At 34.2% G+C, this 144179-nt stretch overlaps 1 long non-coding RNA gene across 1 annotated transcript; it reads right to left on the bottom strand.

Moving 5' to 3' along the window:
• Positions 1-37716: 37716 nt before the first annotated feature.
• LOC131059708 (uncharacterized) lies at positions 37717-40681 on the bottom strand. The gene is made up of 3 exons (XR_009110224.2): positions 40541-40681; positions 40320-40401; positions 37717-38035 (listed from the first exon to the last, which is right to left on the bottom strand). It is a non-coding gene; the product is annotated as an uncharacterized LOC131059708 (long non-coding RNA).
• Positions 40682-144179: the final 103498 nt, after the last annotated feature.

Here is a 144179-nt window from a genome sequence, read left to right as displayed (position 1 = left end):
ACTGATGTCGAGAAGATTACTTGAGTGATTGTGACAAGGCATCACTATGCCTTGTATTTATACATGGTTACATTTCCTTATAGGCTAGGTCAACGAAATACACTTACCGTAAAAAATACAAGTAATGATTTATTTATTACAAGTTACATGTTGTTTTCTCAACTGTTCAATTTGGGTCCTTCCCTAAAACACGTTACATGTTGCTTATACACCTGTTATTCCCATTTTTAAACTTTCAAAATTTTAAACTTCGTCTCTTTTGAGTCTCAGTCTCATAGTATTATTAACAGTGTGACAAAGTTTCATGGAAATATGTTGTATGCTCAAGTTATTCACTCATCTTTGAATACTAAAGAAAGAGTATAAATCGGTGAATTGTGTGAGAAGACAAAAAGACCAATATCATCTCACAGATAAAAGGAAAGAATCACTAATGTGGAAATTTCATGAAGATTTTGGTATTAATCTATCAGCAACTTAATATGTTTTCAAAAAGTAGCTGAAAATATTGAAGTCATGAAGAAAAAGGAAGTTCTTTGGTGAATTTTTGTTTAATGTGAAATAACCGATGCATTTTCTTTGAAAGAATTGATTACCATCCTTCGGCAAGCTGGCCAAGTTACACAAGTTGCTGACATTGATAGAAAATAATTGAAAATTTTACAAAGGGTGCTCGTGTAGTTGATCAAGAAGCCAATAACTGGGCGTTGTGTAGAGAAAGGTAGTTATTATAACTACCATAGTGCATAAAATCTCGTGGGATGCAAAGAATGTAGACACGTGAAGGGGCCAATAGAAATTTGTAGTAAGTTGGTAAGAAATTCTTCAAATGCAAAGAGTGAACTGAAAGTTATAGGGTTTCTTTCACTAATCGGCAACTTCAACAAGTTTCACAATAAACCGACACACAACAATGAAAAGTATGATGAGACAATTGTTTATAGAAGCTATCAGCAAGTTTCTGCATTTTTCTAAAATACTGATAAGAGTTACGAAGGAGATTCTCCATGTAGATGATATGTCAATAGGTCATTTCACTGGATTGACTAATGCAGCGATGAACCTTCATTACCAACACCTCTAAGTTCACATCGGCCTTTTTAACAAATTGTTTTGAAACGCCACTCACTAAAACCACATGATTAGCAAAGGGATCTAAATCGTCAATGAAGGGTAAATTTTTGTTTGATCGGCTTCTTCTTCAAGTGACATAAATACTCGACAAAGTTTCATGATAACCTCTCATGATAATTGATATTCAACATTGGTCTTTGCACTTGATTACCAAAGTGTTCTAAATCGCCTATGTAAAGCAAACAGACGTAGCATTCACGACAAAGGAGAAATTGGCACGTTGGAACAAGTCATTAAGTTACCGATCTTATTTTTGCTTGAAGTCTTCATTTTCGGTAATAAAGACAAGTTAGCCAGCATTGAGAAGCTTGTGAAGATGTATCCTCATTGGCCATTGTGCTAAGTTGTCAAAATACCTTCAAGCACCGACGAAATGAAGTTGATCGGCCATTTTCTTGAGCTGCGTAAGTATCCGAAGTTGTCGATAATAAAAAATGGATGATCGATGTGGATGATTACCAAGGATTTCAACAATGAAGACATCATCACTAAGTTGGTACACTTTGGTAAATCACCAAAGACTCTAGGAGACTCTCTATCGCCATTTAACAATCAAGTTGATGATGGAAAGTTTAAGGTCAAGCTTTAAATGCCGATGGATATAGTGTTGACTATGTCGAAGGTTTTTAAAAGAAGAGAAAGTTGTTGATCACTAAAGGAAGACACTTATTATAACTACCTGATGGCTCAAAGAAAGTAGTTATTATGACTACCGATTCTACAAACAAACACAAACTGAATTATCATCGGTGTTTTGCGCAACATAATAAAGCCCATTTTTGTTGTGAATTATCTCTAAACTATAGATATTGAAAGAAAGGTAGTTATTGTAACTACTTCGAGTATGCGTTCAAAAGAGATTTGATGAATCGAGTTTAAGAGTTTCAAAGAAAATTGAAAATTATAAGATCGAATTCCATAATATTTCCAGGTGAAGCTTTTATGCAATATGCAGAAGCATATAAATGACTTGTGAATGGCAACATAAGACTTCAAAAAGGAATGTGGCCCCATTGACTCCCATGCCTGCAAGACATATAGAATATGAATTCGATGAAAAGGCTTAGAAACTTGAGGCGAATAGAATTGACAGGTCTAAAGCCAAATTCCACAACTTTCACTAGCATCCTTCCTGCTTGTGCCAAAATGCGAGATTTGGAACAAGTCACAAACGTTCATCAAAGTACAGTGGATGGAGGGTTTTCGTCAGATATTAGAGTTCCAATTGTTGTAGCCAATATGAATTAAAAACATCGAAGCGTAGATGAGACACAAGTAAATTGTTTGATAGTCCACCTCAAAGAAACGATACCACATGGACCGCAATGAATACAGTGAGTGCACAAAATGAATTTTGCAAAGGAAGCTCTCAAAATAGTTGAATTAATCTAGCTTGACATTATAATTTTTGTTTGTGTTGTAAGTGGTGGATGAGAGTTGAAGATTCTTTAATTGAAAAAACTACAACATTTATGTGATTGATCAGTGAAACTAGTGGTGGTCGTGTGTACATGTTTGCTTGGTGTTGGTAGATCATATTGAAACATATGCCAAGTATTTTCCAGCATGTAGCTACACTTTGCAGTGTAAGAAGAGAGTTGATGATGACATGGTTATAAAGACAAAAGATGTAGATGAAGACATGGAGGTCACCTCGACAAAATCGACATCGATTTCTTTCTTCAATGTAATGGATTTCAAATTGCCTTTTGAAAAAGTGACTTATGTCACTTATTGTAATTAAAGTTAGCCATTTGAATTTAACTTTGTAAAAGTTAGGTAAATCCTAACTTGTCTCAAAAAAGGTAGTTACTAGAAGTAATAACTTAGGTATTTATCCTAAGTAGTTGACTTACCTAGTTATCCTAAGTAGTTGGTTGTCCTAAGTGGTTACTAAAAGTGGTTATTCAAGGTAGTTATGAGGTGGTTATTCTCTCAAGCCTATAAATACATGGCTATTTCATTTGTAATGGGGGGATTCTCTTACAGAGGGGAGACTATGGAGAAATTCTTAGAGAATTAGTTTGATAAATTTTGTGTTTGCACTTTGTATAGAAGAGTTCTTGACATTGTATAATTTCGTGAAGATAATAAAGGATGCATTTAGCTTGTATGTGCTAGATGTGCTTCTTGAGTTATTATTACTAATCTTTAATATGTCAAATCAGTGATATCTTTTGTCTATGTGCAAATTCTTTGTCATCTATTGGAATGCTTACAATTCATGCAATTGATGTAATAAAATACAATCAAGCTTTGGTATCTTGGTTTAAATGTGCTAGAGTTACCCATCTCTTCTTATGTTAAGATATTTACGAGTTAAATCTTGTTTTGTGCTTAAATCCCCTTTGTATCAATCATCATTTTTGAAATCCTATTTGGTGTTTGTATGTTTTCCATTGGGGTTTTAATTATTCTCTTTTATTTAGTTTAGTTTTGTCTCCTTTTTGTACTTTGACGTTAAAAGTACACAAAAATCCTGAAAACCCCCATCATACGAGGGAGTTGCCCCTCTCAAATGCAGAGGAATATTGTGACCTCACCACAATCTCTCCAATTGTTGGGACAGTTGTCACTACTCTTCTGGTGAACATGGTCAAGTTTGAAGGAGAATTCATAATGACAAATCTATTTACCAACAACACCCAAATAGGGCTAGCTTCATATGATTTACAAGTTACAAATGGGTCCAACTTATACGCCAAATTTCTAAGGCCAATGGTCAATTAGAAATTCAAAGGCTAGGTCAGCCCAATCAAGGGATGCGACCTGGCTATATTTCAACAACTTTCTCTTCTACAACCAATCTACCCAAAACCAGTAAGGGGGAACTCATACCCAGTTTTTATAAATAAATAGAATTTCCCCCATGGGATCTCCCTCCCTCAATCCCACACATGGGTTTCTCTTAGCCATGAGGAGATCCAACCCAAAACACATGCATAAACAAAATAAAAACCTCACAACACATACATTCAAAATCCAACATATGCATACATATTTTAGAAAAAAACAACATTTGCATACATATTTTAGGATATCAAGGAAAAACACTAACCTAAAATAGAAATTCAAAAGAAATGCAATATGGAAGAGGATGATGTGAACTCCCTCCTCCTCCCAATCTTCTCCTTCACCTTCTACCCCTTAGCCAAAATCAAAATTGTCTTTCTCCTCCCTTCTTTTTTTAACAGTTTTTTCGTACTAATCTCCAAAAAAATCTTCCATTTCCTTCTTCCACACCTCATTAAGAAGATTGATGCTCAAAATGTACCCTCCCTCTTTCTTGTCCCCTCTCATAAATGTTTTTTAGACTAAAGCCCAATCTGATTTTCAACTAATGCCTTAAAAATTTTAAATTTTGAAAACACTTTTGATTTCCTAGAAAGCATATAAATCCATACTTTTCTTGTGCAATCATCAAGAAATGTTACAAAATAGTTAGCTCCTCCAATGGAGGTTACCTCGGTTGGTCCAAAAAAATCCGAGTATACAAGCTCCAGCGGTGTTGTCTTTGTGTCACATCCACCTTTCAAAAAACTGACTCTCTTTTGTTTGCCATAGAGGCAATGTTCACAAAAGGCTAAGTCCACAAGCTTGAGGCCCTGTAGCTGATTTCTTGTATGCATAACATGGAGACCTTTCTTGCTAATATGCCCAAGTCTTTGATGCCAAAGATCCGCTTTGCTGTCCTCAATCACCATTCTAGCTCCCACTTCACCATGAGTCTTAAAAATGTAAAGATTTCCCACTTTATTACCATTTGCAATCAGCATGGTACCATGTGTTACTTTCCATGTATCCGGAAGAAAATTGACATTTAGACCTTGACCAAAGAGCTGTCCAACGGATATCAAATTCTACTTCAATTTTTGGACATGGCGAACATCTTTGAGCAGCCATGTTTTACCACCTTCTAATGGCAGCAATACATCCCCTTTGCCTATAATTTCACAAGCTTTGTTATCTCCTAAAAAAAACATTGCCAAATTGCCCTTCATGGTAGTTGATGAATGCTTCAAGACATGAGGTAGCATGATAGGAGGCACCGGAATCAAGCACCCATGAATCCGAAGTAGTGTCAGTTGTTGAAAGGATTAAGACGCTATCATCTTTATCATAAATGGTATTTGCTTTGATATCCCGCACTCTCTCTTGTGCTCTTTTGAAATTTCTGCAATCCTTTTTCACATGACCTGCTTTGCCACAAAACCAACATTCACCATTTTTGTTTCTAGACTTCGATCTCTTTGCTGATTTCGAACGTCTATGGTAATTATTTCTGCTTCTGTTATGACTTCTACCTCTATTATCAGTGCTGACCACCATTAAAGATTCACCGGATGAAGGTTCATCATTCTTTCTTCTCAAATCCTCGCTGAGAAGAGTAGCTGCTACATCATTAAAAACTAATTTATTTTTACCAGATATAGATGTGCTAACTGTTGTTACAACACCATCCCAACTGCTTGGTAAAGAACACAATAACAAAATATCCTTTCTTTCATCATCTTGTGTCATCCCCATCGAAGTTGCTTGACTAATCAATGTGTTAAATTCATTGATGTGGTTTGCCATAGCACAACCTTTCTTCATTTTTAGTTTGTACAAGCCCTTCATAATAAAAACTTTATTTGCAGTCGAAGCCATTTCATACATGGCTGAAAGTCTATCCCATACTTCTTTTGTTGTTGCATCGCCCATGACATTGAAGAGAACATTATTGGATAGCAAGAGAAAAATTGTCGCTCTTGCCTTCTTGTCCAATTTTACAAAATCTTCATCAGCCATCCTAGCTAGTTTCTTTGCTATCCCTTCAAGTGTGATTGAAAGGTCTTGCTTTATCAGCAAAGACTCCATCTGTAATTTCCATAATCCGAAGCTCTGACCGGAGAACTTCTCTATCTTCAATTCTTCCATGATTCTGGAAATTCAAACACCAAAATCTAAACATTGATCTAACCTTGCTCTGATACCAATTGTTAGGATGAAGAAATCGAATTGAAAATAGTAGATAAACACAATTAAATATACACAACACAAACAAAAAAAACACACAGATTTATCATGGTTCGGCAATTGCCTACATCAACACTTGAAGCAGGGGAATCACTATATTATTCACCAATCTAGTTTACTTCTACACAACTACAATCAGCTCTAGCAATCAACTTCAGAAAATGAATTACAATTAGCTCTTAAAGAGCTTCTAGGAAGAATAAGAATAGCCAATAGTTTTGGCGGCAAATAGGGAAGGAGTCAGTCCAAGCCGTGGTATCCACTCAGGCCTCTACAAACTGTCTATCTATGCCAATGCTAGAGTTCAGAGCAGGCTGTGAATGTCCATCATCGAATGATTTAGTTGCTATTACCTTGGCCGATATGAATACAAAGTGTGGAAGAACATAGACAAAATGAATGAGCTGTTTGAGTTGCAGACTGCACAAAATGGAGATGTTGAAAAATATTTCAAAACTTTCAAACAAATGCAATTTGCAGGAGTAATCTCACATTTCCCAACCATTTCACAAGGCTCTTCACATCTTCACAGCAATGTATGGTCATGCACTAAAGCATTTTCAAAGGAAAAACATTGAAGTAATGTGGTCTCATGACAAGCAAAGATTGCAGGATATGCACAAATTGGTCTATTAAAAGAAAGTCTTTAGAAATTTTGAAGTCGATGCAATTGTCAGGTGTAAAGACAAATTATGTAACCTCTACTAGCATCTTTCCACCTTTTCTAAAACTGGAGTTTTGCAATAGTGCTTCAACATTCATAAAAGCATCATGTGAATTATTTTACAGAGTTCCTCAAAGATACCATTTTCATCAAAAAATGAAACATAATGATTGCAGTAGAAACAAGAGATTTGAGACAACATATGGATGTCCAGTTAGAGCACAAGGAAAGAATGTAAGCATAGACAAGGCAAAGAAAAGGTTTCAAGGTGACATATTGGTCATCGTCAACAAGTTGGTAACTCTTCCTAGGTTGCCAAAGTTAATATTCTCACACATCACATAACATCGATGAAGAGGGAGAACAAAGAGTTAAATATTGTCGATACTCCTTAAATCGCCTATGAAAGATGTTAGTTTTAACTATGTCTTAGCAATCAACATTGTCACGCAAGCATACAAAGTAAAGGAGAGGCATTGATCGATATGTGTGTATCATGACAAACATAGACATGGCATCATGAATTATTCAAAAGGATGCTTGAGAGAAACATTATTTCATGCTCATGGAATAAAATTGTGCTAACAGTGAACTATTGGTATTTTCCAATACTCAATCCTTTTACTCAGTACAAGGAGCCTTATAGTTGTCTTCTCTGATGACATGGATGCCTATATGTTTTATATTATCAAAATGGCTTTAAGGAAAGGCTGCATGGTATTGACACCCACTAAAGTGCACCGGATAATAGAGTTCATTTGATATTATAATTTGAAATGCTCTAATCGACATGACTGCAAGCCATGAAAGAATTTGCATAGCAAAAGATCCATTTGACAAATGCCTCCAAAAGATGTCATCTCATGGAGCAAAATGAAATAATAGCAGGTTGCACACAAAAGACATATTAGAATAAATTTAAAAGCTTATGAGCAGATATGTCAAAAAATCCCAAAGTTAATTTCTCAAACCTTGATGATGTGGAGATAAAGAGAAGTGCAGGACGTATTGACAGAATGTGACAAAGAACGTATAGATGTATATAAATTTATCGTTTAGTGAATACATTCAACTCTTCTCACTTAATGTCATGTTAATATGGTTATGCGGAAATGTGAACAAAATATGCAATATTTTGAAATAAGTTAGTCACATTGATGCAAGGCTCCTTGGTTTCTGGAAGAAGGTGTATTCATGAAAGCGAAAGATGCTTAATGGGATAGTTGAACCACATATGTACTTGAAGAAGATTTGTTGGTGAAAACTACTTGTTGATGTCAATAAAGATGAATAGATAATGAGACGGTCATGAAGATCAATAAAGAATATGAAGATGGATAAGTACCTTACATTGGTCCTAACTTTAATGTTTTAATGTTTCAAGTTGTCCTTTGTAAAAGTGACCTAACTAACTTATTGTAATTAAAGTTAGAATTTGGACTTTTCTTTTGTGAAAGTTAGATTGATCCTAACTTATTTTTAAGGGGTAGTTTTTATAAGCATTGGATTAGGTGGTTATTGATGAATACTAAGAGGGTTGGGGGGGGGCGGTGAATTAGTATACCAAAAAATACGGAACTCAAACTCTTAAACCGTTTAGCAGTTAACCAGTATAATAGATTTACTAACAAATCGGTTAAGATAAATGCAAACCAAATAGAAAATAAAGTATTCACCTACAAGAGCACAATCACCATAACACAAGATGTTTTGATGTGGAAAACCAATTGGGAAAAACCACGGTGAGTAAAAACTCACGAGTAACTATCTGCAAAATAGAAACCAGACCGGTTAAGGTCATACAATGTTCTTCACCAGAACAGATCTTGTTAGGAATCTAGATCTCTATTAGGAGATAAGTCCTATTAAAGACTACCTTGTGAGAGGATTTCAAATTCACAGTTGTGAACCACCTTGTTAGAGGATTTACAAAGAATTTGCTAAGCCTACCCGATTAAGGGTTTTAGACTTGTCGAAGATATGAGTAATCAACAAGTAGAGTGATCTAGTTACTAGAACAAAATGCTTGGTTAGATCCTTGAGAGCTCACTGTTAATGCATTTCAGCATTACTTCAGTCTTCCATATCTCCACACTCTAACTCTTCATACAAACCTTTTTCTTCTATATTCACACATACAAAAACCCTCAACAACTACTCATACATTCCACACCAACAAACCCTAGACATGATGTCCTTATAAAGAAATCTGATTTCATGTCGGTCCAATAGGATTTGACTACAAGTTCCTAGGTTCAATACATCTAGACATATTTGGTAATACGACACAAAATCACCGCCAAAGTGTCAGTGGAAGATAACTCATCATAGAAATACCGGTTGATAACTCATCATAGAGTAATATCGGTTCATACAATTTATCGATTGCCAATTGTCAAAATGAAGACTGGTAAATCAAAGTGTTAACTACCTCTTTGTTCCTTCATACCGCTTGAGATCCTTGAACCACTTAGGGTCGTCCTACAACTTGGGTCTTCATACCACTTGTGTCTTCATACAATCTGGGACCGGTAATCATCTTCTGCAAAACATCGATAGTCTAAAGACTATAATACATAATACTGGTTGGACCAATTACCGGTTGAGCATAACTCATACATCAAGAAAGTGTACACAAAGCAAGTGTGTGTCCATCAATGACAATCATAACAACATAAAAAATACCAACAATCTCCCCCTTTGGCATTGATGGCAACGCTTAGGAAAATTTTGACATCTAAGTGTTTTACAACAAAAAATTCCATAATCAAAATTAATCCCCATAAACATATACACTATCCCTTTTGCAAAAATGACAATGTATATGAATTCCTTAAAAAAAGTAACATGAAAGTATACATAACATTCACCAAAATTTTAAGTACTACCACCTTTTTGCCAACAATGACAAAGCACTGTAGAATAACTTGTGTCTCATTATCATTAAAAGAGTAAATGTTTATGACAATAAGGAATGAAATTTTATCAAAAACAGATTTAAAGTCCTACATAAAAGTCTTCATGGCTAATGATAATGACTCAATTAATGAGGTAGCAACCTCACTTTCCGTCTGCATTTCAGAGATCTGTTCTTCCATGGCATCAATTATGCTCATCTCTTGAGTGGATGTTAATGCTTCCAAATTAAAAAAGCACTTCTGAAGAATTTGCAGTCTGGGTAATAAAACCAGTTGAAGCTCCTACAAATTTCTTGCCCAGTTGCTAATCTCCACTTCTATTCTGGCAGACTGAAGCTGATACCAGTGAACAGTTTTCCCATATGTAGTAAAAGAATCATAAGGTGTCTTAAAGGTGCTTATGTATGCCTGCAAATCAGATTCTAGTTTATCCTTTTGTGCAAGCACATCATCACAAAATAGATGGGGTTGGCTGATTTTGCTTAACAGTAGCTTGCCCTCATCCATAGCATCTCTTATGTTCTTCTGTTATTTCAGAAGTTCAGACCGGAGCTCATTTAGTTTTTTCACTAAGGCAGTGTTTAGTTGCTTTTGATGCTTCTTTTGTGCATTAGCTTCAACAACCTCTTCTAGGCATTGTACCTCGTCCTCTACGATTGTACATAGAAGTTTAAGTTTACTCCGAGAGGAATCGGTACTGGGGAGGTTAGTACTAGGAATCAAGCTAGTAAGAGTGTCAATGGCATTTTGAATGACATCTTGTTCCTTTTTCCTCCTTAAGGTTTCTACTCTCTCCTGAGCTAGCTTAATGCTTTGTAGCAACTCCGATTCATCTACAGATTGGAGGTCAATAGGGCTGGTGATGTCAACCGGTTTGGCTTGACCACTGGTTGCCTTTGGGGTCTCCACTTGTGTGCTCTTTGATGCTTCCTTCTTCTCTTTGGTTCTTTGCTTTTCCTCTTCTGCATTCTTTTGCTCCTCTTCTTCTTTCTTTTTCTTCTCTTCTTCCTTCTTCCTTTTTTCTTCCTTCCGCTTCTCCTCTTCTTGTTTCCTCTTCTCTTCTTGTTTCCTCTTCTCTTCTTCTTTCTGTTTCTCTTCCTCTTTCTTCTTTTCTTCTTTCCTCTTCTCCTCATATTTTTGTTCTCTTCTTCTTGTTTCCTCTTTTCTTCTTCTTGTTTCCTCTTCTCATCTTGTTTCCTCTTCTCTTCCTCTTTCTTCGCTTGCTCTTTGTTAGCCTTTTGTTTGTCTTGTTTCTCCTTGTCTGTGGCCAAAGTGATATCATGACCATCCAATGCATCCACATCAATAGTGTCCACTTATTTTGTAGCTTGATCTCCCTCATCATCAAATGCCTCAACTGAGTTTCCAGTTTCCCATTCCTGTTCAACATTTTTATTGGCTTCAACTACTTGATGCATTTTCAGAGTGGCTTTGGCATGGAAGTGTTTATCTTTCACCACTTCAGAGACTTTGCTTTCTTGTAACAAGAGTCTTCTTCTTCTCATGAAGAAGAAGCCTTTGTACCGGTTCATGATTTCAAACAATTCAGAGTTAGAAGCATTAGGGAAGTATTCTGCAAAAATCTTCTCTCTGATCTCCTGTTCTTTCTTGATGGCAATGCGCCATTTATTATCTAAAGAAATGTATAAAGAATCAGGTGTGATCTAATGTCTGATGGCGACCAGTTATAAACACATAAATAATTGATAACTTCCCGCTCTACTTCTTCTTTCTCACTATCGCTAAAATCATCAAAATATTCCTTCAAATCACTAGGCAATTTTCTTTTAATGTTCTTAATAGTCCTCCGACAATGTGTCATCGGCTTATAAGAAGACATATCAATATTTACCAGTGCTAATGAGGTAGGTGTATTACCAATGGTTTTTGCTTTCTTGCTTGTCTGCCTAGTCTTCTTAGGCTGTACTTCCGGTTTTGTATCCTCATACTCCGGTGTGTTTCTCTTTGTCTTTTGCTTCCTTTCAAAAAATTTAGCGGGAGCAACTTTAGGTTTCTTTTTGGCTAGTGAGCACTTGGTCACTTTAGGGCTTGCTAAGGTAGCCGGTAATGATACCACCAGTGCTGTCTTACCCTTTTTCTCTTTGGTAGTTTCAACTAGAGGTGTTATCCTCTCTAAGTATGTGTCGGTGCGCTTTGCCTTAGCATCAAGCAGCGAGGCAAGAAATTTGGAGGCATACCCGTCTAACATGTCATACATCACCTCATATCCCATAGGTTCTACTTCTTCCTGTCTTGGCTCTACTACCTCCATTATGTACTCATCTACTTTAATGGTAAAACAAATGTCCTTTTCATATTTCTTGACAATATCTCCAGATATCCTCATCATTTGGCTCATCTTCCGCTTGAATTCATCAAAATATTTATTCAAGACCTCAGGGTATCTAGTTCCCACTGCTTGGAGACTTTCCCTAATTTTTTTGGTGACCGGTTGGTCAGCAGACTATTGAATATCATTGACTCTCAAAAAATAGGCTTGAAAGTAGAAAAATAGGCTGACCAAAAGTTGTCCAAATTTGAACCTTTGGGCACTGTCCTGTTTCATGGACTTCAAGTTTTGTAGAAGTTGCTTCTGCATATAGGTGCATAGATCAAATGAAGCATCTTCCTTGATCATTCTATAGGCAGCATTCACCGCAGTAACAGAGACAGAGTTTATCCTACTGGCATAAAATGTCCAGTGTACAATAACCATGCAAGCATACTTGACTAAGTCATCTTTGATGGTGTTGATGGCCATTCCCCGTTGGTCGCTCAGAGAACTGGTGAGCTTAGTCATTTCATTTTTGATGATCTTCCTTAGGGCTAACACCTCACCTCTGTTCCAGAAACTGGTGACGACATGAACTGCTTCAGGAATAATGTCATGCGTCCTTTCAAGATACATCTTGTCACCATTCACTGTGCTTAGAATGATGCAGATGTTCTCTCTAGTGAATTCTTCAAGCAAATAAACCGCATTGTGAAGTTTCTTTGTCTCTAGGATGCTATATTCCGGTTTGATCATCTTGTCATCCCTAGAGAATAGACCTAGCTGAGAGTGAATCACTAGAGATCCTAGGTCTTCCAGTTCACAGCCAATGTACCCTAAAATATCCCCTTCAACAATGACTCTGGTGAGTATTTGAGATAGGGCATTGTATTTCATTTTCCTTTGGATAAATTCAGCTGAATCCATAGGAGCACTAGAACTAGAGTGTGATACAGAAGCCATCATTAACTGATAAAAAAGAATTTTAAGAAATACCTTCACAATTTCAAAATTTAGGGTTTGACAAATGCATCTCCCACCAAACCACTTCAGTTGCTTGACTACCGTTTGGTGTTCTTCACTTAATTGATTGTAAATATCTCCAGATTCTTCTACAAGATTTGAAATCTCTCTAAATTGCAAGTCAAATCGCCTTTTGTCATTCTACTCTAGGAAATTTCTTCGCTCATAAACTGATAAGTGAAAATGACTTTGAAAAATCCCTTTTAAACAAAATTCTCACCTACCATAATAAATGCATCACCATTAGGGCATAAACCTTAATTTTGCCTTTTACCGCTTCCTGTCTTCTACCGACTCATAGGTAACACATACTGGTTAAGGTCTTTTACCGATATAAATTGGGGGTTTGAAATATTTCACCTATTTGTTCCCCCTAATCTTTTCTAAAGCTTAGTTTGTCGGTTCAGAGACTTCCACACTAGCTGCAAAAATTGGGTGATCCTATTACACTTCTTCAGATTTCTTTTTCCAAGTTTTATACATTCCCGCTTGAATGGTTTCAACATCAATCTTCCCTTCTGGAGTGACCGATATATCATCTATTAGGTTCTTTCTCATTCTGCAAGTTCTAGCAGTGTGTCTCGATTTGTTGCAATGGTAGTATACAATTCCTAGTGTTCTTCATTGTCCATTATTCATACTACCATTCTTTCTTCTGCATGTTGCAGCTGTGTGACCGCCACCATGATAGATCATATAGTTTTTTCTCCAACTAGTTACCGTTTGATAACCACCTGACCGATGGTTGTAGGTATTGTGTCGGTTGGGATTCCGGTTAACAAAGGGTTCCAGAAAAACTTCTTGAGTCCTTTGAGGAAATCTTCCAGCATTGTGCACTACTCACCTGCATTCAAATTCTCTATGCCCAAACTTGTTGCATGCATAACAGTTTCCATTTAATCCATTGGATCTAGGCTTGTTGTTTAGAAAATAAGGAAAATTGTTGTAGGCCTTGCTTCTACACACATTAGCAGTATGTCCTTCTTTGAGACAATTAAAGAAAATAGATTTGAACTTTTTCTTACCTTTATCCTTTGATGTTAGTTGCTTCTTTGATGCTATATCTTTTGTTCTAGAGGTCTCAAACTTGTCGAAGATATGAGTAATCAATAAGTAGAGTGATCTAGTTACTAGCATATAATGCTTGGTTAGATCCTTGACAACTCATTGTTAATGCATTTCAGCATTACTTCAGTCTTCAATATCTCCACACTCTAACTCTTTATACAGACCTTTCTCTTCTATATTCCTACATACAAAAACCCTCAACAACTACTCATACATTCCACACCAGCAAACCCTAGACATGATGTCCTTATAAAGGAATCTGATTTCATGTTGGTCCAATAGGATTTGACTACAAGTTCCTAGGTTCAGTGCATCTAGACACATTTGGTAATATGACACAAAATCACTACCAAAAGTGTCGGTGGAAGATAACTCATCATAGAAATACCGGTTGGTAACTCATCATAGAGTAATACCGGTTCATACAATTTACTGATTGTCTATTGTCAAAATGAAGACTGGTAAATCAAAGTGTTAACTACCGCTTTGTTCCTTCATATCACTTGAGATCCTTGAACCGCTTGGGGTCGTCCTACCCCTTGGGTCTTCATACAATCTGGGACCGGTAATCATCTTCTGCAAAACACCGATAGTTTAAAGACTATAATACATAATACTGGTTGGAACAATCAGCGGTTGAGCATAACTGATACATCAAGAAAGTGTACACAAAGAAAGTGTGTGTCCATCAATGACAATCATAACAACATAAAAAATACCAACAGTTATCCCATGTGATTAAGTTAGGTAGTTATTTTAAGTGATTCTCCTAGTTGGTTGTCCTAAATGGTTAGATTAAGTGGTTACCAAAAGTAGTTATGAGTTGGTTATTAAGGTAGTTATTGTAGGATATCTATAAATACAAGGCCAATTCATTTGTAGGAGATATGGGGGACAGAGGGGAGACTATGGAGAAATTCTTGGAGAAATAGTTTGATTAATTTTGTGTTTGCACTTTGTATAGAAGACTTCTTGAGATTGTACAATTTCATGAAGATAATAAAGGATGCATTTAGCTCGTATATGCTAGATTTTCTTTTTAAGTTATTATTACTAATCTTTTGTATCTCAAATTAGTGATATCTTTTTTCTATGTGCAAATAATTTGTCATCTATTACAATTCTTACAGTTTATGCAATTAATGTAATGAAACACAATCAAGCTTTGGTATCTTGGTTTGGATGTGCTAGAGTTACCCATCTCTTTGTATGTTGAGATATTTGCTAGTTAAACTTATATTGTGCTTAAATTCCCCTTTGTAATTGTTATCTATTATTAAATCTCAATCGGTATTCGTATGTCTATTGTTGAGGTTTTTGCTCTTTATATTTCTTATTTCTATGTTTTCTCCTTTATGTACTTTCAAGTTAAAAGTACACAAAAATATCAAATACCCCATCATACGAGGAAGCTACCCCTCTCAAATGTAGAGGAAGATTGTAGATTGATTGCAATCTCTCCAATTGTTGGAACGGTTGTCACTTCTCTTTGGGCATACAAGGTCAATTTTGAAGGAGAATCCACAGTGACAAATTTGTTCGCCAACATAGCCAAAATAAACTAAGAAGCTACATGGGGCCTTTCCCTAAGCTTTGAAATAGGGGAGTTTAAAAACAAGCAACAACATCTTGTGGGGAAAAATGACATGTGGCTTTAGCACTTTTTTCCCTCTACTTCTTATTTGCCTAGAAGTTTGTCTTAAAATTTATTTGTAACAAATATAACTAAATTTTTTAAATAAAAAACACTATTTAAGTGGATTCCTTAAAAGTAAGAAGCAATTCTACTATCAACGAGGTGACTAGCTCCACAATTTTTTTGTCAAAAAGTTGATCAGTAGGTCCTATCAAATAAGCTAAGAAGCTACATGGGGACCTACCCTAAGCTATTATAAATAGATAGTTATAGGATTTTTCCTACTTAGACAAAGTCATATTAAATAAATCTATATTAAAATTAAGTGTTACGTTTCAAATGAAGAGGGTGACATCACTTTTCAATGTGGTATTTCAATGCTTTGTATGGGACAAACTTCTAGAAAATGGAATAAACAATGTACAGTTTTTAGGTAATATATTAATAGAAACAATAATGGCAACTAACCTTTGTGATAGAACAATAAATTCTAAATAGATTAGAGATTCCAAAATAGAAGTGTTAAAATACTTAAAAATGTTTATTACAGTCATATCTATGGATGGAAATTAGATTTAAATGCAATTTTATTGGACCTTTCCAGTACAAATCTACCATTCATGTGGATTGTTCTTGTGATTACCTATATAAAGCCATTTCACATTTATTGAAGTCATTTAAGGATCAAAACAATGTATTCAACTTATTATTATCTATTTGTTTTTATAACATTGTTATAGGTGTTTGTCATTGTAATTAGATTTTTTATCCTAGTCTTAAAATAGCAATTTTAACAAGGCTTTCAATATTTTATCCATCCTCTCGCATTAGAATTCTAAATAGATACACAAACAACACTTGACTTCAATACTCTGGTACGTTAGATGTTGTTAACTTTGAAATTATTATTTCAGAATTAACGTATTTTTAGAATAAATGGAAACATAAGTGGAGTATTCATTTGACCATATTCTTATACAAATATTTACTTGTGAGTTCATTAGTATGCCTTTCAAGTTTATTATGTAAACGTTTCCTCATAGAAATAAATGCAATTTCATATTTATTCTTGGTATATAATAGTCTTATATATTTCACAAGTAAATATGTCATTTAAAATATATTAGCTATATGATAGACACATATATATATATTATGGTGAATTAATAATTTCACTCTTAATAAGGATAACATGATATTAATCACTTGTGTCATTCAAGGTATAATCAAATCTTTGTTACAATCTTGAATAAATCTTTTATAGTTGTAAGGAAGTTAAGTAGCAAAGCAACTTCCTACACTAACCTTGAGAGGAAGGTAATGCAAATTTTTTTATAGATCCTCGCGACAATTACAAAAAGTAGAAATAGATATAATAACATTCAAACCATAACATAGTGATTTACATAGGGAAAACCCTTTCAAGAGAAAAACCCCACACTCCAAAAGCCGCCCAATATATTATTTCGCAATCAAGATATATTACAATATACCTGCAGAGAAATATCTTCACAAGAGTACCACTAATAAGAGATTCAAAGGTAACTCAATAGCTATTAGACTCTTACAGACAACCTCTAACTCACACACCTCATATACAGAAGATACAATACAAGAAACCATCAAACGATATTACAAAAACATAGGATAAAACCACCCAATAAAGTGTAGCTGATCTTATCTTCCTTCTAGATGCCCTATGATTTGTTACAACACACATCAACACATTTCCCTCCCATTTAAAGGTCATTTATGTGTTCGATACAAATTATATTTCCTATTTCAGGAGTACAAACTTTTGTAGGCTATAACTTGTGAACGTGTGTCCGTATTGATGAACTGTTTGAAGCGTCAAAAAGCTTGTGAAGTGCCCTATTTTATTGTAAATAGATATATTGTTTATCTAGTGTTTCCCAACAAATCTCCCACTTGTCAAACACCTTGCAATAGAAAAGGGAGTATCAACATAATGAATCAATTGCTAGGGGCCAAGATGCCCATAGACTCCGAACACCATCTGAACTTCTCTATGCTCATAGCCCTAGTTAAATAATATGCAACATTCATCCAATTTTCTACTTTAACCAGCTTGAACCTACCATGTTTGACTATATCTCTGACAAAATGATACTAAACTTCAATGTGCTTGGTTCGGGCATGAAATGTTAGGTTCTTAGCTAGGCAGATCTCACTTTGTCTATCACAATAAATTTTCATAGCTCCTTATTTTGTTCCAATATTTGAACATAGTCTCTTAACACAAATTGCTTCTTTACAAGAATGAGTAGCTACTATATACTATGCTTCAGTAGTGGACAAAGCAACCACATTGTGTCACTTACTCATCCAACAAATTGTACTACCAAATTAAAAAACACACAAGCATTGGTGGATCTTCTACTATCACTATCACTTGCCTAGTCTGAATCCACATAACCATGAATATAAAAGGAAATCATGTCTCCAACTCAACTACCATGATACAAAAAGAATACTTTGAGGTACCATTCAAACATCTGAAGACTCTTTTGACTACATCCCAATGAAATATTCTAGGATTAGACATATATATGGATAGAACTCCCACTTCTTGGGCAATGTCTGGTCTAGTACAGACCATAGCATACATCAAACTTCCAACTACACTTTGGTAAGGCACTCTGCTCATGTCTTCCATCTCTGATAGGGATGTAGGACAATCTACAACCAATAATTTTGTTCCAATGGTAAAAGGAACACACAATGGTCTACAATATTGCATGTTCAACCTCTCTAACACTGATTTCACATACATACTTTGGCCTAGCCGTAGTTTTCTATTCACTCTATCTCTTTTAACTTCTATCCCAAGAATGTGTTTCGCTGCACCAAGATCTTTCATTTCAAATTTAGTAGTGAGCTAAGAATTTAGTTCTGAAATTAGACCTTTCCCTTTACCAATGAATAATATATCATCAACATACAATGAAATGTATAGGAAATGATCACCATCAAATTTATAATAAACATGGTGATTTGATTTAGAACATTCAAATCCCAAACTCGGCACATATGTATCAAATTTTTAGTACCATGTCCTAGGACTCTGTTTGAGGCCATACATAGATTTCTTTAATTTATAGACCAAATTACTTTTACCTTTCACCACATAGTGCTCTGGCTATGTCATATAAATATCCTCCTCCAAATCACCATGAAGAAAATTAATTTTTACATCCATTTTCTCAACTTCTAAATCATAAGCAGCATCAATAGAAAGAAAAAATATAATAAATGTCATTTTGGCAACATGAGAAATTATCTCACCATAATCAACACCCTCAACCTAAGAGTAGCCTTTTGCAACCAACCTTGCTTTATACTTCACAATGCTTCCATCTGAACCAGTCTTTTTATTGAATACCCATTTGCAACCAATAGGCTTCAGTCCTTCAGGCAATGGTACAAGATCCCATGTATCATTTTTTTCAAAGCTGTCATTTCTTCTTCCATAGCAATCTTTCAAGATTCTGCATCATTCATACCTAATTCCTCTTCTATAGATTTTGGTTCATCCATATTAGTATTCAAAGAAAAATACATATCTAATCATTAGGTGAATACTTTTCAAGTGGTTGTCTATGTCTTGTAGACCTTCAAACAAGCTAAGTTGGAGGTCATTCCTCCTCTTTTGAAGATTCAGAGCAAGACGAGCTCTCCTCAACTTCTTTCCTATCTAGGGGTCTTGATTCAACTCCTTCAGGTGTAGAAGGAAATTGAATCACATCTTCTTTTTAGTCTGTTTTGGCTGCAATGTAACATTAAGAGACTTAATTTCTCTAAAAATAACACTTCTACTGTGAATTACCTTTTGTACAACAGGATATCAAAGCTTGTATCCTTTCACACTATAATTGTAGCCGATGAAGATACATTTCACAACCTTCTTCTCCAACTTTGTCTGCTTCTCCTTTGGCACATGTGCATATGCCTCGCAACTAAAAACTCTAAGATGTCTTAATAAGGCTTGTGAGCCGACCATGCTTCCATAGGCATTTTATCAACAAGGGCTGATGTAGGAGACCTATTAATTAGGTAGCAAGCAGTGGCAACAACTTCAGCCCAAAACTTTTGTTCTAGACCAAGACCACTCAAAATACTCCTAGCCTTATCCATCAGTGTTATGTTCATTCTTTCTATAACTCCATTCTTCTATAGAGAATACGGAGTTGTCTTTTGTCTGTTAATGCCACAATCTTTACAGAATCTATCAAAATTAATAGAGGAAAATTTACCACCATTATCAGTCCTCAAAACTAGTCTGCAACTCAACCATTGCTTTAAATTCTTTAAATCAACTATTAACTTCAAATTTACTCCTTAGAAAATATACCCATGTCCTACTAAAATCATCAATAAATGAAATAAACTATGTGGATTTTCTAATCGAAGGAATATCTAGAGGACCAAAAACATTAGAATGAAGAAGATCCAAAATACCACAAGTTCTATGAGAACTTGAGTAAAATTGAACGCGGTTCTGTTTTCCATAGATGCAATGTTCACATAAATCAAAGTCAAGATTACAATCATTCAAACCTTCAACAACGTTTTCATTTTTCAAGGTCCTTAGACCGTTTTCTACAATGTGGCCAAGCCTCTGGAACCATAACATAGTCTTCTCTGTAGGTAACTTTTCTTAAGAAGAAAGAGCACCCTTAGGTACCCAAAATCCATTTTCATTTGTTGAAGGTGAAACCCTCAAATCTTCCACATACTTACTTTTTATAGAAGTGCTATTATAGTCAGTAGTGTATGCATCTAGCTTATACAAAGTGTTGATCCTGACACCTCTAGCAATCACCATAGCACCCTTAATCATCTTACATCCCACTTCAAAAAAGACTACTTGCACACCCGCATCTATCAATTTTCTCACAGACAATAGATTTCATTTTAAACTAGGGATATGCAGGACACCATTAATCATTTTTATTCTACCATTAGAAAACCGATTCTAACTTTACCTCAACCAACAATGTCTAAATGTGAATCATCACCCAAGTACACCTTATCTCCATTAAATTCTTTATATTAAAAAAAATAATCTCTATTAGTAGTCATATGAAAGATGCACCTAAGTGAATTAACTTGGCATCATTACCTGCATGAGTTGCCAAAGTTGCAATGAATGCATCACCATCTTCCTTCTTAGACTCAGAATCAGAATCAATCTTCTTTCTTTTATTTTTCTTTTATTCTTTTTAGTCATTATGGATGTGACCTCATTTAGCACAATTCTAGCAAATGACTTTGGACTTTCTAGTACATTTTGATCTTCCTTTCAATTTGGACTTATCATGCTTCTCACTCTTCTTTCCTTTATCCTTAGGTCTTCCATGAATAGTTAGGGCTTCAATCAAACTGTGGGATACCTTCCTTCACATCTCTTCACCAAGTAGGGCACCCACCATATCTTGAGACTTCAAAACAAAAGAAGTATTACTAAAAGCCAAAACAAGAGAATCCCATGAATCAGTATAAGAACAAAGAAAAATCTGGTATTTCTCCTCTTTGTTCATCTTAACACCAACATATACTAATTGAGCCACCAACATATTGAATGCTTCTAGGTGGTTTGCATCTCGTCCACCCTCTTCCATCTTCAAGGAATAAAATTTCTTTCTCAAGAAAATCGGATTTAATAAAGATTTCACTCGATACATTTCACCAAGCTTATCCCATAGTTTCTTTGCAGTGTTTTCTTCATGGATATTGATCAGAAATGAGTTTGATTAGAACCCTGGATTTTTAGTTCATCATACTAAGCTGCCATGGTAGGATCTAAGGGCCTTTGGACATTCACATCAACAACATCCCATAGATATTGATCTATTAGCAGATCTTCCATCTTCAACTTCTGCATCTCAAAATTTGTTCCATTAAATTTCTGCACCTCTATTTTCCCTGAGGAACTTGCCATCTGAAAATTCCTGCAATAAGATCAAAAAGTATTTTTTGCACAAGCTCCCACTCAAATCTGGATTAGTTCAACAAACCCAACAACCCACAACTGAAACCAAAGGCGATCAAACTCTGATACCACTTGTAAAGAAGTTAAGTAGTGGAATAACTTCCTACACTAACCTTGAGAGGAGGGTAATGCAAAACACTTTTATAGATCATCATAACAATTATAAAAAATAGAAATAGATATAATAACATTCAAACCACAAAACATTGATTTACGTGGGGAAAACCCTTTCGGGAGAAAAACCCCACACTCCAAAAGTTGCATTATTTCATAATCAAAATAGACTACAATAGACTTGCAGAGCAAGCTCTTTGCAGGAGTACCACTAATAAGAGATTTAGAGGTAACCCAATAGCTATTATACTCTTGCACACAACCTCTATCTCATGCACCTCATATATAGAAGATACAATACAAGAAACCATGAAACGGTATTACAAAACTATCGGCTAAAACTACCCAATAAGGTGTAGCTGACCTTATCTCTCTTCTAGATGCCCTATGATGTATTACAACACTCATCAACACATGTCCCTCCCTTTTACAACTTATTTATGTGTCTGATACAAATTATATTTCCTATTTTAGGAGAACAAACTTTTGGACACCATAACTTGTGAATCTTGTGTCCGATTGACGAACCATTTGAAGTGTCAGAAGGCTCGCGAAGCACTCTATTGCTTCTTAAACTGTTACAAAATTTAAGCTCATTTTTTGGGGCATTTTAGGGCCTTTAAATTCCTCAAAATCAAATTTAAACCTTTCATTGGACCCCTCCAAAATGGAAAATTTAATATCTTCAAAACTAGCTCTGATCTTGCGACGTAACTTTACGAAAAATGCTTATCTAGCCAACCAAAAACTTCAGGGAGAATTTCGCACCATTTTATGGTCAAATGAAAACTTACTTTAAATAGTAACCTCATATAAATGCAAGGTTGAGACACCATTTTTGCAAAAATAGACATAACTATTTAATTTACATCTACTATCATATCTTAATTTGAAGCAATTACCTTTCCTTCTTCGCTAAATTAAGGTTACGTTTTAGATAAATAATGCTATGTCTAGACAATGCATTTCAAAATTGTTTGAGTTTCAATCACAATATTCACTCAAATCCACCAGCACCTAACTTGAGCTATACTCTCTTGAAAACATAATAAGATGGTGAACTTCTCACAAATTTATGTTAACTAATAAATCATAAAATTTATTTATATAGCACAACCATTAATGATCCTAACCATAAAACTATTAAATTTCAAATAGACATTATTTTGATCAAAGTAACCTCTTTATTTAAATTAAATGTTTATGTTTTTTAAAAAAATTCTATTTTTACGGCATTAATATAAAAGTACGACATTACTATAAAATTACTATAAAGTAACCCTTGTTATTTATATGATATCCACCCATTGGTGTGGTCTAGATTTAATTACTCGTCTAAAAAAGTTGACATTTCTTATTATTTTAGACGTTGTTCTCTAGGTTTTGTTATTCTTGTTTATATAAGAGGCACTGTAAAAAGTTGTTGAGCATGGATTGTTGACACTAAACCTATTTTAAAATTAATAGAAGCAAACACTGATTTTATGTTCTCTTGTGGTTCTAAGTGGTTTACATCATTTCTATATTCAATATTAGATAAAGTTCTATTGCATTGATGATGGAGTGAATTAGGTTGTTTGATAGATCTATGATGCGTAGTATTTGTCGATTTTTTATTGTTAGTTAATTTAGATCATTAGTTTAATCCTATATTTTGTTAAGGTCAATATTGAAGACTCACTTGAGTTACATCAGATATTGGATATTTGTGTGAATATTTATACTTTGGATGTCAAAGAGGGTAACAATACGAATATATCTATAATTAAAAAGGAATTGGTTTATTTTGATGGATCTATCTATCTATACCATTGAATTATGGTTTTGGCTGTCTATACCAATTTAATATTTTCTCTTTTCCATTCTATCATGTAAAGTTTATTTAAAATCAGAAAGTATTTATTTCATTATAAAATATCATGCTAAAAATCATTTTAAAATCTCAAATTTAAAGAATTGTTCCAGGTTATATATTTTATAACTTGTCAAGACCTAACAATGGAAATCTTGATTTTTATCTAACTGGACTTAATGTCTCAGGCAAGGTGGGAGGTTTTCTCCTCTCCGCTCTTTCCTACCGACGCCCGCACTGAGCAGAGATTGTAATGTAATGTAATTTTGTTTGTAATCTTCAAGATATATATTATTTATGCATATTTCTTTTGATAATTATCTATGTTTGTTTTATGCATTACTTTTGTGAATTATTACATGAGATACTTCATAACCAACATCATACTGGTCTTCCTCTACATATATAGGGAAAAAATAAAACCTATAGAAATCATGGATAAATAAGAACCTTAGTTGAAAAGAAGCACATACTTTGAATTCATTATGTCTAATAATTTTTAGATCATGAATACAAATAAATAGCATATGTAAGTAGCATGATTAAATTAATGTTTCCTTCTCTCAAAGAAAATATAAACCAAAATGGACTGAATTAAAAATCAATTCTAGGAAAAAATCATTATATAAATTATATAGCATATGTAAGTAGCATGATTAAATTAATGTTTCCTTCTCTCAATGAAAATAAAAACCAAAATGGACTGAATTGAAAATCAATTGTAGGACAAAATCGTTATATAAATTATGTGAACCCCACGGTAACATACCCCATCTCACTTTCAGATAACATTCAAACTTCAGTGTACATCATTCAGTGCTGAAATTTGATGTACAAACTTACTTAGGTTGGAAATTTATGTTACCAGGCCACCATACGTAGGTACACTCAAAAGGCAATAAGGGTGGGTAAAACGAAATGTTGTCAAATGTACGATCTTTCAGTTTAATTATGTTCATCCCAAGTTGCAGATCAATTTCATCCATTGGAAATTTTCTTACCCGTCTTTTGCTTCCATCATATACATTAATTCCTTCTCGACCAACCACCACAATCCATCCACTATTGTTAACTGAAATAAGTATAATTTCTCTAGGCAAACAAATATCCACTCGACACCAACGCTTGGCATTTATGTTTTCTTCACCGTTCTCTAATTTTCACATGAACCAAAATTAGCTGACCACCAATACACCTTAGTATTTTCATCTGAATGTCTGTAAACTGCATCATGTGGAGGTGGAAGTTTTGTCGAATGATTATTGGAAAGGTTATATTCTACAACCCCTCCATTAGCTGAAAATTGATTTAACCAGTAAAATTTTCCTCTGTAGTAAACTCCTCGCCTGGAAACTATAATTTGTATTATAAGAGATTAAACTAATCGAAGTTGTACAAGAGTTAGTTTGACTATATGGCTCTCCCTACATTTTCTTGTCAAAATGTTTTCCATTGGAAAGCGTGGAATAAAATATGTTTTCAAATAGATGGCGAGGAGAATTTATTGTTACAGAAAAAATAGTAACAAAGGCGAATAACTACTTTCTTTCCATTAACATGTTCTCTGAAAATACTTTCAAAAATTCTCCTTTCAAGATGTATAGCTATTCGTCTTGATTCTACTCTTTAGTAGCAGATTTCCGATCTTAAATTTGAACTTATATAACTCATGTGAAACTCAAGTTGAACAGGAAAAGATTTAGCAGTGATGTAATCAAACTGTCATACTTGAACCGATTTGTTTTTAATCTCTATGAGATCTTAGGTTTGTGATGTGTGACCGACCTATTATTTTTCTTATAAGGTCGATGAGTTGTTTTGTTGTAGTATTGGCAATTTTGGTTAAGTGATAGTGTGATTGATTGTCAAACCAAAAGGAGTATCTGCAGTATGTGTGAAGGCAGATAGGAGCATGAAAATGATCCAATCAAGTAGAGTTGTGCTATTTACCATATCAAAAAACCCCTATTGTTCTCTAACAATAAAACAGTCAAATCCCTTAACCGGGTAAGCTTTAATAGGCTTATTTCTATCTAAATCCTCTAACCAGGTGATCCATTAGCTTGGGTTTCAAATCCTCTATAGTGGTTACTCCTAATAGGATATTACTTCTAACAAGGCATTATAGTCAATCTATTAACTGGGTGGTCCCTAATAGGACTTTTTGTAAAGCTTTAATAGGCTTGGCTCCTAATAGGGTGAACTTCAGAAGAGTTTAGAATACTTGTGGATATTCATCCCCACCATAGTTTTTCCAATTTGGGTTTCCATGTCAAAACTCATTGTGTCAAGTGGTGAATGGTTTTTGTGGTTATGTTTGCTATGGTTAATTTTCTTAATTGTTAAATCCACTTAGTTATGATAATATGACCGACAGTAATTTGAAATGTGCTTTTACTATTGTTAGTAAAGTATTTTAATGATTTTGTTAAATGGTTTGAGAGTTTCAGAGCTATTATACTGTTATTCTATTATGACAGTCAACCAATATACTTGACAGTGATATTGCAGTTTGTAGTTCAGTGTTTGAACCAGTTAGTTCAAAGATTGACTTGTGAGATTGTTTTTGAGGTTGGTGAAAGTTTAGTTAGTTTTTAATCTAGTTATTCATCCCCCCCCTCTCAGTGGTTGTCTGGATCCTTATTGATTCATCATATCATAAATTGGTATCAGAGCATTTTAGGTCCTCTAGTGTCTAAGCCTAACAACTTGAGGTAAATATCTAAAAGAACATGATGAATAAAGAAGATTCAAAATTTAATAGGGAAAACTATAGAATATGGAGTGATAGGATGAAAATCTATATCAAGAGTCTAGGAAGTCAATACCAGGAACATGTTGTTACACAATATATTGCACCTAGTGGGACTATGTCTGATCATCAAAAGAAAGAGAAACAAGAGAATACTCAAGCATTGGAGGCGATTATCAGTTCTTTATCTGATTTAGAGTATGTTGATGTCTATGGTTTTGAGACTGCTTATGATGTGTGGAAGAAACATGAGGAAATCTATAGCGGTGATGAGCATGTGAATATTGCCAAAGAAGAGAGTCTAAGAGGTAAATTTGATGATATGCGGATGGCTGAAGGTGATAATATTCAATAGTATGGTCAGAGGATCAAGGAGATTGTTAGTGAGATCAAGAGTGCTAGTGGTAAAGTGGAGGATGCCACAGTGGTCAGTAAGGTGTTGAGAACCCTTCTACTAGTCTATGCTATCTGAGTTGCAACCATTCAGGAGCTAAAGTCTATTGATAAAACAAAGGTAACTCTTAACTCCATCATTGGTAAACTTATTGCATTTGAATTAAATGGTTATGGTGGTAGTGCTCAGAAATCCGAATTTGCATTTAGAGCTTCAGTTTCTAACCCACCTGTGAGGAAAATCAGAGATGTTAGTCATAGTTATGAGTCTAGATCTAGTAGAGAAGTTGATGATGAAGACAGTCTGATCGAGATTGAAACATTGTTGGCCAAGCGGTTACCCAGAGGTATTGGTAAGTACAAAGGTAAATTACCTTTGAAGTGTTTTGCATGTAACAAGATTAGACATATTGCAGCTAACTATCCTAATGGTGACAATGAGGATAAGTGTAAGAAGTACAAGAAATACAAAGGAAAAGAAAAAAGAGTTTATCTCATTATAGTTGATGATGGTATCACTGATGAGAAATTTGAGGGAGATGCTAATGAAGACATTGTCTTTGTTTCCATTAAAGAAGAGACATATGATTAGAAGGCATTAGTTTCCCGTATGGATAGTTCTAATGATTGGATCATAGATAGTGGTTTTTCACACCACATGACCGATGACCAGAATGAATTTCTTACTTTGAAGAAATTTAATGGAGGAGTTGTGAAATTTGGAAATGACTCACCCTGCATGGTAAAAGGAAAGGGAACCATTTCTATTAATGGAAAGAACAGTGCAAATGATGTCTACTACGTTGAAGGATTAAAGCACAATCTGTTGAGTGTAGCTCAACTAAATGACAGAGGTTATCCAATGGAATTTAAGAATGGAATGTGCAAAATCTATGGGAGAAAAGGTGAACTGATTTCAACCGGCAAGCAAACAAAAGGTAACCTGTTTCACCTGAATCCTAAAGTCAAAAACTATTTAATTGCTAAACTAGATGATAGTTGGCTTTGGCATCGAAGATTTTATCACATAAATTTTGATAATATTGTCAAAGTCAATAAGTCCAAGTCAGTAAGAGGTTTTCCTTAGTTGGACGAACCGGTGAATGCTCTGTGTAAGGAATGTCAGTTAGGGAAGATGACATCCTCAACTTTTAAGAGAAAATCTTTCTTAGTAGAACATTGTTAGATATGGTTCATACAGATCTCTATGGACCAATAAGGACTAAAAGTATTCAAGGTGATAGATATTTTATGATCTTCACTGATGATTTCTCAGGAATGATGTGGGTCACATTCTTGAAGGACAATATAGCAAGCTTTAGTAAATTTAAGGTATTCAAGGCCTTAGCTGAAAAGGAAAGTGATAAGAAGATAAAGTGTCTGAGGATTGATCAAGGAGGTGAATTTACTCATGAGGAATTCACTAGATATTGTGAAGACAATGGAATTTAGAGGTAGCTTTCTTCATCGAGGACACCATAGTAGAATGGTATTGCAGAGAGGAATAATCGGTCAATTGTTGAAGTTTCTAGAATGATGCTAATATAAGGAGGAGTTGCAAAAACTTTCTGGAGAGAAGCTGTCAACACAGCTGTCTACACTATTAACTAGATATTGATAAAGAGAGGTAAGGATAAAACTCCTTATGAATACTAGTATGGTAGATTACCTAATGTTATGGTAGAATCTACCTGTTCCGGATGAACTGGTACTACAACATTCACTTCACCAGTTCATCTGGAACAGCTAGATTCTATAGAAGAAGATGATAATAGTGAGGAAGAAGAACCTGAAGATAATGATCATGTTATTCCAAGGTATGTGAGACTCAATCATAATCCTGACTAGATTATTGGAGATAAAGATGCTGGAGTGTTCACCAGAAGAAGAATTAGAGAGAATTCTTGCATGATCTCCACTATTGAGCTTAGAAATGCTAAGGAAGCCTTTGGAGATTGATCACTAGATCAAAGCTATGGAAGTGAAGCTTGACCAGATTGAGAAGAACAATACATGGACCCTAGTACTCAAACTAGTGAATAAAAATGTGATAGGTACTAAGTGGACCTATACAAGAATAAACTGAATGAAGATGGAGTAGTATTCAGAAACAAAGCTAGATTGGTATGCAAAGGTAATGCACATGAAGAAGGAGAAGACAATGGTGAGATATTTGCACTAGTTTCTAGATTGGAATGTGTCAGAACTATACTGGTATTTGCAGTATATAGGGGATTCAAAGTATATCTGATGGATGTGATGTTAGTATTTCTAAATAGAATAATGGAAGAGGAAGTATACATTAAACAACCCGATGTTTATGCTTTGACTGATGCAAAGGATATGGTGTGTAAACTACACAAGGTACTATATGGTTTGAAGCAAGCACCAAGAGCGTGGTATAAAAGACTACATTGACAACTGATGAAGATAGGTTTTTAGAGAACCAATGAAGACAACAATATATATCTCAAGATTGAAGAAGATAAGATACTGGTTAATGAAGTGTTTGTAGATGATATCATATTTAGAGGCAATGATGACATGAGGGAGGACTTTGCAAATGACATGAAAAGTGAATTTGAAATGTCTCTGTTAGGAGAGATTAAATTCTTCATAGGTTTGCAAATTCAGTAGATGAAGAGTGGTATTTTTATCACACAGTCAAAATATGTGAAAGTGGTATTGAAGACATTTTCAATGAGAGCCTGTAAACTAGTTGGGACATCAATGGTTATAGGTTGTAAGTTGTCTAAGGAGGATGATGCTGCCTCTATTGATGAAAAGGAGTAGAGATCAATGATAGGGAAACTGCATTATGTTGTTCACAATAGAATGGATATTGCTCATGCAGTTGGATTAGTTGCCAGATTTCAGAAGAACCAAAAGGAGACACACATGGTTGCAACTAAAAGGATATTCTGATTTTTGAAAGGTATTATTAATTATGGATTATGGTATCCATATGTAGGTAACTTTGATTTGAAGGTTTATATAGATGCAGACTGGGCAGGAAATGTTGATGATAGGAAGAACACAACCGGTGGTGCATTCTTTCTTGGAGGAAGACTTATACCTTGGAGCAACAAGAAGCAGAGCTATATATCACAGTCCATTGTTAAAGCTGAATTACCCAGACAATCTAGATGAAACACATTTTAGAAGGATTCAAGTTGAAGATTATAGAACCAGTAAATATTTTATGTCATAACACCAGTGCAACAAATATTTCAAAGAACCCGGTGTTGCATGCTAGAACCAAGCATATTGAGCTAAAATATTATTTCTTGAGGGCGAAAGTGCGGAGTAAAGATGTGTTACTGGAGCATGTATCTACTAAGGAGTAGCTAGTATATATCTTTACTAAACCTCTGCCTAAGACTACTTTTGAGTATCTTAGAGGTCAACTAGGGGTTGTGCCCCTACATGAGGTCAATTGAGCAAATGTGAAATACATCAGTCTCGGAAGAATCTTGAAGCGGGATTGGTGTAGAGTGGAGTTAATCCATAGGGGAGCATTAAGTTGCAGATTGTTGATGCAAAATAGTAAATTATGACACTGCATGTTTTACTTTCACTTTGGCATAGTTGTCAAAGGGGGAGAAGAACTGCATGATTGATAGAGAGAAGAATTGAAGACAATTACTCTCAAGATATGGTCACTCAGTTCAAGGAGAGTACATGGTAAAATATAAACCAAGATTCCTATACCTGCGTATGTACATTACTCTCAATCATCATAATCAAGGGTTTTAATATTTGTATTGTCATCAATGGCAAAGGGGGAGATTGTTGGTATTTGATTGAAGATTGCATTGGTGAACTATTGTGCTATCATTGATGTCAATTGTAATCGATAATGATATTGTTATGATGTTTTCTTGCAACTGGTAGGTGAGCTAGACAAGGAAACCGATATTACTTTAGAAGCAATGAGATCAACCGGTAACCCTACTTGTTGATGTGGCAAACCCTAACTGATGGATCTTGGTGAATCGATTGTATTGGTTTATGATTAAATGGTGAATGGTAATGATTATGCCATGTATGCATGTTGTATGTGAATAGTTTCAAATGGTTTTTGACAAGTAGAGATTACAGTTTTATCTTGGGAATGAGCAAGTACATTGCATGAAGAGGAAATTGCGTGATGAGTTATAGGATTCAGTGAAGCAGTGATCAAGGAGCGGTCGCGGTTGTCTTGAACAGTGTGCAATGATTGCTATGTAATTCAACAGTCATACTTGAACTGATTTTTTTGTAATCTCTATGAAATCTTAGGTTTGTGATATGTTACCAACCTATTGTTTTTCTTATAAGGTCGATGAGTTATTTTATTGTAATGTTGGTAATTTAGGTTAAGTGTTAGTGTGGTTGATTGTCGAACCACAAGGAGTCTCTGTAATATGTGTGAAGGGAGATAGGAGCAAGAAAATAATCTGATCAAGCAAAGTTGTGCTATTTACCAAATCAGCAAACCCCCATTGTTCTCTAACAATTAGAATAGTCAAATTGCTTAACCAGGTAAGCTTTAATAGGCTTAGTGTTATCTAAATCCTCTAACTAGGTGATCCATTAGCTTGGATTTCAAATGTTCTTTCGAGGTTACTCCTAATAGGGTATTGCTTCTAACAGGGCATTATAGTCAATCCCTTAACCGGGTGGTCCCTAATAGGATTTGTTCCTAGCATGACTTTTTGTAAAGCTTTAACAGGCTTGGCTCCTAACAGGGTGAACTTCAGAAGAGTTTAGAATACTTGTGGGTATTCATCGCCACCGTGGTTTTTCCCATTTGGGTTTCCACATCAAAAATTATTGTGTCATGTGGTGAATGGTTATTGTGGTTATGTTTGCTATGGTTAATTTGCTTAACTGTTAAATCCACTTAGTTATGATAATATGATCGACGGTAATCTAAAATGTGCTTTTACTATTGTTAGTAAAGTATTTTAATATTGTTGTTAAATGGTTTGAGAGTTTCAGAGCTGTTATATTGTTCTTCTGTTATGACATTCAATTGGTATACTTGACAATGATATTGCAGTTTGTAGTTCAGTGTTCGAACCAGTTAGTTCAGAGATTGACTTGTGAGATTGTCTTTGAGGTTGGTGAAAGTTTATTCAGTTTTCTGTGTGTTATTCATTCTGTGCTGAGATTAGAAACAGAAAATGGAGTAAAAATTAAACTAGGTCAGAAATCTCTGTTGCCAGGCCACCATACGTATGTACACTCAAAAGGCAATAATGGAAGCCCTAACCGAGTGTCACGTAATCGATATGTTTTCATTTGCTCTATTTGTATCCCAAATTCCCAGTGAACTTCATCCGTAGCAACCTTTCGCACTAGCCTTCTGTTTCCATCATATACATTGATTCCTTCTGCAACCACTATAATCCATCCGCTGTTGTTAACTGAAATGACACTAATTTCTCTCGGCAAACTGATATCGACTCGACACCACCTCCGGGCTTCATAGATATCTTCTCCATTTTCTAGTTTCCACATAAATCCGCTCTCTTTCTCAATCAAAATTAGCCCACCAACATCACTGCCACCTAAATAGTAATTATGTGGATGTCTGTCATCTGGGTCTTCCAAACGTCTGTAATTTGCGTCATCTGGCAGTCCAATACAGGTCAATCGACTATCGGAAAGGTTCAATTCTACAGCCACTCCATCGGAGTACTGAAGATCCAACCAGTAAAATCTTCCTCTGTGCTATACTCGGGGTCCAGAAATAGAAACATGACCGCTGTACCTCCAAATTAATTCTCTTTCACTCCACGCATCAGTTGATGAATCATACACTCCAATTGTATGTGTACCAAAGCCAGCGACCATAATGAATTGATCGATGGAACGGTCAAACGCTTGTCCAAAAAACTTAAGAGGATCAAGAATGAATTGGTAGATGGGACCAGGGATGCGTTTCAATGATCTGGTCTTCTCGTCACAAATATAAAAGTAGAAATCATGACGCAAACAAAACATGGTGTTCCATGCTATGTCTATGCGATATGGATACTCACCGACCTTGTAATAATCTCCACTTGCTTCCATCACCCATGAGTTTATGTTACCTCGCAATGTCTCATTGAATTGAAATAAAAAAGCAGAGTTGTAAGAAAGATGTATGTTTGGATAAATTCTCTGCATCATAGCATATGAAGACAGCATCTCATTCCATGCATTCCACACAGTCCTCAATCTCACAAGGTTTCTTCGTGGGAGAAGTCTTGCTGTTATGTTAAACACAATTTCTTTAGGGAGTTTTCGCCAAATTCCACTCGCCATCTCTACTAAAAAGCTACTTCTTGGTTGTTTCCTACTCAACCCAAGCCATGTTTTAATATAGCTTGATCAAGAGTCAGGTAGCATTTCAATTGAGGGCATGGTTCATTGTGACGTTTCAGTGATCTATTTTTCCTTTTGCTAATTTGATGCACGGGACTAAATTTTCGGTAAGGGAATAAACAATCTCTAATGTTTATGGTAGATTAATATTTTTAAATGCTTAGACATAAAAATGCGTCAGTGCAGACTAAATATTGTAGTTGATAGGATGGAGTTAAACTAGCAGTTGCATGCTATGTGCCCACAACAGGAAGCCGATAGGCGGAATTTGTGTAAAAAGAAGGGTAGTTTTTAAATTGTACCATTACATTTTATAATTTTTATTTCTCTGTAAAGAACAGTAAAAGAGGATCATTTTAAAATGGAGTTTGTTAATCTACTGTTTGGAATAAAGTAATATAACGAAGCAGAATGGGACAATTGGAAATGGACTTTTTATGAGAAAGTTTAAACAAGTAAAGATAGGTTACCATAATACATCCACGAGAATGCAATCACGTCCAGTTATTAAGAAAAGCACACAATTTGATAGATCCAAGAGACAAGACAGACGTATTTAAATGGCTTCTTAAAGGTGATCTCTTTTGAATACATGTACAAGACACAGAAACTAAGTCTAACCAAGAGAAAAATGATATATTACAACACCTAAACTGTCTGGAGAAGACTGGTCAGATGTTGCGACTCCTCAGCAGCATGATTACAACTGCACAATTAGATTAGACTTCAAAAAAATAAAAATCAATTAGATATACTTTTATTTTTAATACAAACTTTATATAGAAAGTAAGCAATCCATTTTTTAAAATATAATAAATTGCTCATCTCTTTGGGGTGTGGCCCCATCACGGGTGATCTGGAATCTCTGGCTTAAAGGAATTCTAGAATTTTCAAACATAAATCTGCCACCCTGATTGATATTATTGGTAAAATCCAAACCTCCATTAGTGAGGTGGTACTTTCTTTCATCCATAAAAATTTAGATCACCTCAGGTCTTTTTCTCATTGGGACAATTGGGTCACTTGGAAATGGTCTTCGCTTTGTTTGATGCCTTCCCACGGGGCTATATCAGATAGACTATCTTCTCTTGTTAAACATAAGATGGCTCAATGGAGTCCTCCTCCCTTCCCTTCATTTAAACTTCAGTTTGATGGAGCTTCTAAGGGGAATCCGGGAAGGTCGGGTGTTGGAGTAGTTATTTTTTATCATTCTTCAAAGATCATCAAAGCCGTGAGAAAACATATTGGTCAGGGTACCAATAATGTGGCTAAGTTCCAGGCTTTATCCTTTGGGCTTGATCTCGCTCTTTCATTAAACATTAAAGATATTGTTATTGAAGGAGACTCAATGGTGGTGTTTCAGGCAGTTGTAGCCAAAACCTGTCTCTCTTGGCATTTGCAGTATTTTTTAGATCACATTCTTGTGCAATTGAAGTGCTTTACCACTTTCTCTATCTCTCATTGTTTCAGGGAGATCAACGTCATTGCCGATTTTTTAGTGAATAAGGTTGTTGTTGAGGGTGCTGATTTCTTAGAGGTTTCTCCTTTGGACATTCCTGTTTCTTGCATGAAGCTTCTTTCTTAGCAGGCCCTCCTTTCAGAAACCTACTTCATTTTTTTATGCTTGGTGTGGTTTTCTTTCATCAGTGACTGTAATGAAGGTGTTGGTATTCGAGACAAGATCTTTGTTGTTGACATTTCCTATTAGAATCTCCTCGTGGAGTAGGGAGATTGTTGTGGCTTCTACTATCGGATTGAGATTCTCATTATGCTATTGTCTTCTCTCATCTCCTTGCTTTGTGGTTTTTCACTTCCTTATATGGCTATAGGGGGGATGTTGTCCTGCCTTATGGCAACATCTCTGTTGTAGCTATATTTGGTAGTAGCTCCTCATTAATTATGGAGGATGGAGGGGCAACTTTTGATTGCCTGGTAGTTCTGGTATTGAATGGGCGTTTGGTTTGTTTGTCCTACTTGGCTGCGTGCTTGGTCATTGGGGATATCTTTGTCGGTGGGTATCTCGGTTTCCTTTTGATATTTTGGGGACTGTTTCGTACTAGCACTCATTACATGCTAATCATTATCTACTCAGTAGGGTTATGTTAGTTATATTTGTAGATCCTCTTCTTTTTTTATAATCATTTTTCTTTGTGGTCGGAAGTTGGTGCCTTTGCCATGGGGTTTCGTATCATAATGAAACAAATTGGTCCTTTCTTTGAATCATCTGGCATCATGGTTGATCTGCTATTTAGGGAGTTGCAATTTAATGATTGGGGATGTTGTGAGTCATGAGTTAGTTTCATCATTGGTTGAGCAGCGTATTGTTCGCTGTTTTCTCTTATGATGGAAAGATAATTATGATCTTGTTATCTCGTTCTCTCTTATATTCTTGATGGCGTGCAGATATGGCATCCATTCTATCTTTGCACTTTTTTTTTCTAACACAAAATGTTATGTTTTCTATGGAGAGCTCTTGTCAAAATCGGTGGATGGTGTCTTTTTTTGAGGAATTGGAAAGAGCAGTTAACGTGGTGTTGCAGATGGTTTCTTATCCTGCTGTTACTTCTTTGGCTTTTGCTTTGGATTATTCTTTGGATCGGTCTCATCCTGCTTCCTGAGGGTTTTCATTATCCTTCCCTGCTTCTTATCTGGATTGGCATATGTTTGCTCACCATATTTGTGCTGGCAGGATCGCTTATTCTTGGTTCTCTTATGGCTTTGAGTTTTGTTCTCTTTAGAGCCTTGGACTCATGTGGTGTATAGACAAGTTGGCTATTGGGGTGATGGCACTGGTTATGGTTGGACATTATTGGCTCCATTTTGAGATGTTCTCTGCTAGACTAGTTCTCACAGCTTCCTTTATATCTAATGCGGTTAGCTATGTATCTGGGGGGTTTTATTTGGGATGCCTATGGACTTTTGTAATGGGTAGATAGGTTGATGTCCTCCTGAGCAATACTGAAGGGTTTTCTTACTGGTTCTTTCCCTTTAGTGCTCTTTGAACAAGACACCTATAAAAAAAACTAAAGATTTAATATTATTTTAGTGATTTTATCCACTTTAATAAAAATAAATAAAAATCCAAGGTTGCAGCTAAATGTAATTTTATTTGAATACAAAGTTTACGTAGGAAAAAAATTCTAAGTTTTAAAACAAAATAATAATAAACTGAACTTACCATTAGAATAATTCAAATAAATTGCAATCTACAAGAAGAAATCCTACTTAGTACTTATATGCACTTTGATCTAAGTTCAAATTTTCTCTTCAAACAAATACCCATTATAAAATAATAAATCGCAAACTAAAACTACAAAACCAAATCTACATTCTAAACAGTTGGATTTAGATAGAGTTGCATATGAAAAATAAAAAGTAGAACTTGTTGAGAACTATTATAAAAAATTGCTATCTACAACCACAAATCCAATGCTGATGTTCGGTACACTTTGATGTAAACATTAAAAAAATTCCTATTACGAAGATAGATATATAAGTGCATCTGGTAATTGGTGACCCAAGTCTGCAACTAAAAACACTTCAATTTAAATATATACAATAATCAAAATAATTCCAAATCTAGTGCCAATCTATAGACAGATATGAACTTTCATTTAAGTGCAAAGCCTCCATTAAAAAAGATAAGCCACCCACTGAAAGATAATCATTATAAGTTGCATTCTACAATCAAAAAAGAAAATTTGTAGCTAAAGCACTTTGATTTGGATACAAATTTTTATAGAAAAGAAACCCATTAAAATTAATAATCTCCAATCGACCACCACAGATCCAAATTTGCAACTAACTGCATTTTGATTAGAATTCAATAATTTAAGCCACCCACTGAAAGATAATCATTATAAGTTGCATTCTACAATCAAAAAAGAAAATTTGTAGCTAAAGCACTTTGATTTGGATACAAATTTTTATAGAAAAGAAACCCATTAAAATTAATAATCTCCAATCGACCACCACAGATCCAAATTTGCAACTAACTGCATTTTGATTAGAATTCAATAATTTAGATACAAAGAATAGAAATTTCCTTTTCAATATAAACTTTATCGAGAAAAAAACTACCCAATAAAAAATTAATCACAACAAATATTAGATGACTTCACAAGCTTAATACTTACCAGTAACAAAAACCCTTCAAACCTCCCACAGCTAAGATCTGAGTTATCAATCATCCTGTAGAAACTAACAATTAGCTGACATACAACCGTTGAGTTGTTACTGTTCTAAACCAGATGTAAAAGACATAAGACTTCTAAGAATAATTAAACTTGGGCTATAGCTGACCACTGATGAGATCTTGTAAATAGACAACGAATGAACTAGCAATTTTATGTATGTTTCAAATCTTATGAAAGATAATTCTAATGAGAATTAGACATAAGCTACTTGTAACCTTCTATTTTGAGTCATACACCAAGTGAAAAATGGGTAAACTCCATCACCTCTGAAAAACATTATGAAATATCTGAATTATTGTATTGTGACTCAGACCGTCTGTACATAACATTCGTCAATTCCTAAACCAGTCATACAAAATGAATCAGTTTGTCTTTACTAATCAGTCTCATAATTTCTTGTCTGAAATTTCATCTCTTTTTGTCATTTATAAACCACATTATTACTATACTTTGTTCTCCTGAAATTCCAATAAAATAATTAACTCCCACATATGCTACTCCAACCAGATTTCGGAAAACTGCTATCATCATGCCATACGAACTGAGGCTCATGCCCTCTTGCAAGAAAAGAAGAAACAATAAACCCAAAATTAATGTATGCTCATACTTTCCATGTAGTGTGTCCCCCTGACAAAGGATCAAGAGATTAAACAAATAAGCTTTTAAGATAGACATACAGACAATTTTTTTTGAAGATAACTAAATAACATTCTGCATTTTGCAAATATGGTTTAATTGGTACAAATTGTAGGAAAAGAGGATTACATAAATAAAAAATCCTTGACAATTAATAAACAGCGATACTTGCAAGACCAGACCAAACTTGTATATCAAGCACAGATAAATTATATCCAAGTAGGAATGTCCGCAGTGAGAGATAGTTATCCACATAAGTACATGCTTTTTCAAAGTCAGCTCCAGAGGAAAATATGGGTGCACATTCCAACCATTCATCAATCTATAAATTATAATTCATGAATAAGATCCAATTCTAAAATTTTATATATATAATCACTTAACTAAATGATGTTGGCTATAGATGCATCTTTTGGTATACATGATTGATTTTAACAAGTAATCACATTTTTGTACATCTTTTACTCCCAATAATCATGACCAAAATAAAACATAATGAGCTATCTCTATGTGCTAAGACAATAAAAAAACAACTCATAAAAAACAAATTTAAAAGAAAACGGGTTTTGTAACTTATAAATTTCCAAATTGGAATCATTCAAATATTGATATCAGTAAAGAACAAAAAAGAAATTGTAAGCGACTTCAAAATTTAACCTTGTAATATTGGGCTATTAGATGACAATCTACTAGATATAAATATTCTTGAAGGTAATTGCGAGTCAATGATGAATGTACAGGAAAGCTTAGTATAGCATTGTATCATAATATCTTTCAAATTGTATAATATGCCTATTTGTAATCAAACTTCTGAGACCTAGCATGTTGGAAGGCTATTGCAATAGACTGTAATGCAACTAATGTTGTTATGAATATGAATAAACAAATAACATATTGTTACTTACCTACTCTATTTAGTGTCTTGTGAGTTTGTGCAATTGGTTGGACTATTGGAAATCCTTCATTGGACCCTCTAGTCTTGATTGCATCAATATGCGTACACTATTTGGAAGGAGCTCCTTTCCTACTTCAACGAAATCAAGGTTTGGCTCAGCTTGTGGGATATTAATCTTGAATATCTCATTGGTGGTTTAGAAACTGAGATTGTTGCCTTCAAGTCAGCCTAAGTTGGGTGTACTCAATGGGATCTAGTCTTGGCTCGGTAGGAGGTATATATTATATCTTGAATCTCCCATTATACGTCTAGGAATGACAACCCTTGAATATATAGTATTATAGAAATGGAAGGATCATCCAACATGATTCTTCCATGTGTTCTGAATAAATGAGACTCAGACTGTTGCTTCAAGTTGTCAACTATTGAGGCCATGACTTGCAAAGAATCTAGAATCCTTCCCAGCTATGATTGTGATTCTTCATAGATGGACAGATGCTTGCATAGACATCCCCAATAAGGGTTCAAATTATTAAATTTTAAAGGCCTCTATGGTCAAATAGTTCCCTCAAGCATAAAAAATATCCAATTTCAATTTCAACGATGTAACATAAGGGTGACCTGGATCAAACTGAGTGCAATAGTAGTTTAAAGATGATCAAGGCAGATTTTTAATTAACTTCTCTAGATCTAACACAACATCCTAACCATATAGTGGTGGCAATAGCACTTCTTACTAGTTCACAAATAGCATTTTATCGTAACTAGCCTCATGCGGGCATTGAGGAGGACTTTACATTGATTATAGAAGCAAACAAATAAGGATGCCACCACTAGAAAGTTGATGGAATAGTTTGAAACTTTGCAGGCTTCTTTCATTACTTGACAAGCGCTCCTTTCATTGCTATCATTGCTTCAATAAGGTATAAGACACCTCCAACCAAACCACAATGTCTAACTCCCACCACAATTTACAACACAAGCAAATAACACTTTTCTATTGTCAACAAAAAACTTCTGTATAAAAGGAACACTTTGCAAGTGAATAGCACACCGAAGACCCAAAATTATTCCACTTGATATTTATTGCAAGAGAGCTGCAAATTAAACTGAGAAGAAACTAGGTACAAGATAAGGATAAACTCATTGCAACCCCCAAAAAATCAAATAAACAACCGTTTTTCTTCTGTTACATTCATGAATGATGAAAACAAAATCTGAAAGGCAAACAAATAGTACTCCTATCTATCTTATCTAATTTAACCTACTCCCCATAAACCAATATAGTGATAAACCAGGTATTATTTTCCTACCAAAATTTGTGCCCAAATGTCACTTCTCTTTAGATATCCCTCAAATTATCATAGAAACCTAACTCACCACTAAAATGTCTTTAATGTAGGAACCCCTTAAATCGCAGAGCTTCTGTTTGGTGGCCTTCCAAAAAAGCCTATAAAAATTCCTGTAAAAATTGCAAGACAAAAGTATAAAATCAGAAAGTTGTGTTGCCTTGCTTGAAATCACAATTAAGAGTACTGAGAGAAGAGGAAAAAAGAAAGGACCAACACAATACGATGTCTAGAATTTGAGAAATACTTCACCTATGACTCTGCCTACTTTAGTGTAGAACCCATTTGGAATTCCCATTGCACATCCAAATTTGGCACTTCTAAGAAGTGGGAAATTTTGAAGATAATGTAAATGACAAAAATACATTCTTCTGTAGCAGAGTATATTCTTGTTCAAGCCCATGCCTGAAGAGAAAAAATAGGTCAGATCCATTTCAAAGGTAACATCAACTTATAATATTGCTACAAGAAATATTTTAAATGCGAGAAAAGTGTTTCAGAAAGCATACCACTTTCTTTCAAGACCTAAACAAATGCTTTATGAATGATACCATGAATATATGCATCAAACTTAAAATTATTAGAAACAATGCCTTGTCTGTTATAATTACCATGTGTCCTCCTCAACAAATTCCTTTGTGTTAATTATTTTCTCTATTGTATGCCTCTTGTTGGTAGGAAGTGGAGTGCCATTTTGGGCATATGTATCATAGATTACCTGAACCAATCCAAGAATTCAATACCCGTAAAAAAAAAACATAAAAAAGATTCAATAAATTCCTTGAATTTGCGTCATGTAAATTATTTACTAGGATGTGCTTCCCTCTCTGAAATGGGTCAGGATAGATAGGTTGGGGACTACCATAAATTAGAACACACCATCAATTACAAATTTGGAATTCAAGCCAAACAAACTATGAGAAACCATGATTTAAAAATGGGTGCTGGCAAAAAACTTCTGAATAGAACAAAATCTGGACAATTTTGGTTCAATATGATAACATGCTTCAAAATTTTGGCTTGAACATAAGCAGTATTGATAGAAATGTGATTAAGCCATATTAGAATGAATGGACATTAACACTAAGAATAAGGACTATAATATTGGGTCTTACTAGAGAATGACTTCACTGTCATGCCCTGCTGCTTGACCAGTGTTGGATCCTTCGAAATTCCATTTGGATAGTTCTTTTGGGGTACTCACAGGGTCTTGACAAAGTTTGCACATGGAAAATTAGAATACCCAATTAAACCCCACCTCATAAAATGGTAAAATAAGACTACCCACAATGGAATACAACCATAAAATTGAACCACACATACTCTTTCTTTTCTTCGTATATCCATTCCTGAGCCTCCAATCCTAAATATTATGCAAGAAGAAAGGGCCAAAGAAATGTTCCTCTATCATAGCATATAAACCCCTAATTTAACTCTGGTATATATATATGAAAAAGAAAATTCTACGAAAAGCAAAGAATTTACAATTTTACAGTGACTCATTTTTCTTTTGGCATTTTCGTGTGCACTCTGCATTGTTTCCTTTGCAGAAAAATGAACAAGGAAATTTTTCCAAGCTTCATTCAATATATATTTTCTTCTATACAATTGACCATTCATAATTCCATCGCTTCGCACTGATTGTAGTCTGCACAACACGCAAATAAACTCACATATGCCTCCATTGTAAAATAATTTGTTGTTGTGAGGGAACAAATGTTTGTAAAGAGTAAAATGTCACTGTCAAACTACTGGAGTCATACAGTTTCACTATTGGAAAATAAATTATAAAACACATAAACCGCCCAAACAAAAAAGCTAGCTAGTTCAATTTCATTGCCAAGTAATCAAACGAGAAACGTGTTATCAAAGACTGACAATTTCTGATGCAAAGCTACTGGAAGCTAACAAATTTCCAGAGGGCTAACAACTTTCCGAGCATAAGTGCCCGCATTGAAGCCTATCAGCTTAAAAATAAAAAATAATAAAAACTGGATTATGTCAAGACTCGAGTATTGTTTTCCAATCATCAAAATACTGGATTATCTCATAAGGTAGATGCTGCTAATTGCTCAAAGAATTCCTCAGATGAGCAAATGATTGAAAATAATATCTTCAAGACATGTTTTTCCAATTTTGTTGTTCTTTCAAATTTCTCGTTGTTTTCAAACATTCAACAATGTTTTACTGAAATATTTTTCAAACACTACTCTTCTTTCCAAAATAAATATATTCTTGAAGATTTTTAAGCTGTCAGCTCACGTTTCAAATTCTATTTTTCCTTTTAACAAATTTTCTTGCAGATTTCCCATTCTTTTCAGGGATTGAACCATTTTTGTAATATGATTTAAATTTCACCGTTCTTTCTGAAAAATTCAACTAATTTTTAAGATTTCACAATTCTTTTCATACTTAACTACATTTTAGAAAAATATCTATGAGTACACTTTTCAAACATTAAACTATTTTTATTATATTTATTTTCCAAACAACAATGATCTCTTACAAGAATCCAAATTGATCATACGTTCATTCAACTGTCATGGTTTCTTCAAGTTTGATGATTTTTTCTGAGAACTATACCCAAAATCCTGAAATACTGTATGGTCATTCAACTATCATGGCTTCTTCCAGATTTGATAAATTTTTCTAAGAGCTATTTACAAATTTTACCAATTCTTGATAACTAAGATTTTTATAAAGATAAAATAAACAAAAGAAAATTCAAGAACTTAACTTTTCTCTGATAATTTCTTAAAAACCAATACCATGTATTTCAAAACCATCTATTTCATAACATTTTTCAGCTGTCATCTTTCTTTTTAGATTTAACAATTTTTTCTCAAAAAATATGTTACAACTCAATTCATTTTAAGAAACACATTTTTCAAATCTCTCTTGCTCTTTCCAAAAATTCATCTATTTCTTAATGTCTTTGTTCATTGCTCTTTCAAATTTCACCGTTCTTTCAAAAAAATCTAACTATTTTCTTTCCAAAATTCCAAAGTTTCACAATTCCATCAAATTTTATACGAAATTCCGCTGAACTATTAAGAAAATTTAATTATTTTTGTTTTCTTCCACTATATCTTCAAGTTTCACTATTTATGTTTGTACAAAAGCGAAGACACACCACGAAGAATGAAAAAGCCTTGTATTTATTTGTTTTTTATGTAGCAAATGTTAATACAACTCAATCCATACATTAGGTATCCGGATAAGTAAAGCCATAAAGTCAGGTACATAAAAATCCTAACATGGGTTTTACGTGCAGCTGAAGCAATGCATTGCATATTGAAAATATTAAAACTGTAAATTTCAGCTTTCATCTCTTGTTGAAACCCTAGACGTGTTACGAAAAGATGTTACAGAGAATATCAAAATGAAACTTAAAGGTGTTAAGGTGAAGATCGCAGGCACCTTAATCCAAGCATTAGATACCCAAATAAGTTAGATTTGCCTCCCTAGAAAGCCTCTGTATTCTGCAAGCTTCAATGTTCTTAGGCATGCTACTTGTTTGCCTTGTCTTCTAAGTGTATGAATGATCAGATGCCATTTTAATAGGTCATGAAGGCAGTGGATTTGCAGGCAGTGAAGGCCATACCCATTAAATGCCTTATCGGTGAGGGGAAAAAGTGAGGCCATACTCCATATTTAATTACCTACCAGCTACTTCAAATTTTCTTTAAGGACTTGTATGCCTTATGTCAATTCTAGCTTAATAGTTCTAACAAAATATCAAAATCAAGGGAATGCAATCTAAGAAAAATCTAGTCCGGTGCTTTTTGATTTGAAAAAAGCACTTGAATCCCTTCACCTGGATTTTCAGAATGCCAATCTCACGTACAACATTAGGAGAACAACCATTATTAAGGTACAAAATTATTCAACAAAGGACGTTGTACAACACATACAGTGGAGCTATCAATATGAATACAAGACAACGAAATTAATGCTTCTGTGAATAGTGGATGGCGAGATTAAAAAATGATTGAAATAATTACATCATGTCGGCAAGCTAAGATATAGACTAAAAAATGTCTGAAAAGAGTAACTAATCTAAGATATAGATTAACAAAGTTAAATAACAACAAAAAAATATTTTTGTCAAAACACATAGATTAGTTTTAGTTGTGGATTCCTTAAGCAAATGTAAATCTGAAGTACAAAATTTGTCGTACCTTTAAAGAACACCAACAACTTATGTTAGGGCAACAATGTTTTTAATCTCCATTTTTTTTCCAAAATCCCATTTGTCTGCACTAAATTAGTAATTCACTATTTCATTACCAAATTTATATTCCAAGAACTACATACAATACAATAAAGTTATAATTCACTAATTTGCAACCATCCCTATTTTTATTTCCCAAGATTTAATCACAATGCAATAAAATTGTAGTTCACAAGTTGTTCCAAATTCTAGCCCAATCTGAATGAACCCAGATGGAAGAATGCAAGTAGAATGTAAATGAGCATGAACAATTAGGGCAAAGATAAACTTGTTGGACCATAAGGCCAAGGGTAAGTTTGGGTCTCTGAAATTCATGTAAGAACCCTCTAGTAGAACACTTCTTACAGATTAATAAACCCCTATGAGACCAAAGTTGCATGAAAATAATACTCACCCTTACGGCCATCCAAGAAAAACAAAGATGAAGGAAAAATAGTAATTATAGCAAGCGTTTCAGATAATGGAAAACCTGAATTAATGGTAGTTAAGTCGTTCGCGCTCTCTTCCATTCAGAAGTCTTGTCAACTATGCTGGTAAGGAACAATAACAAAACTCTACAATTGCATAAATTTTATTAAAATAAGATGGATGAACCAAATCTAGTTAAAATGATATAGAATAAAGTAAAGATGGAACTCGTTGGCTGGAAATTATAAGATCAAATTGCAAGCGTTAGATATAAAGCAATGAAGATAACATCAAAGTGCAAGCGATGAAGACAACAATTTAAGGAGATGACTGGAAATAAAAAAACAGAATGAAATAAAACAGAACAAAAAAATACTATACCGCCATATGTAGATTTTGCCCAAAAAAGTTCAATGAAACAAAGGAAAGGAACTTACCTCAAGATTTTTCTTTCAATATGACATCAAGAGAAAATGAATAAAGTTTACAGCAAAAAAAAATAAAAAATTACCAAACCCTACAAAATCAGTTTTGTTTCAAAAATGAGCCAGTGTGCCTATTCTGAAAGTTTTCATTTGTGAACTTAGCACGATAAATGGACTCACTGCTGGTGCCTTTTCCAATGGAAAAGTCATTGCAGTTGAAATGGAGGGGTTTCTCTAATCGCCAATGCTCTACTCGCTCGCGTCCTGAAGTTTTCTGTTCTCTTCGGTATCACGTCTGCGAATAGCTCCGACGGAAAAAAAAAAAAAAATATTTAATGTCCCCCATGTAAATAAAACAATGTTCAACACAAATGAATTAACTTCGCTGATAAATACCTCGAAGACCCGCCAAAAAAATAATACAATATTAAATGAAAACCAAACCTTGCCAAGCTACTTTATCCGATGGGCTGCTGGAAGGCTGACAATGTTCCGGTCATAAATGCCCCACTGAAAGCCTATCGGCTTAATAATAATAGGAGTAGGGATCCGTTAGGAAGCCGGGCCGGTGGGACCCACAATACTCCACTTCTCCGTATACACGTTGCTGTTTTCGTTCCTCCGTTTTAACGTTAAGCGTTTCTGTTTCCACTCTCCGTTCGTATTTCCTTTTCCTGTTCTTGTTCCTGTAGCAGTTTGTTTCCTCCATTTCGAAGGATTCCAACTTCGCTCGTCCACTAAAATTTCGTGGCAAAAATTGAAACTACATCTTTGAAAATATATGGCGAGTAAAAGTCTCTGTTGTGTGTTGTCGAAGAAAGCAAGCAACATATGTTTACTCCCACATTCAGTGGGTACTGAAAAGAATGTAATAAGCTTCTTATAAATACCCAGGCCGTATCATCAGCTTATCATGTGTATACAGGCTTTGTCAAAGCAGTAAAGCCCCAATACATAAAGTTTGAAATGCATTTGTTGTTTAAATTATTTTTTAATTTATATTAATTATTGCTGTTATTATGGGGAGATGTACTGTAGTAAATATGAATACGTAATGATAGTATGTATTATGTGTTGAAATAAGTTTTATATGATAGTATGATATTTACTGTTTAAATTGTTTTATAATATAATTTTATTTTATTTTATAAAATAATTTAAATATAGATAAAATATACCAATGTTGATAAATAAAATATATTTGAAAAATAATAATATTATAAATAATCTTTTAGTAAATATTCAAAATTACAAAATAGTTTTTAGTAAATATAAAGTAGATAGTTTTAATTTTTTTAAATTCTTGATTATGTTTGGATTCTTTAAGCATATATAAATATTAAGAAAAATAAACACAAAATTCATAATTAAATAAAGATGAATTTTATTTAAAAATTAGGTGTTATTTCACTTAGTATGTATATAAGTATAAAATATTAATTGTGTTATTTGTAATTTATGAATATGTGAAAATGATACATATTATATTTAAAAAAATATAATATTAACTAATATAGATATCATAAAAAAAATAGTGATATTTATTTTGAACAAAAAATTATTATTATAATGTAAGATGAGACTTCTTCAAAGCCAAGATTAACATAAATACTTTAAAAAACTATTGAAAATTAAAATAAATCAATCTTTGACCAAAGTTTATGTACAAATTTTTCCTTGTAATTTATTACTCCATCTCTAACTTATCTTATAATTGAACATTTATAAGAGTCCATAGTTGTCCTTTAAACTATACTTCAAAACCACTTGGCCATCAACATTAACAAACATTTATTGTAAGGGAAAAACTCAAATTCAACTTCACTCTTGAACCTTTAGCTATCGAAATGAAAATCATCAAACAAATTTATGAAGACATTTTTTATTAAAAATATTTTTCTATCAATATTGAATAAACATTTAATCTAAGGAAAAACGAACTTTCATGTCAAATAATAGGGTTTAAAAAATTGATTAAAGCATATTATTATAACTACTTGAAATAATTAATTACTATTTCTCTATTTTTCTAGAAAAAAATGGCTTAGGATTTTAATTTTAATCTATGGAAATTTATATAATTAATTCAAGAAAAGAAAAGAAATAAATAAATAAAAGTGGAAAAGTGATCAAGGGAAAAATACAACCTTTATTGATTTTTTAATTTTTTTTAAACTTCCTGTCCCTCTAGAATCATCTCCTCATAAATTGGAAATTAAATTGATTGCATTGGTTTTTGAATTTCTTGGGCTGTGAATTGAATTGCTAAGATATGATTGTTAAATTGCTTGCATTTTAACTAGATGTTGGAATCACATGCTTATATTATTTCATTTATAATTTTTCATTCTAGTGATGTTGTCAAAATGAATATAGAGCACATTTGGATTTGAGCTTAACATAAATTTATTGCGATATTAAAAATTTAATTTACCATTGGTTATTTCATAATTTTGCATGGTTTATCTCTTGAGTTTAGGGATTGTTTGTTGGTGATAAGTTGCCATGTGGTGGTTTCATTATCATTGTTCTCTTGTTTGAATGAATAATAGGGTATGTTGGGAGTGTTTACCCTTGTTCCTTGTTTCTTAGTTTGAAGTCCCTTATAGGATTCCTATCCCATGTGGAGCATTTCAATTTTTGGTTAATGTGTTGAACATCAAGTGGTTTGTTCCATCTTACCTTCTATTTTTTTTCAATCATTTGGGAGTTCATTTGTGTTGTATTATTAATCTTGTGAGTCCTAAGTTCTCCCCTGGGTATGAGACCTAGAAATAATCTTTTGTTCTATCTTTGGATAAGACTACAAAATGTGATCAAGACCACAATGTAAAACAAGACTACACCTTAGATTCTAGATTCCAACATATTTCTAGAAAATTATCTATTTTCAAGATGGTGGCACATTTATAGGACAATTGTGTAATGGTTGCTAGTTTCCCTCTTGTGCACTAGTGCCTTGATATGATAATGTCCATTTTTGGTGCTATTGTCCCTTGACATGATAATATCCTATATTTCATCAGATGATGAGTTCTTTCAACCACTTAATGGTAACAAATTTGTATACAAATTTTTACCCTATTAGCATAGTGAGTCTTCCTATGTTGTCGCTTCATTGATAAGCTTTGAACTTGGGGAGTTATGGAACCTTTTGTATTGGAAAGCATGTCACTGATTAGAAGTGACCTATTCTTATACCAATTTGTGGAGGGCGTGTACCTCCAAGTAAGGTAACATATTGTTAAAGCTTTTCCTTGTGTTTAGATATATTTAAGGTTATTTTGAGTGGATTGCAGGTGAATGCTACCCTCATCCTACTCTTATTTCTAGAAATTGGTGTTGCATCCTCTAGTCAAAATGTGATAACTCCTAGTTGTTCCATTGGTTGTGTTGGGTTTCCTTGGGTTTTGTAAGGGTTTGTAATATTATGTTAATGTGGACTTTAGGTTGATTATTCTCTTATCCAAACCTTTTCATTGTGTTTATAGAAGAGTGTAATCATGGATTGTTATTCAATCATCATTTGGATCATAAGTTCATTATGGTGGTTTCATCCAATTATTGAAATGTCTTTTGTTCATGATACATTTGTTGTAGTAATGATAAAATATTATTGGGGTTAGTGTCATTTTTTTTTGTATGACACTTGTGTGTATGTTGGTGTATAGTACACGTAGTACCTTGTTCATTTGTGTTGTTCTTTGAAAAAAAGTTGTTTGATCAATTTGTGTCAAAGGTGTGTGTTGTGGGGTACTACATCATTTCCAGTCATTTAACTATTTTCTAAAATATATTAGAAATGATCCTATCCAAGAAGATGGGCATACTCAAGTAACTAAGCGGGAGATCCTTAATAAATTTACAACCTACAATTTTAGCAATTTTGTGTTACCTATAGATTAAGGTATTAATGAATTACAAAGAAATCTTACTCAAATTCAATTTTTGACCTAAGAGTTCTTCATAATTATCCAACAACTTGTTCATTCCCTTAACTTTGGATGATGATTTAACTTTCATATTAGTCACATATATTTTTATCCGTCCTTCATAACTATTACTACTTATCATTTTATATTAAATTTACTCATATTACTTATCACTGAGCTTCATATTAAAACACATTAAAAATTTACTTATTGCTTGTTACATATATTTCTCATACTCTAAACAAATAACAGATTTTTAAATTATTAAATTTTATTTTATAAAATTAAATATATGGTAAACAAATTTTATAAGTAAATACCATACTACTTTATTATTAAATTACATTTTTAATTCACTAATATAAAATTTTATATTTTTTGAACACCCTTCATTATATTCTCTTAAAATTTCATAAAATATATGAAAGGCAAGTAGTAAAACATTGTTCTTAGTTCTTATCAAATTATTTTTACATCAAGTCCATTTCTTAATAATAAGTGCAATAGTTATGACAAATAATATATTTATAAATCTATTGTTAACATCATGAGTAGTTAAAAAATTATAATAAATATAATATAAATATCTGTAGTTAACATCATTGACGCATCAATAAGAATGATAAATATATTATACAATCTCTTGCTCGGATCATGTGCCTTATCACTTTGGTTTGGGGTCTTACTATACCTTATGTTCCCATGCGACTACTTAACTCTATTGTTTGCTTAAATTTAAGCAGTTAAGTGTTCCCGTGCAACTTTAAAATTGTGAAAAAAGGATAATTTAGAATCTTTCCCTATTTTGGTGGAAGGGGCTAGAAATAAGCAGTGTCTACTTATTAACAAAAATGCCACATGGCTCCACAATTTGCTCTCCCTCTTTTTTTGAGATTTTATTTCTATTTTTGTTTTTAAATTTTAAGTGCACAAATTAGCATTAATGCTATTAATACAAAGTTAAGATGTTTTGTTTAAAAATAAGCAACAAAGATAAATATTCATGGGGTCAGCTACTCCACAAATAATTCCTAAAAATATTGAGTAGCGACTGCTAGCCAAAATAAGCTAAGAAGTCACATGGGAACGTGCCCTTAGTGAAATCCATTGGATCAGTACGTATTTTATTCTCTTGGGAAGGATATTTATAGGGGTTGTTCCAGTCTATTCAAATCCCCACTGAATGTGGGAGTAAAGATTTGTAACATTCTACATACAACACAAAATGGTTAACGTGAAATAGAGGCACGAGAATGGAATCCCTCGAAAATAAAAACATGTAAATGATACGGGGAAGTGGGGTTTCATGGGTCCCACTGGCCTGGTCACTCAAGTAGTCAAATCTTAGAGTGTTCCAGTTAAGCTAGGCCATCACGTCGCTTACCTCTGTCGTAGAAGAATAACTGTTAGGTAATGATTATAAAATCAGAGTGTCACAAGACTTATGAATATTTATGTGGGTCACATGCAGTATGCAAATATAGTTCTCTTTTATTTTTTCTTTATTTACGTATTGCTGTATTTTCATTAGAGATTCTTATTGCATACTTAGCATTCATGTCAACTATTCAGAAGGTACATACAGTAGTATTTCTTTTAACATATTGTTGCATTTTAATTAGATCTTCTTCTAGTGCATATTAGAATTCATGTGGACTATTCATTTCAAGATGTCTTACATTTATTTAAGTTAATTGGGATTAAATCAATATTTCTGAAGTTTTTTGTTTTCTATTTATTTGTATTACATTTCTATAGGTCATTTGTCTTTATAAATATATTTTTGTTTCATAGTTCTAAAATCACCTTTAATAAATTCTTCATATATAAAATTTGTCCTTGTTTCTACTCATTCTCCTTTACACTCTTAATCCATTCACATTCTCTTATAAAGCATTGATATCCTAAGAACTAGAAGATGAGGAGAAGTAAATTTACTTTTATCTTTAGACATATGATGTGAGCATCCAGAATCAATTATCCATTCATCCTTCTCTTCAAATTTATCTCCCAATGCTTGCTCTACCGGTATGACAGTAGGTGCTGGTGAATCTTCCTTAATAGCAACAAAAGCCCATCCACCATCAGGATCTTCATCTGAGTCATCTCTAACACCTTCAACTGCATAATAACATGATTTATGTCTATTCTTCTTAAATTTGAATCTCCAATAATCAGGGTTAGGTTTGTATGTTCTTTTCGCTCCATCCCTTAGTCTACCATGTCAGTCTGGACATCTAGAAGCAATATGACCAACTTTATTGCAATTAAAACATTTAAAGGGTGCTTTACCTTCATACTTACTCCTTGTTTGACCTCTAGGCATCTTCCTAGCAAATAAAGATTCTAATTCCTCAAGTTCTTCATTCTACTTCCTCATTTCTTCAAGTTCTCTTTCATAGAGTGCTTTCGAATCAGTTTTATCAGATGATGATGCTAATGATGATGATGCTTTGAAGGTCAAATCAGTTTTAGTAATACTAACAGGACCAAATTCTTCAAGTTTAAAAGCTAAAATTTTACCAACCAATGTATCTCTAGAAACTGAAGTGTTAGGCATAGTTCTCAATTCATTAATAGCAATCACTTTAATTTTATATGCCAGTGGCAATGATCTTAAAACTTTAGATACAATTTCATCTTCACTTAAGGTTCCACCACAACTAGTGTTGCCAAAACAATTTCATTAACCCTTTCCATAAAAGCATAAATTCTTTCTACTTCTTCCATTTTCAAATTTTCATACCTGACCCAGAAGCATTCCAATTTTGCAATTTTGATAGTGGTATCTCCTTAATTTAGTGTCTCCAATTTGTCCCAAATAGCCTTAGTAGTAGATCGGTCTGATAATCCCATGATTTGTTGATCTGATAATATGCTCAAAAGTGCTTCCCTTGCTTTGCAGTCATTCTCTTGATCCTTTACCAATGTAGGTGGATTAGGTAGAACTTGTGTAGGAGTAGCATAACCATTCTTAGTGACATCTTATACATCTCTTCCAATGCAGTTCAAATGTGTCTCCATCTTGATCTTCCATATACCCTAGTTAGTTCCATCAAGCTTCAGATTGTCCTTCCTAAAACCATTAGATGCCATAGGATCTCCTCAAGCTGTTAGGCTTCTACAAAAAGAGGACTAGGATCTGTTACCAATTGTTAGGTCCCAGAAGGACAACTGAGAGAGGGGGTATATCAGTTGTCAATCAGTTATATAAAATTTTCAATCCAATTTACCAGATATAACAATTAAACCTTAATGCCAGTAAACCAAAGTTAAGTACTAGTATAACAGTTAAGCAGATTTATTAGTACCGATAAAACTTAATGTGAAAGATAGAAAGAGAAACAACATTCACAACACATAACATAGAGATTTTGACGTGGAAACCCAGTGAGGGAAAAACTATGATGGGAAACCTTACCCACAATCGGATGATACTACTGCAGATAGTATGTGTATACAAATGGGGTTTGCACATGCCGAAAGGACAATAGCCTATAGCTCATTTCTCAATGACAACAAGGGAAGTCTCACTGACTTGCAAATGGATGGTTAAATCCAAGATTATGTACTACACAAAATAGCATCAACAATGCTTGATTCAGTACCAGTTTAGGATCAGAACTTCTTCATAACCTTTCCTTGAACCTTTGAATGACGTTTGCTTGATTTGTAGAGGGATATTCTCTTCAATATCCACTTATACCAATTCCATATCCATGTACATATTCGATCACCAAATGATCTTACATTTATACAAAGCCAAGGACCAAATGAGTAGGTCAGCTCACAAAAGATATTACAATAAAAATAATTACAAATAAGATACAACATGTCGGCTCAATACAATAACCAATCAATAAACCAATTCCATAACGTGCAATTTTGATCTAATCATGAAACGTGTGTCGGTGAATAACCAAGACTTATCTGCCAGTAAAGGCAAATGTGTCAACCCAATTAGTCCAATATCTAGATCATGAAACCAAGGTTCCAATCAATGTCTTCGACATAGCCAAACGATCTCCAAATGATAAAAAGTCTTCATCATTGTCGGTGAACAAAATATTTTGTCACTGAGTTCATAATAGTATGTCAATGAATACAATACTAGAATACGAAAACATCAATGTAGCTCTCCAGATATGAAAAGTGTGACTAGTGTTGACATCAATGACAAAACCAATGCAACACATGACAAAGTCATCCATAATACCAACATGCTCCTCCCTATCAGCTATCTCCTCTTCAAGACCTTCCTCAAATTGTTTCATCTGCAAGTTCAACTCTTGACCATAAATGATTGCTTGTTCAACCATTTCTTGTTGCTACATAATGGCCCTTTTCTACTTATTGATGTCAACCAACATCCCATACATGTGAAAAACACTTTCCTAATATCATTGAGCTTCATATAATCAATACTTTGGCTCAGTTCCCACAACACATGGTCAAATTGTTGGATCATATCCAACACATTCTGGTAAGGATTCTCTTGAGGCTGATTATGAGAAAAATCACGATGGTTGGCATAAAAAATCTCTTCTTGAGGTTGATTTTGATCATATATTGGATGATAATGAGATTGAGAAGGCATGGGAGGGTGAAAAACTTGATCAGAATGCCAGTAATATGTAGTTATAGCATCATTTTGAATAAAACTTGTAGCACCCTTAGCATGATATCGCTGACATGAATATGTACACACAACATTTTCATGAAATGGTGAATAGAAAGACATACTACCATTATAGTGTTGATAGTTAGACATTGCAAAAGTAAAACATGAAGCATGAGCAAGTCTAAATAAAAAAACTTATTCAATTATAGGTAGCTAGGCTGCTAAAACAAGCCAATATATGATTAGAGTCACCATGATGTTACTTGAATTGCCTCCAGAGATGGTTAATATTGAAAAAACACCAAACTTCTATATACTTTGATATTTTTCAATGATGCACATGTTTGATTTTCCCACACATAGTCACAAAATGTGCTTCAATAGCCTCTTCGAAGGCTTGAAATCTACTGGTTGCACATTAAAACTAGCAAAACTTATAATTCATTTACTGTCCTGATTCGACAGTCCCACCGGGCATGCCAAAAATTATTATCTCCTAGAAATCCACCCTATGGAAAGTTTAAAACTAAAGCTTTCTGGAGAAACATGGGATCAATCCAAGGTTGTGGGTTACCTATAACTATACCAAACCTCTAGATAAGGTCGGCTCCTAGCTGGTTGTATTTGGTTATCACCCATACTAATAAATTGGAAAGGTGTAGGGTAAGGAAGAATGTAAACTTAAAAGCTTAAAACTTCTTAAATAAAAGGGTGATGCACCAAAACATGAAACACAACATGTAGAATAGCTTACATACATAGGATAACCAATGAGAAATCTTCATGTACACAACTCAATTTTATATGTCTCTTGTATAAGTGATTCATAGGAGTGTTTGAAAACTTAATCTCTAGAAGAAAAGATATCTCTCACAGATAGAAAATTTGCATTTAACACATCTTATGACCTACAAAATACATATTTTCTGCAAAAGGTGCTATCATTGAGACAAAAAATACAAGGAAAACAAAGAACTTTAAAAGTAGTCATATAAATGAACGATCACACAATAAAATAGAGAATGAGAAGGGAAAAAAACTTCTTTTCTCCATTAATCATCAAGGTATTCACTGTCATACATGTCCAAAGGAGTTACAAAAGAATGTCTCTGCAAGGACTCCAAAGTCACTGAGTACCAGAAAAAATACCTAAAATGAGAACTCCTTAAAAAATGAGTTACAATTAGGAATATATCCTTCCAATCCCTCCAAAATATCCACCAAAATAGGATCACGAAACTGCATTCCCATATGCCTCCAAAAATCCCTAAAAAATAGCAACTAAAAAATTTCCAAAAGTGCTCCAAAGAACTGAAAGGTCAACTTTCACCATGTCCAACATGATGACACTCCAAAATGCCCATAATGACTCCAATTTCTCTCAAATGAAACTAAAAAACTCCTATATTCCTTCCCTATGTTTGCAACTACTTCAACCACCCTATATGCTCTCAAACTCTTAAATATTTCCAACCCCCCCTTGACTCACAAAGGAAATGGTAATAAGGAAATATTCAATAAAGTGCTTTCTATTTATCACTTTAATGAATGCTCCTCTTATTAAATTTTACAATAAAATCAGAGTCAAAATAGAATGTTGAATATACGTGATTAACAATATAAACATTTCATGAAGGACTTGCACATATATGTGCTTAAGTGATTAAACATCACCTATACAGATTTACAATTAAAGTCTGATGCCAATCTAAAACAAATGAAGTGAAACTAAAATAAAACATAGTAAAAAAAAATGAGTAAGTTCTCATTAACACATTAGGGTAAAATAAAACCCTAAATCATTCTTACGGCCTGTTACCACATTATTTGTTTTGAACAAAATAATGTGTATTTAATTTTGTTTCCCTCATTCAGTTTGATCCATCTTTAGTCATGCACCTTTTGTTCCTTTATGCTTCACCTTTTCTACATCATTGAATTCGTCGGTCGAACCTGCGTATAGGTTCAAGGTTCAAAGTTCATCCATTGCCTTTGCATAGGTCACAACTTTGTAATGTTGTTAAGTGAGCAAGCGTAAATGTGTTAAGTTGGTCTTGAACTTGAACTTTGAACCATTTCTAAATTGGTTCAAGGTTCAAGGTTCAAATTCTTCCTTTATGTTTGTTAAGGGTCTTCGCTCATTCCCAGTGTTGTGTTGAGCCGTAAGTTGAGAGTTCTTTTATTTTCTTTGGATTGAACTTGAACCATTGAACTCCTTGCGAGATGGTTCAAAGTTTAAAGGTTCATTCCAAGTTTGGCACCGAGGACATTAATAACACTAAAGGAGGTGAGGCAAAAGGAATATTCTTGGCATCTTATAATTTAAAATTCTAAATTTAGAAAAAATCATGAAAACGTAAATCATTTGTGTGGAGTTGATGTGTAAGTAAGAAATTTCTTAGGTTCCCATCAAATCATTGGTTATCTCACATATTTGAATGAATCATTATGAGGCATGTGTAGATGTTACTTAGTTTTTTTTTGCTTCTTAACATGTGAATTCTCAAATTGTGAAAGTAGTAGTAGTTATTGTTGAAGGAACAAAAGATGTCGAAGGTGATTTCAACTCCATACTTCTGAGGGTTTCATATGTTTCATGGTGGTAACAAGTGAGTTTTGATAATTTCCCTCTGTTGTGTTACTAGCTCAAAAAGTCAGTTAGTGTAGGAAAACTCTTTGTTTTGGACTAGAATTTTGTCCTATTTAGGAACTGTTTCATAAATGTAAAATGACCATTATGAGGTCGACTCTTCCAAATCTTGGTCACACATCATGCCTATTTAGTATACTTCCAGAGCAAGGAGACACTTCTTTGGCCCAAGCTGACTTACAAGATTTCTTAGAAAGAGCTAAAAAACCCGGGGGCAGATTTGATGATAGGAAGAATAGTTAGAAGTGGCCTAATTGAAGTTGTTGCTTTCGCAACTGCTACTCCTTATACAGATCTAGTAGTAGTATGTATGAACAAATATGATGCTAATATCAGGTGCATTAGGATGAGCAGTTGTGAACTGTTAGTGTAAATTAAAAGAGAAATGGTGATGGCTACAATGGAAATCCCTCATAAAGAGTCATATGAAGACTGGTCAATTGGAACCTCATATGTATTTTTCTCTGAGAAGAAAAGCATATATAGAAGCGTCATTGCAAGGAATTCGCTTCTAAAGGTTAAAAAAGGGGGGTCCCGATTACCCAAGCCTCTTACCAGAGAGCATTTCATCATGGAGGTGTGGGATATTATAATTTTGTTAAATGAATTCAAAGAGAACTCGCACTCTTTCTATTGGGGGGATTGGATGTACTTCTATATTTAGGTGTTGCTAGCTACTGAGAAATACCTTGACTAGGTATAGGTTATTGCCGAAAGACTCCATGAGGGTTTCAGAAACTTTGTTGGAATGTCTAGCTTTTACATGTTCTCATATTTATTTTATATATTGCCTTGTACCAGAAAATGGTATGGGTTACATAGTGAGCCTTGGGTGGATGACATGAAGTTTAATGATTATTACCCTTACCTGCAACAACAAAGACATGTAGAAAATTTTACAAGATGGAATGATGTATTTGCAGGAAGACTTTCCTTTGAATTATAGGTAGACATAAATAAAAGAATGTCAACTAAGGCCATGGAGCCGGTTAGTATATATGTAAGCTACTTTATCCAGTTTCCCAGGTTTACTTACATTAGAGTGCGGACTTTGAAGGTGAACCATACAAATTGCCCAGGTATGCCTTTGACAGTTATCTGCTTATTAAAGTTTGTAGACAATTAGCTCACATTGACAAAAGGTTAGGGACTAAGAGTAAATCTGAGGTTGTTTTCCTGATTGAACTTGGAATACTATAGTTGTAAATATATATCTAATGCCTTGAAACTAGAATTAGAATTCAAGAAAATGAATTTGCAGCCCTATATTGCCAGACGTATGTTTGATAGCAGGGGATATCTTGGAGAAAATCTAAATGTTGATGACAATTTCTTCCATGAACCTCAATTGCAGGGCACATACTATATTTCTAGTCTAATCAAGGTATATGATAACCCCATAACTATGAGTAAAGAGCTAGAACCTGAAGCTACGACATGGGAAAAAGAAAAAACTAAATGGGTAGCAGTCTTGGCACAAATGAATGATGTGGAAAAATTTGGTGTTATGTAATTTCTCACTAAGAAGCTAGTGGAAAACCTGGATGACAACTCTTGAAGGAGGATGGACATATGATTGAACAAGCAATGAATATGGTTAAAACATTTAAAGAAAGGGTGCAACTTGTTAAGGAGATGAAGTCTCTAACTATAGACGACTTTTCCAAGCTGGCAAGGATAGAATCAATGTTAGCAGTCTACTTCGATCACTTGGAAGCACATAAAATGAAAGTTATGAAAGTGAACATGGACAAAGAAGTTTGGAAGCAGCAAATCCTACACATTGGACTCCCGCACTATAAAGTTATCCTGAATTTCTCAACAATGCATATGGAGTGGCGAAATGTGCATGGTGCCACGACAAAATAGGATAAACAACCAATCTCTTCTTCCATGATGGAGTCTTAATCGGTTTATGGATGAGTTGTCATCCTGTCTGTGGTCATTTTTCATTTAAGTTTTATCTAGTTAAAAGTAAACAGTTTCTTTTTAACTCTAGGGTAGAGTTTAAGAGTTTAGGGTTATTTTCATACAAGCTATTGGCCTTAAGGCTATAAATGTAGTTAAGCAAGCTTTGTTTAAATCCTAAAAAAAATTGATTTGAATGAGCAGACATAATATTATTTGAATTCTAGTGTAGACATTTGATATATGAATGGAATGCATATTTGTATGATCTTCAAATCTATGCATTTTAATGAATGAGCAATCTCTATTGGGATGTATGCTTGTGTATCAAATATTTTACTTCATTATCAGATCTTCATAACTTTGTGAATTGATTGTTTAAGAGAATTAGTGGTACATTGTTATTTAAATGAGTTTAAATGATTCGGGTCCCCCTTGTCTAGTGAGGCATGAGCGAGTATCAATCAACATTTATGCTATACTGAATATGCTTGGTAAAATAGGTTTTACATTGAATTAAAATGCTCAAGGTTTAAGTGTGTGAGATTTGCATTTATCCTAATTATCTCGTAGCATTCTTATTGTGTTGACAATTGAATGTGAATTCCTTTCTCGCTTTCTGGTGAAAAGTCTGTCTCTTTCTAGGTTATTTGCATAAAATTTCATTGAAAATCTTACAAGGAGCTATAGTCTTATGCAGAGGATAAACCAAAACTTGGTTCACCCAACTGTTGGTTCATTTGATTTTTCATGAAGGGTATGAATGAGTCATCATTTTAAAATATACAAATATTAAAGGAAAGGAAAATTTGCTAACCAACTGATTTTTGGCGAGTCTAGCTGGGCAGGCGAATAATAAGATTGGTCGCTTAGTTACAGGATATAAAGAACTGTCTTGTGAACCTTGAAGAGTCTATCCACTTATATAAAATAATTGCATTGTTAACAAGTTGGAGCCAAGAAGGTACACTAGTTCTGAGAGGCGTGAAGGAGTAGTTGACTCTGTCTTTCAAGAATTAAAAAGCCTAAATTATTAGTTGTCCTTTTCACTTCATAGACGAGCAAGAAGTAGACCTCCTTCTCCATCCCCTTCATTCCTTGTATCTCCAGTCTATCAATCCTTAACGTTACATGGTGTTACATTACCCTGTGTAATCAACCCAGTACCTCTTAATATCATTCTTCCGATGGCAGCCAACAATCCTTGGGGGGTCGCAGTAGGTCCATTGAACCTTTCTCTAAATTTGAATGCTTTACCTAAGGGAATGAGGGATCATTTGCCTAAATTCAGTGGTGAGGGGAAGGTCACAGTTGATGAACATTTGAATGCATTTAATGTTGTGTTTGGTATAATAGTTGTCCATCATGAAGATGTTGCAGTAAGGTTGTTTGTACAAACATTAACTGAAGTCATTTCAATTTGGTTTTATCATTTACCAAACAACGTAATGAAAAACTGGCAAGATTTGAAAAATAGATTGAAAGCTAGGTTCAAAGTAGTAGAAGATGAGAATTCCTTTTTGGCCCAGTTAGCCCAATTAAAAAAAGATATTCTTGAATATATGAGAGATTTTGTGGCTAGGTTTGACAAAATTGTTCATAAAATTCTTGCTAATTAGAAACCTTTAGATGATAATTTGAAATGTTTTTTTATAAACTCTATGTCCTTAGAGATAATTTTATTGATTGGCAGGAAGAGAGTTGCAACTCTGAATTATGTTAAAACACTTGCCATTGAGTTTGAAAATGACTTGATTACTATAGGAAAATGGAAGAGAGAAGTGCAGGTGGCTAATTCTCAACTCTCTACCTCTTCAAACCCTATAATTTAAAGACTAATGAATGATGTCATAACACTCAAGACATACCAAGGAGGATTATAATTCAGTCTATGGGACTGGGAATAAAACCTTACAATTGCCTCTAGCTCAACAAAGACTAGCTATTGAAGCTCCACCACGTAAGGGGATTATGTGTGTTTTTCATCTCACTAACGATCATGATGGTAATTATTATCAAGAGATGGTGCAGTATGCACAAAAAATAAATACAAGAGAGGCCATAAGTGAACTTGGTCCAGAAGAAGAAGTCCATGGGCAACCTGGCGACTCTTGAATACACTTCCTGGAGTATGAATCAGATTCAGATAGAGGAGGTGATATATTGGTAACCCTCGAGGATCCTTCTTGTGCCATCCTCACTAGAGGTCACTGTCAATCTAAAAATATATGTACCACAACCTTTTCTGAAACTGTAGCTAAAGGTAAAGAATCTTTGAACCGAAACTTAGAGAATGGTTCAAGAGTTCAAGAGGTTCAGATGTTGAAGCGTGATGACCTTGATTCTTCTTTTGATATTGAATTTTGTAAGGCATCAAAAATTCAGATTTCTCTTGTTGAATATCTTAGGTTGAATCCTAAAGAGTTAAAAAAATTGATTAAATATGTTCAAGGGGAAACTATTCAGTTGCAATACACTAACACACCATTGATTAATCTTGACTCTTCATAGGATGAAAAGGATAGAATGTCTATAGAGTTGTCTAGTACTATTATAAAGACATTAGCTAATGAACCAATTGAATCACCATTAGTACTTGACCAAAATCCCAAGCCATTTTATGTGTCCTTATTTATCAATGGGTTTAAACTTAATAATTGCATTATTTATTTTGGGGCCTCTGATAATATTATGCCTTCTACAGTTGCTAAAGAACTAGGCCTTTCACTCACTAAAACATTTGGTAAATTTTATTCAATAGATTCAAATAAAATTCCTTTACTAGGTCAAATAAAGGATGCGTAGGTTTCTCGGGAAATACATCCTAACAAAAGAGTGAAGTTGACTATTTTATTTACTAATATTCTCGCAAGTTATGGAATGTTATTAAGCAAGACCTTTGGTAAGGATTTGTGAGGATAAATTAAAATGGATTGGCCTAAGGAATTAATTTCTATTGATAAACAAAAATTTGTTCTTGAACCTCAACCAAAGTCCAAGTACACTATTTTTCCCTCTAATGACCCCAAATCACAAATATTGTATCATGAATATGATTTTGGTAATTATTTTCTATTCTCTAATGACAAGGAAAGCACACCAGAAGTTGAAGTGGATGTTACTACAAACTTGTGGGAGATGGAATTTGATGGTAGTTGTGTGTCAGCTGGATCTAGTGCTGGAGTGGTACTCATTTCCGCACGAGGTGAAAAGATTCTTTTTTTCTTTTAAACTAGAATTTAAGAACACTAATAACACCGCAGAATATGAGGCATTGTTGTTAGGAATAGAGCAAGCTAGGAAAAGGGGAATCAAATTGTTGCATGCCAAAGGTGATGCAAAATTGATTGTTAAATAGGTACGACGTCTCTTCTCAGTAAAGAATGAAAGTCTCTGACATTATAGAAACTGACTCTGAGATGAGATTGAATACTTTGATGCTTTCTCAATTGAAGCTATTCTTAGAGATTAAAATTCTCAAGTAGATTCTTTAGCAGTGTCAGTATCTCTGTTACTCCCACATCCAGACTTTGGTGCAAACTTTTATATAATTGAAGTTGTATATCGTCCTAATGTAGCTGGCAATTCAAATTTGTGACAAGTGTTTGGAAATGATAAACACATAAACCAATTATTGCAAAATTTGGAAATATTTGCCTCCTCTTTCTTTGAAGGTTTTGACAATGAATGTAATGAATTTTGTCTAGATACAAGGGGAAGCCTGAAAAAGGAAGTTTTTCGATTAAAGGGAAATCTAATTCTAAAAGGCCTTGTATCCTTAGAACACCTCTTTGATCACAGTGATAGGTATGTTAAAGAAAATGTTTCTCAAACTACTAACACATCAGGAGAATATGAAAAGATTAATTTAGGTGATGAGAACAACCCAAAGATGGTCAATTTATGCAGGTGTTGCAGTCCTAAAGAAAGGTATTTGTTTCTTAAACTACTAAAAAAGTATTTAGATGTTTTTGCTTGGTCTTATGGGGATTTGAAAGACTTCAGAAATGGTCAGTTTCAACATCATATTCCCCTCAATCCTGAAGTAGCTCCTTTTAGACAAAAATTAATAAATTAGAATCCCAAGGTTGTAGATGCTATTTTCAAAGAAATAGATAAGATTCTTTAGGCAAGGATCATTTATCCTATTCATCATTTTACATGGGTGGCCAATATTGTTCCGGTTTGTAGGAAGAATGGGGAAATAAGGATCTTTGTAGATTTTCAAAACTTGAATCAAGACAGTTTAAAAGATAATTATCCATTGCCAGTGATGGATCATATTCTCCAAACTATTGCTAGATAAAAAATGATGTCAATTCTTGATGGTTTCTCTGGTTACAATCAGATAAGTGTAGAAAAAGAAGACCAACATAAAATGGCCTTCACAACCCCTTGGGGAACTTTTGCCTACAATTGAATTCCTTTCACCCTAATAAATGCAGGAGAAAATTTTCAAAGGGTAATGAACCTCTCATTCGGTCACCTCATTTGTAAGACTATAGTTATCTATCTTGATGATTTGACAGTTTTCTCTAAAAGAAGCAAAAATCACCAAAGAGATTTGGAGACTGTGTTACAAAGATGCAGAGACCATGGTATTTCTCTCAACTCAAAGAAGTCAGTTTTTTGTGTTAGAAAGGGAAAGTTACTAGAACATATATTTTCTCAAGATGGTATCAAGATAAATCCTGATCAGGTGAAAGCCATTCAATAGTTAAGTCTGCCATCAGACAAAAGTGGTGTCAAGTCATTCTTTGGGCAAGTGAGTTCCCTTAGGAGGTTTATGCCAGACTTTGCTAAAATTACCAAACACATTGTAGGGATGATGCATGAGAAGTAGATTTTCAAGTGGAAGGAAGAAGCAAAAAGAGCTTTTGAAGAGGTAAAAGAAGCAATTTCTCATGGTTTGACATTAATAAATCCTGATTTTAACAAAGATTTTATCATGTATTGTTATTCTTTTGAACACACAATGTTTGGTATTCTTCTGTAAAAGAATTAACTAAATGAAGAAGTCCCTATTGCATTCATGAGCATTCTGCTCAAAAAGCATGAACTGAATTACTCATTGGCAGAAACACGGGCCTTTGCTATTGTTAAAGTTGTAAAGAATTTCAGGTATTATGTTCTGCATTCCCATTCAATTGTCTTTGTACCAAATCCTACTATGAAAAGTATCTTGTGTCATAACGCCTCTTTGGACATTGGATTATTGTGATTAAATAAATAAGATAATTAAAACATTTATTAATTAACATTTAATAATATTGGAAAATCATCTCATTTATGAGACTTCACGATTTTCCTCTAATATATAATTATTAATGTTTATTATTATTTGTTATGATTATTATTTATGTTATATATGATCATTATTTATTAATAAAAAATTTATATTGCTTAATATTAAATTCATATTTATCAAATAATAATAATATAAGTAATATAAATAAATAATAATCATAAAATAAATATCCGGTGAGTGCATACGAGTAAATATAACTATGATACATGAATGATATGCAAAATTGATGTCAAATAGCCTAAGTATTGATGATACTCAGAACAGTGATTAGTAAAATGATTATTATGCGGTATACATCAAAACAAACATTGATTCAACATATGGAAGGCATCTTTGAATATTATTTATCGATTAAGATCGGAAGAAGGCATTGCTCAAATGGGAAAAGGCATATAATGGGTTCCAATCAATAAGTAAGAATGATTATAAGTGGCCAACGTCAATAGCATAAGGAACATAACTAATGATCAATGATAATACAAGACAACATCGATAATATTAAGCATATCGATTAATGAATAATAAATCGATTAAGCATCGAATGTTAATCATCCACTAACTGATATCCAACTAATGCAAACACACTTAACTAATGAATGTTAACGATTTATCATAATATCGATTAAGGAAGAATGATTAAAGAGGCATGATGTTAAGATAGCCATTTTACCTTGTGATGAATAACAATGATTAAGCAAAGGAGACTGATTGATAAAAAATGACTAGCCAATCTGGAGTATGTATCCAATGATTAGAGATGGTAATAACAAAGAGTGCAATCTGAAAAGAATGGGTTGTTTAGTAATACAACGATTCTATTAACAAACCTATTTATAGTCAGTGAAAGGGAATGCTTGTAAATGACATATCTTTTGCAAGTAGTATAAGAAGGCCTGTAAACATTGTGGAGGGGCCAGGGACGTAGAGAAAAGAACATGAAATCGATCCTTAGAGGAAACTGGCCATCATGATATGAATATCATAAACAAAGACAGCATAGGCCTCAGTGAAGACAATAAACCAACCTCTTCAGACCATAAATATCATTCATATGTCTTAGTCTGATCATTCACTCATGAGGATGCTGATATGCTTACTAATACATTGAATAGGTACTCCGACGTGACTAATATCCTACCCATGACCTATGTATCATATTTGGTTTTAATGTGAGGTTGACCCCCGTGTGTAATTATTTACGTGAAAGCATTCCCACATACATTACGGGATGGGCTTAATACATTATACATTGCAGGATGTGCTTCATACATCTACTAGAATGTATGAAGTCTAATAATATTGTCATATTTCGATTGATCATTAATATTGGTTCTTAAATAATATCAAGCCACTTTTAAGGATAACCAAGGCAATGCCTTTGCAAGGAGTCACTGCCTTTGGCCAAACAACACCCTCCATTCATATAAGGAGGACGACATCGCAATTATGGGGGAAAAAATAGGTATTCTATCTAATATAAGCCAGTCAAGAGATAAATAAGTGTTTGAGCATCATCAAATGGTAAGGGAGATTTAAACATACTAAAATCTATGATAATTAGATCTGAACTATGATTAAGTTACAACTAGTACTATCCTCGTCCTTAGTGGTAATACATGCTATTACAGGCAGTAATATATATTAAGCTATGTAGTTAGAGGCCATAATACAAATATTAATAATATCTGAAAATAGATGAAAGTATATGAATCTATAAATATATATACATATAGAAATAATGTTTCTATCGGACAAAAAAATATAACATTGTAAATCAAAAAGTAAGAAGAATATGTTTGTATATAATCCTTGCTACTTCTGTCAGTATTCAAGAAGTTGGGAATTAAGAATTAAGATGCGCAAAAGGAGGAGTAGTCTAAATCCAATTAATAGGGTGAGCCCAAGACATGGTAGGGATTAGCAACCCAAAAAGCTTTGATAGATAAGAGCTTGGATTTGTAAACTTATTATGGATGTATGATAGATGAACCACTTATGGATGTGTGATAGATGAACCATTTACTTATTTGATCAATTAATTGAACAATAGAATATCACAGATTTGATTCATGTTAAGATAGATTTGTCTCCTAATCAAGTTAGTTTAAGTCATAAGTATGTTGGAATGGATGGATTATGGTGAAAACAAGCCTACACCTAGTAGGGGACATTACAAATGGCCTTCCACGTGTATGCTTCGTGTTTCCCATATATATGCTCTGTGTTGTTTAACTCATGTTGGTAGATGACTTAGTTGAGGAAATTAAAATAAACATTTGCTTGAGGGCAAGAAAATTCGGGAAGGGCGGACTGTCATAACCCCTCTTTGGACATTGGATTATTGTGATTAAATAAATATGATAATTAAAACATTTATTAATTAACATTTAATTATATTGTAAAATCATCTCATTTATGAGACTTCACGATTTTCCTCTAATATATAATTATTAATGTTTATTATTATTTGTTATGATTATTATTTATGTTATATATGATCATTATTTATTAATAACAAATAAGATTTAATATAAAATTTATATTGCTTAATATTAAATTCATATTTATCAAATAATAATAATATAAGTAATATAAATAAATAATAATAATAAAATAAATATCCGGTGAGTGCATATGAGTAAAGATAACTATGATACATGAATGATATGCCAAATTGATGTCAAATAGCCTAAGTATTGATGATACTCAGAATAGTGATTAGTAAAATGATTATTATGTGGTATACATCAAAACAAACATTGATTCAACATATGGAAGGTATCTTTGAATATTATTTATCGATTAAGATCGGAAGAAGGCATTGCTCAAATGGGAAAAGGCATATAATGGGTTCCAATCAATAAGTAAGAATGATTATAAGTGGCCAACGTCAATAGCATAAGGAACATAACTAATGATCAATGATAATACAAGACAACATCGATAATATTAAGCATATCAATTAATGAATAATAAATCGATTAAATGTCGAATGTTAATCATCCACTAACTGATATCCAACTAATGCAAACACACTTAACTAATGAATGTTAACAATTTATCATAATATCGATTAAGGAAGAATGATTAAAGAGGCACAATGTTAAGATAGCCATTTTACCTTTTGATGAATAACAATGATTAAGCAAAGGAGACTGATTGGTAAAAAATGACTAACCAATCTAGAGTATGTATCCGACAATTAGAGATGGTAATAACAAAGAGTGCGATCTAAAAAGAACGGGTTGTTTAGTAATACAATGATTCTATTAACAAACCTGTTTATAGTCAATGAAAGGGAACGCTTGTAAACGATATGTCTTTTGCAAGTAGTATAAGAAGGCCCGTAAACATTGTGGAGGGGCCAAGGATGGAGAGAAAAGAACATGAAATCTATCCTTAGAGGAAATTGGCCATCACGATATGAATATCAGAAAAAAAGACACCATAGGCCTTAGTGAAGACAATAAACCAACCTCTTCAGACCATAAATATCATTCATATGTCTTAGTCTATTCATTCACTCATGAGGATGCTGATATGCTTACTAATACATTGAATAGGTACTCCGATGTGACTAATATCCTACCCATGACCTATGTATCATATTTGGTGTTAATGTGAGGTTGACGTCCGTGCATAATTGTTTACGTGAAAGCATTCCCACATACATTGTGGGATGGGCTTAATACATTATATATTGCGGGATGTGCTTCATACGTCTACTAGAATATATGAAGTCTAATGATATTGTCATATTTCTATTGATCATTAATATTGGTTATTAAATAATATCAAGCCGCTTTTAAGGATAACCAAGGCAATGCCTTTGCAAGGAGTCACTACATTGGCCAAACAGCACCCTCCATTCATATAAGGAGGATGACATCGCAATTATGGGGGAAAAAATAGGTATTCTATCTAATATAAGCTAGTCAAGAGATAAATAAGTGTTTGAGCATCATCAAATGGGAAGGGAGATTTAAACATACTAAAATCTATGATAATCAGATCTGAACTATGATTAAGTTACAGCTAGTAATATCCTCATCCTTAGTGGTAATACATGCAGTTATAGGAAGTAATATCTATTAAGCTATGTAGTTACAGGCCATAATACAAATATTAACAATATCTGAAAATAGATGAAAGTATGTGAATCTATAAATATATATACATATAGAAATAATGTTTCTATCGGACAAAAAAATATAACATTGTCAATCAAAAAGTAAGAAGAATATGTGATGAGCTTAAAATATGTTCATAATTTGGATGTTATGATAAACTTTTAAACGCCTTTACTTTTATTATTTCATGGCTGTTCAAAATTTTTTGAAACCTTTTATTGGGATATCCTGTAGCAAGATACTTTTATATTCCTGTAGCTCATTGTGTTGACTTGATTGCATTTATTGCCCTGTTGACTCCCTAAAATGACTGGTATATCGTATACAGTTTTTGAATGATGAAGTAGATTTAAAATGTGTGATTAATGAAAAGATATCGTGTATGTGAGATACGTCTTTTCTATTGCCTATTACCTTTTGTTTCACAGGTTGTTGAAGAATGATCGAGTCAAGCGCAGCCGATCTCGGCCTTGCAGTAAAGTCCATTTCCTGCATGACTTCGAGGGAGCTCCGGCGAAGACTCTTTGACTGAAACCATGGGAAAAAATTTTAATGACAGTCAATCTGGAAAGAGTGGAGTGCTAGATTCTCTCTGGATCGGGTTGAATGCATAAATTCATTTATGAAGTTTGTTCCTTGATTTGGGGATATATTTTACTTCCATGTCTTTCTTTGATGGGGTTAGTTAGTTAGTTGCTCTCCTGTTTTTAAATAAAGTTCTCCTCCTGCGCGAGGGAGAAGGAGGAAAAAAGGGAGATGATAGTTAGAGTAAGATAGAATCAGAGTAGTAGATATCATGTAAGAATCAATATGATAATGAAAGACAGAATCTATTTAACCAGAGACAGAGTTTGTTGTTAGTTTCTATATCAACAAAACAATGTATATCATTCTGTTCTTATGAATAAAGTTCAATGAAGTTCTGAGTTTAGCATCTGTGTAATCGGTAGATGCTTGCTAAGGGGGCCCACTTAGTAAGTATCTGTAGCTAGTTAGTTAGTTGTTCTTTCCTATTAAGCTTCAGTTTGCTTTCATCTTTAAAGTTTTTATACAAACTCAGCCTTATATTACTCCTGCAGCATAAGGAATCCATCACTGTGCCTGTTCCTGCAGCATAAGGCCAGTTCATAGTTTGTGTTTCAGTTGTAATTATCATGGTTTCTATTTTAATCAAATCATAGTTGAGTTAAAGAACTTTGCATTACCTTCCTGTAGCATAGATAGAATTTCTTTCCAGTATGTATTTCTGCTAAGATTTGACCAAAGAGAGTTCCTAGTGCATATATTTTTCTACGCCATTTAAAGTATACATCCCCTGGTTTGACAAGTAAATGAACATCTACAGAAAGAGATATTGGTCACCTGTTGGAATGCCCAATTTCCAGGAAAGGTTTTACTGTGATTTTCATATCTTTTTGTGGGCGCGACCATTTTTGGGGCCACTACCGGGGATGATATAAAGCAAATATGTCTTAACTACTCTCGAACAATAGTTAAGAAAGGTCGAGGTCATCATGCTACAATAGGGAAGTCTTCTTCTGGTGGAGTTTCTCAAATGGAGATAACAAATTTGCTATCTGACTTCAAGCAGGACATCATTAATAATATGGCTACACAACTGGACACTATGTAAGCTCGGAAGAAACATGAGGAGGCTGAAGCAATTTTGGTCGAGTTCTATCCATATTGCAGACAAAAGAAGCATGACTACAGATGCAAGATGGTGGCTAATTTGGAAGCCAAACAACTACCTACTGACTTCAAGCCAGTAGAAGGAGATGATGATCAAGTGTTCTTTGTTGCACAAAGGAGACCATGGGCCCAAAGACAAGGTATGCCTCAAGATCCTTTAACTTTTGGTAATTCCTATTCTGGCTATAATAACCAATGGCAACATGCATATGGACCACCACCACCCTGGAATCCACCTCAACCAAATTGGCCTAATTATCAGAACCAGCAATGGCAATCCCCTCAAGGAGGATGGCAGCAGCCACAAGGGCAATGGACCCCATGTTCAGGAAATTGGCAGCAAAATCTTCAATGGCGAGGCCCTCAGCAATGGCAAAACCAGTTCTCTGGATTCCTGCAGCTTCCACAGCCACAACCACAGGCCCTTATGCCGCCTCCTGTAGTAACTGCCACAAATCCTGGACCTCCAAAACAAATGCCTATGCCTTCCCAGCCATTGCCCAATCCCAATAATAAGCAACAGCAGTAGCCTCAGCAGCCTGCGTATCTTACTGAAGCCAACCAATATCAAGCTTATGCCTTAAATGTTAATGACATCCATTTGAAGTCTGGAACTACTTTACCTACTCCAAAACCGCCTCTGATTATTGAAATATCAGATTCTCCCCATGAAGAATCTACCGCACCTGTTGTTCCTACTGAGCACATGCCCATAACTGATACAGTTCCTAAAGAGCCTATTCTATAAAATCAAGACAACCCACCTTTTCCTTAGAGGTTGCAAAGTACTGCATATAAACCCATGGAAGAACCCACTTTTGACATTCTGGATCAGCTCAAGAATGTGCAGATTCAAATTCCTTTATTTCAGGCTATTAAAGATATTCCTATTTTTGGAAAAGCTATTAAAGAAGCCTGTTTGAAGAAGCCTGGACAAAAGAAAAAGGATCCTCAAACAATTCATGTATTAGGGAAATTGGCTAATATAATGTTGGGAAATGTAGTTATTCCAAAGTATATTGACCCTAGAAGTCCTGTAGTGCAGATAAATGTAAATGGCTAAGTTCTAAAAAATGTTTTGATTGATTTAGGAGTTGCCATTAATGTCATGACAAAGCATACTATGGACTCCCTGAACATTTCAAACATTAGGTCTACACCCACAGTTCTGCAGCTTGCAGACAGCTCCACAGTTAAACCTGATGGGATAGTAGAAGATGTAATTGTCACTCTTGAATCTTAGGAGTATCCTGCTGATTTCACAATATTATCAGTTAAGGCAACTTTAGGAGGGTATCCAGATATTCTTGGTAGACCATGGTTAGCAACTGTTGATGTTTTTATAGGATGTCATTCTGGAGATATGACCATTTTTGATGGACAGTCCACAAAAAAATTGGCTCTGTATCCGCCTACTAGACCTTAGCCAGATTTGTCCCAACCTATTTGGCTAGATGTTGGGGAGGAAATTGAAGAAGCCAATTATTTGGCTCAATTAATGATGATTCAAAATGACCCGTTCTCACAACTTCAGAGTGAGGATGCCTTGTTGTTTCAAATTCTTCAGTACAACTCTGATACAGGTAGTTCATCTGATCCAAATGGTACTCATTTACAATGTTTCCTGCAGCAACTAGATTCTGAAAGTTCACTGCCTAAACTTCCAGTGATTTTTCATAATTTGCTTCCACAAGAGGTACAAACATTACCTATAGAGTTTATGAGTAATCTCACGAAGCAGATAGAATTGTCTCAAGGTCATTGTTTGAATATCAATAGCAAGCTGTCACAATCTCAACAAGCTAACCTATTAAAAGTGCTACAAGAACAGCATAAAGCTTTTGCATGGGAATATGGGGACATGCAAGGAATAGATCCTCAAGTTTGTACTCATAGGATATATATCAAAGAAGATTGTTCACCAATTAGACAACCTCAAAGAAGAGTAAATCCAGCACTTAGAGAAATAGTTAAAAGTGAGCTTCAAAAGTTGCTTGATGCTGGTTTTATTTATCCAATCTCTGACAGTCAATGGGTTTCTCCATTAGTCATTGTCCCCAAGAAAGGTGGAAAATGGAGAGTGTGTAAATTACAGAGAATTGAACAGTGCCACTAAAAAAGATCACTTTCCACTACCTTTTGTAGATCAAGTACTAGACTCACTGTCTGGTAAAAGATATTTTTCTTTTTTGGATGGTTACAGTGGGTACAATCAGATAAAAATTGCCCCTGAAGATCAAGATAAGACCACTTTTACCTGTCCATGGGGAACATTTTCTTATTCAGTCTTGCCTTTTGACCTATGCAATGCGCCAACAACATTTCAGAGAGCAGTAATTAGTATCTTTGCCGATATATCTCATGAATGTATGGAGATTTACATGGATGATTTCACTACCTATGGAGTCACATTTGAAGAAGCACTGGTGAACTTAGAAAAAGTATTGAAAAGGTGTAGAGAGCAGAATTTGTCTCTAAATAGTGAGAAATGTTTTCTAATGATGGAAGAAGGTATTGTTCTAGGTCATCATGTTTCAAAGAATGGAATTCAGGTCAACCCTGCTAAAATTGAAGTAATTCAGAATTTACAAACTCTTGCAAAACAGAAAGATGTCAGAAGTTTTCTTGGTCATGCAGGGTATTAGAGAAGGTTTATAAAAGACTTCAGTAAAATTGCCAGTCCACTTTATGCTTTGTTAACAAAGGATTCCCAATTTGAGTGGATAGAGGCCTGTGAAAAATCCTTCCTACAACTAAAGGACTTGCTTACTAAAGCCCCTATTCTTCAAGGTCCAAAATAGAATTTGCCTTTTCACATACATGCTGATGCTTCTGACTTTGGCATAGGAGCAGTTCTGAGTCAAAAAGAAAATTCAGTTGAACATGCTATTTACTTTATCAGCAAGAACCTTCAAGGTCCTGAGCTCAACTATACTATCACAGAAAAAGAGTTGCTTGCAGTAGTGTATGCTTTGAATAAATCTAGGCATTATGTCATAGGTTATCAGATATTCATCCATACTAACCATGCAGCAATCAAGTATCTGATGAACAAACCTGCCAGCTCTGGTAGGTTGGCACGTTGGCTCCTATTGTTACAAGAGTTTGACATTACCATAATTGACAAACCAGGGAGAGCTAATGTTGTAGCTGACTTTTTGTCAAGACTTCAATCAGCTGCACCTGTTGAACATGAGATCATTGATGATAGGTTCCCAGATGAACACTTGTTCTCCATCACTGCACATACACCCTAGTATGCAGACATTGCCAATTATCTAGCAGCAAACAGAATACCAACCCACTTTTCTCCAAAAGAAAAGAAATTGTTAATAGAGAAAAGTTTTAACTTTTCTTGGATTGCAAATAGTTTGTTTTATACTGGACCTGATCAAGTAATGTGAAGATGTGTAAGAGAAGATGAAACTTATGACATATTACATGCTTGCCATGATGAACCATGTGGAGGACATTTTTCAGCAAAAAGAACATCAATGAAAGTTCTTACAACAGGGTACTACTGGCCAACATTACATAAGGATGATGTGGCCTATACAAGAAAATGTGATAGATGCCAACGTATGGGAAGACCAACTAAGTCCGATGAAATGCCACTATATCCGCAGATAATAGTCACCCCTTTTGATAAATGGGGGATGGATTTTGTAGGGCCAATTGATCCACCATCAAATGGAAAGTCATACATTCTAGTTTGCACGGACTATGTAACAAAATGGGTCGAGGTAAAAGCTATGACTCATGCTCGAGATAACAAAGTTACTGAATTTCTGTATGAACAAATTTTCACAAGATTTGAAGTTCCCAGAGAGCTTGTAACTGATCAAGGAGCCCAGTTTACGTCGAATCTGATCACTGCATTAATGAATGACTATAAAATCAAACATAGGAAGTCCAGCCCCTATCACCCTCAAGCCAATGGTCAGGTGGAGGTAACAAATAGAGAAATTGAGGTGATCCTCACAAAGACAGTGCAGATCCATAGAAAAGATTGGAGCAATAGACTTCTTGAAGCAGTTTGGGCTTACAGAACTACATGGAAAACAACAACTGGGTTTACACCTTTTTAGCTACCTTATGGGAAAACAGCCATGTTACCCATAGAATTTGAACACAAAAATTTGAGGACAGCTCTTGAACTCAATATAGACATATCTGAAGAATAGAAGGACCATCTCTTGCAGTTAAATGCTTTGGACGAAATGAGAAAAGCCGCCCTGCAGCATACAGAAGCAATCCAACAGCAAAGGAAGAAATGGCATGATCAGCACATCAAAACCAGAAAATTTTCTGCTGGAGATTGGGCTTTGTTATATGATTCCAGATATCAAGAAAACCAAGGTAAGCTCACAACACGCTGGCTTGGCCCCTATGAGGTTGAAAATGTGTTCGACAATGGAGCTGTACAGCAGGTAACAATAGACCCAGTCCGCTTCAAATTGCTAGTGAATGGCCACCGACTCTGATTGTACCACAAACCAGTCTCCAAAGAAGAATTCATGTAGCAGTTCATTCAGGTTCCTCCTGCTACTCTTCCTACAGCCGAAGGCTTTAGCCTTTCTCTTCCAGCGTTACCGTAATTTTCAAAAAAAAAAAGGCATGCCCATAATAAAGGTTTTCTTTTTAAAAAGAAAACCCCTTTTTCTCCATTTTCATTTATCACCCCCATTTCACTTCTTTATCTTCCATCCATCCATCCCGTTGCCCATCCACTTTATCTATCCGCATCAACCTTAATTAAGATATCTTTCCCACTTGTCAATTCATGCAGACGCCGTCATCTTTCTTCACATGTACGTGCAATTATCAAAGGTATGCCATATCTTTTCTTATCGCATATTTGATTTATTTCATTCTATTCATTTACTAATATGCATGTACCGGTCATTATGACCCGAATCTCTACCTGTTGTTTACGACATGTGAGGACACATGTCATACTTTAAGTAGGGGGCAGGGTAATCCATCTTTTAAAACCTGTCTTTTCGTCCCTGCCATAACTGCAAAATAATCTTTCTTTAATATTTTTTTGGTACTTTCCAAATATGATCGCATGTCCTTCTTTATTGCATGTTTTTCTTGTAAATTACGATTAAGATTGCTTGTTCAAAAAGTTCATTTTTGGAAAAAAGAAAGAAATGTGACGACACGAAAGAAGAAAAACCAGAGCAGAAAGGGAAGCAAAAAATTTGAATCTTCAGCAAGGAATTGAGTTCAGCTAAAGGAAAACTACAAACATGGGTGGTCAGTTGGTGCGACATGAGCCTGTAGCTCATGAATTGTTATTGCAAAATCCGCAAATAGTCCACGCATTCAGCCTTTGTGGATGGTTAAATTATTTCTTGAGCTTAAATGATTTTGATGAGGAGGCTGCTGGAGAATTTTTGAGAACCCTTTCTGAAGAGGAAGCCATCGTATGGGGTCTAACAGTTGTTGCAACCGAAAATAGAATTGTTGAAGTAACCGGGCTTCCAACCGTTGGAGAAAACTTTTCTTTAGACGTTGCAGCTGCAAGGACTGAGTTTTCAATGCCTACTGATGGACCTCTGGAAGTATCTAAGCAGGGATGTAAGCACGTATCATTGCCTCCTCCTTATTCAAAGTATGCTACTTACATAATCAAGTATTTGACCTATGAAGTCCATTTTTTCTATCTGCATTCTCATCATTTTAAATTATTGAGCCATATGAGGCATGGGTTAGTTATAAATGTTCTGAATTTCTTGTTAAAATTTTTAGAACAAAGTGCCCACAGAACTCAATAGGGGAAAGATAATTCTGTCGCTCATCATGGCCTTATTAAATTACTGATTAAGCGCTCTTTGAGGGATGTCTCACCTCTCTCCTGGCAATAATTTGTTGCCCAAAAGAGTTTGCAAATTCCACAACCCCCTAGGGTACTTACCCCACGACCTCAAAAAAAGAAGAAAGAAATTGCATCTACCAGTAGAACAGGGCAAGGGTTATCTACTCCTGTAGCACCTGGTCCTGCAGCTTTCGCACCTGAATCCTCTGCTAGGGTACAAACTAGGTCTGCCACTAGGAGAGAGAAGGGAAAAACAAAGGCAGAAGGGTCCCCAGAATCTGACCCTCGTTCTCAGAAAAGGCAATGCCCTTCTCTTGCAGCACCTTCTCCTGCAGTTGTTTCTCCTACGACAACACCTATTGTTATTACTAGTTCACCATCATCCTCTGGTAGGGCAGAGCCCTCTGAAAAAACAAGAAAGAGGAAAGCTACTGAAACACCTCCTGTAGCCGCATCAGTGCCAAGAAGGGTTTCCACAAGGAAACAATCTAAGACCTCCCCTGCTTCACCGCAACCAGAGGTGATTGTAATTTTAGAAGGGTCTGTTGAGTCCGAATTTAATGTTTCTCAGAATGTGTCCGAGAATGATGCTCAGAGTTCGTTCATTCCTGAAGAGGAACAAGTTGAGACAAAAGAAACAGGGCATAATGAGAAAGGGTTACCAAATCTTGATGATTTGACTACTGCTGCTATGCAATTTTCGGAGGAAGCACAAACTTCTCTACCGTAGGAACAAGAAGAATTTATCTTGCAGCAAGAGCAAGAACAGACTAAACAATTGAATGTGCCTAGTGAAGTTGTATTTCACCCTGCAATTTGTAAAGCCATTGTTGTGTATAAGCGAACGTTTTTAATTGAGTTTCTGGAATATGTTAAAGTTAATTGGGAAATAGTTACATTGCAAACCCTGACTTTCTGACACATAGCCTAGACTAACATGCAACAAAGTCTATGGGAAGTAGAAAAGAGGAAATTGAAAAAGAAAATTGAAAGTCAGAAGCAGGAAATTGCTGAGTTGAAAGCAAAAATGGATGAAATGTTAAAAGTAACTGGTCAGATTATGGAATGTAGACCGCCACCCAGAGTTTATGCTCTGTGCCTTAAAGAACAGTTTTTATGGTTTCAATTGATGAGAATTTCCAGAAACCAAGATCCTATAGTTCATACTGCCAAGAAATTCTATGAAGCATACCAGGCAGCCCCTAACTGGTTAAGGAATTCTCTGTGTGAATTCTATTTGCATGGTTTTTTAATACCATTTGAAACAGAATGGAATCCTCTTCTATATATTGGTGATATTCATTTGAGAGAATTTATGTCATGGGCAATAAATGAGGTGAATTATGGCAGGCAGTGAGAAACATATGAGGAAGCTGAGAAAACAGAGCCTGTTCCATTACGTTCTCAAAGTTCAAACCCCTGTGCAATGTTGAAAGATTGTTTTGCTCTGACATATGGTATTAATAATGTTTCAACAAGAGAGAAAATATTTGATAGTAGAAAACAAGTATATGATGAATTCTAGGCACAACAATATTCATTTTGGAAACTGGCATACACCAGAAGTGAGAAAAGATGGGAAAGATTAACTGTTGGGTTAAGAAAGTCAGAACCACATGGTCCCCTAAATTTCACAGCAGCTCTCAAACGAACTAGCAGATATATTCAATTGGGACTTCAAACAGGATTTGAACTGTGGCTGCCACTGACATTCAGACCCCCTGTGCTAATGTGGCCACTTTATCCTCACCAGGCTACAAATATTAACAATGAATTAGAAGACCGAAGGTATGAAAGATGCCGGGATTTCAGAGGATTTTATTACAAGTTTGGAAATCCATTTCAAAGTCATGCAGCAACCACCAACTTCAGAGAAACCACAAGGAAAGTTAATGCTGGAGGACCAGCATTGGGCTAAATAGGGGGCAGTGATGAGCTTAAAATATGCTCATAATTTGGATGTTATGATAAACTTTTAAATGCCTTTACTTTTGTTATTTCATGGCTGTTCAAACTTTGTTGAAACCTTTTATTGGGATATCCTGTAGCAAGATACTTTTATATTCCTGCAGCTCATTGTGTTGACTTGATTGCATTTATTGCCTCGTTGACTCCCTAAAATGACTGGTATATCATATACAGTTTTTGAATGATAAAGTAGATTTAAAATGTGTGATTAATGAATAGATATCGTGTATGTGCCAAACGCCTTTTCTGTTGCCTGTTACCTTTTGTTTCGCAGGTTGTTGAAGAATGATCGAGTCAAGCACAACCGATCTCAACCTTGCAGTAAAGGCCATTTCCTGCACGACTTCGAGGGAGCTTCGGCAAAGACTCTTTGACCAAAACCATGGGAAATAATTTTAATGACAATCAATCTAGAAAGAGTGGAGTGCTAGATTCTCTCTAGATCGGGTTGAACGTATAAATTCATTTATGAAGTTTGTTCCTTGATTCAGGGATATATTTTACTTCCACGTCTTTCTTTGATGGGGTTAGTTAGTTAGTTGCTCTCCTATTTTTAAATAAAGTTCTCCTCCTGTGCGAGGGAGAAGGAGGAAAAAATGGAGATGATAGTTAGAGTAAGATAGAATCAGAGTAGTAGATATCATGTAAGAATCAATATGATAATGAAAGACAGAATCTGTTTAACTAGAGACAGAGTTTGTTGTTAGTTTCCATATCAACAAAACAATGTATATCATTCTATTCTTATGAATAAAGTTCAATGAAGTTATGAGTTTAGCATCTGCGTAATCGGTAGATGCTTGCTAAGGGGGCCCACTTAGTAAGTATCTGTAGCTAGTTAGTTAGTTGTTCTTTCCTGTTAAGCTTCAGTTTGCTTTCATCTTTAAAGTTTTTATACAAACTCAACCTTATATTGCTCCTGCAACATAAGGAATCCATCACTATGCCTGTTCCTGCAGCATAAGGCCAGTTCATAGTTTGTGTTTTAGTTGTAGTTATCATGGTTTCTGTTTTAATCAAATCATAGTTGAGTTAAAGAAGTTTGCATTACCTTCATGTAGCGTAGATAGAATTTCTTTCCAGTATGTATTTCTGCTAAGATTTCACCAAAACGAGTTCCTAGTGCATATATTTTTCTACGCCATTTAAAGTATACGTCCCCTGGTTTGACAAGTAAATGAACGTCTACAGAGAGAGATATTGGTCACCTATTGGAATGCCCAATTCCCAGGAAAGGTTTTACTATGATTTTCATATCGTTTTGTGGGCGCGACCAATATGTTTGTATATAATCCTTGCTACTATTGTCAGCATTCAAGAAGTTGGGAATTAAGAATTAAGATGCGCCAAAGGAGGAGCAGTCTAAATCCAATTAATAGGGTGAGCCTAAGACATGGTAGGGATTAGCAACCCAAAAAGCTTTGATAGATAAGAGGTTGGATCTATAAACTTATTATGGATGTATGATAGATGAACCATTTATGGATGTGTGATAGATGAACCATTTACTTATTTGATCAATTAATTGAACTATAGAATATCACAGATTTGATTCATGTTAAGATAGATTTGTCTCCTAATCAAGTTAGTTTAAGTCATAAGTATGTTGGAATGGATGGATTATGGTTAAAACAAGCCTAGACCTAGTAGGGGACATTACATCTTGACTCAACAATAGGTATAAATGAATAATAGAGCGACTTGGGTTTCAAAGGTTCACGAGTTTGATCTAGATATTTGACCAACCAAATTATTCTAGGGGCAAGGATTATGTCATTTGATAGCTGAAAACAAGGAAGAGGAAGATAAACACCCACTAACTTTATGTATTAGCTTGCAAGATGAGCGGTTCACTGATGTGGCTCATTACCTGACTTATGGAGAATGCCCTGAACATTTAACTCCAAAAGAAAAGAGAAATTTGAGATTTAAGGTGGCTAAATATGTGATTGATGTTGATATCCTATATAAAAAAGGTTTGGATGGGTCCTTCTTAAGGTGTGTTGACAAAGAACAACAGGATAAATTTTATAAGTTTTTCATAATGAGGCATGCGAAGGATACTATTCATCCACTGTAACAACATTCAAAATCCTTAGGATTTGTTACTATTGGCCACCAATGTTTAGGATGCATATAAATGGGTTGCAGGATGTGAAAAATATAAATTATTCTCAAGAAGACCTCAGTTAGTTGCATTACCATTAATACTGGTAATCATAGATGAACCCTTCAAGCAACGAGGATTAGATTTTGTTGGTCTGTTGAATCCTCCATCAAGTGTCGGTCATACCCATCTCCTCACAACTATGGATTATTTTATGAAGTGGGTAGAAGAACTCCCTATCAGAAAGACTACTTCAAAAATTATTTGTACCTTCTTGAAAGAAAATATCATCACTAGATTTGGTGTACCCAAAAAAATTGTGATCGATAATGCCCCAAATTTCTCTTCCAAAGAACTTGCCTTATTTTTTTATGATCATGGAATTTACTTATCTCATTCTTTAGATTATTATCTGCAAAGAAATGGCCAAGTCAAATCCAGCAATAAGAATCTGATTTCTATAATGCGAAAGTTGGCCATTGAGAATGCAAATGATTGGCATAAAAGGTTATATGAAGCACTATGGGCAGATAGGACCTCACCCAAAAGGGCCATAGGTATGACACCATTTGAATTGGTATATGGACTTCAAGCTCAATTGCCCGTGCCTCTAGAATTATCATCTCCTAGGTTGCAAAAAGTAATAGAAGATGAGTTCTTTCAAAGTGCCCTGGAAAAGAGAATTATGTACCTTTCAAAAATTGAAGAGGAGAGGCAAGAATTAGTAGATCACATCACTGCTCATCAGGCAAGGGTTAAGAAATTTTTTTATCATAGAGCTAGACCATGATAGTTCATGTTGGGAGATCAATTTTTACTCTAGGACAAATGTAGAGAACCAAAAGAAGCTCATAAGAAATTTGATTCTCTGTGGAAAGGGTCATTCATGATCACGCAGGTATTGGGTCCTAACTCATTCAAACTTGAATATCCTAATGGAGTTTCACTGCCCCAGTCTTATAATGGGTAGGATTTGAAGTTGTATTAGTTGTAAGAAGATCTTTTTTTTCTCTATACATAAGTTTTTGCTATGTTGTTTATTTTTCTTGTGTGTTTGTTGTGTTCGGGCCTTTGTCCTTTCCTGCATGCATGCAAAACCAGAGACTCTAAGTTCCTTTCCTCATCCTTTTCATTCCTGATCCCCAATCAAAGCCGATGTTACCCCATTATTTGTTTTAAACAAAATAATGTGTCTTTAATTTTGTTTTCCTCATTCTCTGTCTTTAATCATACACCTTTTGTTCCTTTATGCTTCACCTTTTCTACCGCATTGAACCCATCAGTCGAACCTACATATAGGTTCAAGGTTCAAAGTTCATACGATGCCTTTAAGTGGGTCATAGCTTTGTAATGTTATTAAGCAAGCAAGCGTGAATGTGTTAAGTTGTTCTTGAACTTGAACTTGGAACCATTTCTAAATCGGTTCAAGATTCAAGGTGCAAAGCCTTCCTTTGTGTTTGTTAAGGGTCTTTACTTGTTCCCAGTGTTGTGTTGAACCACAAGTTGAGAGTTCTTTTGTTTTCTCGAGATTGAAATTGAACCATTGAACTCCTTGCGAGATGGTTCAAAGTTCAAAGTTTCATTCCAAGTTTGGCCCTAGGGACATTCATAACACTAAAGGTGGCACGACAAAAGGAATATTCTCCCGACATCTTACAATTTAAAATTCTAAATTTGGAAAGAAATCATGAAAACGTAAAGCGTTTGTGTGGAGTTGATGTGTAATTAAGAAATTTGTGGGGTTCCCATCAAATTATTGGTTATCTCACACGTTTGGATGAATTATTATGAGATGTGTGTAGATGTTACTTAGGTTTTTTTCGCTTCTTAACATGTGAATTCTCAAATTGTGAAAGTAGTAGTTGTTATTGTTGAAGGAGCAAAAGATGCCAAAGGTAATTTCAACACCATACTTCTGAGGGTTTCATAGATCATGGTGGTAACTAGTTTACCTCTACTATATTACTATCTCGAAAAGTCAGTCAGTGTAGGGAAATTCATTGTTTTGGAATAGAATTTTGTTCTTTTTAGGAACTGTTTGATAAATATAAAAGCAATCATTATGAGGCCGACTCTTCCAAATCTTGGTCACACATCATGGCTCGTTAGTATACTTATAGAGATGGGTGACACTTCTTTGTCCCAAGCTAACTTAGGAAATTTCTTAGAAAGAGCTAAAAACCCTGGGGTAGATTCGATGATGGAAAGAATAGTTAGAAGTTCCCTGATCGAAGCTGCTACCCTCCCAGCTACCATTCCTTATCCAGATCTAATAATATCATGTATGAAAATATATGATGTTGATAGTAGATGCATTAGGACCAGCAGTGGTGAACTATTAGTGGAAATTAATAGAGAAATGTTGATCGCTGCAATGGTAATCCCTCATAAAGAGCCATATGAAGACTGGTCAATTGGAACCTCATATACATTTTTCTCCGAAAAGGAAAGCACATATAGAAGCATCATTGTAAGGAATTGGCTTCTAAAGGTTCTGAAAGGGGGGTCCTGGTTACCCAAGCCTCTTACTAGAGAGCATTTCATCACGAACGTATGAGATATTGTAATTTTGTTAAACAGACTCAAAGGGAACTCCCACTCTTTCTATTGAGAGGATTGGATGTACTTCTATATATAGGTGTTGTTAGCTAATGAGAAATACCTTGATTGGGCGCAGGTTATTGCCAAAAGACTCCATGAGGGTTTGAGCAACTTTGTTGGAATGTCTATATTTTACATGTCCTCATATTTATTTTATATATTGGCTTGTACCAAAGAATGGCTGAGGTTGCATAATGATCCTTGGTTGGATGACATGAAGGTTTATGATTATTACCCTTACCTACAACAAAAGAGACATGCAAAAAAATTCACAAGATAGAATGATGTCTTTGTAAAAAGGCTTGCCTTTGAATTACAAAGAGACATAAATAAAAGAATGTTAGTGGAGGCCATGGACCTGGTTAGTATATATGGAAGCTACTCTATCTAGTTTCCTAGGTTTACTTACATTAGAGTGGGGGGATTTGAAGGTGAACCATTCAAATTTCCTAGGTATGCCCTTGATAGTTTTGTGCTTATTGAAGTTTGCAGACAATTAGCCCACATTGACAAAAGGTTTGAGACTAAGAGTAAATTTGGTGTTTCTTTCCCAATTGAACTTGGATACTATAGTTGTAAATCTATAGCCGATGCCTTGAACCTAGAATTAGAGTTCAATAAAATGAATTTGGAGCCCTACATTGCTATGCATAAGTTTGATACCAGGGGATATGTTGTAGAACAATTAAATGTTGATGATGATTTCTTCCATGAACCTCAATTAGAATATTACTCAGAGAATTTTTGTGATGAATTTAAAGTGAGGAGGTGATTGTGGTAAAGATTTACTCTGGAGCAAGTTATTAGAATGAGGTTGTCCATTAACGTGTCTGGAGTACAAGAAGAGGAAGGGGAAGATGTATTGGATCTCGAATTCAATGAAAGGGTTCAAGGGTAGCCTATTCCTGAAATTGACTGGGATAGAAGGGAAGAGGAACATATTGAAGCTAAATCATTCAATGTCATAAGAAGAATGGAGAAGTGGTTAAGAGACCAAAAATTTAGAAAGTAGTTGATTGTCACACCTCATGAATTAACAGTTGGTCCACTTGCTACAACACAAATTCCCATTTCCTCCTCTAACAAATTGTTGATGTTGTAGATGATACAAGGTCTATTATTAGAGAGGTTCAAACCAGAAGATCAAAGAGGTCCTCACTAAGTTCTTCAACAGTTCAAGTTGCTCGTACAAGGAGAAAAAGAAGAATAGAGAACCAATACTGAATCAAATTGTTGTGGACGTGGATTCAGGTGAAGAAACCCAAGTGGTCATGGGTCTACAAGTGTTAAACAACCATTCAGTGCAGGATGCAGATGCAGGCAAAGAAAATGAAGAAGACCCAAATCCAATGAACACTATGACTATTGTCAACACACCTGATGCTCAGACACCTCCATCACCTAAAGAAACTTTTAGTACTTCTCCATAGCTTGGAGCTTCAATTGGAAAGCAACTTAGTATTGTTCCTATTACAATTCCCATGGAGGATATGGTAAGTAAGTACCTTGAAAAAATATCTAGACACAAGAAGCTCAAAACATAGACAATGATGGAAGTTGATGATGAAACAAGCCACTGGGTAGCGGAAGTAGCTAAGCCCATCTCGGATAGATATCCAGAAAAAGCCACTGAGAATGATTTTATTATTGATAAGATCGACATAGGAGTTGCTTCAATGGCTATAGATGCCAAAGATTTAGAATCCTCTACAAAGAGAATGACATCCAAGACTTAAAAATATGAGAAGGATAAACAAGAGTTGAAACAAGTTGTTACCTAGATGACAAAGTGTATTAACACCATACATCACTTGAGTCCTTAGCCTGTGACATAGATGACATTGCCCTTCGATCCCTGATCACCAGTGAATGAAAAATTGTTAGATCAAGTCCAGAGAAGCTACATGATAGCTGAACTTTTTGATGAGTGGGTTGATTATATAGTGTAGCAGGGCACAGACTATATTGCTAGTCTAATCAAGGTATATGATAATGCCATAACTGTGAGTAAAGAGTTGGAACTGGAAGCTACCGCATGGGAAAAAGAAAGAAATAAATGGATCACAGTCTTGGCACAAATGAATGATATGCAAAAATTTGGCATTATGAAATTTCTAATTGAGAAGCTAGGGGAAAACCTAGATGACAACATGTTGTATGTTTCAAGAAAGAATGTTGAACGGAGAAATTTTATCATTAAACAAGGTCATGAAGAATCTGTCAAGCTACTAAAAGAATTAAAAGAACTAATTGATACGATGCAAAAATATCTTTAAAATGCATCAACATACAACTCTTGAAGGAGGATGGATAGACAAATAAACCAACGATGGATATGGTCAAAACCTTTAAAGAAAGGGTGCATCTTGTTAAGGAGATGAATTCTCTAACTACAGACAACTTTTCCAAAGTGGCAAGGATAGAATCAATGTTAGCAGTCTACTTCAATCACTTGGAAGCACATAAAATGAAAGTTATGCAGGTGAACATGGACAATGAATTTTGGAAGCAACACATCCTACACCTTGGACTCCCGCACTATCAGGTTATCCTAATTTTCTCAACAATGCATCTAGAGTGGCAAAATGTGTGCGGTGCCACAATAAAACAAGACAAACCAACAATCTCTTCTTCCAAGATGAAGTCTTGGTCAGTTTATGGATGAGCTGTCATCTTGTCTGTGGTCGTTGTTCCTTTAAGTTTTATCCAGTTCAAAGAAAACAATTTATTTTTAACTCTATGGTAGAGTTTAAGAGTTTAGGGTTATTTTCAAATGAACTATTGGCTTGGAGGCTATAGATGTAGTTAAGAAATCTTTGTTTAAAGCCCGAAAAAATTTGATTTGAATGAGTAGACTTAATCTTCTCTGAATTCTAGTGTAGACATTTGATATATGAATGGAACGATATGTTTTGTACGATCTTCAAATCTATGTGTTTGAATGATAGAGCAATCTCTGTTGCGATGTATGCTTGTGTACAAAATATTTTACTTCATTATCAGATCTTCATAAGTCTATGATTTCATTGTTTAAGAGAAATAGTGGTACATTGTTAGTTAAAGGAGTTTAAATGATTCTGGTCCCCCTTGTCCAGTGAGGCATGAGCAAGTATCGATCAACATTTATGCTATATTGAATATGCTTGGTGAAATAGGTTTTACATTAAATTGAAATGCTCAAAGTTTAAGTATGTGATTTTTTCAATTATTCTAATTATATCATAGCATTCTTATTGTTTTGACAATTGAATGTGGATGCCTTTCTTGCTTTCTGATGAAAGTGTGTCTCTTTCTAAGTTATTTGCATAAAAATTCATTGCAAATCTTATAAGGAGCTACACTCTTATGCAGAGGGTAAACCAAAAATTGTTTCACCCAACTCTTGGTTCATTTTCTTTTTCATGAAGGGTATGCATGTGATGCAGAAGCACCGGTCTAGTTCTTAACGGTTTGGGAGTTTTTAGTGAAATTGCTTGAGAGCTTGGCATTTCTTCATGTTTGAGTGTTTAGCATTATGATTTTATGTTTATTCCTTGTGTTCAAGTTTCATATATTTTGGCTTTGTTTCCGATAAGATGTGGATTCCGCTATTGACCCAATTGTGTGTTCTTAATGGTTAGTCTGGCAGTGTGTTGAGCGAAGATGATTTCAGGTTGTAGTTGGTCTCCATGACTTGTGGATCATTTGAGGTGTTTCTTTAGGCCTTGGCCGGTACTCCCAAAAGTTTGTGCATCATTTTGTTCTTTGAAGATTGTTCTTAGTGATTTGAGCCGACATGTTACCTTTGCATGTTTCCTGAACTACTTGGTCTTTGGGCCGACTTTATTAAGTTGTAATTATTTGTGGGTGGTATATATATGGAAGCTTGTGAATCATTTGAGGAAATAAAAAAAGTTAGGAGATTGAAGACCGAGAATTGAGATTGAGTGAAGATGTAGAATCGGGTGGATTCTGATCCGGTAGGACTGAGGCCAGAAGGTTGAGGTCTAGATTAGGATAGGACCGGTAGACCTATTACTGGAAGTTGACCTAATATGAGGAAGATCTATGGATCTTGTAATTGCATTATAAGCATTGTTTTTATCCAGGACTACGATCTAGCATGTGGCATGTATAATTTTCCAGCTTGTAATAAGATTCATTCACATTGTTTACAAGTTATGTCTATTGTGTTGTTATTGGTTGTTCTTTCTTCTATTCTTGGCACCTTGTTACTAGTTACTGGTATGATTGGCATGGTGTGTGTGTTAAGAAGCAAGGTTGGGCCATCCTTCATTGGATCTCCCTCCTTTAAATGTGTCAGCATGAGTCATCATTTTAAAATATATAAATATTAAAGGAAAGGCAAATTTGTTAACTAGCACAACCACCATAGGGCTTGAAATCCTTCTATACTTTTCACATGGTTTCCATTAGGGTTGCTTCTTTGCTCACTATTGTTATGTCCGTAAAAAAAGGCAACGAGGGTTTTTCTACTGTGAATGCATTTTAATCTATAACCATAGCGATTTGTAGAGAATTCATTACAGCAAGACATGTCTAGTAAGGTAAGGATATTTTCTTCTGAGTTCCTCTATCCTCTATGGGTGTCGTGAATCTTTTTTTGTTGTTTATTTCATGACTAGAAAATTTTACAAATTTTATAGCTATCCATATTCATTTTCTGACGTTTACATGGATTGCAACTTTTGGTTGGTCTATGTACTCACTGTCCTATTGATTTTGAAGCTTGATGCGTAGACTAGAAACAATCTTAAGACTAGCTTTGGATCTTCTCTTACTCTTATATGTGTGTCTCTATCTCAGACATAGGGTTTATGGAAAGGATTTAGCTACCTTATGACTGCATATGTGTGTTGAACAACCAGGCACTACCTGAAATGGAAACTTCTAATGAGGGTCCCTATTACTTCCCTAGCTTGAATATATGGCTAGGAATATCGCTCTTTGTTTTACTTATGAATGATTTTAATGTTTGCAAATACACCAATAAATGTTTCTTGCAAATATATACTTTCTTACCATGTACATATTTTTGGATATATCATTGGTACAGAATTCGAGTCCACACATGTGTCTGGAGGATGGCCTTATGGATGCATATTATTGTCCATTTTGTTCTATATCTACTCTAAGTTATGTCGAGCACCAAATATTGACTTGCATTACAAAGTGCAAGCAATATTAGTAATGTCTAACTTGACTTACAACCTATGATTCTATAGAATGGCATGGAATGTTGGAGAGCCTTCTACTATAGTGTGCCCACTCCTAGCATCTGACTTTGTAGACCACACTACAATAATATTACTTAAACCATGCCCCTGGAAGTCTTCAATGACTTTTAGCTTGATCTCATCTGGGATGCACAAAAAGACAATGCTAATCACTGGAGAAATGTCGACCCTTCTTGTAGCTTCCTGATGAACCAAACAAAACTGGTATTAACACTCATGTAGCTCATTAATGAATCAACCCGAGGATAAGAAACCCAAGTTTGCATCCATGTTCCTTTCCTATGTTTTTCTTAATGCCTGAAAATGGAAGCTTCTCCAAGTGGTGGGGTGTTCATTTTTAGATAATCTGCTATATCTATATTATGAATTAACATTCATCTATCTTCTTGGTAGTCATAGTGTATTGTGCACTATCAATAGGGGTTTCTGTAGATTACTATGTCATTATCTTCTCAACTTATTGATTGCTCATATAACTGCTCTGAGTCTTACTTTTGACTGCACTGTAACAAATTTACACCATCGCCCCTATGAGTGTATCATGCTCTTGGATCTTGATTTGTGGTCATGAAATGACTATATTATTTTCTCTTATCTATGCTCATAACATTTCCCTAGATAAATCATTGTCTTTATGTTTAGTGGATTTGATCTAGGATTATCTCCATGACTTAGTCATGAAATCTCTCTTGTTTATTGTTTTCTTAATGCTATGCCATTGGACTATTTTGCATTTCTTATGTCACCATGTTGGGCTAAACCCTTGTGGGAGCCACGTTTTACCCAATATGTTGAAACCAAACATGATTATACCTGTATCTGCACATGACACAAACATGTTAAAAATAATATGCCTATCTGAGGTCTGCATGATCTAGTACTACATCTGATATACATAGGGATTAGTATATGTATGCATGATTATATGTGCATTTACAGGATGTGACATTTCATTTCCTTGAAATTTTTGTTCTATCTCATTGTTTTCTCCTAATACAAGACACATGGCTCTAAAGATCAAGAAGCTGGCAAGGAGAGGCAGGACAAGCAAGAGCAGATTAAGCCGACAGAACTAGTCATTCAGGAAATGGCTGGTTACCTTCTCTACATGTCTTCTTTTCCTTTGTTATCACATTTTCTCATGCATGTATATGTTAATGCTTATTTGTATCAGCTGAGCATAGTCAGTCTCATGACTTGTTGTGTGAGACACATGTATTTTATTCCATTCAATTAAGAATTACATTTTTTCAAAAAAGATTGCAAAATCTTTTATGTTTCATTCATACGTATGAATGCAATGATTTATATCCATGTAATATTGTAAAATTATTTCATTTGTATGACTCAATGTAGCATAAAAGGTTATAAAATGTACCATTTGGTTAAAAAACTTAGTGGCTCTACCCAATTGAGCCTATAGGTAAAAATATGGTAACATATGTCTATAAAAAAAAAATGTTCCTTTTGATGGATCTATCTATTTAAACAACTAAATTATTATTGTGGTTGTCTATAGCAATTTTACTTTTTCTCTTTCTAACACTATCTTTTCAAGTTTTTTTAAAATCATAAAATTATTTTAGGATAAATATTTATTTTATTATGAATTCAAATTGTAAAGATCACTTTAAAATCGCAAATTTAAATAATTATTTAAGGTTAAATATATTACAACCCCTCGAGACCTAACAATAAAACCTTGATTTATTCATTTTCGAAGTCATTAGGATCATATTTCCTTTCAAGAGACATTACACAATAAAATTAATTAAAGTTAATTCTAAACCTTATAAGATATATCATTCTCAATCCAAATGTTGTTTTCTAGAGATGTCATTCCCATGTGAACATTGCTAGCATCATGTTCATTATTTATGCATTAGATATGACATTTGTCTATGTTTATGCATTGCTTTTGTGAATTATTACCTGAAATACTTCAAAACCAACATTGTAATTCTCTTCCTATACATATATAAGAAAAATAAAATGTATTGTAATCTTGGATAATTAAGAAACCTAATTTAAATGAAGAACATACATTGAATTCATTATATCAATAATAATTTTTAGATCATGAATAAAAAATGAAAATTAATTAGCATATACAAATATTATGATTAAAGTAATATTTTCTTATCTTAAATAAATGAAAAGAAAAATGGACTAAATTGAAAATCAATTCAGGACAAAATTGTTATGGAAGTTAAGTGAACTCCATAATTAAATACCCCTATCTTACTTTAATATGACATTCGAACTACAGGCTACATCATGTTGAGAGAAAATGAGGTAGAAAATTACATAGGTCTGAAATTTATGTTACCTAGCCACCATACATAGGTACACTCAAAAGGCAATAAGGTGGGATAAAGCGAAATGCTGTCAAATGTACGATATTTCAGCTTCACTATGTTCATCCCAACTTGCAGATCAATTTTATCCATTGCAAATTTTCTTACTACTCTTCCGCTTTCATCATATACATTAATTCCTTGTGGACCAACAACCACAGTCCATCCGCTATTGTTAACAGAAATAAGAATAATTTCTCTAGGCAAACATATATCCACTTGACACCACCTCTGGGCGTTTATGTTTTCCTCACCATTCTCTAATTTCTATATAAACTCATAGTCTCTGTCAATTATTCCTAAAAAAGAGGATACTAAGACTTTTGCTGACTTCTACCCCATTGATTTATGTAACACTTTGTATAAGATATTTACGAAGGCAATTTCCCTTAGGTTGGCAAAAATTCTACCTAGGATCATTTCATTGGAGCAAGGTGGTTTTGTTCTTAGAAGGAAGACAACAAAGGGTGCAATTATAACACATCAGGTGCTGCATTCTATTTCCACCCAAAGAACCCCGACCATGATACTTAAACTAGACATGATGAAGGCCTATGATAGAGTAGAGTGGGGCAATTTATGTGTTGCTCTTGAGAAGTTAGGTTTTTCCAAGGCCTAGGTCAAATGGATTCGTGCATGTATTTCTTCTGAATGATTCTCGATTTTAATTAATGGTTCTCACTGTGTTTTTTTCACTTCCTCCTAGGGTTTGAGATAGGGAGATCCCCTTCTCCATTTTTGTTTATTCTCCTAGCTGAAACCTTTAGTTGGGCTATTAGGGCTGCTAAAGTGGGGGGGTTTTGGAAAGGTATAAGGATTCAGAATATTCCCAAAAGTATTTCTCATTGTCTCTTTCCAGATGATACTATGTTATTTGGACATGCTTTATTAGTTGAGGCAAAAGTTATTAAAGGAATAATATAGAATTATGCATCATTTTCTAGTCAAAAAGTGAATGGTGATAAATCAATGATTTTCTTCCTTAATACATCACAACTGGTTCAGCATAGGTTGCAATCCTTTTGGGGATTTGTGACTGGAAATATTCCATGGACTTACCTTGGGATTCCTTTCTTTGTTAAATATAATAAGATTGGGTTTTGGGATAAGATTATTTCAGTCATTTCTAAAAAAAATCTCTCATGGAATCATAGATGGTTAACTTTGGCGGGTAAAATTGTTCTCATCAAGTCTATTTTGAATGTTGTTCCCATATATCTCATGTCTGTTTTGAAGTCTCCAAAAGTAGCTATTGTTAGTTTATAGGATACTCTTAGAGATTTTCTTTCGAACAATAATAAAGATGGCAAGAATAAACTCCCTTTAGTTGCATGGGATAAGGTATGTTTTCCTAAGGAACTTGGGGGAACAGGAATTTAGAATATGGAGAATCAGAATTTAGCCATAGGTGCTAAGTTGGTTTGGAAATTATATGACAAGCCTAGCTCCTTATGGGCACAGATTATGTTTGCCAAATATTTAAATAATGGATCGAGAGAGTATATTTTTAAAGTCTCAAATTTGCCTTTGGGTTCTGCTATTTGGAATTTCCTTTGTAAATGTAGATTAGTTATTTTGCCTCATCTCTCATGGAATGTTCATAATGGTAGAAAGGCTAGATTATGGGATGAAGTATGGAATGGACACACACCTCTAGTGAATATTAGGGATTGGTCTCCTCTGATCACTATTCTTTCCTCCCTTTTGGGTGTTTTTGTAGCAGATTATTTTGAAATTGTGACTAGTGGACCCCTTAAGCTAGCTAGATGGAAATTGAATGATTTCTTAGATGTTGATCAAAGTATGAAATTAGATTTTGAGAAGATTTTGGGGGATAGAATTGTATTTATTTCTAATTCTGATGATGAACTTATTTGGACAAAGAATATTTCTGGTAAGTACATTGTTAAAGATGGTTACAAGTCTCTTATGGTTGCTAAAGATTTATTATCCTGGCCTTGTAAGTTGTTTTGGCATTCGGCTTGTCTTCCTAAAGCTGGAGCCTTTGCTTGGTTGGCAGTTCAGGACAGAGTCCTTATAGGTATGAGATTGGACAGACTTGATCTTACCATTGTTTTCCCTTGTGTCCTTTGTAACAAAAATTTGGAATCTTCTTCACACTTGTTTCTACATTGTGATTATGCTTATGAATGTTGGCAGTGTGTGTTTGAGAAGTTAAATATATCCTTTGTTACTGGTAAGGATCTCATTTCCCATTTTAGATCTTGGCCCTTAATGCTTGCCTCATCTTTTTATGCATGCCTTTGGATCATATCTCCATCTATTTTGATTTGGAATGTTTGGCTAGAGCGAAACAACGAGATATTTAAAAAAACAATTTCTCATGTGTCTGAAGTTCTATTAAAAATTGAGTCTTCAATCTCTGAGGTTGCTTTGTCGTTTATTTATAAGAATTTGGAAAATCTTACTTCTTTTTCGCACTGGGATAATAGAGTTACTAGAGCTTGGATGATGTTGTCGGTTTTACCCTCTCATGGTTCAATTTTAAAGAAGAATGGTGCAATAGGTAAGAGATGCTCTACTAGATGGAAACCTCCTCCACAGAGGCACTTTAAACTGAATTTTGATGGGGTCTCTCGTGGTAACCCTGGGCCGGCTGGGGTAGGCATGGTAATTTATGATCACAATGCAAATTTTATTTGAGCTAAGTGTCATGCTATTGGTTTTAAAACTAACAATTATGCAGAATTTCATGCTTTGTCTTTTGGATTGGATATGACAATCTCTTTGGGAATTAAGGACTTAATAATTGAAGGTGATTCTATGGTGATTATTCAATGTGTTATGAAAAAGAAATCGAATTGTTAGAATTTGCAGTATATACTTGATCTCATTTTACAAAAATTAGAATTGTTTGAATCTTTCTTGTTATCCCATTGCTACAGAGAAGTTAATAAGATTGCGGATTATTTGGCAAATTTAGCCATTGGTAGAAATGCTAATCAGTGAGAGGTGGGTTTTGAGGAAATTTTTTCTAGGGTATGGGAAGGTTTGCAGGAATAGTTATGTGATTTTCTTGAGTAATGTTGATGTAAAATTTTATGATAATAATTATTCCCACTTTCCCATTTCATTTAAAGTATTCATGTTCGTTGTCTAGAGGAGAGTTCGAGCTCATGGTATTTGATACAATAGTGTTTTTCCAAAGGTTTTTTGATACTTTCTTTTTTGGCAGGAAGGTTTTTGGCATAGGGCTTTGAAAATTTTTGTCTTCTTCCATTGATAGCAGCTGTGGAGTCTACATTTGAAAATTATCCGATGGGTTTTTCTGATATTATGTTTTGTGACCGCATTTTGTATGTGGTCTTGGGCACTGTATAAACTGATTTGTTAGATACTATAGGTTTGTTTTATGAGCTGTGACTGGAGGTTTTCTTCCCAGGGTTTTTTTCTCCGGTATGATCTTTGAATCCTGTGTAAAAAATAAAAAATATTTATAAAAAAATTTAATGAAATAATCCACTTCTATTGAAAAAAAAATAAAATAACTGACAAACATTGCTCCCAGCTAAACACCAATACTCACTTACACTTCTATATGATTGTCTGTAAACTGCGTCATGTGAAGGTGGAATTTTTGTCGTGCGATTATCGGAAAGGTTATATTCTACAACCTCTCCATTACATGAAAGTTGATTCAACTAGTAAAATCTTCCTATGTAGTAAACTCCCGGCCCGACAACATGAATTTGTTCGTTGTAAAAACGAATAAAATCAAATCTTTGCTGCCAAAAATTGGTTGATGAATCCCAGATATAATGCGTGTCTAGGGAATAGCCCACTAACACAATGAATTTGTCGGCAGAAGAGTCGAATGCTCTTAAAGTCGCGTCTTTGGCGATGCAATTGTAAGGCGGGCGTTTAAAAGACCTCCCGTTCTCCTCGCAAATGTAAACAGAACATGGTGTTGCATGCTAATTCTATGGTATAAGAATATTCACCGACTTTACAAATGTCTCCACTTCCTTCCATCACCCATGAATGTATCTCACCTGAGTTAAACTGACAGAATTGAAATAAAAAAGAAGAGGCGTAAGAAAGATTTATGTTTGGATATATTCTCTGCATGGAAGCATATGAGGACAGCATCTCGTTCCATGCTTTCCACACAGTCCTCAATGTAACAAGGCTTCTTCTTGGGAGCAGCCTTGCTATGATATTCAACGCAATTTCATCGGGTAGGTTTCGCCAAACTCCAATTTCCATCATTATTTATGCAAATTGGTAGCTCTAGGATTTCTCCTACTCAAACCAAGCCATGTTTTAATAAACCTTATTAGCATTGAGTGTGACATTTTAAATGAAGAGGGCGACCTCGCCTTTCAATATGACGTTTCAATGTTCCGTTTTTACTTCTTGCTAATTAAATGCTATGAAAATGCAAACACATTAAGATACATCAGACAAGATAAAATATTTCACGTTGGTCGAATAAATTAGATCTTTACAAATATAAAGACAATAAGGACCACTCACCTTTATATATGCTAGACAAAATATTTCAAGTTGGTGGAATAAATTAGATCTTTATACAGATAAAGATAATAAGAGAGACTCACCTTTGTGATAGAAGTGGTAAGAGCAGGGAAAACTACGATAGGGCTCAATTTTTCTTGTTGAAATAAACGCTTTCGCATTCTCCCTTTTATCATTACAATAGTTATTAAATCTATTGTTGTAATGAAATAATGTTTTCAACTCTTTGCTTTCAATTAATCCCTGCTCCATAAACTGTGCTAAAAGCTTTTATCCTATGGTGTGCATTGTTCTCTTCATTAAATTGAATTTTCTCCTCTTTTTGAAACTTTTTCTGATTGCCCCATCGTATTAAATTGAATTTCCTCCTCTTTTTGAATTTTCTCCTCTTTTTGAAATTTTCTTCTTGATATGTTAGATGCATGTGGTCAATATGTTACATATTTTTGATAGAATATTTATGTCAAGTTGAGGAAGCACCCACTTTTTAGGGATGTGTGCCACGAATTATAATGTTTTAAACTCAAGGAAAAATATACATTATATCATACATATCTTTAATTTTCAATTCCATTACTGACCATAAGTTTGAATTTGTATTCAATATTGAATTGTAATTCTTTTAGTTTCTTAGCATAGAAAGAACAAGATAAAATGAAAATGAAATAAACAAGTGAAAAAAACCTACTTCAGCATATCTAAACAAGCCTTAGGTGCAAAATTTTGGAAAAAAGTTCAGCCTACCTCTTTATAGTGGATACGTATTTCAACAATGTTCACCCAAAAATAGATGTCTTTAGAAATCAAGGACTAATTTACTTGTATTGCTCTGTCTAGTTTTCTATGGAAGTGTTGAATTAGATGCAACATCAAGTGTTATATTTTTAACTTTTGTGTTGGTACATGTTCATCATGAAGTTTCAAGTGGATTCAATTTATTAAGCTATTGGTTGTTTGAACTTGGGATAATTTAGAGGATACATAGATTGAGTCTTTGAATGAAAGGCAAAATATATGAATTTGTTCTAATGTTAGATTGCAGTAGCGCGTATAGTTTTACTGGTTTATGAGACTTTTGTAGTTATACATCAACCACGAGTCAGGCCTTGCCATTGTTCTCAAGGCTTGTAATGTTTCGATTCTCCTTGGTCAAAATGTAATTTATGAAGCTATTCTTTGTTTGAACTTGGGATAATTTGGAGGATGCATAAATTGAGTCTTTGAATAAAAGGGTGTAATCTCTAAGTTTGTTCTAATGTTAGATTGCAGTAGTTCATATAGTTTTACTAGTTTATAAGACTTTTGTAGTTAGGCATGAACCACGAGTTAGGCCTTGCCATTGTTCTCATGGCTTGTAATGTTTGGGTTCTCCTTTATCGAAATGTAATATGGGGCTAGACAATTTATCTTTTCTTCTCACTAGAAAGTTCAAATGTGTCTTTGTGGAGTAGGCCAATCGATTAACTTCTTCAAATTCGAAAACAACGGCTTGTCTAATGTTCCTCTATTTAGTGATCTCACATACACATCTTTGTGATATCATGGGAAAGATTCTTTATAATGTCATCAAATTGGTCAATTCTCAAGTTATTTTAACAATATTCGTCCTTTAAAATAGTTTTAATAAATATTTCAAAATCTATATTTTGTTTTTATAGTATTGTTTTAACTCATCCTACAATGTATGGAGAAATAGTAAAATATTTGTCATGCGACTTCTTGAACAATACATCTTTATCATATGGCTGAAGCATTTATGTTTCATTTCAGTTATCTAAATATCTTTACAAGATAATTACAATTCATTTTCAAACTCCAACTGTAACAATAACTAATTACAACTCATTTCCAAACTCTAATTGTAACAACGAAGAACAAAAATAAAAGAAGAGAATGAGCAGTTAAACTAGAAACCTTTAATTTGGTTTTTTTCCTGAGATACTTAGGGTTAGGGTGCCCTTGACTAGGAGATATTGTTGTCTGTGATGAGAATTCCTAGTTTTTGAATATGGGAAAATAGGTTTTGATGGGCCCCTGAAAGCCATTACAGTCAAAAGATCAAAAGATATACATCAAAGCACAACAAAACAAAAAAGACAACACACTAGGAAAAGACAACTAACGAACAAAACGCCAGCAAACAAGAGACAATAGATCAAAAACCAACAAGGAGTGTCAAAATCCTAGGATTAGGTTAAGTTTGGAAGCATTTCCACTACTTCCAACTCCAACTGTTCTATATTATCAACTTCCCGCTTAATATCCTCAATTTCCTTGTTGTGTCTATGTAACTTTTTATTGCTCGCCCTCGTTCTTCTCCCATGCCCTATAAAATTATCATCTGGGGTGTCATCTTTAACCTCAATCCCCATGGTAGTTCTCCAACTTACTGATGAGGGCCTTCATGCTAGCCGAGGTAGCCTTAAGAATCTTATGGCTTTGCTCACCTATTCTTTTGAACGTGTTCTCAACTCCATCATCTTTTTTTAGTGGCACCTACTCTGTTCTCCAGGCTAAGAAAGCCATTGCGATTAACATTGATAATCTCCTTTGCGTTACCAATAGATTTGGTAAGCTGACTCAGACAATCAGGGAGGGAATTGACCTTTCTTGATCCTACAGCTTGTAAAGTCTTGATTTTCCCTGCTTCTTGGGCCTTCTTGGTTTCAATGCCTGCAATTTCCTTATGCATCTAGAGGAACACCTGTTTGAAGCTAGCCATGCCATTATTGATGCAAACATCAATATCTAGGTGATACTCTTCCTAGGTCTTATCACCAGTGGTATGGAGATTCATTTCCAGTTCAACCTCCCTGACATCCAAGTTTTGAGCTTTTTTCATGGTTGTATCCTCCCCCTTCAGGCCCTTATCCTTAGACTCAGTCATGAGAGGCAACCAGTCCTTGGTGCCCACCTCCTTAGTTTTAGGATTCTTCTTTTTCTGCTTCTAGATCCCAAGGGTTTGGACCTCCTCACTTTTAGTATCCATGTTGTTGTCAGTCTCATAATCCTCCTCAAACAAGCTATCCTCATCCTCCCCTATGTGCTTATTTTTGGATGACCCTTTGTTTTGTTTCCCCTGCTCTATTTTTCTATTTCTTTTGCTTGACCCAGCATTTTGGGGGTCATCCTTTGTATCAGCTTCCATTTCATAGCCTTCGCCTTCCTCATCATCAGAGTCTTCATTATCCTCTTTCAATTCAAAGACCTCACCTATATTCAATTGGACAGTTGTGTTCTTGATGTGATTATAAAGAATCACCATCAAGCCTTCGTCTATTGTAGGGTGGATAGTAGGGGTGGATATGGCATCCTTGATCCCAACATTAAGGGCACATAAAAGATAATATGTAAGAATTTTTTTATCTTTATATCTAAAATGATTAAGTAAGACAAAGTATTAGCTATGCAAGAGAAAATATTCATCAAATTAATTTAATTACTTGTGGCAAGAAGTAGGTATGGATGTCCTTCACCAGTCTAGCCTTCTCCTCCTCGTCCTTCAGAAATTTCTTCACAACAGTGTTTGAAATCATTCTCTCCATGTAAAACTTAATGCCCTCCATCGGAAGACCCATTTCCTCCACTATCATCATTTCTTCTTGTTTCCTATGGTTAAAGTGCCTTCATTCTAGCCCTTCTTGAAGATTCTCATAATTTCAGATCGTTTCTCCTGCATGCGTTCCATGAAATTCATCATCTTGGCAGCTTGGAGAATTTCCCAGACCTACGGATGGCTCTTCCATTTATCAATGGTGGTAGCCTCCATTCTCTTTCATTTTCCACCCATAATGCTATTGATGTCAATGGTCTGTAATTCTCTCCTAATTCCTTTCTTCATGGTAGACTTTCTGTGATAACCTGCTCAAAATTTGTAGGCATTTTTTATGCTATTGTTCGAGAGGGAAAAAGATGCCCATAAAGTGAGTGAAGTCAACCTGCAATGATTACTTTACTCCTTATCGGCTGCCTACAAAATCAGCTCCTGCTGCCATAACATCTTGATTCAGATAGTCTTGGAGCCTTGTTTGTTTTACCTTCTCGAGTGACTTGTCCTACTCAACCCTACAACTACTCAAGTCCTTCCTATGGCACTTGGTAAGGGTTATGAAAATGAGACCTCCAAGGTCAAAACCTCCTTGACTTTCCTCCTGGCTATAGCCAATGGTTTTTGGACAATCAACTCCTACACTTGAGGTTGTCACCTCAGTTACTCACACTCAACTCTCTTGGGCTCCAACCACTCCTGCTAGGATCTTAACACACCAACTCTTCTTATGATTTCCCAATGCATTAATAACGTGTCTTTATTGTGTTTTGAATTTTAAGACTCACCAACTCCATCGCCATCATTTCTCAAGCCATCTAGGTCTTTACCGGCACCTAAATAGGCCTAATTGCATTAGCCCTCCTTAAGCGGTTTTTGGGGTTTAAATTGAAAAGGTCCCAAACAAGCCTAGGAATAAACCATGGATTCGGATACCCTTTTGGAAGTTGTAGAAATTACTAGAAAATTGCATCTGGGTTATCTATACAGGTGTGCTTTCCAATGCTGCACTATTTTGTGGGGTTTTAGGCTTAACCTGTGGATTGATAAACTTGGTCTAGAACCTTTAACTAGTCAAAAATACTACTCTAAACACCTTGATAACCTTCAATTTCACTCTAAGGGCTTTCCATATATATGCCACTTGGGCCCGCATCAATCTCCAAGTGCTCACAAATCACACTTTGCTTACTGTCCTAACTTACCTACTCATAGCGGCGAGCATAGGTCTTCATTGTTTTTCCTCCTCCTGGACCTGCAACATCACACACCCTATCCTAAATCTATTTATGGACCCTATACTAGAATTATTAATGATTTCAACAAGTGCCATCAAAGAATGCCTAGGCTAGAGCCATTTCTTTCTCTTAAACCCTACTTGCAAGGGTTTTGCTTCTAGGTGCAAAGAATGAGAGAAATCTCTACAACCTAGAACATTCAAACCTGCAAACCAACCTAATTGAAAACAAATATAATGAACATATAAATATGGCAATGAGTTTACACCATCTAGCCTGTATTGGACTGTACAAGCAATCAAAACAAGACAAAACTATCAAAAATCGATGGGACCAAGATTGTTTCACAAACCAAAAACTTGCTCTTGCATTTAAAAACCTCCAACTCATACAATGAAGTGAAATTTGGTTTATATCCACTATTTTAGTTAGTTAAACCAACTACCTAACGCCCATAACCAAAAGAGCAACTTTTGCAAGAAATTGCAAAATGTTGCTCAACAACTTTTGACAACTTTTGCTCCAGGATGCAATTTTGTATTCTATTGCATTATAAGACTCTTGAAGGTCCTCAAACACCTTAAAAGACCTAAAAACAACTCAATTAACTCCTAGTTCATGAATACATTTATTTGGAGTATTTTTCCTATGAACTACCTAAGCATCTCACTTCTTAGGTTAATAGCATCCTGAGGACAATTGACTCAAACCAAAATTTGGACAACTCAACCATGGCTCTACTGAGTTGTCAATGGTTGGTCCATTATTACATCACATATTAACTCACAAAACTAAAAGAAAATCAAAGCTTACATTCTTGGAGTGCGAGGTGCCATGCACCTTACTTCCCTGGGTCAAAGAACTCAAGTCCCTTGAGTTATAATGTTTGAAATCTCCACTCCATGCTGAAATATATATGCCTTCGACATCTACATGGCATCTGAGTTAGGTAACCCTTTCCACTTAAGAAGATAGTTCTTGTAAACTCCCTTCCTGGTCTTTTTTAATATCTTGGTATCCAAGATACTCTCTAACTCAACTGGTTGACTAGGTGGCAAATCCCTTACCCAATCTTCATGAACCGATGATGGCTTGTCATTCTGATTTACTAGTGACTCTCCCTTGTATGGATAGAGATCAGATACATTAAAGATAGGAGATATCTACAAGGTAGGTGGAAGTTCAACCTCATAGGCATTCTACCCATACTTGTGCACCAGCTTGAGAGGTCCAATTTTATTCATCATGAGCTTGATAGATTACCCTTTTTGAAGTCTCTTCTTCTTGAGGTATGCCAACACTAAGTCTCCTACCTTAAATTGTAGCTTCCTCCTTGTTTTATCAGCTTGAACCTTGTATTGCTCGGATTTTTGTTGTAAGGACTGCCTTACCCTATCATGCACCTCTTTAATGCCTTCTGCAAAGTTCTCCCCTTGTGCACTCTTGAGTGCAATTGAACTGAGATCTCTGAGCTCTAATATGCCCCGAGGATGGAATCCATACACTATCTCAAAAGTACTTTTACCAGAGTTACGGTTCACTAAGTCATTATATGCATATTCTTCTTGTCCAAGTATTAGATCCCAAGTCTACCCATGTTGCGGTTAACTACCTCTGTCTGAAAATTTGATTGAGGATGATAGGTAGATGAAAAAGATAATTTGGTGCCCAACTTCCTCCATAGTGTCTTTCAAATGTGGCTCAAAAACTTTACATCTCTATCACTCACAATGTTGATTGAAATACCTTGAATTCTGACTATCTCCTTGAAGAAGAGGCATGCAATATAGGTGGCATCATTGGTACTCTTGCAAGGTATGAAATGTGCCATTTTGTTGAACCTATCTACTACCACATACACACTATCAAATCCTCTTGGTGTCCTAGGCAAGCCTAACACAAAATCCATGCTCAAACATTCCCAAGGCCTCTGAGGTATGACCAAGGGCTGATATAGACTTGCATTGCTTGAGGTTCCTTTTTCTCTTTGCAAGATGGTACATTTCTCTACAAACCTTCTCACTTCTGATTGCAACTTGGGCCTATGATAAAACCTACCAACCTGCTCCAAAACCTTATCAATGCAAAAATGACCTCCTAGACCTCCTTGATGCTTCTCTTGAATAATATTTTGTCTCAAAGAACATTGAGGTATACAACGAAGATGACCTTTGAACAAGAAACCCTCTTGCACTGTAATGCCCCGCTAGGAACCCTAAAGGAAAACAACACAACTAGGCAACTAAAGGGTGAAATAATTTTTTTTAAAAAAGACTAAGTGCACTAACTATAACCATTGCACGTTTAATAACACAACGAAAGTCTAAGATATGATTTCCTAAGGGTTACCAACGAAGATTAATTTGTTGATTATATTAACACCATAGTTAATCCAATTTGTCTATTTAATTAGATAAATTAAATGCTTAAGTTTAAAACTACACATACATCTAAATTCTATAATGAAGAAATAAAACTATTCCAATGTATCCAATTTCCATAAAATATTTAAACATAAGATCAAAGAAATAACATTCATTCCACTGACATAATATTACAATATCTATAAATATATGGCTTCCAATAATGCCACAGATTATAAAGTTACAATATCAAGGTTACATAAAAGTCTGATACAATGACCACAAGGTCTCAACTGAACAATGATCTCGAACAAGAGCTGGTACATGAACCACGAACCAAGAAACACCAGCGAAGCCTTTCCTCACTTGAAGATACATTCTAGAACATCTGATGGGAAGTGGCACTACCACCCGACCATGTGATCCCAAAATGGAACCACCCCACCATGCGAGGTGATAGTAGAAAACCCTCAATCAAGCAAAGTAAAAGAAGTACAAAAGAACTACAAGACTCTGCAAACATCCATGTGACTCAACTCATAAAACACGAGTGACTCTAAAGAGAGATTGTCATCACATAGCTTAAGATGGATACCATGGTAAATCCTCCATAGGTCCCGACCCCCATCTTGGGTTATCCTGGTAACCTCTCCCAAGCCTCCAATTCCAACTAAGTCTCATGCGGACCCTACAAACCCTTTCGTGAAGACAAGGTGGTAAGTTTTCCATTCCAGGCCTTCTCGCTACATTATGAGCCTTGTACTAGCACTCACCTATGCACAAGGTAATATCTTAATTAATATTTATTCTACCCACCCCCTAATCAATGATTAGGTTATCACTTTTTAACTGACTTTCGACGGGTTATCCTATCATCCACTTCGGCCATGGCCCCCGCTCGAAAGCCACTCTCTCTCATAGGACACTAGCAAGAAAGGTCTCTCTACAAGAACTCTATGGAAAAAATGACAACCATAATTAATCCTGACAAAGCACGGGTGAAGGATACACAATCACTAACCCAAGACTAACTATTTGGACAAAAACACATAATGGCTCATATCACTAAGGTTATACAACAACACCTGGCCAAAGAGACATAATAACATAGGACAAAATGACAACTCAACCAAAATTGCAATGAAATTAAGCTTGACTGCAAACACCATTCACACAAGATCCTAGTACAGGCAATCTTTTCTTAAAACAACCAAAAGCACAAATAAATTGTAATTAAAGATCTTCCAGACAATAAGAAAGTACAACTATTTAATACAAAGAAATCAATTTGCCATTTGTCCAATAAGTTAAATAAGATCTCATAGAAATAATTCTCCTAATGTATTTTCAACATAAATATCAATTCTAAAAATTATAAGCTTTTTTGAAACATTCAAACTATAAACTGATTTTATAACTATAATATAATTGTATGCATACCTATATATATACATCGTATATATATATATATATATATATATATACTTATAATTATATTACAAATATATATATCAACTCATAACCAGTATTGAAATAACAGTAAAATAATATAATACCCACCATAATGAAAACATATCTAATATATAAATATATATATAAATACATATATATATTCATATAAATATATATATATGTATATATCTATTTATATACATATTATATAATATAACTCATAAATCATTTTGATTACCCAACCCCTGGGCATGAAACCCGAAATAGCCACATCACATTACGCATAGGGGGGTAAAAGAATAATAATAAAAAAAAAACATTTATTTTCCGGCCCTTGCACGGTAGCCCATGCTACCATCCGGTAGCACTCCTACCGTAGGTATCAAGTACTACCGTAGGTAGAAACTGCTACCATCGATAGCAGATGCTACTGTAGGTAGCTCCCTACACAAACATATATTTATATATTATTTTTTATTTATTTATTTTTATTTTTTTAAAACATGAAAATAATTTCCAAATTCATTAAAACCCTTCGACAAAATTTACATAGAAATAAAATTCCCAATTCAATAAAATTCATTCACAGAATTTTATTCCAATTACATTTTTTTTTAAATTAGATAATCCAATAAATTTAATTCACAATTAAATTTATTTCTAAAGAAATCAACTAATTTCATAGAGATTTATTTAAAGGACTATTAGAACAAATCAAACAATCTAGAGAATAATTTTTCCATAATAATTTTCCTAATTTTCTCAAAATTAAATTACTCCCATAAACTAGAAAATTAACATCAGGCAAGAATTTTAAATCAAAACATGAATTAACTAGAAGAGGGTTTTGGATTTGAGAATAATTTTACACACATCATTCAGAGAAAAATGAAAAAAATAGAATTATTTACTTAAAAACAATAATCGAAAGAATCCATCCAACCTGGTATAGCTTTCCTCAAAGCATTTTGTAGAAGAGCCCTAATCCTTCAACAAGCTTCCAAATTATTTCTCTTTTCCTAAATTCCCTGACCTGTTTCCCGTCTATCTAAAATAAACACCTATTCCCCTATTTAAACTAAAATCCTAGGTTCAATAGCTTCTTTTCTCAAAAACCTAAATTTAGAATAAAAGTAATTTTATTTTCTTTTCTGATTTTATAACAAAAGATAAGATCACATACAATAATTAAAAATCATTATTCTTTCTTTTCTTTTCTCATGCAAATTAATTAATTTTCTAAATAAAGAATTAAAACAATACTTTAATTTTAATTAATTCCTTTACTCATTTATTCCTTTATTCTTTTATTTATTTATTTATTTAAAATTCTAGGAAACAATAAATATAATTAATCTATTTTATTTCTCCACTAAAATTTCAATAAAATATATTTCTAATATCATACAGCTTGCAACTTAATTTAATGATTTCTTTTCATTAACTAAATTTATAATCTCAATGCATAAATAATTCAACTATGAGATAATTCCATAAACTTAATTAATTAATTGATTAAATCCACTAAAACACTCAAATTGAACAAATCTCAAGCAAATACCCATAAAAAGATCAAATGACAAAATACGAAGGCCGAACAAACTGACAAGATGACCAACTAACGACACTCACACAAGTGTAACTGAGTAAAATAGGGTCAACTACTATCTCCTCCACTTCCATCGAAAAATATAAGGCATGCTCAGACCTATGAAGCCAGGTGGAGATGATACCCCGTACCTACCTGGTTCTTGTACCTGCAATAACCTGCATTACCGAACCACACATGCATATATATACAATATAGAAAAAATAGTAGACACACCAATGAAGGAGAATCGCGACGTTCCCTGTCTCACCAAAATGAGTGAAGGAAAAGCGTCCCCTTGCATCCAATACACTCGCAAAAACACAAAATATAATTCCACATTGCATCAATAAAGTAAAATGTCAGTACATAGCAATAATCCATAAAATGCCATAAATCACAAGTACTGAAATACTGCAAATAAATTATGCATCTCATATCCATATAAAGCATAATGTCATAAAAATTTGAATAACATATCATGGTAATGTATCCACTGAAAACAAACAACAATAAAATATGAGTCTACTAAGTTCAAACGAGTAGGAGTACTACATTCTCACCCCCAAAACTAGGCTTACTCCTGGAAGCCTAAAATAAGTAAGAATACAACTCTCTCATCTTCGCTGCATCATCCCAAGTCACCGAGGTCTCATCATTTGTGTCCCATAAGACCCTTCCTTGGTGGATGGTATGACCCCTGAGGATCAAATCTCGACGCTGAAGAATGCGCACGTGCTCCATGGAAAGCTGCTCGTCCTCGACCTACAAAGAGTTCCAATCAAGAACATGTGTCACATCCAGATGATAAGGTCGAAGAATTGAAACATGAAAGACATCATGGATGCGGGATAGACTCAGTGGGAAGGCAAGATGGTAGGAAACAAGTCTTATCCCCTTAAGGATCTCAAAAGGTCCAATAAACCGAGGCGCCAAAACCCTTTCCATAACGGATCAGACTCTTTCACGGACACACTCTCAAGAACACACGGTTGCCAATAGAAAACTAACAATCTACCCTATGATCATTTGTATACTTCTTCTATCTATCCTATGTCGCTACTAAATGCTCACGAATCCTATCTACCTGCTGCTCCATCTCCTGAAGAATATCTGGTCCTATAAGCACCCTGTCCTCTAACCGATCCCAACTCAAAGGAGTATGGCAAGGACAACCATACAATTTCTAAAAGGGGGACATACCTATGGATCTATGATATCCATTGTTATAAGAAAACTCCACTAGATAGATATAGTCCGCCCAGCATGACTATTGGTCCATCCCATACATGCAAAGCATATCCTCTAATACCTAATTCACTCGCTCTATCTGACCATCTGTCTCTAGATGATAAGCTGAACTAAAGTTCAAATGAGTCCCCAAAGCACGATGAAGTGAGGTCAACAATGCTAAAGTAAAGACAGGATCTCTATCAGATATGATCGGCCTCGGATTCCCATGAAATCTCACTACATCTTCCAAGAAGACTCATGCCACCACTGTTGCCGTATAGGAAGCTCGAATAGGAACAAAATGAGAAACCTTAGTCAATCTATTAGCAATGACCATGATAGCATCATGACGACACGAAGAGACAAGCAATCCAATAATAAAATCCATGAAAATGATATCCCATTTCCAATTCGGTACCAAATTAGGCTGTAAAAGCCCTGCTGGGTTTTGATGCTCTGCCTTCACTCACTGACACTCTAAACACTTTGATACAAAATCAGCAATGTCACATTTCATACTAGCCCAATGATAAATCTATCTAAGATCTACGTGCATCTTCTTGACACCTGGATGTGCCAAATAAGGTGCACGATGGGCCTCGGTCATGAACAAAACACAAAGACCCTCCAAAGGAGGTACATAGATATGTCCATGGTGATGAAGAAGTCCATCTACCTCAAGGTTATATCCAGAAAATCTACCGTCTAAAGGCTTTCTGGACTCTATAACTACTCTAACATCCTGATACCAAGTATCCTGAGGAAGAACTCCAAGAATTCTCTCTCTCAAGTCTACTCCAAGGGACAATGCTAAAACTTCATGCCGCCTACGACTCAAAGCATCCACCACTATGTTCTCTTTCCCTTGAATATAACGAACCTCAAAATCATACCCGTAGAAGAATTCCATCCATCTCCGTTGTCGAGCATTCAAGTTTTTCTATGTGAATATATACTGCAAACTACGGTGATCACTATGCAGCTCAAACCGACACCCTAACTAGAAATACCACCATCTAACCAAAGCATGAACTATAGCTGCCAACTCTAAATCATGAACTGGATAGTTTAACTCATGGCTCTTGAGTTTGCAAGACTCATAAGCAACCACACGTCCATCCTGCATAAGTACTGCACCTATACCTTCCAAAGAGGCATCTGTGCATACCATAAAATCTCTAGATGGATCAGGAACTGCCAAAATTGGAGCACTGACAAGGAGTTCCTTCAAGGTCTTAAAAGCTACTTCACACTATTCTGACCAGAGAAACTTCTTCCCTTTTCTCTGAAGAGAAGTAATCAGGTGTGCTATCCACGAAAACCTTCAACAAAGCGACGGTAATATCTGGCCAAACCCATAAAACTCCTAACATCTGAAACATTGGTCGGCGTTGACCAATCAACAATGGCTTGGATCTTTGAAGGATCCACAGATGTACCTTCTCTCAAGACCACATGACCAAGATAGTTCATCTCAGTCTGGAAGAAGTCACACTTTGCCAAATTGGCATAAAGTTGATTCTCCCTCAAGCACTGCAATACCTAACGTAAGTGACCCTCATGCTCCTCTATAGATCTAGAATAAATCAGAATGTCATCCAAGAATACAATGACAAAATGATCAAGGTAGGTGTGAAAAACCCCATTCATTAAGCTCATGAAAACTGAAGGCGCATTCATCAACCCGAATGGCACCACTGTGAACTCATAATGACCATAACGAGTACGAAATGCTTTCTTATGAATGTCTACATCCTGAATGCACAACTGATGGTATCTGGACTTCAAGTCAATCTTAGAGAACACCTTGGCTCTCTTAACCTGATCAAAAAGGTCATCTATATGAGACAATGGATATCGATTTTGGATGGTTACCTTATTCAGTTGTCGATAATCAATGAACAACCAAAGAGAACCATCTTTCTTCTTAATGATGATAACAGGTGCACCCCAAGGGGAAACACTAGGACGAATGAATCCCTTGGCCAACAATTCTTCTATCTACAATTTCAACTCACTTAACTCCTGAGTAGTCATCCGGCATGGAGCTCTCAAAATTGGTTCTACACCAGGAACTAAATTGACACAAAAATCTATGTCTCACCTCGGAGGCATACCAGGAATATCCAATGGAAACACATAAGAGTACTCTCTAAGAATAGGGTGACTATCAAGAGTAATTTCTCGGTTCTCTGACTCATCCAATTCCTCAAGAGTAACTACAAAAAGCTAACATCGTCTATGCATGCACCGCTTAAGTTGCATAGTGGAGATCATACACAGGGGGGATATTAGCCTCTGTACTCCAACAATCTCCACTTCTCTGCCAAGGTCATCTAAACACTCCACTATCTTCTTGTGACAATCTACATGAGCACTGTCAGATGATAGCCAATCCATCCCCAATACAAATCCACAAGAACCCAAAGGAATAACTTGAAGGTCAACTAAAGTAGCTATGGTTTCTAGGTCCAACTTACAATTGGGAATGAAAGCATCTACAAAAATAAAGACACCTATAGCCAACTCTACTTACCACCTATCTGCCTACTTAGCAAACCTAAGTCCGCACCGCTCCACAAAAGAGAAAACGGTTCAGATCTACGACAAACATAAGACAAGAGAGATACAAACATTAAGACCTAAATAAGATGGTCAACTGAAAGGAACACTAAAAACCTAGAGTACCTAGTGTTGAAACTTGGGCACTGATACCAAATGTAATGCCCCGCGAGGAACCCTAAAGGAAAACAACACAACTAGGCAACTAAAGGGTGAAATAATTTTTTTTTAAAAAGACTAAGTGCACTAACTATAACCATTGCAAGTTTAATAACACAACGGAAATCTAACGTATGATTTCCTAAGGGTTACCAACGAAGATTAATTTGTAGATTATATTAACACCACAATTAATCCAATTTGTCTATTTAATTAGATAAATTAAATGCTTAAGTTTAAAACTACACATACATCTAAATTCCATAATGAAGAAATAAAAGTATTCCAATGTATCCAGTTTCCATAAAACATTTAAACATAAGATCAAAGCAATAACATTCATTCCACTGACATAATATTACAATATCCATAAATAAATGGCTTCGAATAATGCCACAAATTACAAAGTTACAATATCAAGGTTACATTAAAGTATGATACAATGACAACAAGGTCTCCACTGAACTATGATCTCAAACAAGAGGTGGTACATGAACCACGAACCAAGAAACACCAGCGAAGCCTTTCCTCGCCTGAAGATACAATCCAAAACATTCGATGGGAAGTGGCACTACCACACGACCATGTGATCCCGAAATGGAACCACCCCACTATGCTAGGAGATAGTAGAAAACCCTTAAGCAAGCAAAGTAAAAGAAGTACAAAATAACTACAAGACTCCGCAAACATCCATGTGACTCAACTCACAAAACACTAGTGACTCTAAGGAGAGAGTGTCATCACATATCTTAAGATGGATAATATGGTACAACCTCCATAGGTCCTGGCCCCCATGCTAGGTTACCCTGGTAACCTCTCCCGAGCCTCTAGTTCCAACTAAGTCTCATGCGGACCCTACCAACCCTTTCGTGAAGACAAGGTGGTAAGTTTGCCATTCCAGACCTTCTAGCTACATTATGAGCCCTGTACTATCACTCACCTATGCACGACGTATATTATCTTAATTAATATTTATTCTACCCACCCCCTAATCAATTATTAGGTTATCACCTTTTAACTAACTTTCGACGGGCTATCCTGTCATCAACTTCAAGCACGGCCCCTGCTCGAAAGCCACTCTCTCTCATAGGACACTAACAGAAAAGGTCTCTCTACGAGAACTCTATGGCGAAACTGACAGCCATAACTAATCTTGACAAAGCACGGGTGAAGGATACACAATCACTAACCCAAGACTGACTATTTGGACTAAAACACAGAATGGCTCATATCACTAAGGTTATACAACAACACCTAGCCAAGGAGACATAATAACATAGGACACAATGACAACTCAACCAGAATTGCAATGAAATTAAGCTTGATTGCAAACACCATTTACACAAGATCCTAGTATAGGTAATCATTTCTTAAAACAACCAAAAGCATAAATAAATTGTAATTAAAGATCTTCTAGACAATAAAAAAGTACAACTATTTAATACAAAGAAATCAATTTGTCATTTGTCCAATAAGTTAAATAAGATATTATAGAAATAATTCTCCTAATGTATTTTCAACATAATTATCAATTCTAAAAATTATAAGCTTTTCTAAAACATTCAAACTATAAACTGATTTTATAACTATAATATAATTGTATGCATACCTATATATATATATATATATATATATATATAACAAATATATATATCAACTCATAACCAGTATTTAAATAACAATAAAATAATATAATACCCACCATAATGAAAACGCATCTAATATAAATATATATATATATAAATACATATATATATATTCATATATATATATATATATATATATATATATATATATATATATATATATATATATATATATATATATATATATATATATATTCATATATATATATATATATATATATATATATATATATATATATATATTCATATATATATATATATTCATATTCATATATATATATATATAAAATTATATACATATTATATAATATAACTCATAAATTATTCTGATTACCCAACCCTTGGGCACGAAACCCGAAATAGCCATGTCACAGTATGCACAGGGGGGTAAAAGAATAATAAAAAAAAACATTTATATTCCGGCCCTAGCATGGTAGCCCATGCTACCGTCCGATAGCACCGCTACTATATGTAGCAGGTGCTACCGTCGGTAGCAGATGCTACCATAGGTAGCTCTCCCTACCCAAACATATATTTATATATTATTTTTTATTTATTTATTTATTTATTTTAAACATGAAAATAATTTCCAAACTCATTAAAACCCTTCGACATAATTTACATAGAAATAAAATTCCCAATTCAATAAAATTCATTCAGAGAATTTAATTCCAATTACATTTTTTTTAAATTAGATAATCCAATAAATTTAATTCACAATTAAATTTATTTCTAAAGAAATCAACTAATTTCACAGAGATTTATTTAAAGGACTATCAGAACAAATCAAACAAGAGAGAATAATTTTTCCATAATAATTTTCCTAATTTTCTCAAAATTAAATTACTCCCATAAACTAGAAAATTAACATCAGGCAAAAATTTTAAATCAAAACCTGAATTAACCAAAAGAGGGTTTTGGATTTGACAATAATTTTACACACACATCATTCAGAGAAAAATGGAAAAAATAGAATTATTTACTTAAAAACAACAATCAAAAGAAGCCATTCAACCTGGTATAGCTTTCCTGGAAGAATTTTGTAGAAAAGCCCTAATCCTTCAACAAGCTTCCAAAGAATTTCTCTTTTCCTAAATTCCCTGACCTATTTCCTATATGTCTAAAATAAAGACCTATTCCCCTATTTAAACTTGAATTCTAAGTTCAATAGCTTTTTTTCTCAAAAACCTAAATTTAGAATAAAAGTAATTTTATTTTCTTTTCTAATTTTATAACAAAAGATAAGCTAACATGCAATATTTAAAAATCATTATTCTTTCTTTTCTTTTCTCATGAAAATTAATTAATTTTCTAAATAAAGAATTAAAACAATACTTTAATTCTAATTAATTCCTTTATTCATTTATTTATTTATTTAAAATGCTAGGGAACAATAAATATAATTAATCTAATTTATTTTTCCACTAAAATTTAAATAAAAAATATTTCTAATATCATGCAGCTTGAAACATAATTTAATAATTTCTTTTAATTAACTAAATTTATAATCTCAATGCATAAACAATTCAAGTATGAGATAATTCCATAAACTTAATTAACTAATTGATTAAATCAACTAAAACACTCAAATTGGACAAATCTTAAGCAAATACCCATAAAAAGATCAAATGACAAAATATGAAAGCCAAACAAACTGACAAGACGACCAACTAACGACACTCACACGAGTGTAACTGAGTAAAATAGGGTCAACTACTATCTCCTCCACTTCCATCAGAAAATATAAGGCACACTTAGACCTATGAAGCCAGGTGGAGATGATACCCCATACCTACCTGGTACTTGTACCTGCAATAACCTGCATCACCAAACCACACATGCATATACATACAATATAGAAAACACGACATACACACTGATGAATGAGAATCACAACATTCCCTGTGTCATCGAAATGAGTGAAGGAAAATCGTCTCCTTGCATCCAATACACTCGCAAACACACAACATATAATTCCACATTGCATAAATAAAGTAAAATGTTAGTACATAGCAATAATCTATAAAATACCATAAATCACAAGTACTGAAATACTGCAAATAAATTATACATCTCATATCCATATAAAGCATAATGTCATAAAAATCTGAATAACATATCATGGTAATGTATCCACTAAAAACAAACAACAATAAAATATGAGTCTAATGAGTTCAAACGAGTAGGGGTACTACATGCACCATGCATTCTACATAAGAGACATGTGAGGTATTAGAAAAATTAGTACAAACATTATATATCTCTGCAAAATCCTTATCATCCTTCTAGAAGTCTTTTAACTCACTCAAACCCACACTTTGCAATTGAATCTCCTGCATGGTCATGATTCTCCTACTTGGTGCATCAGCAACTTTTTTGGCTATCCCTTTCTTGTTTTTAATAGTGAATGTATAAGATTGTAGGTACTCAACCCACTTTAGGTGTCTTTGGTTCAGCTTCTCTTGCCCATTGAGAAAACTAAGAGCATGGTTGTCAGTGAAGACAACAAATTCTTTGGGCAAAAAGTAGTGACGCCATTTTTTCAATGCTGCAACAAATGCATGCAACTCCAAGTCATATGTGGAGTATCTTTGCTTAGCTTCATTTAACTTTTCTGAGAAGAAAGCTATAGGATGTCCCTCTTGGCTTTAAACTGCCCCTATTTCCCTTTGGCTTGCATCACATTCTACTATAAATGACTGATTGAAATCAAGAAATCTAAGGGTTGGCAACTCTACTATCTTGGTTTTCAACATCTCAAACCCCTTATTGGCTTCCTTTGTCCACTTAAAGTGACATTTAATCCCTCCTTTAATAGTATTGAGAATAGGAGCACAAATATGGCTAAAGTTTCTCACAAACTTCCTATAAAAAAATGCCATTCCATGAAAGCTTCTAACTTCACTTATGCCCCTAGGGATAGTTTGATTAATTATTGCTTCTACCTTACTTGGATCCATTTTTAAACATCCATGAGAAATAACAAAACCAAGGTATACTAGCTTTGTTTTAAAGAACTCACATTTTTCAAGGTTAATCTTCAGTTGAGCCTCCTTCATCTTCTTCAAAACCATCTCCAAATGCTTGAGGTGTTCCTTCTTGAACCTTCTATAGATCAGAATGTCATCAAGGTATGCAATTACAAATATACCAATAAACTCGACTAAGACATCATTCATGAGCCTTTGCAAGGTACTAGGTGCATTGGTGAGGCCAAATGGCATTACCAATCACTCATATAGGTCTGCATTGGTTCTAAAGGTTGTCTTCCATTCATCTCTAGGTCTAATTCATATCTGATGGTAACCAGACTTTAAGTCCAACTTGGTGAAGTAGCTAGCACCTCCTCAATTGTCTAATGGGTCATCAATCCTTGGCATGGGAAATCGGTACCTTATGGTAATCTTGTTGATTGCTCTGGAGTCCATGCACATTCTCCATTTACCTCCCTTCTTAGGCACTAACATAGTAGGAACAACACATGGACTCAAACTCTTCTTAATAAACCCTTTGTCTAAGAGTTCTTGCACTTGTTTGTTGATCTCTTCATTTTGACTAGGTGTCATCGTGTAGGCAGCTTTGTTTGGTAGATTGGCCCATGGTATTAAGTCTATTTGATGATTTACATCTCTCATTGGAGGCAAGGAATTAGGTAAGTCATCCCCTATCACTTCTACATAATGTTTGAGTAGTTCTTGCACCTCTTGAGGCACTTCACTCATTGGATCTGCCTTAGCTTCTTCAATAAGTTTCAACACTATAGCATGGCCTTGATGTCCTTCTTGGTTCAATACTTTGAGAAAATCTTTTCCACTCATCAGCATCACACTTGAGCCTATTTGATTTTCTTCCTTTGGTTCAGGTAGTGGATCCATTTGATACATTTTCCTATTCTTGGTGATAAGATAGTTGTTCTTCTCCCCATCATGAGTAGCTTTCACATCATACTGCCATGGATGGCCCAATAACAAATGAGAATCATCCATAGGCAATATGTCACATAATAATCTATCCTTGTACTCACCAATTTCAAAATCCACCCATGCTTGATCATCAACCAATACATGTTTCCCCTGGTTGAGCCATGACAGCTTGTAGGGGGTGGGGTGAGGTAATCTTTTTAGTTTGAGTTTGTCCACCATTTAAACTAAGACAATATTCTTAGTGGAACTTGAATCTATAATCACTTTACAAATCTTTCCATGTGACCTACAAGTGGTCCTAAACAAGCTTTTCCTTTGTGGTGGCTCTTGAGCTTGGGGTATCTTGAGCATTGTTCTCCTCATCATCAAATTTTGTCCCTCTATTATTGGGCCTGCTTTACTAATTGAAGAAGTTACACTCTGAGTGTCCTCCTCTTGTACAACAATTGAGTTCTTCTTTCCCCCATGTATGAACTTATGGAGCTTAAGGATTTTCATGGGCACTTACTCATGGTATGCCCAATTTGATTGCAATGATAATACCTATCAATGAAAACTGTATTTTCTCTGCCCAAGTTTCCAAACCTGCCCCTAAAATTGCTCCTTCCTCTATAGGATCTCCCAAATGCTGCTCTTTGAGAGTCTCCACTGCCTTCTTGCCCTTGTAGCTCTTCACTTCTTGATGATTGCTGCCCTCTACCAAAGTTCCCTCTACCTCTGAAATTCTTTCGTCGCCTATGTTTCTGATTTTGGTCACTCCTCTTTTTGATCTTCTCTTCTTCCCTTAGGGCCAACTGAAAATATTTATGGATAGTGTCTATTGTGAGGATACTTATTTCATCTTGTATATTCTGTCTAAGGCCATTCATATACCTGGCCAACTTCTCCACCTCATTCTCATGCTTCCTAGCCCTCAAACTAAGCTTATGGAACTCTTCAGTGTATGCATTGACATCTAACTTCCTTTGTTTCAGATTTTGTAGTCTCTTATGAATTTAAACTTCATAATCTCCTGGAAGGAATTGTTCCTTAAGTCTGATCTTCATATGCTCCCATGAAGTTATCTTCTTTTTGCCTTCTTGTATCCTTTCTTCTTGTATCATATTCCAGCAAACCAATGTTGATCCTCTCATTCTTGATTTGGCCTCATTAACTCTTTTCTCTTCTGCTACCTCTTTGTAATCAAAATGATTATTGAGAGCTTCTATCCAATCTAGCAACTCTTCTCCATTGAGGTTTCCTCCATATGTGGGTAATCCATCTAGATTGTCCTTAGAAATGGATTTGACTACATCTAGGAATAACTTTTGGTCTTGAGGCATAGCTATTTTTGTTGGCTCCTCTCCATCTTCCACTTCGTCATCAGTTTCATCACCACATTTTGTCTTAACCTTTCCCTTCTCCTTCTTTACCTCTCTGGTTCCTCTACTTCCTTTTTCATGTTTCAATCCTTCTATGATCTCTGCCACCATCTACTAGATGGCTTCTGGAGTCATTACCTTTGGAGGCATTGAACTTGCTTTTTATTCTTCACAATCAGACATACACCAAATATTTCAAAGAATGGCTCTGATACCACTCTGATGCAGAGAGTCTTGGAGCCTTGTTTGTTTCATCTTCCTGAGTGACTTTTCCTACTCAACCCTACAACTACTCTAGTGCTTCCTATGGCACTTGGTAAGGGTTATGAAAATGAGACCTCCAAGGTTTGAACCTCCTTGACTTGCCTCCTAGGTATAGCCACTAGTTTCTAGACAATCAACTCCTCCACTTGAGGTTGTCACCTCAGTTACTTACACTCACCTCTCCTAGGCTCCAACCACTCCTGCTAGGATATTAACACAACAACTCTTCTTATGGTTTCCCAATGCATTAATAAGGTGTCTTCATTGTTTTTTTAAGTTTAAGACTCTCCAACTCCATCGCCATGGTTTCTCAAGACTTCTAGGTCTCTACCGGCACCTAAATAGGCCTAATTGCATTAGCCCTCCTTAAGCGGTTTTTGGGGTTTAATATAAAAAATTATCAAATAAGCCTAGCAATAAATAATGGATTCGGATACCCTTTTGGAAGTTGTAGAAAATACTCGAAAAGTGCATCCGAGTTATTCGTATAGATGTGGTTTCTAATGCTGCACTATTTTGTGGGATTTTAGGCTTAGCCAGTGGATTGACAAACTTGGTCTAGAAATTTTCACCAGTCAAAACTCCTATTGTAAACACCTTGGGAACCTTCAAGGTTACTCTAAGGGCTTTCCATACATATGCCACTTGGGCCTGTATCAATCTCCAAGTGCTCACAAATTGCAATGTGCTTACTGTCCTAACTCACCTACTCCCAGCACTGAGCCTAGGTCTTCATTGTTTCTCCTCCTCTTGGACCAGCAACATCACACACCCTATTCCAAAACTATGTAGATACCCTAACCTATAGTTCTTAAGGGTTCAACAAGTTCCATCAAATAATGCCTAGGCTAGAGCCATTTCTTTCTCTTAAACCCTACTTGCAAGGGTTTTGTTCCTAGTTGCAAAGAATGAGAGAAATCTCTACAACCTGGAACAATCAAACCTGCAAACCAACTTGATTGAAAAAAACTACAATGAACATACAAAGATGGAAATGAGTTTACACCATCTAGTCTGTACTGGACTGTACAAGCAATGAAAACAAGACAAAACTATAAAAAAACGGTGGGAACAAGATTGTTTCACAAACCAAAAACTTGCTCTTGCATTTTCAAACCTCCAACCCGTACAATGAAGTGAAATTTTTCTTATATCCACTATTTTAGCCAGTTCAACCAACTACCTAATGCCCATAATCAAAAATGCAACTTTTGCAAGAAATTGCCAAATGTTGCTCAACTACGTTTGACAACTTTTGCTCTAAGATGCAATTTTGCATTCTATTGCATTCTAAGACTCTTGAATGTCTTAAAACACCTTACAAGACCTAAACACAACTCAATTGACTCCTAGTTCATAAATATATTTATCTGGAGTATTTTGCCTGTGAACTACCTAAGCATCTCACTTCTCAGGTTAACAACATCCTGAGCACAATTGACTCAAACCAAAATTTGGACAACTCAACCATGGCTCTACTGAGTCATCAATGGTTGGACAATTATTACATCACACATTAACTCACAAAAATAAAAGAAAATGAAAGCTTACATTCTTGGAGTGCTAGGTGCCCTGCACCACATCTCCTTACACCTCGGGAAATGATATCAAATATGACCCTGCTTACCATGCAATCTTTCATAAGTTAAGATATCACATATCACACATGGTATATCCCCTTCGCCATTCAAAGTAATAATTATCTCACTCCGTACCGCCTCATTGGCAGCCCAATCAGTGCTCTTATTAGCCTCTTTGTAAATATGGGAAATATCACAGTTTTTAAACCCTTGAAGCAACTCCCTAGTGGACTCAATGATGTTTCTCATAATCCACGATGGTTTATGTTTAATAAGAAGGAAATTAATAATATTTTTAGACATCTTCCAACCATAACATTTTGACCCCTAAATTAAAGGCTAATTTAATTGATTGAAGGGCACCCATAGCTTCCACCATATGATTGGTTTGAATTCCTTAGGGATAGGCCACCGCCCCATTGCAAAAGTTATCCCCATTTCAGCTAACACCACTACAACCAACAGGTCCTGGATTTCCTTTCACCGCCCCATCAAAGTTGGCCTTAAACCAATCATTGGGGGGAAAGGACCAGCAACAAAATCTTCTACTAATTTGGTTGATATTAGATCCCAAAAAGGCTGGGATATTCCATCTTTTGAGAACTTTAAAATCCTCCTTATTGTCACAACAATGTACCCCCCTAGCCAACACATTCTCGATACAGTTATTTTTTATTTTGACCCATACCACTTCGGGGGTGTTAATATCATTCCGGAATATTCTATTATTTCTCTCTTTCCATATTGCCTAGAGGATATGGGCAAAAGAAAACTTCCACATGTTTTTCATGATGATGTTATTGGTTGAACAATACCAGCTTCTCAAATAATCATGCATTTCCTCCGGGAAGACCCAATTCAACCCCCACATTTGAAAAAACATCCCCCAAATAGGAGTGGTAAAAGGACAGTGTAAAAAGATGTGGTTCACAAATTCCTCATCATTAAGATAGAGATAGCATATGTTTGGTAAAAAAAATCCCCTCTTTCTCAAATTATCAGTGGTTAGAATCTTATTTTGTAAACGGATCCACAAAAAACTATTGATTTTATGAATCAAACCTGGATACCAAGCCTTAGCCCAACAAGGAGTAGGATCTTGGGATTGTGCCAATAAAAGGACAGTAGAAGAGACCGAATAAGTCCCTAAAGAAGTCCCACACCACATCATGTGGTCTTCCCTTCTAGTACTTAAGACATCATGGTTGATCATTAAATTTACCTGCTTGATTTTGGGATCAATAGATCTAAGGTCTGCCCACTTTTGATCTTTCCAATAATTAGCCACTTTGGCACCTATCTTCTCCTTACAATTCTAGATGAGCATTTCAGAGGCCTACTTATTAAGAGGGGCTCCACCAATCCAAGCATCATCCCAAAAGTCCACCTTTCTTCCATCACCTATGGCCTAGACATTGCGAAGACTAGCAATACCTTTAGCTTGAATAACACTATTCCAAATGAAAGAGCTGCTTGGTATCTGATCTGAGACAAGGAAATCCTCAATGGTGTGAACTTTCCTTAAGTACTTTTGGCCTTATAGATATCGTTCCATTCTCCTTTTCCCTCACAAGTTCTACAAATTTGTTTGGCAAGAAGAGTTTTGTTCAAAGTTCTGATATTGCTTAAGCCTAGCCTCCCCTTCTTTTTGGGTTTGCATACATTTTCCTAGGCTATGAGAGCTATTTTCTTCTTCTCCTCAACCCCAGACCACAGGAAGGCTTTCTGGATTTTCTCAATGGCATCAACAAATTTTCCAAGGATTTTAAGAAGACTTAAAGCATACACCGGAAGACTCTGGAGGGAATATTTTAAGAGATGGACTTTTCCAGCTTGGCTAAGAAGGGTCTCTTTCCAACTAGATAGCTTTCTACTGAATCTATCAAAAAGACTATTCCAGAACAGCTCCGAGGGTTTCAATCCCAAGGGGAGGCCAAGGTAGATAGCAGGACTCTTACCAATTTGGCATCCAAGGATTCGGGCTATTCCGATTTGTCTATCCTCCAAGGTGTTGAAAAATAAAACCGAACTTTTCTCCCAATTGATGGTCTGACCCAAAGCCATACTATAAGTATTGAGAAGGTTCTTCTTTGATAGTGCATGATCCCATTAGCCATTTGTAACTATTTCCTGCAAGAAATGGCAAATGAATTGTTAACATTATAGACTTGATGGTGACCTTCTCGAGTAGGTATTGTTGTTGCACCTCTTAATAGTTTCCGGTTGACATGTGCACCAACTGAAAACAAAAGGAAGAAGAGCATAAGTTGTTTCAGCAAATTCCTAAGGGAATGCAGTTGTAATTATTTCCTGCAAGCAATGCTAAATGAATTAAGAAAATGGACCATTAACATTATAGAATTGATGGCGACCTTCTCGAGCAGCTAACATTTCATAACCTCTTAATAGTTTCCAATTCACATGTACACTAGCTGTTTGAAAATAAAAGGAAGAAGAGGATGAGTTGTTTCTCAAGATAGACTCACTTTGTATAGGTAGTGATACTCAAATATAATAAAAAAAATCTATACTCCTCAGGACGCATAAATGGAATTGATGTATGTAAATGGAATTCATGTATGTAAGAGCTAACCTAAACAAAGGAGAATCCATTCCACATATGTGAAACACATTATAGAATTAAATTTTGCATGAATTTATACTACTGAACATTTTCCTGCTCAAAAAATGTTTTTCGTTTGGCCATTTCAACCCCTCTCCCAAAATTTGGAAGCTTACTTTGGTATCCTAAAAAAAATTAATTACAGGACATTTGTATTACTCACTACAATTCGAACAAAAATAAATTTGAAGCATAGACAAGGAACGTGAATTGTTTTGAGAATGCCATGTACTACATGATGCTAGTTTTTAATCCTATTCATAAGAACCAGGAGTTGCATGCTTGTTGGAGAAGATACAACTCATGGAAAGAGTAATACAAGTTTCTTATGGGATTAGGCGTGTGAGGCATGTGAGGAAATTTATATATTGTTACACAACATTAGATAAGAAAGAACAGACATAAAATCTAAAATATAAGTAGAAATCCATAGATCATAGATTTTGGAGCTGCACTGCAAACTGTCCATGTAATTAAGTTTTAAATGCTCTGAATTCGATTGCAACATACATTGCTTTATTTTAATTTTACTAATCAAAACAAGGGTATTGTCAGTCATAATCCACTCTTTCAATCAGTCAATATTAGTTCCGTAATAACATACTAATAAAAGATTTTGAACCTTTGCTAAACAAAATACACAATAATAATTTGCAGATTCTAAAACAATTTTTATAAGCAAACTGGAATATCAATTGAAATTTCTTTTATATTTATTAACCAAATTATATTTATTAAAAATTGTTAAACTTTATGCATTAATTTACAAACATAGAATTGACAAAAGTACATAACAAATTGCATTTGTCAATGTTTAAACATTGAATGCATATTCAAATGATTCTTAACAGAAAAGACCAATCTAAATAAATGCCAACCTACCTACATGAAGGACCAATCTAAATAAATGCCAACCTACCTAAATGAAGATAATATCTTATAAGAATTACACATCAAAACTAACTCTGAGTATAATAATTACTCACTAAGATAATATCTTATAAGAATTACACATCAAAACTAAATGAAGATAATATCTTATAAGAATTCTTTGATTGGTAGCAAAAGGTAGGGGATCTAGCTGCATGCAGCTCTTGTTTTCTTTAACTTATTGTAGTCATCCTATTGTCTTTTATATTAAATAGGACAATGTGAATTGTAAACGGTCCTACTTTTGGGCTAACACATATCCAATCATTTCATAATAAGTTATCTAAGAAGCTACATTGGGTTGCGATACATATGGCATTTACTATATTGGAGAATAATAAAAAGCATTATTAATGGTGAAAGATCTAGGTTCAATTAAAACCTTCAATAAAAACCATTTCCTTGGTTTACACTTTTGAATGTGTAGCCTTCTCATTTTCTCCTTTCAAGGTTGGTCAAGGAAATGGTGCAGTCTACATCCCATTGAAGTAGTAATAGAAAGTCATTACTTCTGGTTAATTTTCTTCACTCTAGTGATTTATGATATGTATTTAACTAAATATTATTAATATTATCTAAGCGATATCTAACTCTTCATCTACTACTTTCATATGTTCTCTCATATTTTGCATTCTCTTTGATGTCTAGCTTTTAATTTAGATAATTACATGATGAACTATAATACTTGAATAAGCTCATCATCAAAACAAAATTCTTTAAAATCTTATTTTGCTAAATATCCTTGAACTCATCTATTTCTTCTTGTAAGAGGGATATTTTCAAGAATTCTTTAAATATTGAACAAAGAATGGATATTTTCAATCTATGTTCATAGAATCCTAGTTTGAACAATTCGAAATTAAAACGTTAAGTTCATCGGGTTCAGATTTAAGATTCATCAAAATTTTAAGGTTTATTCGTATCCACAACCAATTCCAATAGTTCATTTTCATAACCAGATTTCCATAAGCTTTTTATTATTCACAAACTCACAAGTAATTCACTCAAGTTTTTGTTGCAGAAATCGAGTAGTCATTAGAATATATCCGCAGACACATCAAACATTCGTTGTATCTTTTACCTTATTTCTTCTCTGCAACACCCTGACTCTCTAAGCATGCCTCTCATTCATTCATTCCTAGTGTTGAAGTTTTAAACCATCTATTCCGCTTTAACTTTTCTGAAATATCTTTATTGTTATAATAACTCTTTACGTGGTGTTCATGAAGTCTACTTTATGCAATTATAAATGTGAAGGGTCACACAATTAAAGTATGAATTCAAAGAGTTTTCTCTTCAAATCAAGATTACTTCAAGATGGAGCATTGTTGGCAATACTAATTTCGAATGTGTCAACATGGCAGACTTCAAGGAAAGGATGTTTAGAAACAACACACACTAAAGGAAATGAAATTATGTTTACTCTTTAGAAAATATGCATTTGTCTTTCTACTATAATGAAATATATAACATGTTGATTTTCAAATAAAATTAACATCTATAGGGAAGACGACATTGAAATGAATAAGGTCCAACAAAGAACAAGATTCATAAGAACTTGAGTAAAAATCCATCCATTTTTTTATTATAACTGTAATTCTCACAAAAATAAAAAATCAAGATAATATTATCCAAGCCTTCAAAAAGCTTTTTTTTAGGTCCTTAGACTCATTTTTTCAACGAGTAAAATTATTTGATGCCATAACATATCTTTTATATAAGTAATTTCGATTTAGAATAATGATTACCCTAGAACATACCAAGTCTGAGACCTCATGCAAAATTCATAGAACCTTTAGCCATTTTCATTTTGTTTTAGAAAATGTTATCTACACACTCGCATATATTAGTTTCATCATAGATAATAAATTTAATGTTAATATAGGGATATGCAAGACACCATTAATACTTTTTAGCCTACAATTTGAAAATATAATTATAACTCTACAACACCTAATAAAATATTTAAACAAGAATCATCACCTAACTACAACTTTCCTTCATTAAGTGCTTCATATTACTAACATTGAATCAATAAACCATGCATCACTACTTACACAAGTGGAAAAAGATACAATGAATGCATCACTATATTAGTTTGTAGGCTCAAGGGTATTTTTTTTTTTTGTGTGTTTCTCTTCTTCTTCTTTGCACTCCTTGAAAAATTAGTTTCTAGGCTTTCTATAGTTTCATCAAAAAGACATTGATTTTCTAAGAGATTTGGATCTCCCTTTAAACTTGGATTTATCATGTTTTTCATCCTTCTTGCATGTATCATCATTTCTTAAAATAAAATTTAGGGCTTCCTTAGCATAAATAGATACCATCCTCATAATTTTTGAAATTATTGACAACATATTCAACCTTCAAAAAATAAAAGTATTTTCCTAATAACAATAACACATTAATAACATATATTAGGAAAGAAGCAAGACAATAATTGGCATCTCTTCTCCTCATCCATGTTTACACCAACTCACGTTAATTGAACCAATAATATATTGAATTCTTTATAGTGCTCTACAATTAATTCATTAGTAAAATCTTGTTCATTAAAGATTTGGTTTCGTATATCTTCTAGATTTATTTCATATATTCATTGCAAATAAATTTTAATAAAAATTAGTTAAAAGATATTCTATGAGGGACAAATTGATTAGACCATTATTTTTATGTCCCATAACATCACATAGAGCAACAAAATTCTCATTTGAAGGACGTGAAACACAATTATTAACAATATCCTACAAATCATAATCTATAAATAGACCTTCCTTATTAATATATCACATATGAAAATCCTTATTAGAATATTTTTCTAACTCTATTCTCCTTAATTAACTCTTGTTTCAAAAATTGTAACAACTAAATTAAATAGTATATTTTGCACAACCCCTACTCAAGATTAGAATAGTTAAAAATTTGAAACCCCTTATAATAAATCTTAGGTGATGTAGAGGGTTTGGTGGTAATTGGAAAATTCCTTGGTTTCTTCTTTAGGGGGTCAACACTTGGCACCATCCAATGGCCCAACCTCTCTAACCTTCCAAAGGTTTATCAAGTCTTTCCTTTATCCTTCCCAACGATCAATCTTATTAGGACAACTTAGTTTGTCTAGGAGACTCCTACTCCCAAATACTCAACCCCTAAACCAAGACACCTCACAACCCCCAAGCCCTTTGCCAACATGACCTTTTGCTCAAATGGTGGAATCTATCATATGTGATTCTTTGTATATTTTTTATAATGTATTTACATTTACCTTGACCCCTTTGATAGGTATTTATAAGCCCTTTGTGCCTTTTTCCCTTATGGACATAGGAAATAGGGCTACAAGCAATTAGCCCTCTACTTGGAATTTTCCCACTCTACCTACCAGAAAACTTGAACAACCCCCTAAAAAACATTTATATTCTAGTACCCTTTTTTCCATTCTAAAATATTTTAAAATTTTGCATCTAGGTTTTGAGTGCAAGTTTTCAAACCCTATTGGGCCTATTTTGGTCTAACTAGTCGGTAAAGAGGTTTAGACCTCAAAACCTTCACCAATCAGATGGAAGGGAAGTTAGGGATCTTGGAGAGGGTCTTCAAATTCCTAAGGGTCCTTCCCATTAAAAATTTTACTACCATTGTGTCCACTGTCTCAATGATTCATTCAATCCCTCACTACACAGACTTGCCACATGGAGATGTCAAGTCTAGTGCATCACTCCAATAGTGCCAAGGCAAGATATTTTGGTCTCCAAACAAAGGAAAACAACTAATATACATGTTAATCCAAAATTCCGCATGGTTTCAGACCTTTCCCATAGAGGAATGTTGAATAGGGTCTCCTTTTGCATCCAAACCCTAGTTTTAAGGGTTTTACCAAGTAGTAAGGAAGAAAAATCAACTACTCCTCAATCAAAAAACTTCAAGAGCTGAAGCCAACTTCAAATAAGAGGTCATTCACTACTACACCCATTTCAAAACATTAGATCTTACATAAGTCCGTACAAATCCATACTAAGACCAAGAAATAAAAAAAAATAGTAAAAATGATAGCTTCAGATTGGTAGGAAGCATAAATTTCATTCATAGCCTCAATGTAAACTTTGGGGATCTTTCCTCAGGCTTAAATAAGACTAAGGAATCTTTCTAACCACTTCCCAATATACAAAATGCAACCAACTAGCCGTTGGGCAACCACAACTCAAAAAGTTGCAAAGATTCCTCATGACAACATAGCAACTTTTACATAGTATGACATCACACACTTGCCTTCATATTGAAGGTTACAAATTGGACACACAATACCTCTAGGACCTCTAGACACCAAAAACATAAATAAAATGTCCATACAAGGCTTGTGACCAAGTATACAACTTTGGAACCTTAGGGCTTATTACATAGCATTGGTAGCATTGGACCTACCATATCTAGTTAGGACCTACACAAGAAACCTTCAAGACAACACATCACATTGCTTACAAACACATATTCTATCACACCTTGGAGTCATCTTTTAGTGCCCCTGCACCATTAGGTAATGGAACAAATTTCAATACTTAATATTGGGAACATGATTGTGCAAGAAATTAGATATTTGCAAAAAATACAAAATAGAAATGTAAACGTCATTCATGCAATGATATAATTATTTACATTGCAAAAACCTTTTTAGAAAAAGTGATGCATAATATCTTTTCCAAAACCTTCCATCTAAATTAGATTATTTCAAAAAACCTAACAGCCCAAAATTATATTTTCAGATAGATATGCATATGACACATACATTCTCCTCACATTTTATTTTCCAGAATATATAGCAATATCAAGGTGTGAAGGTATATACAGTTGGACATTAGAACCAAATAAGAAATGGATATGATAACAGTTAATATAAAATAAGCTTTGTCAAAATGGCTTCTTTGTAACACCCTCTTAACAATCAATTAAAAATGGTTGGAAATTGTGTTGTTATTAAAAAAAATTATATTGATTCAAAACATTATTGTTATTGTGAGAGAACAGGTTCAAATGAAAGTTGTTCAATATGTCAGTTTTACACTGACAGCTTCCTAACTAAATAACCATTTAGAAGCTTCCTAACAATATAACCATTTATATTCAGGCTTGTAATGGACAAACTCGATGATAGAAGTGTGTTGAGAAAAGTGAAAACATGTAAAACATCCAAAATCTTTGTTTGTTGTGTTTATATAATTCGAAAAGTAAGAAGATATATTTATATGCTAATTGAATGACAAATATTTGAAGTGTTTTGGAAACAAAATAACTGAGAGTGCTCGAAGAGAAGAGAGGAGGACATGGAATGTTGAAATATACTGTGAATCATTGAGAGCTGTGACAGTGACTGACATACTGTAATTGAAGATATTGATTGGAGAATGATATAGGAATTTGTTTAACATATTTATGAGATTGTTTAATTCTATGAACATAGGTATGTTCTTTCTGATTGTATCTTCAAATATTCTTCAAAATACTACTATGTGAAGTGTCTCAAGAAGCTCAAATCGTTAAACATTGAGTTAAGAACATCTCTGAAGGTTTTTCAAAGACAAACACATTTTCAAATTAGTCCATAGTTTCAACATTCACTATTTTTATCAAATAGATAGAGGCATTTATATTTTCATCTTAAACTATTTGTTGTGCCATCATACTTTCAAAAATTGGTTGGTGTAACAATTTATCAGAATATGCAGTGAAATTTTTGGCAATTCTAATAGGAAAAATATTCAAAACTTAATACTATTTTTCAAAGGATAAATATTTAAAGATTTTTTTTCCTATCCCCCCAATAGTAAATTTGTGTTCTCTAATACATATAAGACTTGGTGCTTGTATAGATACCTAATTTACCTAATCAATCTAAGTAGATTATGGTATTAGAACACATGGCTCATTAGGAAGGTTCATCTTCTAAGAAGACATCTCTATTTGATGGCACTAATTATTCTTTTTGGAGCTTAAGAATGGAATGTTACCTTCCTTCTATAGGTTTTGATGTTTGGATGTCATTAGTAAATGGTTATACTATGCTAATTCATACTATGACTAATCCTACTAAAAAAAATTGACTATTAAAAAAAATGCTAGGGCAAATAATACTTTTCTTTGTGGATTGCCTAATACTGAGGTTACAAAGGTTATTCATTGTCGAACAAAAAAGGAGTGATTGACCAAGTTGAAAAGAATCTATGAAGGAGATGCTAAGGCAAATCAGACAAAATTGCAAACATACAAAGCCATATTTGAAGAGGTAAAACTGAGAGAAGAAGAGCACATTGTAGATTAACTCCTTCTATTTGATGTGCTAGTCAATGTTGTAAAAGGTATTTGTGAGAAGATAAATGATTTAGTTATTGTGCAAAAGGTTTTATGCTCTTTACCTTCTAAATACAATACAAAAAATTTGATATAGAATAGGTAAGAGATCTCATTAACATTATAATAGATTATTTACATAGTATTTTAGCAGCCTATGAAATGAGAATGATAGTTGAAGAACAGATAAAGGAGGCTACTTTTAAAGAAAATAAAAAGTTGAAAGATGAAAGTAAAGAATCAAAAAAGGACTTAGAAAAACAATTAGCTAACTTAGTAAAGAAATTTAAGAAATTTGGCAAATTTAAAGTAAAATTACCTCTTAAATATTTTAATTATGGGAAAGTTGGGCATTTTGCTGCAAAATGTCCTTATGCTAATAGTGATGAGGAAGAAGGGTTTAAAATTAAATATAAATAAAAGTTTTCCTATAAACAAAATGATTGTAGAGGATCTAGAAGATGTGATTCATGGAAAGTTCATCCAAAAAATTGGTTTGTTAATTTGAACCCGAACCACTCACTTCCTATTCTCAAGCACTACCACAAATCTAAGCGCCTGTTTCGGTTTCAATTATAGGGCAAATTTATTTTGTTGGCACAATTAGTGGGAGAATCGATAAAAGGGAATGAGATGAGTTTGAACCACTGACCTCGTTGTAGCGGAAATTTCTCACCAACAACACCCTAAGTGTGGATCACTCAATATGAGGTGGCAGATTGTTTTTTCGTTTAATGTCTAAGGTGAACCACAAGTATAGGGATTGAGCAAGCTCGAGCCCCCTCCATTTATACAAGTTCAAAATAGTAATATTTAATGCATACAAACCCAAAATAAAGGAGAGCCCATGTTATAAGATATTAATCAATTTTTAAATTATTTTAAGGGCTCGAATTAGGTTGTATGGAATATATGAATATTATATTATTGTTAACCCTATTATAGAAAATAAAATTGTATTTAAGGGGGAGTTTTTGGCTTGTAAAGGCAATTAGTTTTTTTAAGGAGGAATTATAATTCTCTAGAGTTGGAGTTTTTTTGTAAGAACAAAGGCATTTGTCAAATTGTAACAATTTTTACTATAAATGGACTAAGAGGCAAATGAAGCCTATCCCATGAAGGAGAGTATGCGAGTGCCTTTAGGTGAAAGAGGAGATTGTGAGAGACCTTTTGGTGCAGGTTAAAATCTTGGATGATGTAATAAGGTGACTAATGCTTGGCATCATCAAAAAAGCGGTCCTACACTTAGAACCGGACCAAAAGACATAGCTCATATTGAGTGATCTCCATTATCAAGCTCGTGATCTATCTTATCTCTTATGTCTTCTAATTCTCATTTATTCATTTAATTTTTAATTTCTTCTTTAAGTTATTAATTAAAATTATTAAGTTGTGTAAATAATTATGAATTTAGCTTTAGTAGTTTCAACAGTTAAAAATAATAACCACGCAATTCTATTGTGATAAAAAAAAAATTGTAATTTAAATTAAGTAAAAATTTAATTTTGTAAGCCTTAATTATAGACGACAAAAAGAGTTTTCAAAGAAAAAGAAAAGTCTATAAATTAAAGGATATAATGGTAATTCTTATACTAGTAATTATGTTTCTGACATTTGTGAAACTTTTTTTTATGGCAATAGGACCATGTTCTACAAATTAGAGTGATGTTGATCCACGAAGCAATACGGAGGCTCAAGTGGATCTAGAAGAAGGACTTGTTTGTGCTCTAGATGAGATAAATAGATTGAAGAAATGAATATTACAACAGTTGAAAGACAATGAGAACCTTTTGAAAGATATTGAAGTCAAAAATTAGATTATCACAAATCTAAAAAATGAACTTGAAGAAGGTAAAAAATGAGCAAAGATAGTAAAAAAGTGATCTTGTGATTATTTTGCATCATTAGGACTTATCTCAACCATGATAACGACACAAATCACAAAAGGAATTCATGCAAATTTGTCCATATTTTAATATGGTTGGAAAATAAGCCAAGATTAGCCAGCTTGTCCGCCAACTTATTATGTTCCTACCATGTTTGATTAATTGTAACATGGCATAACATAGTGAGGAGGTCAAGATATTTGGAGATGAGGTGTCTATATTTCCAATCTAGTTAACCTTCCATTTTTAGCATCATTATGGTATTTTCGAATTACCTTCAATGGTCATTCTTTGATATCCTCTATCCTTCACAACCAGAACTCCATGATAGACTATAGTCACCTCCACAAAGCTTGAGGTTTGAAGTTAAAGGTTAGCCATGTAGGATAAAAAACCTTTTACCAATTGAGTCCCTTATGACCCCATTCACACTCACTCGAAAAAGTTAAACTTGTCCTCTAAATTTGTTTTAGGTTGCAACGTAAATCTTGAATGTGGAAGTATTGTGATTTTCTCCTACTATTAAGTAATTTATCTTTGAGTATAAGATGTGAATATAAACATTAAAGGCTATCTTGGTAATTATCTTTAATGTAAATCTCTAAATAACATTATATTTTATGGGGATAGGTGTTTGTTCTTATATTGGTTGTTCTTATTGTGGGAGGGTTGTGTGTGCCACATGCTTTAAAGATAATATGAAGAGATCCTATATGTGTTTCTTATGATGGTTTTTGACCTAAATAATCAATGAAAAAAGATCATGTGAAATAATTGGCAAAGGTAAACTGTTGCTGCAACTAAAAAATTAAAATAAATAGATTTTAAGAGATGCAATGTAATTCACCTATGGTTTTCTCTTATGAATTGATTCTTCTTGAAGTATATTTGTCTATGTGCCTTTGGTTATGTCATTTTCATGTTGGATGTAAACTATTTTGTGGTGCCTTGATCTCATTTTAGAACCATAATTTGTTGTAGTGTATGACCTTGAGTTTTTACCTTATACTCTACTAGGTATATGTTTTATGAATGTTTGGGACCAATGATGTGTTGGGTTTCCTTATGTTGAATTATCATTATATTGTTTCATTTGGGATACACGATGATCTATTGTTCCTTTGATGATTTAGATGGACTAATGTCATGATTCCTAGCTAAGATGTGTGAGATGATGATTTGATTAATGATTAGAATGTAACAAGTGATGTTAACCTGGTTGGAAGAATTAAAAGTAGAAAATTATGTTCATATTATTTTATTTTGTTAAAGAGATTAAATGCTTATTGATATAATTGATTTTCTGCATGCTAGATTAAGTGGATTGTTATGTTGATGATGATGTTACAACATTGACTCTGTTAAGGAATGGTTATATGTTTTTCAGTGCAATAAAATAATATTGATGTTGTTGTTTAATATAATAATTATATGACATTATTATTATTATTTTTTAATTGATGATTAGATGTGAAAGGGATGATATTCTATTATTCAAACACATGAGAATGCATGCCATTTTAAAATACCCATTTGAGTAAATATGAACGTTCTTAGAACTCAAATTCAAGATTACAAACATTCAAACCTTCAACAAGGCTTATTTTTCAAGACCCTTAAACCCCTTTCTATAATGTGGGTAAGACTCTAGTGCCATAACATATTCTTTTTTAAAGGTATATTTTCTTTAGAAGAAAGAGCACTCTTAGGTACCCAAAATCAATGAACATCTACTAAAGGTCAAACCTTCAAATATTTGAATTAATTATCCACAAAAATTTTTTTGAGAGAAGTTCTATTACACTCAATAGTGTATGCTTATAGCTTATACAATGTGCCAAAGTTAACACTTCTTGCAATCACCATAGAACCTCTAACCATTTTACATCCTGCATAAAAAATGACCAACTTCACACTTGCATCTATTAGTTTTTTCATTGATAATAAATTTTATTTTATTCCACAGATATGCAACACAACACTAATCCTTTTTAATCTACCATTAGGAATCATGATTCTAAATTTACCATAACCAAAAATATCTTAAGGTGAATCATCACCCAAGTACAACTCCATAGAATTATTCATATTCAAAATACCAACCTCTATTGGAAGTCATTTATAAAGATGCACTTGAGTCAATTAATTATGCATCATTAGATTCATGAGTAGCCAAAGCTACATTGAGTGAATCACCATCTTCCTTCTCAGAATCAGAATTATAATCAAACTATTTCTTTTTCTTTTTCATTTCTGTTTTGCAATCCTTATGTACTCTCCAAATTTATCAAAATTCCAACAAATAACTTTGGAATTTCTAAGAGATTTGGATCTCCCTCTGGACTTTGATTTTCACATTTATTCTTCTTGCCTTTTTCTTTAGGTATTCCATAAATAGTTAGGGCTTATTTTTCACTATTGGATACCCTCCTCTACATCTCTTCAACAAGAAAGGAACCCACCACATCTTTAGAATTCAAAATAATAGAAGTACTTATGATATCTATAAGAATAAAATCCCATGAACCAGTAAAAGATCAAAGAACGATCTAAAATTTCTCCTCTTCATCCATCTTGACAACGTCAAATGCAAACTGGGGGCTGCCACTGACATATTGAATGCTTCTAGGTGATCTGTAATCTATCCACCCTCTTCCATTCTCCAGGACTTTAATTTCTTCCTCAAGAGAATCTAATTTAATAAATATTTTTCCTAAAACATCTCACCAAGCTTGTTCCATAACTTCTTTCCAGATGTCTCTTCATGGACATTGATTAGAACATAGTCTCCCAAGCATAATCTTATTACATACTCATCATTACAATTCATAATATTATACTAAGCAACCACAGGAGGATCTATAGGTCTTAAGATATTCACATAAACAACATCCCACATATTTGATATATTACCAAATCCTCCATCTTCAACTTCCACATCTCAAAATTAATGTTAAAAAATTTCTCCACCTCTACCCTCCATGAAGAACTTGCCATCTAAAAATTCCTCTAGCAAAATCTGAATGTATCTTTTGTACAAGCTCCCACTAAAAACCAGATTATTTTAAAAATCCCAAGAATCCACAACTAAAACCAATGATGATCTAGCTATAGTACCACTTGTAATAAATTTATGTAACAAAGAAACATCCAACACTAATCTTTAGAGGATGGTAACAAATTTTTTTTATGGATCTTTACAAAAATATAAAAACTTAAGAGAAATTAACACAAATAGAATGCATACCACAATATAGTGATTTACATGGGGAAAACCCTTTGAAGAAAAATACCCCACACTTCAGAAGTTAATTAATATATTATTCAAAGATCAATAAAAAATTACAATATACTTGCAAAGAAATATTTTCACAATAGTAACATCAACTACATATTTAGAGGCAACTCATTGGCTATAGGACTCCTAGACACAACCTTCCTCTCACACACCTCATATATACGAGATACAATACATAAAACCATCAAATAGTATTACAAAAGCATTGGCCAAAACCACCCAAAGAAGTATAATCCTTCTTAGGTCCAATCCTAGATGCCCCACAATGTGTCTAAACACATATCAATAAATGTAACTCTCTTTTACAATTCATTTTGTTGGCATTTTTCATATAGATTGCATTAATGATATGTTGTCATTGATGTCAATTGAACTGGTGAAGGGTATTCATGATATTGTTCATGTTATTATTGTTATTTCTTTTGTCTTGTAACCAATGTGATAAAATTTGAGGAAGATATTGTAAAACCGATATGGTAGTTTGTAAGTTGAACCAGTGTATAAGGTTAAACCTTTGTATGTTATGTAACTGGTAAACCCTACCAGTTGTTTTTGTTAAACCCTAACTGATCAAAGTTTGGTGGTTTAAGATCTGATGTTGAGCGATAATGATGGTGACACATGTGGTCATTGTATGAAGATAAGTTCAATTTATTTAGGCGTGTTTGATTGCCTTGGGAAGGAGCAAAGTGGATTGCATCAAATGCATAGCGCGTGATGAGTTACAAGTCTGATCAAGCAATGATCATGGAGCGGTTGGAATTTTCTTGTTAAATGTGAATATATTGTTATGCTTTATAACGGTCAAGATTTCAATGACTTGTTTGTAATCTCAATGATGAGAATTGGGTTTTTTGTTGTGTTACCGACCTAGTTTATTTGTTTTTAAGGTCGATGATGTTGTTTTATTTTGGTGTTGGAAAATTTGGAAAAGTTGGCAAAAAACATTTGAGTGTGAGGTTTCCTAACTGGAGAATGGATCTAAAGTGTTGTGTAAAGGCATATTGAATCTTAAGAAGGATCTGATCAAGTAGATATAGTGCTATTCAGACGGATCAAGAAAAACCTGTTGTTTTTAGAAAAATCACAACAAAAATTAAAATCCCCTAACCAGGTAAGCTCTAACAAGCTTGGTTACTTTCTAAATCCTCTCACAAGGTGATCCATTAGTTTGGATTCTCAAACCCTCTACTGAGGTTACTCCTAACAAGGTATTGTTCTTTTCATCAAGGCATATTTGTAAATCCCCTAATCGAGTAATTCCTAACAGAATCAGTTCTTAACAGGACTTGTTGTTAAAGCTTTAACAGGATTGGCTCCTAACAGGGTGAACTTCAGAAGAGTTCAGATAGCTATCCTTGTGAGTCTCATCTCACTATGGTTTTTACCTATTTGGGGTTTCCACGTATAATATTTGTGTCAAGTGGTGAATGTTTTCATGGTTACAATCTTATTTATTGATTTGATTAAGGCATAATAACTGGAAGAATGAAGAGTTGAATATGTTGATATTTGATTAAGCATTTTGATTGAAGTTATTTACTAGTTAAGTTGATAATAGTCAAACCAGTTGATGTTGGCAATCTTTGACATATTATCTTGACAGAGTTATTTTGTTGATAAGTTTATTTTGAGTTTGGGAGTTTATATCAGTTTTTCAGTTTACTGATTCACCCCCCCCCCCCCCCCCTCTCAATAATATATTGGATACTTATTCTTTCATCATATAATCACATTTATGTGTTTGATACATTTTCATATTTCCTATTTCAGGAGACACATATTTTCCAAGCCATAAATTTTAATTTGGATATCTAATTAACAAATAACTAGAAGTTCCAAAAAGCTTGTGATGTGCTCTATTAATCTATAACTATATAAATTGGTTACAAACACTTTTGAGCCATGTTAAATCCTCTAAAGCCCTCAAATTTGACTTTGAAACTTTCGTTCAAAACTTTTAAAAATGGAAACTTCAATATCTTCAAATATAGACATGATCTTCCAACAAAAAATTATAGGCATGCTTATCAAGCCAAGAAAATTTTAGACCACTTTATGTTCAAACAAAAAATTACTATAAATAGTAACATTATATAAATGCAAGTGTGAGACACTAATTTCAAAACATAAAGTGCTTCACACTCAATGATCCATTTAGAAAATCATACTTTAATATTGATAGATATTATTGTAAACTACCTGCTTTGGTGATCTATTTACAACCTTAGGAGCTTAAGATCCTCAAATCCTCTATGTTGTCATTTTTAAATGTTGCATATAAACATGGAAGAATCTATCATATAATCCAACCCTCAGGTTATAGTTCAAATTGCCTCTAGTTTAGTTAATCTATGTACACAATTAGGAACATTCCCTATGATAGCATTGATGCATAGAAAAAATAAACACATACTTTAATCTCAAATGTGCAACATAATACAAACTAACTCTAAAAATAACTCAAAAAATTTGAAGACTAGTCTCTTGTTTTTCACTCAAAATCTCCAAAAGCTATATTCAAATATTGAATAACTAAAATTATATTCAAATATTCATAAATAGAACTACATTGATATACATTCATATGGGGTTCAATTACATTCTAAAAATTAGATACAAAATTGAATTAAATAAATTTAAAAATAAGTTTTACATTACAAGCCAAAATAACTTTACATTCCATGCACCTTACTACCAAAAATATCTCAAATCTACAAATAAATTAAATCAACAACTCAAAAATAAAATCAGCAACCTCTGAACAATTTTGCCATGAAATTCTTGAAACCTTTAGGTATGAAATCTTCCTATGAAAATGTATCTCGATCTTCACATTCTAGAAATCAAATTTCTTTGATAGCAGTGAGTTGCAAAGAATCTTCTCTACCTTCAATATGCAATATCTTTAAGAGAAACTTGTGAATATTCAACAATGGATTCAAAAAAATCACTTTTATCTATAGTATCTCTTCTAAGACTAGTATAACATGAGTTTTGAACCTATTCTAAAAAAGCTATACCATTCTCCTCAAAACCACCACTTTCTAAAAAATGTCTTTGTCAAAATTACCTTAAACCAAGATTCTTGGTAACCCAAAGGGCTATGCCAAAACATATTTAAAACCATAACACCCCTTCTATAAAATGCATTTAGTGTTAAATTGGCATTATTGTTCTGTACTTTTTAAACTACCAAAAATGTGTGTCATTTGAGTTCCCACTCCATACAAATAGGGGCTCAAATTAGAAAGAGATAGTCAACATAACTTGAGTGACTATATTTTCAAATACTTCATTTCACGAGAATTAAATAAGTTGTCATAAAGTAATAACTATAAGATGACCTTGATTTTATTCCTAATTTTGTGGACCCTAGTAGTGATGTGAACGGGAATAAGGTGGGTAGGACCTCTTTTGCTAGCATAAAAATCAAGTCAAAGATTTATGGGTTCCCAATGGTTAATACTTTTAAAGTGTTGGTGAAAAGGAGGAAGGTGATACATATGGATTCTAGTGGGCAAGTGATGTAACAAGATGTCAATTTCAACATGCTTGTTGATTGGGGTAGGGCTATGCTAAAGGAAGTGGGTTCCTCTGTCCTCGATGCCACAGTCTCCAATATTTACGTATGTAACTTTAAAGAGCATCAAAACTCTTTATTTTCTTGGATTATTCAGGAGCTCAATTACCTAAGGGGAAGGGTTGATAAGATGAAGGGTGATTTGGATCACTTTGAGAAGGACCATGAGAGCTGAATCAAATCTTTGGAGGAGGATAGTCACAAATTCAAACAGAGTTTGACTTCGATGGTGGCGATTAGTAAGGCGACTATGCATAATGCTAATAAAGGTCTCTACAAGCTGAATGAGTAGGTTGAAGTGTTACATTTCACTTCCGAGGATATTTTCTCTTTGGGCAATATGAATACGGGTAAGATTACTAAGGTTACTGATGGAGGGACAAGAAATATTCCTTGAAATCCTTTGGATTGTGTGGAGGATGTGATGGAGGATATTGACGTCCCCCAGCCGGGTCATGCGACTCTTCTTCATAGCAAATATAAGGGTATGACCCTTGTTGATAGTGTTAGTAAGAAAGTTTTGTTGATCACTAAAGAGGTCATTACGAAGAACAATGAATTAAGCAAGATTCTCCAATTTTGTTAGGTTGTTTTGTGTCTTTTTGGTGTCAGAGTCTCAGTTGTTTCTAATTTATTTTTCTCTTTATACTTTGGGTTTCTGATCCCTGTAAAACCAGTTTTTCCCCTTAATCAATCAAAACTCTAAGAAAACTATGCCTTGAATGACAACTTTAAATTTTAAATTTAAGAATTTTCTCCTACACTATGTATCATGTCAAAATTTTGCAACATTCATAAGAGGCCAATTATTTAATAAAATATTTTTATCTAAAAAATTGTGTTTATTCTTCTACAATATAATTTATCAAAACATTAGAAAATTGAAATTTAAACACTTTCTTTTTGGTTGATAAGGATTGTCTTTGACTATGGATGATCGTGAGTCACTTGGGAGTAGCTTTGGTATGATATTCAACACAAATTCATTCGATAGTTTTCACCAAACTCTAACTTTTGTCTTCATTTTTAGACTTAACCCCATGTCCTCATGTGACTGCTTATGTACATTTTTTTCTTCAATTTAAGTAGCTGGAGTGTTCCTATGTAAATTTTTAATTAGGGGAAAAGGATAAATTGGAATCCTTACCTATTTTCGTGGAGCAATCGCTTCTTAAAAATTGAAAATAAAATCATGTTCCCATGTTGTTTCTTAAGTTTAATTTTTGTTTAAATTTAAATAGTAATATGTTTGCATGGAGAATTTAAATTATGAAAAAACCATAATATAGAATCTTTCCTATTTTTGGGAGAATCTATTTTTTAGGAAACATAAATAGGCTATGAAAAATAATTGGGGGCTAAAAATAATTAGCAACTGCTTAATGAAAAAAATGCCAGATTTCTTCATAAATTTATTTCCTTTCTTTATTTGCCACCTGAGTGGTGATTGCTAGCCAAAATAAACTAAGTAGTTGCATGGGGTCTTTCCCTAAGCTTTGAAATAGGGGGGTTTCAAAATAAGCAACAACTTCATCTGGGGAAAAATGACATGTGGCTTTAGCACTTTTTTCGTCTCCTTATTTGCAAAGACATGTCTTAAATTTTATTCGCAACAAATATAACTAATTTTTTTAATTAAAAACACTATTTAAGTGGATTGCTTAAAAATAGGAAGCAATTCTACTTTCAACGAGGCCAATAGCTCCACAAATTATTTCTCAAAAAGTTGTTCAATAGCTCCTAGCAAAAATAAGCTAAGAAGCTACATGGGGACCTACCCTAAGCTATTATAAATAGCTACTTCTAGGATTTTTCCTAGTCAGACAAAGTCATATTAAATAAATCTTGATTAGCATTGAGTGTGACAACACTTTTCAATATGGTGTTTCAATGCTTTGTATGGGACAAACTTTTAAAAAAGAGAATAAACAATCTACAGTGTTTAGGTAATATATTAATAAAGACAATAATGGCAACTAACCTTTGCGACAAAACAATAAATATTAAATAGACTAGAGATTCCAAAATAGAAGTGTCAAAATACTTAAAAATGTTTATTACAATCATATCTATGGATGGAAATCAGATTTAAATACAATTTTATTGGATCTTTCTAGTACAAACCTACCATTCATGTGGATCATTCTTGTGGTTACCTATAAAAAGCCATTTCATATTTATTTAAGTCATTTAAGGATCCAAACAATGTAATCAACTTATTATTATCTATATGTTTCTATAGCATTGTTATAGGTCTCTTTCATTGTAATTAGATTTTTATCCTAGCCTTAAAATAGCAATTTTAACAAGGCTTTCAATATTTGTAGACAAACAACACTTGACTTCAATACTCTTGTTCATTAGATGTTGCTAACTTTGAAATTATAATTTCAGAATTAGCATATTATTAGAGTAAATGGAAGCATAAGTGGAGTAGTCATTCGACCATATTCTTATACGGATATTTACTTATGAGTTCATTAGTATGCCTTTCAAGGTGATTATGTAAACATTACCTCATAGCAATATATGTAATTTCATATTTATTCTTGGTATATAATAGTTTTATATATTTCACAAGTAAATATGCCATTTAAAATATATTAGGTATATGATAGACACATATATATAATAGGGTGCATTAATAATTTCACTCATAATAAGGATAACATGATATTAATCACTTGTTCCCTTCAAGGTATAATCAAAGTTTTGTTACAATCTTGAATAAATCTTTTCTAGCCATAACCATTTAATTTACATCTACAATCATATCTTAATTTGAAACAATTACCATTCCTTCTTCGCTAAATGAAGATACCGTTTTAGATAAATAATGTCATATCTAGACAATTCATTTCAAAATTGTTAGTTTCAATCATAATATTCACTCAAATCCATCAACACCCGACTTGAGCTATACTCTCTTGAAAACATAATAAGATGGTGAACTCCTCTAAAAATTTTGTGAAGTAATAAATCATAAAATTTATTTATATACCACCATTGAAAACTATTAAATTTCAAATAGACATTATTTTGATCAAAGTAACCTCTTTATTTAAATTAAAATTTTATGTTTTTTAAAAAGAATCTATTTTTACAACATCACTATAAAATTACTTTAATTCAAAATCATAAATTTTTCCTTAAAATAAGTTCCATTTTATATAGTCCAAACAAAGGTCCTAACTAATGAGGTTTTATCATGAATATTTAAATATTGTACCATATAGTACATCGGTTTAATGTATATTAGTGTAGCCCTAGTTTAACTAGTGAGGTTTTATCATGAATATTTAAATATTGAACTATATAGTACATCGGTTTAATGTATATTAGTGTAGCCCTAGTTTGTACAAGCTTAAATTAAAACTTTAAGTTCCTCGAGTTAAAATCGAAGGTCTATATAGTGTTATGCACATAGAATTTCCACAAGCTTTATATTCTCCACAAAGTCGCAAATGTTTCACTAAAGTTTTTGTTGCAGAAATTGAGTAGCCATAAGCATATATTGATGCACACCTGACTTTTGGTGCATCTGTTACCTTCTGTTTTCTCTGCAGCATCTTGACTCTAACCCTTGTTAGTTGTTAGTTTCTGTTCCAGGTAGGATACTTATGTATTCATCTGGGTCATTTTTTTTTTTCAGCTGACCAATCAGATTTAAAAACTTTAAACAAGTCTATAATTCATATTTATTTTATATTTTATGTAATTATAAAAATATCATTTTTCTTCATTCTCATTGGATCATATAAAAAATAATAGATAGAAAATTGAATTTTCCAAACAAAAAAATCTTATTTTTGTACATTAAATAAATGAAAACCTGCTGCTTATACAACCAAAGCAGTCAAATAATTTAAAAAATTCTTAAGATAAGGACAAGACGAATTAATATTTTCCACGCAGTACACATTCATTCATTAAGGCATTTTACCCTTACCATCGCCTTAAACTACGGCAGTGGTAATTAATTATTATGGCACTGGTTTTCTGCAGTTTCATGAAAATGGTATAGAGCATGGATGCGGTTACCTCATCTAAAGTTCTGCTGAGTTTTTTTATTCTATTACAAGAAAAAATATTTAAAATAAATAATAACTCTAACCTTGTTCATTATTTCCAATTTAGATTTACATTATAACTATAATGAAGATAAATAAAAGAATTTACTTCTTTTTTAATTTAATTATTTATTAACTAAACATTATTATTGAACTTTTTAAATATTTAGATTTTGATATATTTTGAATTTACATTTAGTTAATTTAGTTTCAATTTTTAATTTAGATTTAATTTTAAAATTTATTTTAGATATTTCTTCCTCTCTATTTTCATCTACTCCAACTTACCACACATTGGCAGGAACTTGATGCTTTGCGTCTCTTGTTGTTTAGATGTATATTTAATTATTCTTGTCTACAAAAGTTGGCATTTCTTATTATTTTAGACGTTGGCATTTCTTATTATTTTAGACGTTGTGCTCTAGGTTTTGTTATTCTTGTTTATATAAGAGGCACTGTAAAAAGTTGTTGAGCATGGACTGTTGAGACTAAGCTATTTTAAAATTAATAGAAGCAAACACTCATTTTATGTTCTTTTTTTTGGTTCTAAGTGGTTTACACCATTTCTATATTCAATATTAGATAAAGTTCTATTGCATTGATGATGTAGTGAATTAGGTTTTTTGATGGATCTATGGTGCATAGTATTTGTGAATTTTTTATTGTATGTTAATTTAGATCATTAGTCTAATTCCATATTTTATTAAGGTTAACTTTGAATATTCCCTTGAGTTACATCAGATATTGGATATTTATGTGAATATTTATAATTTGGATTTCAAAGAGGGTAAAAATATGAATCATGGTTGCTGAAGTGTTAGGGAGAAAAATTGAAAAGCTTAGATGTGAGGGTGATTTAAAAGGTTTTAGAGATGCTTCATCCCTAAACCCTACCACCCATAAACAATTTGTTGATGATACCATCATCTGTGGTGAAGGTTTTGTCTCTAAGGAAAAGCAATAGAAAAGACCTTGGATAGATATGCTATCATCTTAGGCCAACACATAAACTTTGTTAAGAGAAAACTTTTATTTTTAAATGTCAAACCCACCGTCCAAGCCAAAATATCCTCCATTCTTGGTTACCAAATTGACACCCTCCCATAATCTTATCTTGGGTTGCATCTTGTCTCCAAATGTCCTAATCTAAATTTATGGAATGACTTGCTCGAGAGATTTCAAAAGAAGTTAGCTGGGTGGAAAGAAAACATCTCAACTTGGCAGGCAAGATACAACTTGTTAAATCTTGCCTTCAAAATATGTCCATTTATTACCTCTCTATTCAAGATACTTGGGGTGGTTGCTGAAAAAATTGAAAGGATCCAAACGAGGTTCTTATTGTCAGGTATGGAAGAAAAGAGAAGACTTTCCTTCGTCTCTTGGGATAAAGTGTTCAAACCTTCGAATTATGATGGATTGGGAAATAGAAAGATTAAAACTTTTAATAAAGCTCTTATTTATAAAATAGGTTGGCAATTAACTAAGGAACAAAAAGATTGTACTGAAACTTTGAAAGCCAAATACTTCCCGAGTAACAATGGGGAAAAATTCAACAATCAAGAGAAGCTACCCATGGGTTCCACCATTTGGAATAGTGTGGCTAAAACAAGACATGATATCAAAAGAAATGGCAAGATGATTATAGGAAATGGAAGAAAGACTGAGTTCTAGAAAGACACTTGGATGCTTGGACAATATTTGGATTCCCTCCCACATTTGAAGAATATCAACAAGTTCCTAAATTGTCATTGTGGGGGAAATGTGCATTATTTCATAACTTGGAATATGGGACATGCTTCATAGATTGATTTGAGAATAATTGTTTCCTCTGAACCAAAAGTTCAGCCCACCACTAGAAGGTTAATCTTGAAGGAAGCAACCGACCTCACTTCCATGCTTCCTAACTATTCTCTTTACACTCCTATGTGGGGAGGATGAATGGATATGGAAAAGGATCGTGTTAGGGAGTTTCACTGTTAATTCTATCTAGCACCTCTTGGAGGAAAATAATGACAAAGATTTAATATGGAAGGCAATTTGGATCAAGGGGCTAATCCCAAAAAATGAACTATTTTTGGTGGGAAACCTCTCATGGTCGAATTATTACTATTGACAACCTAAAGAAAGGGATTTTTCTCTGATCAATAGGTGTTAAATATGTTATATGGACTTGGAAAGCATTGAACACATTTTTTTACATTGCAACTTTTCTCGGGACATATGGGAAGAAATGTGGAAGAATCTTAACATTAATTGGGTACAACTTAATTCTTTCAAATATTTCCTTGAGGCAAAGTAGTTATCCCCTTACTCTCATCCAATTCTGGAAATAATGGAACAACGAGATATTCAGAGAAGAGAAGAGAAGCAATAAAATCCTAGCCATCATCATCATAAAACATATTAAGAAAAATATTAATGTGGAATATACTAGTTTCTTCGACTAACATAGGTTTGCGTAATTCGACACAACTTTTTCAATGTTAATTGCCAAAGAATGATCCTAAGAAATTCCTATTTATGGAAACCTCTTGAAATAGGATGGATAAGTGTAACTTTGATGGTGGTTCTAAAGGCACTCCTGGGATCTCTGGAGTCTGAGGCTTAATTCGTGATCATGAAGGTTTCATGTTAGTTGGGTTTGGCTTAGGTCTAGGGACAACTACTAACAATAAGGCAAAAGCTTGGGCGGTCTGGATAGGTATTCAGAGACCATATAATATCACTAGAAGGAATATAATTATAGAAGGAGATTCCAAACTTATTATTGACTGCCTCAATAAAGACATCTCTCCTCCATGGGAGATTAGAGAGATAGTACATAAATATAAATGGCTGGTGGAATTGTTTGAAGACATCATAATACAAGATCTCTATAGAGAAGGCAATAGGTCAGTTGACCTCATTGCCAATCAAATTCTTCATGTGTCGGATTGGCAGGTCTTCAAGCTTGAGAATAGCTCTAAAGAGCTAAAGAAAATCCTCATGCAGGAAAGAGGAATCATAAAAATGAAGACGGGAAGTTGGACTACTGAACCATTGGACTGAGATATTTTAATATGTTTTATGCCTACGCCTCAAAGATTTTGAATTGTCTATTGGGTGCACGTAGGTGGAGGGCTTACAAGGTGATGAATTAGCGCCTAGATGATTGGGGTCGCTTGTACACTTGGATGGCCTACATGGCTAATGACCTAGGTAGCAACATTCTTGATAAAAGAATGATGATGACAGATGATGACATATGATGACTATGCTTACATTTGGAAAGATAAGGTATTAATTAGAAGGGATGTGAAAAGGAGTCATTTTTCCTTTTCCACAAATAGGAAAAAGAGTGATTTTTACATTGTCTTTACAAGAAATGATTACCCTAGGTGTCGCACATGTGAAAAATACCATTTGAGTGATATCAGGAAATGCATTTTTAAATTCATCCCTTCCAAAAGAAGCCAAAGTTCTCCTTCTACTCAGTCACTTTCATAGAGTCCGATATAGTTCTGCTCTTTCCTGTGTTAAGATGGGGAGCCCTCTAAAACATACTATATCGAGTAAATGTGTGGAGTTGAGAGATAAAAAAGAGCTATGGGATCTCTTTCAAATGGCAGGTTTCACTATTTTTTTCCTGACCATGAAGGCTACAATAAGGAGCTCTCGGCTAGGGTTTACAATTCTTGGCAGAATGGTATGGTTCCAGTTGGAAGAATCACCTTTACTATGTCACCAGAGTAGATTATGGAGGTGATAGGCTTACATAATGAAGGAGAGAAAGTTGAGAAGAAGAGCATGTGAGATTATAGAGGTTGCATGAAGAGATTCTTTGAGAAAGGTGAAAAACCGATTTCATTTCAAAATGGGTATTGATCGTTTGGCCCTTACCAAGCCTTTCCCTATGGTCAGTTATCATGTAATGAAATATTTTACCTTAGATTTTTTTATCCCACTTTCCATGGCTACCATTTCCCCATTCTGAACCACATAAGCTACCATATTAAAATCAGTATGTTGTTCTTTTTATTTTTCATCCCTTAGTGCCTATATTCAAAATGGGGCAAACCTAAATTTACACCAGGGTTTAATTTACATAATGTACAAATATGCAATGGACCATACCCCACCACGAGCTGTAGTTCTTCGACCTTTGGTAGTAGTGGTAGTTGCAAGAAAACCCTTAAAAAAACCCTAGTTTAACCTCTTAGAAGCCTAAGGATGTGCCTAACCCATCTTGACCAGTTAAAAAATGGTTAAAAGCCCTATTGTGACTTTGGAAAAGAATTCCCTTGAGATGGCCTTGTTGGACTTAACCCTTGATAAGAGGAAAATTGAAATGCCAAGAAACACCCTAAGAAAAGC

Source organism: Cryptomeria japonica, chromosome 7 (assembly GCF_030272615.1).
Source record: "Cryptomeria japonica chromosome 7, Sugi_1.0, whole genome shotgun sequence".
NCBI classification, from domain to species: domain Eukaryota; kingdom Viridiplantae; phylum Streptophyta; class Pinopsida; order Cupressales; family Cupressaceae; genus Cryptomeria; species Cryptomeria japonica.
This window is presented reverse-complemented; position numbering and strand designations above follow the sequence as displayed.